The sequence below is a fragment of the Lepisma saccharinum genome, chromosome 21 (genome assembly GCF_977018435.1).
Source record: "Lepisma saccharinum chromosome 21, izLepSacc3.1, whole genome shotgun sequence".
NCBI classification, from domain to species: domain Eukaryota; kingdom Metazoa; phylum Arthropoda; class Insecta; order Zygentoma; family Lepismatidae; genus Lepisma; species Lepisma saccharinum.
Window position 1 is genome coordinate 62,552,614 of NC_139249.1, and position 122,635 is coordinate 62,675,248.

The window sequence follows — 122,635 nt, forward strand, 5'->3', positions numbered from 1 at the left end:
AGTGATCGTGGTGTTGGACTTTACGGTTGTTGGCGGTGTACTCCTCGACGCAGACAGGGCAAGCGATGGCCTCGTCGTGTCTACGTTGATCGTCGGGGGACAGTGGGAGCATAGACTTGGGGGCCAACAGTACCTTCCCTATCTCGTTGGCTTCCACAACCATCCTGTCTAGAAAATGTTTAACTGCGTCGGGACCGCGATACACGTAGGGCTCGGGGGCGATGTGCTGGTCTCGTCGCACCACAACGTATGCGAAACTGGATGCCTCGTGGAGTTGGTAAGGGGTGGTGGAGGAAACTTCGGGATTGGGATCGCATGTGGACAGGGGTTTGAGGAAGGCCTCGAAATCCGCGATGATGATAGCGGGGTGCTCTACCATGGCACCGTGCATGTGGAAACGCTCCACGGTGCCAGGTTTGGGCAAGACTGCCACCCCAGGCTCGTTGGCATTGCAATAAAGTTTGTGGCGAGCGAGCTTCTCGACAGCGATGTTGGAGCCTCGAACATGTTGGTAATTGTGTTGATCCCGTCCGTCGAACATTGACAAGCACCTGCAACAAACTTCTATGTGTTATTTTTGTTTGCTTGTTTGGCTAGAAACAAGCCGAGAGAGCGAGCGAATGAGGGTGTAGTGGTGATGGGTCTCGTCCTTGATGAGCAGAAGGTGAATTTCCTGCGCACCATCGTCGTCTACGTCGCTCACCCGGATGGGGTACACCACATTTTTGTCAGTGAGGCCATAAACGTTGATGGCCAACCGAGGGTTGTGTGTGCGGGCCTCGAACTTTCGAATGTCCGGGACCTCCACGGGATAGGCGATCCCAGCCATCGCATCTTCCAGCTCTGGCTCGTAGGGTAGGTAGTGGGTAACGCGTTTTGGATTATTTTTTGGCTCGACCGGGTGCAATGCTGCAAGCACACACCATACGAAGCACTTGTTATCTTCATTTTGGATGTTCAGGACTGCCTTCTTTGCCGCAATGGTAGGTGGTAAGGGGACGTAGCTGGAGGCGGAGAGAGGCACATACTTGCAAAGTTTGACGCACAGTTCGTGAGGCTCACCGCACAGCGAACCCCCCGAGCCCTTCGCTTGATGTTCCTCCTGCTTTGCCACCAGCTCCTCGGCAAACTTGTTGTAGATGACCTCGAGGTTGTCGACATCCGCCAGATGCAGCGTCTTCGCCTTGGTGTTGTGGCAGAAGCTGTAAATTTCGTCAGACGGCTTCTTGTACTGGCAACGTAGCGATGCGTAGAATTTGGTGGAGTGCGTTGCAAGCGCATCGCCGAGGATGGAAATCATTGTGGCTTGCACGTTCTCCAAAAAGCTACGCACGTCGCATGAGCCCTCCGAAGTGAGGACAAAATCCTCTAACAAACGCTGGAATGCAGACTGGTTCGCTTTCGCCACACGCTTGACACGTTTGGCGGATGGTGGCGAGTCGGCTTCCGCTTTCCTCTTGGTCGAGCTGGTCGACGGTTGTGGAACAGGTGCTCCGACGACTTTGCATGCTGTTATATGCTTTTTCAAATTATTAATGGTAATATGTTTACCGCACCTGGGACATGATTTTTTAGCGGTCACACGCTTACCAGGTACGCAGGTACGACAGTGCCTTTGGAAATTTTTAGCTGAAACACCAGTTTCACAAGTGGGGCAAATTTGTACTGATTGCATCTTGTTGAAAAAAAAATAATATTTGTGGGGTATGTTATTTTATATATATATAGTAGAGTGCCACAAAATAAATGCTGTGCAATAAAAAAAAAAAAAAACCTTGGAAGGCTAATTCGCGATGGTGCTGGGTTTGGTGTGTGCTATTTATGTATATGCTACTTCTTGCTTCTTAATGAATCCTGTAAATAATTGGAAAAAAAAATAATTAAGCTTGTGTATAGAAAACACAAAAATATTATGTGTACATAATTCTACCAAACAAACTTTTTTTTTTTTCTAACCCTCAGCCCTCTTGGCGTATGAAGTATAAATCATAATTTCAGAAAACAGAGATATTTTAAGGTCGCCATTTTTTAAAATTAAACCATAAGCTTTGTTTATGTTTATAGTATTCGTCGAGCAATAGCAGATAGAGCAAGAATCGTTTTCCTACAACCCATAGTTTATGAATTACAAAACATCTTAGAAATTACATCTTGAAATTTTAATCCAAAATAACTCGAAACAGCAGGCACTAGTCATCATCCCTCCAATAGGTTGTAGAGTACTTCTAATTTTGTATCGAATGCTATTAAAATTTTCGAATTAGAGTAAAAAACTAAGCCGGCAAATCAAGTTTCTCAAAAAAAAATAAAAAATTGTCTGTATTTCCGAAACTTGAGGGGGTGGAATCGATTTTATTTGCTAGTCGAATAGTTCTCGTCGAATCCTATCCAACAAACCTAAAATCATCATCCTAGCTCAATTAGGAGCCGAGAAAATCAATGTCTTGGAAAACGTCTTAAGATTTTTGTCTTAAGAAAATTTTCTTGACAGACCGGAAGTAACATCTTGAGATACCGGAAGTCGACTTTCTTAAAGATTAAGATATTTGTCTTAAGACGTTTTCCAAGACGTTGATTTTCTTGACTCCTATGGGGCCTAGAACCATGTAACTTTGGTCTATGTATATACCAGTACTTGCCCGACCCTGTGGCCGAGTGGTTAGCACATCGCGCTGCGACGCCAAGGGTCCCGGGTTCAAATCCCGGTCGGGCATGGTTGTTTGTGAATGTCCATTTTCATCCATTTCATCACTCATCCCCATCTTCGCAAATTAACCAAGAGGTACAAAACGCGAAGTAAAATAAACTAAATCAATCATTAAGTTCCGTGTTGCAATCATGAAATTAAATTTTAATTAACTTTTTTTTTCCTATCCATCTCTCTCTCAAATCTATATAGCCTGCTATTATTTTTTGCGAATGCTCGTTGTAGCCATAAGTATAATTGGATATAATTGCCGGATTTTATTTAATTTTAGGTTTAAAATCAATAAGCGTGAATAAAAAAAAAAACTAAATATTTTAAATAAATAAGATTCGAATAACTATGTACTTCCACTAGCCTTTGCTATGGCGCAGCGGTAGCGTTGTAATCAAGAGATCTCGGGTTCGATACCCGGTGGAGGCACAAGTGGTTCTTGAAATTGTAGGTCCAGTCCCGATTAGCCTTACTGTGCATAAAGTGGACTTGAAACATCAAATCAATCAGTACTTCCACTAGCCTCTGCGATGGCGCAGCGATAACGTCGTTGTCTTGTAATCAAGGATTCGATACCCGGTGGAGGCACAAGTGGTTCTTGAAATTGTAGGTCCAGTCCCGATTAGCCTTACTGTGCATAAAATGCACTTAAAAAACATCAAATCAATCAATCAGTCAGTACTTCCACTAGATATCAAAAACATGCAAGTCTCCCCCATTTTTTATTGCCTTCTTCTAACAATTTAACACATTATTTTTTTTTTTAAATATGCCCCGCACACATATTTCCTACCTACCAACAACGGCACACAGAAGAAAAAAGATATTCCAGCTACCAAGATGCATGCTTCAAATATATAAAAGCAGAGAGAGACATGAAACACCTTCTATATTCTCTCTCTTTTTTGCATGTTTTGTGAGTATATTTTCTTCCACAATACATAAGAGCTGATTGGTTTTTTTTCAGGAAGTTACCTTCCTTCCACAATCTCTTATATCTGTTTGGCTCGTTTCAAGAATCAACTCACAAAAGCAATGCCATACTTATAAATCAAAGCCAACTCATGCAAGCTAAGAAACAAACTTACTTACTTTTGGAAAATCCTGCGGAAATGTTCTTCACTGACGTTGAAAATGAAACAGAACTTTCTACACTAGCACTATAAGTTTTATACGGTTTTCTAATGAGGTCAAAAGTGAAATGTTAGCCAACGCAACGTGGACCAATAGAAATCCGAGACAATCTTCTCTAGAACATTCTTCCCCTACATTTCAGCCACATCATTTTGCGAGTTCGAAAATTCACAAGTTAATGCATCGCATCGCATCACTGCTACCTATGCTGTTAACTGACGTCACTATTTCTCAACGGTTGCCAGACCTGATGTTAACAACCTGCTGTAACCTAAGCATCATGTGTATTGAAATATAAACAAAACAAATTGTATACTTCAGTAGGGAATTCCATCGTTCGGCTATTGAAAAAAAACAAAAAAAAACAAGGAAGTATAACTTCCGTCGTCCCAAGGCCTACGTACTGTTGAATTTGTGTCATTGTGTCAACGTTTGATAGCACACGCAGAGAGAGAGAGGGAACGAAATTGTAGTTTTTTCTAGATGTGCTTGCGTCACAATACGGAAATAATAAGAGGCACGCGTGCGTGCGTGTGTGTGGCACATCGTTCCCGAAAGAGGTAGGTTTACAAAGGTCACGATATATATAAACATTTGACCGGGACTTGGAAAATTACGATAAGGTGCATTCATCCTTCAAGAATAAGAAAATGCATTATTTACTCATCACGCTGTGTCAGCACAACAAAATGAAGGCGCGGAACGTGGAGAGAAAGTGAGTTTTTGAGATTTTGATGAAATTTTCGTAGGTTTGCAACACTGTGGCTCACTTCAGTGAATTGAAGTGAGTTTTTCATGTTTTGGTGCTGTTTTCTTCGCTGCGAAACATTGTTAGCGCAATAAATGAGTCACAGAACGTGGAGAGAAAGTGAGTTTTTAAGGCTCTTTTATGCTCACTTAATGACGTTCAAGCAGGCTTATTGTACTACTATTGTCAGGTTGGGAGAGGGGGTGTCTATCGATGAATTAATTTCTTCCCGTTACTTTGGATCATAATTGCAACTCTACAATTATATATCTCCTTGCAACACCACCATAGCATTGCTGGTCACATCTAATACTCCAACAGCTTTTCGCCTACCACCGTGGCAGAGTGGCTAGCGTATCACGCTCTGACGCCAGGTTCGAATCCCGGTCTGGACAAGAGTGTTCTTTGTAAGTGTTTTTCATCAATATCATCAATCATCCGCATCGTCATGATTACATGATTAGCCAAAAGTGGCAGAAAAGTGACGTAAAATAATCCAACTCAACTAATCCAACTGCATTTTCGGCTCTTCTCTTTGTTCCACATTTTAGGATTTCCCCCAGCCCTAAAAAACCCTGGGTATGGGCCCTTGATATAGAATGAGGTTTTAATTTCCCCGACTGGATTTTCATCAAGGCTTTTGCCCCCCCCCCCCCTCCCCCTTAATCGGAGTGTCTGCGCACTCCTATGCAGCCCACAGACGAAGTACACGTAACGAAAAACAAACACCGCTTCAAATGCCCTGGCTGTAGCTTGATCAGATAAAACAAGGGAGGGGGACTTTCAGGCGGCAAGGCTTTGATCAAAGGTGAGAAGCCGCGATGGAAACAACCAGCCAAACTCTTCAATAACAGTATAGGTGGGGGGTTATGTTACGATTGTTGTGTGGCAGCTAATGTCTCCGAGAAATCTAGTTACAAAGGAAGCCTGCCGATTTACTTTGTCAGTAATCCATGAATCATTGTCACTGTAGTGCGGTGCAAATGTTTGCGTCTTTCTTATTTCATGCAATATCTCAAAACCCAGAGTATTTGAGTAGTGCAAAAGGTGTGACGAAGTTTAGCATTAATATGGCAGTTAATTAATTAAGGAGAGGACGTTTCACGAAAAAACACCTTGCGACGCCAAGGAGTTCACATTTAAGCTGATTTTATGCATCTGTTGGGAAGGCGGGGGGGGGGGGGGCCAGTGCTGCATTCATAACTCTTACGAGTTTAACTCCATGAGTACATATAATTTGTCCACTTAATTTTTCCTGGAAATTGTTTCTTTGTTTAAGTGTGATTTTAAGCCCACTTTAAGTAAAAACTATTGAAATTAAGAAATTAATGTATTTTCACCACAAGTGATTCTGATATCCACAAATTACTTATGTGCATTATTGTATATTTCTTTTATTTTAAAAGTGACATGAAACACTGATTTTTGTCAATCACACAATTTAAATAAATCAAACTGATTTATACAACCTTGAAATTTTGTAAGCATATCATGCAATTTGTCATGTAAAGGCTTGCTCTAAATTGTAAATGACTATTGACGTTAATGGTTTTTATATTTTTCTTCACGAGTAGCTTGGAGAGAGAAAAGGAAACATTGGGAACTTCTCTGTACTTACATTTAAATTGCGCACATAGGCATGGACATGAAAACTTGAAAGAGAGAATATTTCCTTTACCAAGGAATCTTTCGATTTTTAAGCCAAGACCTCTCCCCGATGGCGCAGTGGTAACGTCGTCACCTTGTAATCAGGAGGTTCTGAGTTCGATACATGCTGTTTCGGATACCACTTTAAATTGTAAGACTAGACCTGATGAGACTTTCTGTGCATAAAGTGGACTGAAAACAAAAACTCCAACTCAAACTCATTTTAAGCTGATAACCGGGATAATGGGAACACGAGCACTCGGATTTCATTACATTATTAATCACAGAACTCCGTAAATTGTTACTTACTGTTTTAAAAAGTGGAAAGTTTAATTTCCCTTTGCATTATGAAAAATTTCCATTTATCCAAGGAAAAACTAAAGCACGATCACAAAACTTTATGAAGAAAATACGGTTTTCCCAAGTAAGAAGTTTGAAATATGTAATTATGAAAAACTGATAATTCGTGCCTCCATTCAGCTTGATTTTAATATGCAACGACTATATCTTCAAATATGTCTACTTTTTCGATCCCTTTTCACCAACGGCGGCGCCAGAATTATTCATCTAGGGTTGCTGAGGGGTTGCAGAAAGAAAGTTAGGGGGTGCGATTCTGAAAATAAGGAAAACATGAAACACGCATGCAACCTGTCAAAACTGAGGGAGCCCGGTGCCAATAGTGTGGAGGGGAGGAGAGGGGAAGGATAAGGACAGTTTACTTTCCCTTGGTAGATAAAGGTTTAGCACAGTTCAGGGGCAAAAATATCAAAAAGCGGAGGGAAACTGCATCCCTAATCGCCGCTACTGATTAACATAAATTACTGAGTGAAATTAAAATATATGTGTGAAGTATATAACTTAAGACTGACATTCATTTTCCAGGGATGCTACCCCCCACCCTGTGCCCTCCCCCTGGACGTCCATGATGATATGTATTAAGTCTTCTACTCCAAGAAAGTGGTCATACCATGCAGTGTAAACATTCAGATACACGTTGAACAAAGTAGTGAAATACAAAATAAATCCATCCTGCCCTTAAAAAGACAATTTTTGAACCTTCTCAATGTAACCAATGAAGGCACCGTCTGCCACAAGACAAAACGCGAAGGGCACAGGAACTGTGTCATCTTTAAAATCCCTTCTGCAGCACTATCCCCAACAACTAACTGTAAAATTTCTTCGTGAACATTGGGCCTCTTCCTAACAGTCTTTGAAAAAGCTTGAAATGGTACGTTTACTGGACATTTTTCGTGGAACAAATACATAGAACGTATTAAGAAGAAAACTACCCTTCATGTTACAACTCGCATTAAATAATTTCCAGAGCACGACCTGGTGAGGTGATATTTTAAAAGCACCTGAATTTTTTGCTCCAGTGGAAGGAAGAACAAGTAGGCGGAAAACAAACCGTTTATGAACAATGCAAAAAAGAAAAAAACATAACTCACATTAAGCTATAGGCAGTTATCAAAAACCACGAGCAGGCCACTTAAGAAACAAAAGAAGAAAAAATTTATAACAACAATGCTGACGAAAGAAGAAAAACGACCGCTGATCTATACAAATTCTGCCGCAAGTACAGGAAAGTATTGGTACCTCTTTCAGTGCTTGCCTGTTGCATACAATAATAACCTATCATTCGGCGCTCAATATGACATGACATAATATTACATATTAATGTTAGTGTTATCAGTTGAACGTAGGGTGTGCTGAAGGGGGTGCGGAAGATAATTAAGGGGTGCGCAAGCACTCACTCGCGCACCCCTGGCGCCGCCCCCTTTTCACCTAAAATCTTGTCTGAATTCTTCTGCCCTGAGGGAAGTTTGCCTTCGCATAGCAACACTAAACTGCAACAATGATATATACCAGTAGGATGGGCGAAAGAAAACATTGCTTAAATGCTCATCTCTTTCCTGGCGACAGGAACCTACCTTTAAACGTGAAAGTTTAAACCCCCTCGCCACACTGTAATGGACGTATCCTGAAAGGCTGGCCTTCGTGGCGGATGATGGTTAGCACAGCACGCTACGTCGCCAGGGGTCTCGGCGTTCGAATCCCGCGGCCTCGTCATGGGTGTGTGAGGAGTGTCCCTTCATCAATTTCATTGTATCGCCACTCATCCTAGCACAAGAGCGAAGGGAAATAAACAAAATCACGAATCCTGAAAGTTCGGATTGCTTTGTAATTTTGTGTGCATACTTCTTTCCAACGGTAAGGGACTAAGGGTATAAAATATATAGGATCACAGTTAGTCCAGTGGCTAGTGAGAAAACTCTAGGAAGGAATCTCTTCACTTACGCCAACAGCAGTTACAGCATGCCATCACAGGTCGGACAACCCTAAGCCTGCGTTCGATTGGTTTTATTTTTAGAAAACAAGTGTTTTCAATATGCAATGAATATTTTACAAGTATGTAAAAAACAATTTAATCAGCGATCAGCAAAAACAAGGTAATGTACACAATTAACAATATTGATCTTTTTAGGTTGCACCGTGTCCTCAACGATTGTAAAGGTCGAAACTTCTCGACACTCACTCTCTTTTTCTTCAGTTATTTTCGTTGTTTTTTATCTCTTGGGGTGACGATGAGAATGCATTTACGAGTGTACAATGGGACAAACACTCTCATGTCTCGCACAAAATAAAAAATAAAATTAAAGGGATTCTTCTTTCGCGCCAATAAGTGCTCCTTGATAGCTTTGTAACGACTGGGGCATCCAAGGAGACTAACTTTCCATTTTAGACCGTCAATTTAGGTTTTAATCTTGAAAAAATTGTGTGAATCTGAAAATTTATACATCTGTTCTATTTGATGTCAAAACAACATATCAACAGTCCTGAAGCCCATCCTGAAATTCCAGGCGGTGATCAACTTGGGATGCTGAATGCTGGAGAAGTGCAAGTTATCACTGGAATGGACGTTATGTGCAAGCAGCTAAACCCGCGGCTTTGAAATAGGGCTCCACCGAAAGAGAAATAAGCGGGCTTTAACTATGACTACACATATTGTCTTCCAGGACCGCACAAAAGGAACAAAAACTACCAAAGTCGATTTTTTTTCTATTTATCATTCTTAACGCTTTGATATCGCAGATGTCGAGAAGACACTCCTATAAAAGGTTTTCATCAAGCTTTAAACTTTCCGTTGACATCTTTGTAGACCATGTACAGAATTGTTACGCCACGGGATGTATTAAGCTCGTGTATTATTCTGGAAAAAAAATCAAGAGGCTACTTCTCTGATATATGCAGCAATTACGCTAGTGAAATAAAAATCAGGCGCAGAGAAACAAGAGGGAATATTCTTTTCTGGGTATTACGTCGCATTAAAACAGTGAAATTCAATTAATTAACATTTTTGTTGTGCCTATTTGTGGCGCGGTGGCTCAGTCGGTAACGCGTCTGACAACCATGCTAAAGGTCCCGGGTTCGATCCCCGGCCGGTTCAAATCCGGGAACTTTTCTAACGATGGAAGCGGCCCCGGCGCCCACCCAGCGTCGAATAACATGGGTACCTGGGGGAAACCCTGGGGGGGTAAAGGCGGTCAGGGGCGTAATGCTGATCACATCACCCCCACTCACGACCGGATCAAGAAAGTGTGGGGCGTTACCCCCACACCCCCTATACGCCTTCATGGCTTGGTGCTAAGCACAGGGGAGCACTTTTTTGTGGCGAAGAGTTTTTGACAGCAGGGAATCTAAATTGTGAACACTTTTCATGCAAAATATAAATGAATTGTCAATAATTCAGGCATTTATATACATCAATAATACAGCCTGTAATTCTTTTTTACAAAGAAAGTTACTTCATCATTGTTTGAACAACTAATTTTTTAGGTATTCATGAATTCTAATTGAGTGATATTACACTTTACTAAAGCTGACGCCAATTATAGTCTAGTGAAGGACACTCGCTTTCGGAGTTTCCCCTTGCCTCCTCCACACCCCTGGCCCTCTAGGGTTGCCTCGCTTGTTCTAAGCTGCTCAGTTGACACTTTGCACCTTGTACAGTCAATGACACTTCTGGATTATAACAATACCATTGACTTTCAAATAAATCATTACAACCTACAAGTGTCCGTGACCGTACTTTTGCGGTTGGTTTCATTTTCGATGTTGTTTGTGAAAGGGCTATTTGGTTATCTATTTAGTATTAGTACAGTAGCTGCGATTAGGAGGGGGCGAGGGGGGGGCAGTTGCCCCCTCACTTCTCGCCACTCTTGCCCTCACACTATGCTAAATCTTATCTACAAAGGAAAATATACTGTTTTTGCCCCCCCCCCCGTTTTGGTATCTTGCCCCCTGGTTTTGGAACCCAATCGTCGCCACTGAGTATTGAGGATTGAGGAGCAGCATCTTACGTGTGGAACATTAGCCGGTGGAAGTGAAGCGTCCCGAAAGGACACTAGGAAGCAAAATAAAATAATCATTGCAAAGGTTAATAAGATTTTCAAGGATCTTGCAGACAACGAAAAATTTAGAAAGCTACATTTGCTTCAATGCGGTCTCTACAAAGATCAGCGGCTGCTGTATCTTTTCCGTCAGCATTGTTGTTAAGAATTGTTTCTTCTTTTTTTGTCGCTTTCGATAATTACCTGTAGCTTAGTGTGAGTATATTTTCTTTTTTGAGTATTGTTGATAAAAACAACACTTAGTTCTTTATGATTGTAACTTATAGCGTTGTACACAATATAGTATACCATGGCCAGCCTTGAACAAGCTTTGTTCGTTTCGAATTTCATAGCCTGTGGTTTTTGGCTGTGGTAAAAAGAAATAAAACTTGCAAAAATGAATTGCCTCCTCGATGGCACAGTCCAATAAGTGGTGTACTTTTGATATTGTCACTGAAGTTCAATGGTTAGAGCCCCGGCCTTGAGTTCCCTTTCATCAATGTCATCTAGTCATCATTCATCCTCATCTTCCTGTTTGGTCTAAAGTGGCAGAAAAAGCGATGCTAAATAACACATATATACAAAAATTAAGTTAGTTCCTACAGAAGTCTTCACTTTCATTGACATATTTTCATAGAAACATACTAAAAGTTGATTAGTATTTGATGTAGTGGCTAAAGGTTTCATGCATTCTATATTTTTAACATCGTACTCCATACATTTCGTGTCATTCTATAGAATGAAGGGATCTGAACCAGTTAACTGATGGGGTGATGTAAACTACTCATCATTCATCCTCTTGATGAGACCACTCGTCATTGACATGACGAGTTATTGCTTGGCATGCGAAAGGTACAAATTACACAAAAGGAATTAAACTACTGAAAAGACAATGGCAATTCGTTGGATTTTGTGAACCGTGGAACCTGTATCATGGCTGGGTGTAGGATAATTACCTGTCTAACTGAAGTCTCTGAGCTGAATGAAAATAGCGAAGTCCTCTGTAAGCTTCTAACTTGTTGACCAAAGCGTGCTTCCACTCTCGACCTCCTGCCTTGCTGACCTCCTCTCTCTACCAACTCAATTCCCAAAGTCCAGTCACTTCCCAGCTTGTCTCACCTCTATATTCCCTGGCCATCGAGCTCTTCCTCGATGCCGAATCGCCGAATCGTGTTTATTATAATTGCTACCATGCAAACCGCTGACACCAAACCCAGAAGTATTACCTGCTTCCTGAATACTCAGGAGGTTTGCATGGCACAACACAATGCATTGTAAACATGCCTAAGAGGCTTGAGACAGCTGAGAAAAACAAGTGAATGCCCTGGTCAACATGAAGCGTTCAGAGAGACTTAATAAAATAAACATACAATCCTAGGGATTGATACGTTCGCCCCCGCGAAGGAAAATTTTCCCCATTGAAAATTTGAAAGTCAAATCGCAAAGCTTGACATGACTCAGGTTCGCCAATTCCATATATTTTCTTAAAAAACCAAATATACAAAAAAAAAATCCACCACAACTGTCTGTTGTTTGCCGTATCCCGAAGGAAAGAAAATTTTCATTCCCTAAACTTTATAATGAATAATACCCTTAATACTAACAAATTCGTATGTTTATACGATGTAAAAGACAATAATATATACTATTATAAGACTAGAAATCACAAAAGTTCGTGTCGTTAAGCGAAAAACTCTTAATGTACCACATTTTGTGTGTACGTACTGGTTATTATGTATAATTGCTCATCCATTTGCTCCGAGTCAAGAGTCTGTGATGCCTCGCCACGCGGTAAAGACTCTGTGTCTCCCGCGAGGCCAACGGCTGGCTTTTGGGCTGGAGCGTCTTGCAAGATTGAACGAAATTCACAATGTTAGTTTATATTGTCACTCGATATAGACTCTTCAAATAGATAGAAAACCTTAACAAGGTGCACAAGTAAGTACACGTAAGTAAGCATGTAAAACATTGTCACATCTCACTGTTTTGTCCGTGTGAAAGCCTGATTAAATGTGCGTATGTTTTACGAACTACGTAGCACTGCACTCCTAACATCGCCAAATATATAAACTTGCATGGCTGTGTTGCACATTCCAATGTATTATTATACAATATTCAAATGCATATAGTGAGTTACACTGAAAACTGTCGCTGGTAAAACTTAATTATAGCGTTCAATTTTCTTTTCTACGTTTAAACTGTACACTGTATACACAACTATGGCGTGGTGAATACCTTTGTATGACTGCACACAAAATTAATAATCCTCCAAGTAACAAAACTATGTGCTTAAGTTATAAATATCAAAAATGTTTTGCGAACAAATATGTCGCTTTCAATATTCCATGTTGGTGAGAAGAAAGAGAAAAAAAAAATAACAATAATACCTGCATGCGACAAACATATGCATAAAATATTGGCACTAAAGCATGCTTTCTAACATGTTCGAAAGTGCTATAATTATGTTATTTGTATTGCTTGCATGTCCATTTATTATTCGAAGTGCAAAATTTCATCGTAAAAAAAAATTATGCACTAATTAATGCTAACACTGGTCAATTGACACCACTGGTGCGTGTCGCTTCCTTGTAGTATGATGTACACTTGCATGCATATAAAACTAGTTCTTATGCATGACACAAAACTGAAAATGTATATAAGGACTATGGAAAAGTATTGTTTCCCATAATGCATGTTAAATAACCAAATAGATACACATGATAGGAGCTCGCATGTGTATGTGTAGAAACACTGTAGCACAATTCTGTAATTATTGTTTGTGACCAGAACTGCTGTTTGTAGAATGTATGTTTTCTCTGCTTCCTCTTCTTTCTGGATTGCTTGTCGTCTTGACTGCTTTGGGCAATGTAAAAATGTAGTAAATTACCCGTAGAACTTGGGAGATAGGGAAAAATTGTTGTTCGAACTGCAGTGTGGGGGGAAATTTTATCTAGCTTCATCACTAGCTGTTGTTGATAATGTGTAGTCTGTTATACTGGGAAATGTATGGTTGACTACATCCTTCCTGTAAAAGGTAGTCTCTATGTAGTAATTAGAAATGTCTGCATGTCTCCCTCAAATTGGTGGTGACGAGTCTCTTCTTGAAATAATATTTCAAATGTCTGCATGTCTCCCTCATAGAATGGTAATCAGTCTTTCTGCCTGGTAATAGACTGCCTGCGGATGCCCATGGATGGTGTAGGCATTGCTTGTCCATGGTGCTCCGTATAGACAGGTTAGGTTAAAAGGAAAAATTATGACAAAGAAAGGAAATTGCAATAGGATGGGTATATATAATTCAAGTATGCATGTACACAAAACCAACTAATTTCCACTGCCTTTTCTTTAAAATTAAATTAAATTGTCTCATCAAAATAAAATATGATTAAAATAAATTGATAAAATAATTGCCATAACTCTTTGAAAATAAATAAGGAAAATTTAAATAAAATATCCAACCGTAATTTAAAATATTAATGTCCATGATTAATGTGTTGCCTTAACCTATTAATTATTACTGCTCTGCTCTGAATTAATCTGTTTCGCAAGCTGATGATGCTTATAAAAATAATATCCTAAGATTGCGGTTAATAACACATTCCAAATAACAAAAACTAATATAGACATAGGCAAAGGGTTTAAAACTAATTCTTTAAATGAAATGCTCTTACTAATTGATTGATTAAGTTGTTTTAAAGCAAGTTCAAGCGAAGTCCATTGGGGAATAGTGAAATCAGATAAATTCTTGGGAATATTAGGTAGTAACTCAATTTCCTGCATTTTGACTTGTTCGAAAGCTAAAATTCTTGTGTGTAAAATTTGTTGATCCACAATAATTTGCGAAAAATCCTGATAATTAAAAAATAGAGATTCCCCTTCGTTAAGCTGAATTGATCTGTGCGTGTTCAAATTATTATTCAAATTCTGAATAACAATAAATTGACCTGAACCTGATATTAAAATACCATTACGTGTCCTAATAAACTGAAATAATTTATTGTCAGTAATAGATTTCACTTCAAAATTACAAAATGTAGAATTAATAAACAAAAGTAAGTGTTGCAAGCATGTTCTAAATTTTGTTTAAATTTTAAAAAAAAAATATTATGGTGTGAACCCTAAAAATAAATATATAAAATGTGAGTTGCGCAAAGCAAGCTATTAGAGTGCTAAAAGTTGCTTTGACAAACCTCTAATGGCCTCCTAATAAACGATAGGCCGGTGCAATTTGCCGTGGTTCATGAATATGCAATGTAAGACAAAATTTCAGTAAATGCTACTTCTGAGTTTCGTTGAAACTCCAGGTGGTAACAAAATATGGCATTAGGGAATTAAAAAGGTGATATTCGAATTTTAAACACAATAAAAATAATAAAAACTTTCTCAATTTCAAATTTTCTTTAAACAAAAGAAATGTATCCACTCAAAACTTCTTGAGTCCGCCGTATACCTCAAATCACTTGGTCGTGTAAACAGACCCGCCGCGGAAAAGTATACTTGACCCATATAAGAATGGTGTGTCAATTCCTTAGGTATGTTTAAACAAAATAGATAGAGAATAGTTATGTAATATATTACAATATAAATAGAAATTACTAGTTATTACCTACTGTACTAACATTAACATGAAGTTAATCAGTAAGAAGTAATGAATTTATTGCTGCATTGTCGAATAAGGTGCAAATTGGGTAAATAAACTAAACTTCCTAATAATAAATATTAATAATAATAATAAATTCTCAAATTATAACATTTGTGGTAAACCACTCTGTTTAAATTTGAAAAGGCTAACGATGCCGTGGCGACTTTTGCTGCACATGCCTGTGCCAATCACCGAGGCTTAGCCTGGCATGTTGCTAATAATCTTGATTACTCTAAGTGCATAAAGTGCTAAAATTGCCCTTTTGTAGAAATTTCCCTGATTTTATCAAAATTTCGTTTGATTTTATCCTGATTGAAACCAACTGTACGTCGATTTCCCCAAAAACTTACTTACTATAAATATCTCTAAGAAAAACGGGAAAATTTAGCGAGAAAAACGCAAAAAAAAAATCGTCTTGTTGTTCCTTTGAAAATTATAGGTCGTGATTAGTCTGAAGTGCATAAATGCGACGTTTTACGGAAAAATTTATCTATATAGAACAAAATATCCCTAACATTGTTTACATGAACTTCTATCGTAAAATCAAATTCTGATGGCTATATGCGTAACTAAACTGATTCCCTAAAATTTTACTGAACGAACGCCACTAACGCAAAAAAAAAATATGCAAAGCCTGTGGTAAGTGTTTCTGAGCTTCTAGCGTGTTCAAAGTACTCGGAAGAGAGCTTCAGTGCGGAGAAAGGAATTTGCTGATACGAGACATTCTAAATTGTGCAAGGTTGCATTTGTGGTCGCTGGACGTAACTGAAAATTTCTCTATGGCGACAACGAGAGCTCTGGCAAGTTCGCTGCCGTGATCGGTGACTTCGGGTACGTTCGGGTGCCGTCGGAGAGGTGGAGGGGAAAAGGTCGCTGCTACAAGCAGCGGGCATAGGAACGGAGAAGGAAAATGCAACGCCAGGATTCGTTGATACATGGAATGACGCGTAACTGTTTACAAAACTTTAACTTACTACGAACAAAGTGTAGTAACAGCTGCGGGAGTTCGAAATAAAGTCAAGGTCTTTGAAATGACGTAATAAATTGGATGGAAAGAAAAAAAAAACTTCGTTGCGCTTACGACAGTGTGTTACTTGAACACTTCCGTACTGGTAAAATAACAACAGTTGGGAAGCTGTTAGCAAACTAAATGACTAATAAACATTGCATAAGGTACAAACAAACGTAAAAAAAAAATGAATTATACTTAAAATTTGAATCGTAATTAATATAAAATTCTAGTCGAACATGAGGTCGTAGAAAATATGGTCTATGAACGATACAACAGGTTCGGAAACCTGAGAATTTGGCTTACTTTCTGCTTTTAAAGTAACCCTTGAAACTTTCTCGACTTTTACGGGTGACTGATTCGCAAATAACTCTTTAACTTTTACAACTGGCTGAACACAGGATGAAATAGGCAATTCACTTTCCATTTTGCGACTGTTTTGAACAAAATTAGGACCCTTGCTTACGGCAAATTTTTGAACTCTATCTTTAACGGATAAAATATTCTTCGGCAAATCTATACTGTCGTCTTTAGTGACTAAACTATTTCTGGATACATCTTGAACTTCTAGTTGTATCCTAGGTTGAATAATAATGGACTGAGGGAGTGGAGGGGGAATTGGCGGGTGACTCGTTTTTAATGGTACCACTTCAACAATTGGTGCAACATCGTCGTAAATCTGGTCAGTGGGCGGTGGATCATTATTAAGTTTGCTTAACGGTAAATCGTTGGTACACTCATGGTCATAAGTAATAGATTTCTTGCGCTGACATTGAAAATAACAGATTATGAAAATTATAAAAATACTAATAATAAATGTTGTTAATAATAAAATTGTAATTATATTATAAGGATAGTCAAAGGACTTGTTCAACAGATAAATAAAATTAAAAGCTTTTACGTATGGAAGAAATCCGTTTAAAATAACTAAAATCGCAATGATTTTCATGTTGCTTAGGCAATCAAAACAAACAGTTCTTCAAAGCTAATACGTACTTTAAGCCTGCCTAGTCTAAGTAGTAGATATTTTAACTCAACTTTTAATTATTTCTGACTCTAGGCTCAAATGATCTGCGTGATTTATTTATTTAATATAATTTATTTATTCTCTAAATTTATTAGCACTATTTAACTTATGTTATTTTAAATTTTACTGCAAACTTCTCTTATCTACTTTCAGGTGTTAACTTTATGTTTAAGTACTTTAAAATCAATCGAACCGTACTAAGGTACAAGGTAATGGAAAAAATTGAAACTGATTTACTCCTGACTACCTGAAATAAAATAATAATTATTATTTATGCGATCTTTAAATGCATTAAAATACTAACATCACTAAAACTTGAAGAATCTTTAATTCTCTCAACTCATTCTAAAATATGCTTAGCATATTATTGAGGCAAAGTTAAAACTAAAACCGTTGTGGTTTAATCATTATCATTCTGCGATGGCAGAATGGATTTCCAGGATTATCGGTAGCTATCCAATATCCGAAGGAAAATACTTGTTAGTGGAGCGCAATAAAATCTTGACGTCGACGTCTACATATTCATATAATATAAATATTCTCATAACTGGCGCTAAAATAAACTTTGCTAATATAAATCATATACCTTCTTCTGAAGAGTAACTATAAAATTCTAGTGATATATTCGCTGAGCTAGTATTGTTACATACTGCAAAACTTTTGTGCCTAAAGCACATTATTAAATAATAAGTCTGCTTTTAATTGTTAATATTATTAGTGCTATTTTATTATAAATTATTATTATATCTTGTGAGTGGATTTAAAATATTAAACCTGTTTCACTTTAATAAATGCCGTAACTTGGAGCAAACTTGCAATATTTATATTTAAGTTTTTAAAACAATCTACCTTTTAAAGTTTTTAACATTCGAAGCTACAACGTGCTAAGGATAAATATTCAACTGTCAAACGAAACAATGTTTCGGACAGGAGAAAAAAAAATATAAATATATACTAACAAAAAAAATCTCGTTAATATGTGAGAAACGTCCACGCCGTGTAATGCTCTCATAATTCTCTTCTAGTTATTCAAAATAAGTTGGCTGTGCCTAACTTTGCTTAAAGCATATAAGTATATGTATATCTGTGTACGGATTCATTCTCGTCACTACTGCTTACCTGTGAACGGACATCTCTCGTCACTGCAGCCTATTTATACATCTATTACTTCTCAACTAGAACTTTTAATTAATCGGGCGGTTTATACCCTAAATCACGGTACGAACCTTGTACATGCGTGTCGAGGAATATAATTAGCTTTTCGTCTCTTTACATATTAACATGAATTAAAATTTTCAGGCAATGTATGCGTAAGTTAAGTAAACATAAGGCAAGTGACTATCTCGTATAAACTTGACTATCTCCTTAATCTAAGCTCCCTTCATGAGGTGCTAGGAGACTTCAGTCATTAAGAATATAAATGAGTGGTCCTCGGGGCCTTATTCGTTCCCAAAACTATATATATATAAAATGTAATATCCTCGTTGCAAAAGTCTTAGCAGTCATAGTTCAAGCATTCTAAATCCTTTACAAGTTACGGTCAGTTTTAAACCAAATTTAAATTAAACTTTTAAGGAATTTCAATTAATAATAATAACAAAACAAAATATTTACTCAAACAAGCATACTCTGTGCCATAACTCGTTAAAATGCACCATGGTGCTGATTGACTCTGACTCGGTGGCACTAATTTATTTTCCTCATTCATAAATAACTTTAAAATCCACTTGTAATCCACGTTATTAATTAATTAAAATGTTAAGGATAAAAATTCGTTTACTGTTTACTGTAGCTTACTGCATCCTCATAACCAACGTTGTAATAATTTTCGTATTCAAGATGATGTAAAAAAAAATTCTAAAATCACTGTCAATGCAAGAAATCATCAAATCTAAATGCCTATTCCTTATTCCTTATGTAAAATTCTGGATGGTAAAAATTTTCCCTGGTGGGAATTTGTCGTAGCCATGGTACCGGGTTCGTGAGTGAACCACAGAGCTACCAGGAGCAGATTGATAGGGAATCGTCCACGGACGTCCCTGGGCCGGCCACATTTTTGATGAAATGGGCCTCCCTAAAATCCGACATCGAACCTTCCGCCACGCGGAATGCCGGACGCTCCTGATACCAAAGCGCCAGCCCGATGCGGGTAACCACGACGGAGCTAGGGCGCAGGTTCCTCCGCATTTTACATTTCGCTGATTATCGACCCAGCTTGAAGTCGATAAATTTAATCGAATTCATCCTCATGTTAGACTAAACATCTATCATGGCATATATAAATTCTTCTCCCCCCCATTAATGCAAAAAAAAAAAAAAACTTTAAGCCCTATGTATTTTCAAAAATAATTTTGGCAAGGACATACCAAAAAAACTAAACTAATGAGCAAAATTTTGGGGTGGGATTTGACCATGTGTCAAAATTTGGGGTGGGGTTGAATCCTAAACTGGTTACAAAATCTTTTCTCATCGCATTTCCGAAAAAAATGCATGAGAAGCCCTAGCAAATCCACCACGTGTCAAAATTTTGGGTGGGGTTTAAATTTAAACTGGTTGTTGAAACCTCTTTTCTCATCGCATTTCCGAAAAAATGGATGAAAGCCCTAAGCACCTCCATCCACGTGTCATTCTATAGAATGAAGGGATCTGAACCAGTTAACTGATGGGGTGATGTAAACTACTCATCATTCATCCTCTTGATGAGACCACTCGTCATTGACATGACGAGTTATTGCTTGGCATGCGAAAGGTACAAATTACACAAAAGGAATTAAACTACTGAAAAGACAATGGCAACTCGTTGGATTTTGTGAACCGTGGAACCTGTATCATGGCTGGGTGTAGGATAATTACCTGTCTAACTGAAGTCTCTGAGCTGAATGAAAATAGCGAAGTCCTCTGTAAGCTTCTAACTTGTTGACCAAAGCGTGCTTCCACTCTCGACCTCCTGCCTTGCTGACCTCCTCTCTCTACCAACTCAATTCCCAAAGTCCAGTCACTTCCCAGCTTGTCTCACCTCTATATTCCCTGGCCATCGAGCTCTTCCTCGATGCCGAATCGCCGAATCGTGTTTATTATAATTGCTACCATGCAAACCGCTGACACCAAACCCAGAAGTATTACCTGCTTCCTGAATACTCAGGAGGTTTGCATGGCACAACACAATGCATTGTAAACATGCCTAAGAGGCTTGAGACAGCTGAGAAAAACAAGTGAATGCCCTGGTCAACATGAAGCGTTCAGAGAGACTTAATAAAATAAACATACAATCCTAGGGATTGATACGATTTCATTCCGTACCCCTTCCGCACTCCTAGATGACTAATCGTCTGCCGCCGTTGTTACAGAGATAGAGAGAGTGAGTGTGTTGATTCTTACTGTGGAAGAGACGAATATAATGTCTTGTAGAATTACGGGAAATATTTGCATCCGCAGTAAGTAAATGAAGCCTGGCAAAAGCCACAAGTAGCGAGCGCGCAAGATCAATGCGCAGCAAAATTCGTTCAAATGAACCATAAAATATAGCTGACATCTTACACTAATAACGTTGTAGCCTATTTGTTTTCAAAATTAATTTGAATATTTTATTACAAACTTTTGTCAATGAAAGTGTATAGGTGATCAATTAGAATGCAAGTTATAGTTCTTGTCTAATGTTACGGCGGGCGCTTTACATTCTGCCAAGAGAAGTGGGGATCGGGGAAGCGACCAACCCAGCGCGATAAGAAACGCAGCAGCAGTGTTGTCAACTCTAGCGAGAAGTCGCTAAATCTGGCGGATTTGTAATGCTAGTTGGCGACAAAAGACGTGAAAAAGTGACGAGCGACTTTTCTGGCTACTTCGTGTGCTCTGTAGCAACTAATCTGGAGAATTCGCAAAATATATGCGTAGGTACGTCTAAATACCGTTTCATAGTTATTAAATAAGTAAACACCCTCGCAATTCGCTTCTGATGCGCAAAGAGAAACCGAAGCAAAGCGTATCCCCTTTTCCAGTAAGGTTTGTGATGTTTGTAAACATCACTGCTCACAGCTCATTGTTATCCGATACTCCTCCTGGCTCCGTTGCGGCTGAGTTATTATAAAATAGAACGTTTGACTTCGCGGTCGCGTCGTGCGTGGGTTCAGATTGTAGTTTTTTGTGTAGTGTGTGGTGACAAAGGAAGTGCTAGTGTAAATTATAAAGTTTGTGTGTGGATTTGTGCGCAGACCAGGACAGGGTAGTGTCCAGTATGGGAAAACCGCAATACAAGCAACATTGCTGGAAAGAGTGGGGAAAACTCTACAAATGGTTGGCGCCTGTCGATAGTGACACGGCGAAAGCGTACTGTAAGTACTCCAAAGTAGAACTATCTGTATGCCAAAGCTACTGATCTGAAAAAAAACTTTCGGAAACACAGAAACATAAAGTGAGATTTGGTTACTTCTGTTCTGCAAAACAGCAGAAAAACAGTTCAAACCGGAAAATTTAAATACTTCTAGTGCTGAAGCTGGTTTAGCTTTATTCGTTGCCGAACACTGTTCTTTGCTAACCGTGAATCACTTCTCCGAATTATGTATGAAAAGGTTTGGTGACAGCTGCAGTGCAGCATGCATTCGTCTGCATAAAACCAAGTGCACAGAAATAATAAACAACGTTCTTGCAATGCATTTTCTCGCTGATTTAGTATCTGACATCGGTAATCAGTGTGAAGTGCAGCGTTCAGAGGAAGAGGAAAGTAACGAGGAAATACTTTTATAGGCAAGTACTAGATTTTTTCACCTTTTTGCTATTTTTTAAAAGTACATTTGATTTAGCGACTTTTTCTAGAGCATTTACATTTCATTTAGCGACTTTCTATCGGATTTTCTAAGGACTTTTAGCGACTTTTACGTTCAAGTTGTTGGCAACACTGCGCAGCAGCCTTGTGTTAAGCTGCTGTAGTATGATGTGCGTGAAGCACCTCCTCCCGCGACGTCGTAAGTCTAGGCGCATACGCTGTGGTCGGGTTGGTCTGCTGAATTTTCCTCGCTTCCCACCTTTCTTGCCAGCATATAGATCGTCCGCCGTAAGAGTAGACAACAGCTATAATTTACGTTCTATTTGATCGCGTATAAATCTTTCAGTTGAAATTGTTGCTTATTAAAAAACTGTAGGTAGATGGTGTGACCTTGACTGGATTATTTTGGTGGCGTCGGCTTTAGGAGAATGTTTTACTTTTATTAATTTCATCATATCATCACTCACCCCTATCTTCTCAAATGAGCCAAAAGTGGCACAAAAAACGAAGTAAAATAAAGCAAATCAATCAATCAGTGTGTCGAGACCACCTCTCCATCGTTCGACAAGAGTTTGTATAATACCCAGACACAGGGCGATACTGTCTCGAACCCTTGAAAATATTGCTCACATGCACAGGTTCGGATTTGAAAACTATCTTGAATCAAATCGCTCTAAGTGGCAGCTTACAAATGGTTAGTGGTTATGCAGAAAAAGAGAAATTCGAAATTAGGTTTCTGTCCGAAATCAGGATTCTCCAGGGCCGAGACCGAGTGGAACACCCTGTATTTCATATATACATTTCATTCATTCTCTCATCTGATCATCTTCTAGGTCAACGTGACGGTACACATATTTTATGTTAAATAAATAAATATAAGTAAATATGAACATGACTTAACGGTGTTCCAGTGGAAGTGAAGAAAATTCAACCATGGCTTAAATGGCCAGAATTAAGATATAGTTTAAAACAGTTTTATCTAGACATCCCAACTGACAATACTAACAGCGATCAGCCTCCAACGCATCACAATATACATCGAAATAATAGTATCTGATGCCATGCAATGGTGGTGGTAGATGCACATTGCAAGGTGGTTCGATTTCCACTTTAAACTGTAGGTCCAGTCCCGATTAGCCTTTCTGTGCATAAAGCGGTGTTAAGAACTAACCCAAACAAGTAACAAGTCCATGTGATGCAAATTCAAATATATTCTTTTTATAAAAATAATTTTTCATTCTACCACAATTTAGTCTATCTCCCTAAGATACAACTCCCCATTTATTTCCTTTTATTTCCCACACACCTCATTAAATCACAAAATCAGTAAGTGTCTTTGTTATGTTTCTAGAGTAATACAGGATATAATTGTAAAGATTAGTGAAAATACCAGGTAGGAATGTGTTCTGTACATTTTGCAGGGGGAGCAGTTGCCCCCTGCCCCCCTCTAGCTACGGGCCTGCATTTATTTCCTTTCATCTTACGTCGACTAATTGCGCGAGGTAGAAAATGGTCACCGTACGTTCCTCGCCTGTCGTACCGCTTGCACCGTTACTAAGCCATCCGAAACCAGCTTGTTCCACCCCTTTTGGCGCGGAGACGCTCTCGCACATTGTTGCAACATTTATTCCCATTATAACACCATTAAGCCTTGTTTCCATGATTATGAAAAAACTAAATGCTGACCAAGGCAGTAATTTTATTTTATTAAAAACATAAACTAACGTAACGTTTCAACCTTCTAGCAAGGTCTTCTTCAGACTCTGTATCAAGTACAAAAGTAACCTGATACAACAAAAGGGCAATATATATACACAAACATTACTCCCTCCAGACTATTTAGAAAGTTGTTTGGAACTTTCTAGCAGATGACTTTCACTTGCCAACTTTACTTTCACCTAAAAGGCTAAACACAATTACTTCCATATAGAATGTGGTTGGACTTTTTAATCTCATGCTCTTTTCCCTTCATTTTTCTTCCTTCTCCTCTCCTCTTTTTCTCTTGTCCTTTCCACTCTTTCCAACATCTTCTTCCATTCTTTGTTTAACTTCAGTCCCCCATTCCAGTTCATTGTGTCTTCTTCACCTTTCTTTTCTATTTCCTTGGCTTCCTTCCATTTTCTCACTAGCATTCTCTTCTCCCTTCCTATCTGCTTAGCCTCATCCCACTCTATGTCATGTCCTGTTTCTCTCGTGTGTTTAAATATTGCATTTCTCTCTCTCTTAAGTCGTACATCATCCCTATGTTGTTTCAACCTGTCTTTCAGCCTTTTTTTCGTTTCTCCTATGTACACACTCTGACATTCTTTACATTTTACTTCGTAGATAATCCCTTCCTCTTCCTCTTCTCTGTCTTCCTTTTTCTTGTTAGCATTCCTCGCTATTCCTAAGATGCTTCTCCCTCCCTTCCTGTAAGTTTTAATTCCCGCTTTCCTAAGCACTTTGCATATCTTTTCTGTGGTCTTCCCCATACTCCTTATTCCAAACCTTCTCTCCTCTTTTTCTTTCTCTTCCAATTCTCCCCTGCCCGTTTTCTTACTTCTTCTGTTTATGTCCAGTCTATCCTGCTTCTCATAGCCATTCTTTTCCAGCTGTTTCCATAGGCTATTTATTTTGCCTTCTTTTTCACATTCTTTCATGCATATTTTCTTGATTCTGTCCTCCATATTCTTTATAAAATTTATTTTTGTCACCTCACTTACATCACTTCTTTTGTGGCAGAATACCCCTGCTGCACACTTCTTCTGATGCCAAGCGGTTTCAATTTCTTGTCCTCTTTTCCTTCTCATCAATATATCTAGATAGCTTAACTTGTCTTCTTCTTCTATTTCAAGTTCCAATAATATCCCTCTTTCTTCATCTTGAATTTCTTTGGCAAAAATGTCAAGCTGCCTCTTCGTTCCCTTCCATATGCCAAAACAGTCGTCCACATATCTGCAAAACAGAATCATTTTGTCACCTCCCTTTTCTATCACTTTCTTCTCCCAACCATTTGGAATAACGGTTACAATATAATGGGAGATAAAATAATGTTAATGAGTGAAGGACTAAATATAGGTTCCAGTCTAAGCCCAGCATTGGCTGAATTGGTTATGAATGAATGGGAGAAGAAAGTGATAGAAAAGGGAGGTGACAAAATGATTCTGTTTTGCAGATATGTGGACGACTGTTTTGGCATATGGAAGGGAACGAAGAGGCAGCTTGACATTTTTGCCAAAGAAATTCAAGATGAAGAAAGAGGGATATTATTGGAACTTGAAATAGAAGAAGAAGACAAGTTAAGCTATCTAGATATATTGATGAGAAGGAAAAGAGGACAAGAAATTGAAACCGCTTGGCATCAGAAGAAGTGTGCAGCAGGGGTATTCTGCCACAAAAGAAGTGATGTAAGTGAGGTGACAAAAATAAATTTTATAAAGAATATGGAGGACAGAATCAAGAAAATATGCATGAAAGAATGTGAAAAAGAAGGCAAAATAAATAGCCTATGGAAACAGCTGGAAAAGAATGGCTATGAGAAGCAGGATAGACTGGACATAAACAGAAGAAGTAAGAAAACGGGCAGGGGAGAATTGGAAGAGAAAGAAAAAGAGGAGAGAAGGTTTGGAATAAGGAGTATGGGGAAGACCACAGAAAAGATATGCAAAGTGCTTAGGAAAGCGGGAATTAAAACTTACAGGAAGGGAGGGAGAAGCATCTTAGGAATAGCGAGGAATGCTAACAAGAAAAAGGAAGACAGAGAAGAGGAAGAGGAAGGGATTATCTACGAAGTAAAATGTAAAGAATGTCAGAGTGTGTACATAGGAGAAACGAAAAAAAGGCTGAAAGACAGGTTGAAACAACATAGGGATGATGTACGACTTAAGAGAGAGAGAAATGCAATATTTAAACACACGAGAGAAACAGGACATGACATAGAGTGGGATGAGGCTAAGCAGATAGGAAGGGAGAAGAGAATGCTAGTGAGAAAATGGAAGGAAGCCAAGGAAATAGAAAAGAAAGGTGAAGAAGACACAATGAACTGGAATGGGGGACTGAAGTTAAACAAAGAATGGAAGAAGATGTTGGAAAGAGTGGAAAGGACAAGAGAAAAAGAGGAGAGGAGAAGGAAGAAAAATGAAGGGAAAAGAGCATGAGATTAAAAAGTCCAACCACATTCTATATGGAAGTAATTGTGTTTAGCCTTTTAGGTGAAAGTAAAGTTGGCAAGTGAAAGTCATCTGCTAGAAAGTTCCAAACAACTTTCTAAATAGTCTGGAGGGAGTAATGTTTGTGTATATATATTGCCCTTTTGTTGTATCAGGTTACTTTTGTACTTGATACAGAGTCTGAAGAAGACCTTGCTAGAAGGTTGAAACGTTACGTTAGTTTATGTTTTTAATAAAATAAAATTACTGCCTTGGTCAGCATTTAGTTTTTTCATTTATTCCCATATGTTTTGCTATGGAGGGCGGTGCTTGGGTTGCGGCGTGATCGACGGCAGATTACTGACAGCTGGCGCAGCCAATGGGGGCCGACTTATGACCGTCAAACACCAGCGCGCGCTTCGAATGAACCGCCAATCATCATGTAGTTCCTCTCTATTCACGTTTTACGAACACTATTGTGTTTAGTTGGTTCCTCGCTTCGGGGTTTGGTGCTTGTGGCTTCCTCTTACATAACGTTTCGTCAACGCAGTGTGTGACCTAAGAAATAACAAATGAATAACGATTCCTCGCAATACTCTTAAGTTTGCACCTTCCTCTCTTGGGGGTGCTGTGCTTGTCCGCCCATTCTTTGTCAATATCTCAACTTCCATGGAGTGTATAGCAGCCACACCCAGATTCCCGCTATCCTCGGGAGTAGCTCTATTACGTGTAAAAATCTCAGTCCAATCAGAGCACTTTTAAAACTTCCTCGCTTTGGCGTGAAAAGTCCAGCTTCCTCTTAATGGAGGGTGGGAAAACAGGTGTGTGTGTGTGTGTGTGTGTGTATGTGTGTTAATATTTTTGGCTTTGGTATTTATATAAAATTTCTTGGGGTTCAAATCAAAACTCTATACTTAATAAACCTATAACAGGTTGTCAAAAATTCTGTATATTAAATCAAATAGATTTGTAATTCAATTTATACAAATCTGCAATATTTTTGTGTTTAAAAAATATGAGCAGCACTGCAACAACACAACCTTACTCTTCAACAACTCTCACAATACTGGCTGGTATGCAATGCAAAATCTCTTTATATAGCCTAAACACGGACCGCATTGAAAATATCTGAAACAATAAGCCAATCATAATATAACACCGTGGACCGGAAGTAAATATGTGTGGGTGCGTGTGGGTGTATGTGGGTGGGTGTGGGTGGGTGTAGGTGTGTATGTGGGTGGGTGTGGGTGGGTGTATGTGGGTGGGTGTGGTCAACGTCAACGTCAACGTCAACGTCAACGTCAAAGTCGACGTCAACGTCAGGGTCAATATGTGTGTGTGTATGTGTATATGTGTGTGTGTATGTGTATATGTGTGTGTGTGGGGGGGGGGGTGTATGTGAGGGGTGTGTGTGGGTGTATGTGTAGGTGTGTATGTATGTGTGGCTTTTTGGCCTAGTTTTAAGTGTGGCCAAAAAAATATCAAGAGGGGCATATTTTTGACAGGATTATGGACAACAATCTCACAGAAGTGCCTTTTATAAGTGTAGGCAAATCAATCTGAGGGGGTCATACTTTCTCGGAAAATTCCCGAGGGCATTTTTACAAAAATCTTGGATTAGACAGAGTTCCACACTTGAGCAAAAAGCTCATATGGGCATGTTGAGCTTGTTTTAAGTGTAGGCAAATCTGCTTGAGGGGGGTTCATACTTTATCGCGCCAATAATAGGACCAATTACACTACTCATACTATTACAAATTGGCCGTTGTTTTACCTTACGTAATGAATCCTGTAACAACGCTGGATTTTCGTGTGGATTATTTTACTTCTATGAGTTTGCAATGCTTTCTGCATGCACGTGGTTTTGTTTACAGAAGGTCTCAGGGTTGGTGATTTGAACTTTAGATACTTTTCAAGTTATTTTCTTAACTACTGATAGACATATATTTAGCATGTATTTTTGCTTAATCTGTATATTTTGGGTCACTTATATTAATATACTTTGCTTTTTTGGAAAAAAAAATACGATATCGGATAATATTCCTTCTCCTGGTTACATATTCTACAACTGGTCATTTCTTAATTGTTGTATGTGTTACAAACACTAACTTTCAGTTATTTATGTAATATATCAAACTTATGAAATTTTTTGTACATTTAGTTTGTACAGGATAATTTGAGGTGGACTGAAATAATCTAATGCTTATGTTTTTTTAAAAAAAAGGAGCGTTATTGTGAAAGAAACACTGCAAGAAAGTAATGAAATTTTTATTTATCTGCAGAGATAATAATGCAAAAAATAATTTTTGGGACGTGGCCTCCATCTAGATGCGTTTCTAGGTAAAAGATAATGTCTCTGGCAAGGTCTTCCCTTCCACCGCTTTTCCAGAAACTGAGGGACCGCCAGCGAGACAGTGGCGAGGGCATGACTGATTTAATATAATTTCTTGCCGTACAAAGCGCGATGCTTGAGGTACTCGTCCCACGACTTTCGGCAGTTCTTCACTATCCATGTTTGTTCTTCTGCGGACGGAACCCTGAAAAAGGTAAATAAAGCGAAATTTTATAACAAACATGTGCAAATACTACGATTGACATCCAGCATAGACATCGGAAAGCTACCTTTTAAAAGTTACTGAGTTAGAGTTACGGTTACCCAAAGCTTAACTCCTATAACACACGATTACCACTACTTTCGAAAGTAACTATGAGTTACTTCTACAGTTACTTTATTCTGGATTATCTGTAACTCATAGAACGTGTTGCATTATTAACTGCAAATAGATAATTTCTTTTCTCTTGTTATTGATAACCATCTAAAATTGACACCAATTTTCACTCCATTTTCATAAGACTCACACGTTTAAATATGAAACTAGTAAAGCCAAGTAAAGCCTTTCACTTTAAAGTAAGATCTATATAGTAACCAATCTTATAATTGTGTAATGAGGAACATTTGCTCAGAACCAATACGAGGACTATTTAGAAATCAACTTCCGATTAGCTCGTAAAAAGCAGTACCTAACCGCAGCGACATGGCGCATGCGCAGTAGCAACAGTAATGTGTAATCGCACTCCACACAACCGCAGTCCATTTGATTGAACAGTGCGCGAATAAGAACTGACGACGATGAACGCTCGTATTACTGCTCCCGCCAGTTGTGAGGTGCGTGGTGGGATTCGATTCCATCTGGCAGAAGGAGCCAACACAGCTGAAATTCATCAACCAAGTGCTAATAACAGCAGCCAATGCCGGATCTGCAAGCCGCAAAACCCAGCAGTGCGGGGGGGGGGGGGAGTAAGCCTCTAGGGGGTCTTCAGCCATTGACATAGTGGAGGGTTAGTATATGAGTATTTAAAAAATAAACATAGAAACTCAGGGTTACAGAAACGAATACAATTTATACTTACAGGTAAAAGTAAAGGTAAAGTTCACTGTGAAATTAGCACCGTGCCATGATGGCACATTTAGGGCATGTGAGGGTAGGGCCCACATTTTCGATGTAGGACATCTTGGAGGTTATGTGATCAGCACCACGCTTAGGCCGCCTTTACCCCCCACCGAGTACCATTTGATTTGAGGCTGAGTGGGCCCTGTAGCCGCTTTATGCGGGATCAAAGCCGGAGAAATTCCGAACCTTAGATCGCCCACCCTTGGTCTCCCACGTAGCAGTCAGACTAGAATCAAATCAGGCTAGAATTTTACTTGAAATGCAGTGGTGAAGGTCTCTTCAACCCATCTTTAATCAGGAAAACGTTATGACGGCATGATTGTAACAAATGTATCATTTTCCAAGTGTGAAAAAACAGTGTCATATACACCGAATCCGCCATCCCCCCCCCCCCATAAGGGGGCCCAATGCATAACTTTCAATCAACATATTACATAACTTTTGCACACAGAAACTTTGCACACAACAGGCGGAAAATTACGCAGGATTCTTCTCTGAAATGGACAGAATCAATAATCATACACAGAGTTTGAGTGTCTTTCTTGTGCCTGAGGCGGGGGATGACAGAGTGGACAGTTGGGGTGCCAGAAATCGACCTCGCATGTATGAAAATTGTATCTTGGGCCTTCCTTTTTTATGTAAATATGAGTTAAGATATCAAACTTCTATAAAGGATTGTAGGAATAAGTATTCTAATCCGAATATGACAATCAGATTCTGTCAAAAGTTGCATCTAAAGTATTACCTTGTATAATTACATAATCACTGTAGTGCAGTGAATTTCTTGTCCAACTAATAAAGTTCGATGTAGCCTGATATAGACGTTTTGTTGTCAAAGCTAGTTATTTTATGTACAATTTTTCAAAGGTTAATATTAGGTCAGATCTTGAAAAAAAATCTTTACCTTCCCCCGCAAACAGAAAGAAATCCGTATTTATGCTTTACTTAGATTTGCCCCCCTTCCCATTTAAAAATTTTGAGTTGAATTCAATATGGCGGCCACCAATTTGGTGGACGTCCTCTTGGAACACACCAATTTGGTTTGGTTCCCTTCTAACCCTAACCTGTTTCTATCATGACCAATTGTACCCAGCCTCACTCCTTTACTTTTTATAGGGGGTGTTAAGGGACATTTGAATCACCCTGTATTCCCTTGTATGTGTCTTTGTCAACATGAGATCAAGAATTATGCACACATACACACATTCACACACACACATGTATGTGTGTATGTGTGTATATATATATGTGTGTGTATATATATATGTGTGTGTATATATATATATATATATATAAATAAAATGTGCGTGTGTGTGTGAAGGTAGGTAGGTAGAGGGGGCCATTGTTAATATTTTGCGTGGGGCCAAGAATTGTAGATCCGGCACTGACAACAGTGAAGCAATATATGTGTATTTGCAGTTGACACGGTATCTTGTATACTTGTGTCTGAGTGGTAGCAATTGCCTTCGGAAGATGCTACATCAAGTGTATATCTGTGCTTCCAAAAAATTACTGTAACCTTCTCCCCACCACCTTGAAATATTGAAAATACTGGGCTATACGGGTGTGTATGCTAGTTAGAAATATGTACGAGGTGTGGCTAGAAAAAACAGGATTAATGTTGCTGTCGTCAAACGGCAAGCGCGTCAAGGTCAAGCGGTGCATGAGGGTATAACGTGATATCCTGCCTATCGACTGTGCGATTGCCCAGGGTGCGCGGCGCTCAATTCCGCTGTAGCTTGTGGACGAAGTGAACCGTACATCTGTGCTCCGTCGGAAAAATGTTAAATGTGAAAGTGGAACAGCATATCAATTTGAAGTTTCTTATGAGACGATGTACGGAGATGAGTGTTTATCACATATGCTAGTGGTAGAGTGGTTTGAAAGGTTTTAAGAGGGACGAGAAGGGAACCTGGACGGCCTTGCACGTTGAAAACTGAGTCAAACATTGCAAATGTCGGTGAACTGATTCGAAAAGATCGTCGCTTGAGTATTCGAGCTGAATTGACAAAGAAAGTGTTGGTCAGATTTTACACGAAAATTTCAACATGAACAAAGTGTGTTCGAAATTGGTACCACGAAACCTGACAGTGGAACAAAAGGACACTCGAGTGTATATTTGTGATGACATTTTAACAAACATTAAAACAGACCCTACATTCTTAGGGAGAGTGATAACCTGTGACGAATCGTAGTTTCTCACCTAAGATCCTGAAACCAAGCGCCAATCAATGCATTGGAAGAGCCCGAGTTCGCCACTACAAAAGAAAGCTCGAATTAGCAAATCGAAATTCAAAGCCATGATGATTGTTTTTTTCGATATCCGTGGGATTGTGTACGTTAATTGGGTACCCAAAGGTCAAACTGTCAACCACCATTATTACATTACGGTGCTGATGACCCTTTGTGAGCGAGTAAGACGACGACGACCTGATTTGTGGAAAAGCAAGTCATGGATTCGTCATCAGGCATTGTCAGTCAAGGCTTTTTTTGGACAAGCATGAGATCCCAGTGTTAGAACACCCACCCTATTCGCCAGATCTAGCTCCTTGCGACTTTTTTCTTTTATTCCCAAAGGTCAAATAAGCACTGAAAGGAACCAGATTTACGACCGTAGAATTTGTGAAAATAAAAGCGACGGAGGTCATGAACATGGTTTCAGAAAATTATTTCCAGCACTTCTTCCAGCAATGGAAGATTCTTATGGAGCGGTATATCGATAGTAAAGAGGAGTATTTTGAATGTATACTGTTAGTATTGTAAAAAATAACCAATAAAAGATTTTGTAGCAACAGTCCGTTTTTTTTGTAGCCACATCTCATAATACCAAAGGAATGGAATGTGCAGGTTTTCCATAGTAAATGGAAGACGGTGTTGCATCTACCTCTGAACTGATTCCAAGGTTATAGAATGTCAAATCTAATCTGAGGTTCATTAATAATTTATGTATTTAGAATAATTTCTAGTGATTAGCATATAAATTTGCACGTGCTTTCCTTGTCACAACTAATTAAAACATGTTACAGTGCAAAACCTCTTTCAGACATTGCCGTCCGACATACACGTGGTACCATGTTTAGGAAATGAGCATTGATATTTGTGGTGCCCTCTCCTTTCGTGTCGTAAAGTATCCTTTTCTTTTCAAAACCATGAAAACCTGAAAAATACCTAAGTTTTTGCATTAAACTTCTAATCAACGTTGTAGTCTTATTTCCGAGCCTTTTTGTGTCACAGGAAGGTGCCAGTTTACTCTTCGTAACGCGATTTTTGGAGGAGAAAAGAAAGCTCAAGCGCATGGCAAAAGAATCTATTAAAAAAATTAGTAGCATACAACTGCAACGTAATGTTCAGGGCATTATACGGCAAAGGTTGTATATAATGGTTGTACATACAGGAATATATAATAGTAGTAGGTCGATGTGAATTCGAGGATTATTGATGGCGTTTGTAAAACATCTCCCTGACCAATATGACATTCCTCTGTTTATCCTAGCACAGCACACACGTAATGGTTGCCAACTGTGAACATGACAGTATGTTTGCTGCTGATTCATTATTAGGTTGTTACTGTGGTTGTACGTGTTTTAGCCATAATGTAACAACGTGAACCTCGGATGTTTCGTATATCAACAACGTACCTGTAATCCACTGAATAGGGAAAGGATTTTAAGGTGCAAATTATGGCCGAGATAGGGAAAGAAAGGTTCTGAAAGTGTTTTTTAAAGAGTTGCAAAAAAGAAAAAAGGTTCTGATAAAATACCTTTATTCAAGTCTAAACCAATTATATTTTTAAAAAAATAGGTAAAGTGTTCCCCTGTGCTTAGCACCACGCCATGAAGGCGTATAGGGGGTGTGGGGGTAACGCCTCTCACTTTCTTGATCCGGTCGTGACTGGGGGTGATGTGATCAGCATCATGCCCCTGACCGCCTTTACCCCCCAGGGTTTCCCCCAGGTACCCATGTTATTCGACGCTGAGTGGGCGCCGGGGCCGCTTCCAACGTTAACATTTTATGTTCAACACTCTAGCAAAAACATAATCAGTAATAATTACATAAAGTAAAAAGTATTTAGGAAGTAAACGTGGCATTTACTGGGTTTCAAGCAACTTGTTATACTGGTAACACAGTTAAGCCTTGGCACGTTATGCCAGAGACCCTGGTTAGGGTACTGGTCGAGCCTGCATTTTTCGCTGAAAATTTCTACACAGTTAAGCCTTGAGGGTCTTCTTCAGACGAAACTTCACAATAAATTGACGAAAGATACAAAACATCATCTTATATATACACTCCCAGACAGGGTCCATACACACAACAACAGGAAGGCACCAGTCCATATCTTAGAACATTTCCTGTCAGGAATTCCTAGGTGTAGAATCTCCTGACAGTTAATTGACACTACCTGACCGGCGATTGACTGGTACCTGCTAAGAGTCTACCCTTATCAATTCCCCACTAATGGACCTTAACAGATTCCTTATCTCCTGGACTTCTTCCCTCCTCTCTTCTTTCTTCGTTATTCATCCTTCTTCTTTCCTCCTTCCTTTCTTTCCTCTCATCCTTCCCACTCTTTCTAGCACTCCTTTCCATTCTTTGTTTATTTTCAGCCCCCATTCCAGTTCATTATTTCTTCTTCTCCTTTTCTCTCTATTTCCTTGACCTCTTTCCACTTCCTCACTATTCCTCTCTTCTCCCTCCCTATCCTTCTAGTCTTATCCCATTCTATGTCGTGTTCCGTTTCTTTCTTGTGCTTGCATTTTTCTTCCTCTTTAATCTTAACGTCATCCTTATGTTGCCTTAACCTGTCTTTCACTCTCTTTTTGTTTCCCCTATGTACACACTATCACATTCGTTGCACTGAACCTCATATATAATCCCCTCCTCTTCCTCCTCTCTGTTTTCTTCCTTCTTCTTGTTCGCTTTCCTTAAAATGCTGCGGCCTCCCTTTCTGTATGTTTTTATAGCTGCTTTACTATGTACTTTCCTTATCGTCTCTGTGGCTTTCCCCATACTCCTTATACCAAACTACCTCTCATTTTCTTTCTCTTCTCCAACTCCACTTATGCATCAACCCAAATATATCATGAAATTTGTGGTACATCAATATTGTCATGAAAATTATTAGTATTGTTCCTTAAATCTTTACGCAAAGGATCCGGGAACTTCCAATTTTGTTCAGGTATCTTTGTTTTTCTATATTTTTGATCAAACCCGAAGTTCTTTTTCCACCTGCAATAATCGAATTGTCTGATCGATTCTTTTTTACGTATTTACCGAGGAATATCCTCCACATGGTTGAAGTTTGTACTCCCCAAATCTGAAACGTTCCTTCACCTTCAGGGCTGTAGACCCTGCGTGTAGTGGACATTGAACATTCAACAATGAACAATAAAGTTGGTAGTCTGTACCGAATCGAGTATACCAAGGAAACTTCTCGTAAACACGTGCACGTAGTTCTTCACGACTGCGAAAGAGAGCGCTGCGGTCTAAGTTTCAACAGTGGTTTTGCAAAGCTCCGACAGATGGTGCTGCGTGTCTAAACTGTACCAAATGAACGGAAGTTCCTTCAAAGGCACATTTTTCGTTCGTCATTATCATCCAAGTTGGTTACAAGTCGACAGTTTTACCTGCCATGGGGCAGGCCATATTAAGAGAATAGAATAGAATAGAATAGAATAGAATAGAATAGAATCGCCTTTATTGAGTGGGCGTGTTTTCACCTCACGTGCTTTTAAAACAAACCCTTGTCAAATACATATTCTATTGGTATTTACATAATACTCTCTGAAACTCAGTTTTACAGTAGGAAAGTTAAAATATAGAAAAATATTAGATACATACTTAGAAATATAAACTATTAATGTACTGATTACACAAAGTAAAATCCAAAACTACAATTAGTGTAATATTATTACAGAGTTAAAATTAAATTTAACGCCGATACCCCCATTCCTTTATCTTACACGAAAGACAGAGCCATGCACTATTCTTTGGACAGTAGATGTTTCTTCAAGTTTAATTTGTATGTTTTAGGGTGGAGGGAGTTCATTCCATTCTTCAATCTCGGAAACTATGAAAGAGTTTTGGTAAAGTGCTGTTTTGTATATGGGAATCGTGAATTTAGTTTTCTGACGAAGGTTAATTTGTTTTCCGTTCTTCCTGTACGGGACAATTTGATCACATAAATACTTAGGTTCCTTATTGTTCATAATCCTGTACAGTAAAGACAACGCCAAAAATGTTCAATTTTTAACGTTAACCAATTAAGTTCCTTTAAATACGGGGAAATGCTTTCTCTTCTTTTGACATTCAGTATAAATCCTATGCATACAAGTTCTTGTATGTAACTTAGGCTATTGTTGGTGTTTATAAATACGTGGGGAAGCATAATCAATATTTGGCTGAGTTTTCGTTTCTTTGCTTAGCATACGTTCAAGTGGAAATAGCGATTTTAGTTTGGCTACTGAGTTTTTAACTGTTTGTGTGACATGAGAACTCCAGTGTAGATTTTCGTCCAATATTATGCCAAGGTTGCTTCTGTTACTACTTTCTGTATTCTTGAATTATTCAGTGTAGGGAGGGGGACTTTTAATTGTTCTAACTTTTTGAGATTACTCGTTGAGCCTAGAGTTTAAATATAAGATTTAGATGAATTCAATGTGAGTGCATTACATTCAGACCATTTAAATATTGAATTGAGGTCGTGTTGCAATGCTTCTAGGTGCCATTGCACTATTTCTTAATGGTGTTTCTATTTATATTTGTGTGTCATCCGCATATTTATCGTATTTGCAATATTCATTATTGTCATTGGCTGTATTTGTAATAAATGGTAGAACCTAAAACTATCGTCCTTTTCATTTCAATCACGCCCATATTTATGAACTGATCAATTTGGTCAATGCTTGATTGATTGATTGATTGATTTGCTTTATTTCAATTAGCTTTTTGTGCCACTTTGGCTAATTTGCCAAGATGGGGATGATTGATGATATGATGAAATTGATAAATGGAAGCTCACAAACATCCACGCACAGGCCGGGATTCGATCACGGGACCACTGGCGTCGTAGCGCGATGTGCTAACCACTCCGGCACGATGGCCGATAATTTGGACAATGCAGAGGTTAACAACTTTTGGAGGTGGGATTTGTCTTATATTTATCCTTACAGGTATCTACGAACGTGCAGGTAATAATAAAATTCAAGAAATGTTCCTTGAGATTAAAGAAATGAGTATAACATAAAGAAAGACTCACCAACCACATACGCAGTAGTTCTCTCTTTACTTTTCTTCATTATGCTCTTTTTCTGCCCCTTCGAGCTTATCGCGACAATCAGAACAAGTAACGATTAGATAACATTAAGGAGGAGACACTTACGACTGGACCAAAATTCGAACCCGAAACCTGAGATGGCGAGATTCGGAGTCGATCACTGAATGAACCCGCCCACCGAGACGACAATTCTAATGTATAAAGCTATGAATAAGAAGCGGTGGAACGGCAAGACTAATTGATGACTTGCAATTATATATTTGGAACTCTAAGCCATAGGCTTATACATATATATGTATTCAGGGTGAGTCACCTAAAGTTACCACCGAAAATATTTCGTGAACAACAATAAGAATTAAAAAACTGCTTTCGCAGATATAAAGGTATGAGAAGGGCTCATGAAATTAGTGGACACAAGAAGTTCAAGTACGTAAAGAAGTACGATTTTCAACACAAACTTAGGTTGTTTTTTTATGGAAACCCCAATTTATTTTCAGCTCATTTGAAAGTACGGAAAAATTCATTAAGAATGGCGTTTGTTACTTCTTGCAACATTTCTGAGTTCCTCTTTTCATTTGTTGTGAAAGAAGTGGGGGAAATATTGCTAGACAAAATTTTGTCAAAGTTTGTTTTCCTCAGGATTGGACCACAGTATAAAGTGGGATTGGAACCTCTGTGCACGTGGCTTCATCGGGGATCGTCATGGACACCTGCAGGATTTTTTTCAGGGAGGGGCAAACAAGATATTTTATTTGCAGGGGAGGAACAAAAATGTGTTGTCCCCTCAAAAAACATCGTTTCAATTTGAAATTATCATGTTCATGCAAAACTTAACATATACTATTGTGACTTGAATGAAATTATATGTATTAAATATATATTTTTTCGCTGACTTGCAATTTCCAGGGGGGGCGGCACCCCTTTCCCACCCCCACCCCCTACCGGACGTCCATATGGATCGTATAGTTATTGAGTTCTACACGGATGGCTTCTTGTGGGTTTTGGGTTTTCACCCTGAAGACAGCTGCTATCTCGAAACCGTTGTAGTAGGTTTAATATACGGTGGATAGAAAGACAGACAATGGATAATGTTCAATTAAGATTGTATGTTACTAACAAAGAACCAACTAACTAACTAACTGTCTAGCCTTCTTAAACCCGAAGGTTGTTGGCTGCAGCAACATAAGCCCTCCATCTGTTCCTATCCTGGGCAAGATCAATCCAGTCTTTTCCATACTTACCGATTTCCTTTAGGTCCATCTCAACAAAAAACCATTGTCACTAAAATTTGACAAATATTTTACAATCAGTTCTGAGCAGTAGGAATGCGAACGATTCTGATATTCATAATTGCTATTCACTCTTTCTTGATAACACTAATCAGCCTTGTTTCCATGTGTGATTAAACACTCAAAATTCTCACCAAGCCAAATAAACACACTATGAATGTAACGATTCAACCATATAGCAAGGTCTTTAGATTCCAAATGTAATTCAAATTAAATAAAGTACGAACAGGAATATATACACATACATACACACAGAGCATTCCCTGACATTCGCTACGAGACTCGGTGGCAAGCGGCCTCGCGTCAGGGATTGTCTGAAATTTGATTCTGAAATTTGTGCTATTACAAGAGATATATATAAATTGCAATATTATTAATTTGTACTAAATTAAATAGTGATAAAATGTTAATTTAAAAGTAAATGTTATATTTTTTTCATAATAAGAAGATCAAATTGAAGAAATCAGTCTATTTTTTATTACTCAAAAGATACTTTTGAGAGAAAATGGAGCAAGAAAAATTAATTCCTGTTACTATGGATTATTCCTGTTCATCATAATAGGTCCTATAATATATTAAATATCCTGTCACTAAATTCACAGGAGAATCATCTTTTTAGAAAAAAATCGACTTAGGCCACTGACAATAGACACGGGGGGTACAGTCACCGGCAAAAAACGACACCTAGGTCCTGGAATGCAAGGCAGTGTGTGTGTTGCCTAACCCTACGGCAATAAGTGGATATTAATAGCAGATTTTCGATGGCAACTTCTACCAGCTCCGTAGAGTTATGCAGCACACACACAACGCCTTGCATTTCAGGATCTAGGTATCCCTTTTTTTGCTGTCGGCTGTACATGTTCTGGAGAATGAAGTTACTTGAAAAGTGTTGCCAACCTCAAGAGCGGTTATCGAAGCCAGTGGGGCCTATAGAGCTACTGCAAAGAAAAGCACTTTCAGCTAAAAGCCTTCGCGTATCTTCCCCTCCATCCGTTCAACTCGGACCTCATGAAGCATCATTCATTCTACACCTCTCCTCCATGCGCGAGTACGATGCACAGGAAATGCTGTTCGGCGTAGGTCCTTTTGCCTGTGGTCGCACTGTAGCTGCGAATTTTGCGTATGGCATGGACATTTCTATAATAATTCATCTTCATAGTCGTGCGTAAGAAAGAGGTATAACATAACTAAAAATACAGTGCAATTCGCGGTCAAGTCGTCCGTGGAGCGGCGGCTAGCACGCCGGGCAGTGAGAGCGCGTTTGACTGCATTTAGACTCACAGGTTTACGCTGATCTTGGCACTGAACGCGTAAGAGCTTCAGTATCCAGATGGCTGGTGTCCAGTTTGCAGGTGTTTGTGAAGTGTTAAGGTGTTAACAAGTGTTTTAGATTGTTTTGTTTTAGTTTACGTATTACTGGTGCTTTCCTTCAGTCTAATAATGCCACGCTTTCCGTACAATTTAAAACAACGAATTTGAATTATCGTAGGGAAGTTAGAATGTGATTTACAGTAGAATTCCCAGATGTTCCTGTTCCACAAAGAGACAGACAATGTTCGAAAACTTGTGAACAAATTTAGTGAAACAGGGTCTCTTCTTGATAGAAAGCGAAGGATAAAACGGCGTGTGCTTGCAGAGGAGAAACTAGAAGACATTGGAACATGATTGGAACGCGATTGGAACACACTCGTCAAAAATCTCTCTGGCGCTTTGCACCAATCATATAAACCTGAATCCATACATTAGAGGAACTGAAAGAAAACATCAGGAGAGAAATTGAAAGAATTTCGGAAGAGGAACTGATACGTGTTAGTGAAAATTTCGTACAAAGATGATGTAAATGTGTTGATGAAAGAGGACATTTCCAACACTTCTTGTAACAAGGTACGTGCTCGTTTTAATTGTAACTGTCAATGTAATTGCACGAGCTTATTTCATTACATAGCTAAGCCGCGCGTCAGGCTAAGTTTGCAGCAGGTTTTACGTATCAATCCGCGCGAGAACTGAGCTCAGAATCTTCCGTGCCAGTCTTTCCTCAACCGCCGAGCTGCTTACATCGCAGACACTGAGAAAATCACAGTATTGCCAACCGCACAACACATCAAAACCCGCATGCATGTCAAGTGGAATGTATTTTTGCTTCTCTTTGTCTCCTGAAACATAAAATTTTAAAAGTACTTTCTGCGCATATATTATTTAATAAATGTGTCATTACTTAATATAAGAGCGAAATAACTTCTAAACATGAGAGCATGTGTGTATATTTCGAGCACGCAAAACGAAAAATAAACGGAGATAAAAGTAAACAACAATGGGCCCCTCTTGAATTTAATGACAAATTATTGTTTTTGGTTTAGAAAGAAATACATTTATGAAAAACGTGGTTGCTTCGTCCGCAATACATCCGTCCCTGTAAGACACACGCAATTCAAGTTACACCACCAAAAAAGCATGATTTGTTATTGGCGATATATACAATCAGGTGCATTGTCTGCTGCTATTACTCTGGTTTCAATTTATGAATCACTTCACTAAACCAGGATTCAAATCTTGGTCTGTCCATTTCTTGCTGATAATCACCCTTTCTTTGCGCGGAACAGTAAATATGCGCCTTCAACAAAGCTTTCATTGCCGCCAGTGGGTGAAACAATAAGCCTCCCCCTTCCCCTCATTGTCGGTTTCTTCAGCCCTGGCGGTGGTTTTGCATGGTGGTATCCTTCCATGTTTTATTCCCCCTTCCCCCACTCACCGAGTTGAACTAAGTCTCGTCCAAATAATAAACATGTTTCTTCTCACTGCAATATATTTTAATACCGCGGAGATTCTTTTGTCGTCAAACAACAAACAATCGTTTCCTCTTGCTTGCTAAACTCAAACAGCAAATCATTCAAGACCCGTGATACAATTCGTGCGCACATTCACCTCACGCCATGTTTTACTTTGATCTTGTTGCCGCAAGGCGGATTATGCATTTAAAACAACTTGCTTGACTTTGAAGAGCATTTCCCTTCGGATGAAGCCCAAAATAACATTCGGGTAAAACCGCGCGCTGAACAGGAGATTCAGCCATTCTCGCCGCTCTACAATAAACATAGGGTTAAAATAATGGGATGTGCAACACTGGTATCACCGATTCCACGCGTTCTGCAACGCATTCAGTCTCGCTCGACTCGCTCTAAAGTTCCAGTGTCTCTTCAACGCAATACACATTGCAGTTGGCGAATCTGCGGTTCTAAGTTCGTCTGCACAGTGATTGCAACCAATTAAGTCCACACCTGCTAATGGATGTATTATTTTGTCTGTATATTACAAATTAAATAACTGTTTTCTTGCAAGTATGCAGTTTGTCGGAATAGAACCAGTCTCAGTGGAACTATATTCTTGCGCACACGTTTGGAACTACATATGCGAAAACCTGCTGCAAGGTTGACTTGACGCTTGGGTTCCGTTTAGGTGGATGTTGCATGCATTTTGCCGGCAGACGCTCCTTTACTGCCAGGCGCTCCACGGCGACTTGACCTTGAAAATTCACGTACTCCAAAGTTCGAAAAGACCAGTCGAAATGTTTGCAGGAAAAATATATTAACACATTTCACCCCTGCTGTTTTCTCTGTCGGCCACCTACTGACAGTTGACACTCTACTTGCCTTATGAACTCTCCGGTGGTGGCGCTGACGACGATGCCTTTGGAGCGGACGTAGAAGCCGTCGCCTGTGTCGTAGCAGCCGGGAGGGATCTTCCGAGGGGGGGCCTTGTTCGTGATCAGAGATCTTCCAGCGGGCCTCAGACCGTGAACCAGCTCCTCTTGGTATCTGGGAAATTCAAAGAAATAGTTCGTTTTTTAGGAGGCATTCTGAACAGAAAAAGTTCCAATACAATACAATTGATTTGGGGTAACAGGTGAACGTAGAACTACATTTACAACTTTGCTAATACGATTCTGAATAAAATTGAACTAAACGCACGGCCATGAAAATAGGCGGCTGGGTAGAAATGCGCTGGTGCCACATATGGGAAAAGCAAAGCGAGAGCGGGACAAAGTCTTTGGTTTCGGCGCACTGTGTGGCAACGTCAACCGGGCTGCGTTGCGTCAAACCGACGTCTCTCCTTGGGTCATCCCTGACCTGTTAGTTTGTATCACATGGATTACAAAGACCAACTCTACAACGAGATGATTGTCTATCAGCATCCATCCCCCCACCTTGGGATGTATGGTCCGTCATCACACTCATGCAAGAGTGTACAATTAGTTGGTAATGATGGTAATTTTTTTAATAATTATAATTAAAATATAAGTGCACGTATATTAACAAAGAGGCATTGATGCAATATTGATATGCTTTTTTGAATAATAGCATATGTAGGTTAAACTCATACAAGAACTGTTTCTTATTTTTTATGAATGATGGTAATTTTTGTAACTATGATAATTATTATATAGAACAGCAGTTTGTGTAGTGGTTGGTACATGGAAGAAAGTGAGATTTAGGGATTTGCTATCGTAATCTTCAAGGATTTCCATGAAAGTGGCTTAAACAGTTGTGATTACGGTTCGATCGGTAGGCAATGGCGTACTTACCCGGGGATTTTATTGGGGCTGAATATGCCTACTTCATATGAATGAATGATTCGCTTCATTTTACTCTGCTTTTCTGCCATTTTTGGCTAATGAAGAAGATGAGGATGAATGATGACATGACGAAAGTGACGAGAGGTAATCAGAAACAAATATGGACAATCCGCAACACAGGTCCCATAGAGTATTATACTGACCACGGGTCCTGACGCCAGAGCCTCGTTAGTCTGCCACAGTGTAGGGCGTGCTACGTGGAAATGATGTTGACAGTTGGGTGTTCCTTATTTATATTCTCTTTCCGATATCCTCCATACCTTTTTCGATTGCAACGGTTTTATTGTAAACTTAGTCGAGTATCTCCAGCTTTCTGCTCATCCCCCTCCACCGATTGTGGCAGTGACTCCAACGCCTGCAATTTCCCGATGATCAGCTCCAGTTCAGGATTTCGGGATGACTTTGCAGGGCCGGGGTTCATCTTCACCCCCTCCCCCGATAACGAGCAATAGAATAGTAAGCAAAACACTGATGCCCGCCACCGAACCTCCCATGTTGTTACACTGTTTCGTGGAGGGTGGCGTCCACATTCAGGATGTCCTGATTCAAGATCTCTTTGAAAAGTGTCTCTATTCGGGATGTGTTTTATTACAGACTTGATGTCTGAGTGGAATTTGTCCGGACTGAGGATGTCCTTTAATTGCCTAAGGAAAAGGAGTGGATAAGACCGGTTTCTTGAGAATTTCGACCATTAGGAGCAAGGGGAGATCATAGTCCAAATCACCTTGAAAAGACAAAATTGCTTGCCAAAGGTCACACTCATGCACATTACTTTGACGAAACATACAGACACAATATTTTTTATTTTGAACTAACTAATGAACAAGTCTTAGGTTAGGTTAGGCTCGATGCTCCGATACTTGCGTGTCGAATTTTGTACAGCGACGATCGGACCGACGAGAATGTTGGAACTTGGGTGACAAATTCAAGTCCAGCGTCGGAAACTGATGACAACTCCTCCTTAAAAATGGATGGTACCGGCGTCAGTTCAAGCGGTAGAATGTCTACCTTATGAGTCACTCCCACTCTAGGGCTCCAGTCAAGAAAATATCCTGAGTTAGGACAACCTCCAATCTTTAGCAAACGGTTCAAAGAACACATCCCCAATCGAGACAATTTTCAATGGAATTTCCACAGATCCTGAATCGAGACATCCTCAGTGTGGTATAAATCTCGTGGAGCCCCCTTTAAAAATACAGAGGAATAGCGTCGAATGAGTGAAAATATTGTATAATAGATGACTGATGGGTAAAAGATGAAATCAGAACCACCCTAATCGCCATATTGCAGATTTTCATATTGTAGGACCCGGTACAGCAAGTAGGGAGTTAAATTTGTGAGCATGGCTGACACAAAGTCTTCGGTTCGGGTCTCCTCTTGATTTCAGTCTGAGAATTAACAGCAGAGAAAACGTGAAAGAATGGAAATTTGGTGTAAAGAAAATTACTGGTTCTAACACCTAATGAAACAAGTATGAAAAGTTTCGGAAAATGCCATAATGGATAAAATGAGAAAGATTGTGAATCGGAGAAAACTGAAAAGTAGTTGCGCGTGACGTTTATATACTGTATTCCCATATGTGTGTAGAACTGCTTCCCTGGCTGGGTGATCGACTCAAGATCTTTCCACCAAAGGTTCAGACTTTGAGTCCTGAGATGAGCATGGACGCTCGTTTGTTAGTTTACCTCCATAAATTTTATTTAATCATTATTCTTATCGTCTCAATTAGCCAAAACTGGCAAAATACCGATGTAAAATAAGAAAAATATATAAATAAAATATTTGGATGATGAAGTTTCGAAAATGGAAAAAAAAATGAAAGGAGGTTTGATAGGCATGTTCTTCAAGCCAATCTAATCGTGGATAAACTAAGACACGATGTTACGTATCACCGAAGATCGGTTACTTAGAGACTTCCAGGTCAACGTATTATTAAGAAATTCGAATTTTTAGCCAAAACGAATTAAGTTCTGATATATAGTTATATTTCAGATATATTTTAATTCATTTGTGTGTATATATAGTATATACACACACACACACACACACATATTAATATACATATGTATTAAAGTGACAGTGTTCAGAGTGGTACAGCACGGGCTGTAATGAGAGTAGCAGTCTGAAACTTCGTAGATATGCTAATGAAGCAATGCGCTCGCGAATTATGCAAAAATAAATAGTTCCAATTCTCGCCACCAGGGTATACAATGGCGCTGTAAGCAGTCAAAATGTGGTATTGTTACAGGAAAAAGGCAGGAAAGATCAAACACATGAGAACAATGGTTCTGGCATGTTTATTAGGAACTATGGTTACAAGAACTGTTCAATATGGCCTCCCAATTCAGCAATAAATGAATTAATTGAATGTGATAACATTTCAGTCGTCAGCAACTTCCAGGAATGATGATGAAATAGTTATGTTTAAAAATTATTATTTAGCTAAAATGTAGAGGTGTAAGAGATGACCCTTTTTCAAACCACCCAAATGTCAACCTCACTTGTACGTAGTACACCCTGGACTTCAATTTGCAAACTAGCGAGACTCTGGCGTCTGGAGCCATGGTCAGTATATTCCTCCATGGGTCTTTGTTGTGTGCCTCCATATGTGTTTGTGACTGTCCCTTCATCTATTTCATCTTTTCACCATTCATCCTTATATTCGCCATTAGCCAAAAGTGGTAGAAACGCGAAGTAAAAAAAAAAATCAAATCATTCTTTAATTCATTCATTAGTTGAAATGTAATTTTAATTACAGTTATAGTTATACTTACAGGAAACTACAAGAAATGATAAATTAAGGAAATACGTATATGAACATTGGGAGTGCGGTCTAAGCCGATGTACTTTGAACTCCGACTGCGGGACGGTATGGGTTCTCGGCCGGTGGCAACCCACCGTCGTGAGGCAATTGGGAGCTACGAGTGAGTAGTGTTATCCGATCTCGAAAATCTCCTGTAACGGCTGGGGGTTAAACGTGCTGACCCCACGTCACCCCCATTACCGGTTGAAGAACTCCACGCCTCTAGGTAGGATTGTGGGAGGGAGACTGGCAGTCGGGAGATAGGCCAAGCCCCTTCGAGGGCTGTAGAGCCACGGATTATTATATTATTATGCAAATTGGGAAAACTACAGTGAATTCATAAAAGTTTCAGTAAAATGCAGCGGTGAACATTGTTGTGCAAAGTTCTTGTGGGTTTTTATTGACTTGGGCAATTGTGCAAGTATTCACATTTTATCGACCGTGAATAATAGTACAAGGTTAATTCACTTACCGTTTCCGTACAACAGACTCTTCTAGTGGGCTTTGAAGCAAAGATTATGCAAAGGTGTACATGATATTTAAAGTTTCATTGTCAAAATTTGTGTTATTCTCTGTGTGTGATAGTCTAATCGAGACTGGAAATACAGGCTGAAGTAAAATCCAAAGTATTGTATAATGTGACTCCACCGGCTTTAATATTGTGAAAATCAAACAAAAATACAGTGGAGAAATAGAAGCATCCCTTGTGGGGATCGAACCCACGACCTTTGGATTAGAAGTCCAACGCGCTATCCTCTGCGCCAAAGGGACAACAGCGACAAGTTTCCTTTTATATCTTACTCATTTTCAGAGGAAGACTGAATAGGTAATTTAACGAGAGACATTAACGATTTGATTATATGTGAGAGACTTTTCAATACCATGTGGATATACGGGGTTGTTACAAATAATCTTCCCGATTTCAGACACATGTAAATCCACTGAACGCAATTACAACTGGCGGCTGGGAAACAGCGAATCAGCGAGCAGTTGAATTTTCTTCGACTGAGATCGGCCATTTCGAGTCACAAGGTACCGAACGTTGTTCGCGGGAAGAAACAAATGAACGTTGGGTCCACCACATGTTGCCAAACGTACCTTAAGGGAAGAAATAATCTTCTCGGGCAACGGTATCGTCAGCACCAGAAATCAGGGGGGGGGGTTAATAGTACAACTACACACGCGGTCCTGAACGATGACGTTTCCTGAAGGACCACCCACAGGGCGGAATGCAGGCGGACACACAGTCATATAAAGACAACTGGCAAAAACAGAAACAGAAGTACGCTTGACAACGTTGTTTCGGGAGAACGATGTGATCCCTTAAGCTTTTACTTCGCAACTGAGTTCGTGGACACCCATCGGACCACCCACCCCCGAAAATGATTGGGGGACAGAAACAGCCTTCAAGGTCAGCCGCCAGTTGGAGTTGCGATCAGTATAATTGAAACGCAGATGCGAAAAGGTTGTAAAGAGTAACTCATAAAGTTTTATATTATGTCATTTCAGCTACGGTTGATAACACTGCTCCATAATAACCACGACAGAAAATGGCTGCTGGCGAAGACAGGAAAGCGTTTTGTGTGTTAGATTTTCCACGTACACTAGTCTGTTATTAGTGTGCAGCAACATTACTGTACAATGTTTTGGTGCAGATCCACCCAGTGGGCATTCAGTTTATAAATGGTTCTGATTTTAAAGAAACGGGATGCATCTGTAAGGGAAAGACAACTGTCCGCCAGTAAACGAGGAAACAGCGGAACGGGTCCACGCAAGTTTTATCACATTGAACACTTTTGAGGTCATGAAATAAAACTTCAAGAGTTTCTCTTTACATTGATATAAACTTTCTGTATCGGAGTTGAAATAAACATGATTTATATGCGTCTGAAATCGGGAAGATATTTTGCACTAACCCTGTGTAACCATAGATAAGATATGAGCGTTTGATGAAATTGCCCAAGACCCTAGAAGTTTTCCTTTGAAATAGTTTGTAAACAATGGCAACTTCCGAAGACAAGTTCTGAATGGGGTGAAGGTTTTTCCAAGTTACAGAATTCTCTCTTTCCTTCGCGGCAATTCATAATGTGGAATGGAAATCCTGTGTAGCAGATGTTTCCTTATCTCCCTCGTCGCAAGGTGGCGGAAGTGAACCCTTGTCGCTTAGCAAGTGGTCATCGGAAGCCAAAGAATATCAAATTTATAGCAGAACACTCTTGTAAAGATATAGAAACTACACGACAGTTCTTTCTTCACATATCAGCCTTCCTTTCTCTAAACTTTTAAAAAGTCGTTTTAAAATGAGGCTAGGCGCTGTACGTTCCCCTCAACATGTAATACACATTTATGCATTCGTATAACGCACAAACCATTAACAATTTTATTTTTAAAACAAAGATACGCTGTTACTGTTTGAAGTTAGCACAAATGAATGAATCCTCCACATAAATTTCTTAGTAGAAATTCAAAATATTTTAACACATTTTTTTAAAAAGAATTATAACTCCATCGAAACAAATTTTACAAATGAAACTAAATATATGGTACGCTTCAAATAGGATGAAAATAAAATCTTATGTTTATTAAGAAGTTTATTTTTTAAATAAAATTACCAACAGTTAAATTCTGCGAGCCGTTAATTGATAGTTAGAATGCTTTCTTTCACGATTCAGGAATAAGTTGATATTCTATCGTATGAAGACGTCAAACAATCAACACCTTTGTAACTATGCCATAGATCCTTACATTACAATTCCATTTTCTTAATTATTTACTAGGACAAAGGTGAAGCGCCATTTGTCTGTGCTATCTTATCTACTAGTAGTTGATTATTTTCACGTTAGCTGACACAGTGGATATAGGATAATAAGGGAATATTTTTTTTCGAAACTGTGCAGTGCATATATTAATATATTGTAAAATTGTAGGCAGGGCGTACATTATTTATGTACCAAAATGTGCTCTTTAAACAAATCTGTAACATCTGCCCTGTTGTTACGATGTGTTTGGTGTATTGATGACTGGATTTAGATTTTTCCTACCTTCTAGGGATGTTTGTAATTTTTGTTTTCCCAGGGAGGTGCAAGTAAGGCATTTTTCCCAGGTGAGAACGAGGCACATTTTATCACATAATAATGTTGTCTCCTAAAAAAACTGGCTTCGGTTTGAAGTTATCATGTTCCTGCAACTCCCTTGCAATAATTAACATATTACTGTGACTGAAATGAAATTATATGTGGGAAAACTTTAATTTTCCTGGGGGAGGGGCTGTGACCACCTTGCTCTCTCTTACGGACGTCCATGAACATTTGCAACTATACTTTACACTGAATATAGTCTATACAGTACGCGAAGGTTGAGCAGACTATTACTCAATTTAAAAATTGCATTTCATGTCCTCAGCGCTCAACTGGGTTTCCGTAATATTATATAACTTACGTTGCAAGAATTAAAGAGACAATTTATCTTCGTAAATATTATTTTACTTTAAATCATTCGATAAAAACTATTTTTGCAACTTTCGACACAAGATATTGGAGTCAATCTTCTTGCATATAGCAAAAACGAATCAAAATCAACAACTTAAAACAAATAACGGCATTGATACAGCGTTCTTAATCTTAATGGTTCCCTGTTAATTTTATAAACTTTTACACAATAGAAATAAAGTAAATATTAGTTATTTGTGAATGTAGAAGCATATTGTTAGAATATTGGTACGTACAATAAATTTATATTTTTTCGAACGTAGAGTTGATATGTGTAATAAAACTTTACATGTTTCCTTTACAAATTGCAACCTTGTTCTCAGGTGTTAACACTGTTGGTCATCTGACGGTGTTATATATTTCATTTTTTAAAAAATTACAAAGGAAATTGATTTCTGTGTATTGACATTACGTAGTGTAAACATAGTGATAGATATGTGTAATGGGGGTAGATATTTCATATCCAGTTAGAAAGTATACGTGCTGTTTTCTGATACACTTGATCAATTCTACGGTGTTTGGGAAAAGGCATTTAAGTCACAAACTGCGATTTTCTGTTGCTTGCATCTAAGTCACACTAAATGAATTGAAGAAAATATTATCAGTATTATTTTATATTGGGCAAGTTTAAAGATCCTAAATAGTGATGATCCTACATATATATCATATCTGTAATGTTTGCTATTAAAAGATGAACATAAATAAAATATGCTGTCAAATTGCATTTCTTTGACGTCTTTCCGAACAGCCAAAAAATTCATAATTTATATCCACATTAGGAGATTTATATCCATATTAAAGAGAAATAAAAATTGCTGCTGAGTAAGAAGTCAGTAGTACAATATGCAATAGACAAATAAATTAAGGAGGCAACCCCCTGACGAGCCCGCCTCCTCCCGCATACATTCAGGGGTGTGCACTTTATGCACTGGTGTCTTTTAATAAAAACCAGGCCGTCAGTTTTATCTGAATTACGGTTCCCCCGTTCATTTTTTCACAAACTTTATTTGAACTTACATGTAAGTAAATACAATATGTTACAAATACAATTATTAGAAATACAATTATTCCTGGCCTATTCAGGAATCCAGAAACAGGTCGGTTATACACACATACAGTTTGTACTACCTATTAATATTTTATCTTAATTGTAAATTTTAAATTGAAATTTGGGTTTAGTTTTGTTTCAGTTCTAGAAATGTGTGTCTAGGTTTATTTAGGTTATTCGTAAATGAGGAATGTATGTTCTGCTTAATGAATAAGACATCATACGAATTACTGTAAATGGTTGCGTCTGTGAGTGACATTTATTGGGTTCATGAAATTAAGTAAAATAAAGTGGATGAACTGGAATAAAGTTATTTAAGAGTGAGGGTGAAAATAAATTTTAGTTTGGGGATTGAGATTAAGTGTGAGAGTAGTTTATCGTTGTTTTTTTTCAATTCTTAATTATTTTTCATTTTTTAAAAAAATATTTTTCGTTTTCTTTTCTTTTCGCTGAGAACCAGCAATGTTAAACCTACCTTCTGTTTGAGCCCATGCAGTATCTCCAGTTCTTGTTCCGGATTGCCAACCCATCTCCAAAGACGTAATGCCCGCCAATTAACTTTCCTCTGACCCATTGGCCCTTGACGTGCGACCCGTTGGGGAAGTAGAGGTCTCCCTGGCCAAAGAACATCCCGTCGCCCATGCCGCCTACATAGCAAGAACCTGGAAGGAGACAATTGTTATTTAAATTCATCGTTCTAACGCATTTTCTCACACAGCTATAAAGCTATAGCAAAAACTGTTCACGCATTTCCGTGTCAGAAGTATGATGATAAATTATTGAAAATGAATGCCATGATATTCTATAGCGATTGTCAGTTCTAACAATGATTTATATAAAGTCTAACAGAACATGAGCCGAAATTCAAAATATCTCTGGAACAAAATATAGTTTAGAAGTACCAAAAGTTCCAGGAATTGTCTGTGCGCTCGTACAGTCACGGATGTTTCGGGTTCGTAACGAACCCAGAAGTGACGTAGAAACGGACGGAATGTGGCAACATTACGTGTCATTGCGACAAATGGGGTGCCTGTGGTGACTCTCTGTTAATTACCGACGGAGGTCCGTCCACCACTGGCTTGTGCCGGAATGTCACAATTTGAGTAGACACGTAGCATCAATATACTTACGGAGACTGAAATCTCATCCGTGTGGTAGCCTCCTTGCTTGCCTGACCTGCCACCTACAGACATGTATCTGTACACTAATCCCAAGAAGACGTTTTCCAACAATCCAAAGAAGAAAATGGAATACGGCAGCTGGTTTGCAGTCCACATCCACTAGCAATGGAAGGACCGTTGGAACAAATGTGTTATGCAGAGTGGCACTGCTTCCACAGTGACTAAACCCAAGTGGTGGAAAAATCCCGAGAACTTTGCGATAATATGCACGCATGATTACCCTCCTCGGCTATTTCAAAGCAGTACAGAAGGTATCAGTGATAGCAACCAAATATAATTACTCTGAAACCAGTATTCACAGTTGGACACATATTGGCTCCTTGACTCGTGTATTTCTGGCTAATGAAAAGAAACTATCACAGTTGTAAAGCTTTCACTTATCTGCTTACCTCTCTGTATATATATTTTAACGGTATTGAGTTATAGGATCCAAGATCCTAATTATTAATCCTACTGTCGAATTAAAGATTATAGATACTCGAGTTTGGACTCCAATTAAAAATTAACCATACATGCATGAAACGAGTTACAAAAAAAATTAGCTTATTCAATTCTGCGTTAAACTATGCTAACCCATTTCATTTTTCGAGTATGCCTTGTATTTATTTATCGGCGTGATAACAAGAGAGTATAAAATCGGTTTCACAGTGTGAATTGACAATGATAGTGGATTTTAAAAACAGATCCAAGGAGCTTCAAAATTTGTAGGGCCAGCCAATACTAAGAAAAAAGTGTTTCGCAAAATTGATAAAACTGTTCTTTGACAAATTTTAAAATTCTGAAAATCGTCGCCTTGTAATCAAAGGATCCCGAGTTCGATACCCGGTAAAGGCACATAGTGGATCGGATCCCACTTTAAACTGTAGGCCCAGTCCCGATTAGCCTTACTGTGCATAAAGTGGACTTAACAAACACCAAATCAATCAAGGAATCAATCCAAATTTTGATGTAACTCGTTTTTATGTAGGTCCACTGGTTATTTTTTGATTGGAGACCAAACTCGAGTATCACAATGAATCACACAGGACAGAGACAAAATCATTTACTTTCTCCAGAAGACACACGTTATGTAACCAAAATCCATAGTGTTCCGCAACTAAATGTGTTGTTTGCAAGTGTAAACTACTCATAGTTCAGTTATTTCTTATTCAGAGTATAGTAGTAAACGTGACAGATGTTCCCTGATCTATAGATTACAATAGTAGCTCTTCTATGGCGACCACCACCCAACTTGTCATCAATCATGTATATCTAATTTCATATTATTGTACTTTCCTTTACAGCATTACTAACAAAGAAGTGTTCATTTCCTTCTAGAAAGAAAAATATTGACATAAGTTTAGCTAATTGGGAGAGATCAGCTTATCAGTCAGTCTTCATTCAGTTACTCAGCACCCAAGGTGTGGAATGCACTTCCGAAATTCACAAAACAAGAAAACTTGAAACGTTTTCGCGACATGCTCCGTGAATCATTGATCAATGGTTAGAAGCAAGATTAATCAAGATATGAAAAACAAAAAAATCATGTGAATTGCCAGAGTTTATTTAAGAGGACAATATTTATGAAGATGATGAGTTCAGAGCAGATAATGACAATGAGAGGAATAGATGTTGATTTCGTACCACCTACAAATTTGTCTACAAATTATTCTTCAGATGAGTGTGTGCCAAGATGATGACAAAACATATATTTCCTTTCGTATGAGCTTCACACCATCAGTATATATATTTTGGTTTCATTCTTTTTCTTTCTTAGAGCCTAATAAACACCATTAAATGATTACGAGATTAATGTACTTTCAACTGAAATGATTCTGATAACAAGAAAATCCTTATGTACATTATTATATAAATTATTTCTTTAAAGTGATTTAAATCGCCATTTAAATCAATCCACCTTGTTTTAGTCCAGAAACACCCCTTATCGAAATTCCAACATGATTGTTGTTCTCAGTCCGTTCTTTCCTCGTAGTCTTGAACCCAACCCAAAGAGCACGTCACTGGCGCCATAGAGGCATCATTGAAACGACGCTTTCCTTTGTGTTTGTTCCATGCTACCATTCTCGATTTCTTTGTGCTCTGAGGCACCGATTGCCAAAGACAAGGCTGGAACACATTTATTTGCAGCTGCGAACTTAATGACTGATTGTATTAGTTTCGCAAGTCACATGAAGCTGCAATCGCAAAGAAGACTGGCGTTGGGTCACCCGAGAAGGTATGGGAACATGTTCTCTGCCGACTTTCCCTATTAGTGTCAACTGTGAAAGGCCTCGTGGCCGGCGTTCGTGATGGACATCATTCTCTGCATCTTTCTTCGCCTTTTGTTCTCTTTCCTCTTTTTACATTTCCTTTCACTTTTAGAGAAAAAGGTCACAGCTCTCAATGGAATTGCTCGACAAATTACATACAAAGTAAATTGACATAAATATTAAAATACTTTCTTCCTCAGAACCATTCATTGACCTTCATGTTCAGTTATTGTTTCTCTACATTAGTTTTGACATGAATGGATTTACATGTAGTAAAAATGTGCTAAATCTGTAAATACATATTTACTTCTTTCCACCAAAATATGGAGTTAAATATGGACTTTAGAAACGTACAAAATACCCTTTTAATGATATAAGACACTACACGAATTATATAAAATACAGCCTCGGCATTGCAACTATTACCGTGACTGTCTTGAAGAGAAACCAGACGCGAATCCCGTACGTGAACCACAAAATCGTTGCTTCTGGCGCTGCTGTCGGGCGCCCAACTTGTAGAGAGGGTAGGGTTAGCAATGGGCTGCTCGAGTTGGGACTCTCTTCCAACGTTGCCAAAATAATCGATTGTAACAACCAGGAGCCGATACTTGAACGCACATTCTTTATTGTTGACAACAATTGTAAATAAACAGGAATTTGAAGTGTTTTACAATAATAGCATAAGGAAACAGTTGGGAGGTGCAAAATTATATATATATATATATTTATAGTAGTACGGATTCCACACATAAAACTCAAAATGTGTATGTGTTGAATAAAATATATTGGTTCTAGTAACACATTAAAGTGCAAATATTTCAAAAGATGCACTTTTGGTGGATCAAAATACGCACAGAAATGCATGTGCAACCACGAATTTTTGTATAGGGGGGCAAGTACCATGACAAACGTACCAATAATAATAATATCTATATTATAATAGTAGTAGTAGTAGTAGTAGTAGTCGTAGTCATCGTAGTAGTAGTAGTAGTAGTAGTAGTATCAAATACTTTATTATCCTCGTAAATCACGTAAAAATGGGATAAAAGTCGGTGCTAAAGCATTTGTGTTCGGACAAACGATTTGTACTTTCTTTCAATACGATCAATTTCACATTAATAATAGAAAACAAGCACACAAACTATTTTTGAAAGACAGAAAATGATTGATAAATGCATTCCTAATATAATTATTTTTTAAAACACATAACTAATAACTTGCACGTACAACATGTGTTTTACACATATGCAACATGAAGCGACGTAAAATAAGAAAATATATGTGTACTATGCAACACTAATTGTGTACGTATTCAAAGCTTATTTAATACATGTACAACATATATTATTTAAATACATTACATAATCAATTCATCCACCTCATAATAAGCAACAGCAAAAATTATATAAATTGTCTTCAAATGTGCATTCCCTCGAAACAATTGTTCATGCTTTTAAGACAAAATGAATTCAGAGAAGTCTTATTTCTCTCTCTGATAATGCACAATGCATTACAGAAAACAATGGCATATTTTGTGCGAAGCGAACAAGAACATTTGTAGATCTATTTTTTTTGCAGACTGAAATCAATATTGATTTAATAGGGTGCAAATAATTTCACGGGGCGCCATGGCATTCTGTGTTTTACAACTTTTTTTCATTTAGATCGTTCGGCGCCCAGGACCGACTACCGCCGCCCCCTAGCTACGGCTCTGAACTTGATAAGACTAACAAAAGCAGGTAGCGAAGCGAGCAAGAATATTGTACGAAAAGAATTTCTATTTGCATAAATTTTGAAATTGGGAGCGGCAATTGCCCCCTGCAGGTACCCTTGGCCGTCAATGTTTGATCCCCTCCCCCCCTAGAACTCATTTCCGTCCAAGGTTGGGGAAAATGCCCCCCACATGGGTTGCGTCACTGTACAATAGTACATAGTACATCAGTTGAGACGATCGGACATGATTATTTAAAAGAAACTACAATTACACGTTTAACTTTGTACGATTTAATCTGTAGGTGCAGTCACGGGTATGTGAGCATTAAGTTGACTTCACACAAACTCCAAAAATATATACTAAGGGAAGAGAACCGTTGAAACACGGCACTGTCAGAAACAAAAAAAGTAAGAATGAAAACATAATCGAATCCCAATTTGGGCCAACGTAGCAACGACATTCAAAACACGATTGGCAAGGTAATCAGGGTACAATACTCGCATTGTCTCTCAATTCGTGACGGTCTACAATGGAATGCATCAGGGACCTAACAAAGCAAGGACAGTCGTAGTGGATATGCTGTGCCTTGCATTCTCAGCTGTTAGGGAAGGAACACGTTGGCCCGTTTCTATCACAAGTGACCAGCAATCAAAGTAACACTATCGTGCAAAATTGGAAACACGTTCCAAGAAAAGGAGCAATTGTTCTTTCGCAACAGATCCCCTTCCGCGCAATCCTCCACCAAACACGAAATCATGCTTGGTTGTAACATACCATATTTTGTGTTGTGAAAAAGAATAAATGTAACATTCGTCTTGCTTATTTTGGTCAAAACATAAGTGAATCACGTAGTAGGTAAATGTTGAAGTGAACGGAACATAGGTTCAAATGGAGTTTCCATAGTGTGCGAATTAACTGGGGGGATTATCCCCCACAAAAGTGTCAATCCCTGGTAGATTTTTTTTTTAAATTCCTGTTAGGGATGTTTTATCCCTACCCTCAAAGAAAATGGAATTAAAGCATGTGGTATGTCACGTCTTAACTATGAAAGAAACCAGTGAAAATCATTTGGAAAAAACGTTATTTAACATTTAAAACAACTGCAGCCTACTTCGCGTCTGAAGTTCTATTTTTAAATAGGCCAATAGTTACTGTTTACATTGACGTCGTGTGGAGAGGTTTTACAAAAACTTCACAGACTAGCGCCGTTGCTCTGTCCATTGTTCAATAGACTACGAATACCTCCTTCCAATGCAAGTAGAGTTGATTTGGACAGCTTTATTTCCCGCACACCGTCACCAGGAATAAAAATGTTGTCAAGTTTTCTCAGTGTTACTTGTTGAATAGTTGTATTTTCTATGAATGTCTTAGGCTAGAAATACTGTTCTAATTTATAAGTATATTATATTCACAGAAACAGAAGGAAACAACGGTTATGCAAGGTATAAAGCAGAGGATACTAAAACTTTTGTGTGTACGAAAACGTATTTATAAAACATGACAGGCAAATTCCTCTTCCATAAGAAAAGGGCCAATCTACGAAGGGAATCCAAATCGTTCTGGAGATAACCTTTGTTTAATTTCTACTCACATGCAATTCAAGACTTCTGTGGGCAGGTAATTTACATCGTGGAGAATGTATTGTATTAACTACCTTGTCTTATTGAGCACTTTGTAATCAATAGAAGTTATTAATTCTTACCGTTAAGATTTTACTTGATTGATTAATTGATTTGGTGTTTTAAGTCCACTTTATGCACAGTAAGGCTAATCGGGACTGGACCTACAGTTTAAAGTGGGATCCGAACCACTATGTACCTCCAGCGGGTATCGAACCCGGGACCCCTTGTTTACAAGGCGTTAACATTTTACTGATTCTATCGAACGTGTTATTCGAAATCAACAAAACTCCTTCCAAGAGTTAGTGTCGTTTTAACAGAGGACAAGGTTCTTCAGTGGCAGATGTGGCAAAATCGTCCAGAAAATCTTTCAAAATGCACAACTTTCATTACATTATATTGCAAATTGAATGGACTCTGGAGCTGCTTAATATCATAATATCCTGTAAAGAACACTGGAGACAAGCACTCGAAAGAGCATTAATTAGTCATTCTTAGAATTCCTTGCGTATTTTGAATATACAGGGTGTATCAGAAGTGTACAGACAATCGGATCGTAACCATACATTCGCAATTACCTCGCAAATGGTTCGAATTCGACCCCATTTTAAATGAAACTTTTTTTGCTTATACTTTCGTGCACTTTTAACCGTTTCCGTTTGCGCTATCACTTCTGATACACCCTGTATAAAGCATAATTTCAAAAGTATTTACCTTCTCCAAAGGTCATGCAAAACTGTGCTACACATTCCATTCCCGTTTCCCACGGAAAATCTCCGCGGAAAAAATAATCTAGTCAATTGTGGTGAGCAGCCCAAGTTCCTGTTCTCTAGTCAGCTGCTGCTCCCGATGTACATGATTGTATCAAGAGTTACTGAACTGCGTCGAACATGTTGTCTGACAAGAACATTAGAGGAGAACATAGAACATTCGAAGTATCAGATACTAGGAGACAATCAGGAAGCTATTGTGAGCTGATGATGCGAGAAGGAGAAGGCATCGTTCATGATGAGCTTCTTGGCTTACTTGCGGAAAGAGGACAATAAACTGCGCTGCCAAATTCTGATGGAGGAAGATATGGTGGTTTGCTTGAGAGGACAATGATTCACTAGGTCAAGCGCTCCACCCCTAAGTCAAAATGCAATGCTCTTCTGTTATCGTTTCCTAATTAAGCTGGACACTGCTTGTAAAGGGTGTCCCAACAGCGGCGGCGCCAGGATTAACAATCTAGGGGTGGTGATGTGGTGCGGAATGAAATTTAGGGGGTGCGATCTTGAAAATAAAGGAATAATGAAACATGCATGTATACTTTAGCCACTACATCAAATACCAACCAACATTTAGTAGGCTTCTATGAAAATATGCCAATGACTCGATTCATTTTTGCTTGCTTGCTTCGACCACAGAAGTAAATGTGACTTCCCTTTCAGATTAGTATCAATGCTTGCGTGTAGTATACAATAATAACGGTCTCTCTTCAATACTTAATATTATAAGCTCAGGGCGACAAGATTTTCTTAAGTCATAACGTAAATGGAACTGCAACACACAATAAACAGATTTGGTTCAAATAACCAAACACGTTTGGTTAAGTTATTTGGTAACTTTAAACAATAACCATAGTACTATTTACTAGAGTTGGTAATTTTGACCAAATTCTTTGGTAATTATAACGAGATGTCCTCGATTACTAAAAGGGCCTTCCTGATGGAGCAGTGGTAGCGTCGTTGCCTTGTAATCAATGTATCCCGGGTTCGATACCCGTTGGAAGCACATAGTGGTTCGGATCCTACTTTAAACTGTAGGTCACGTTTAGCCTTACTGTGCATAAAGTGGACTTAAGACACCAAATCAATCAATCGATTACTAAAGAGGACTGAATAATCATTTGTCGCCTATTGAAACAAGTGTTTGGTTGCCAGAAGCTATTTTTGGTTATTAAAAACTTTTCCTCTTTGAAGAGTTAAAAGTACTTGCGGTTGAAAGTATTTTGATTGTTTTCATCAACCTGCGATTTCACATACTCCAAAGGAAGAAGTCGCAGGGTGTCAGGTCACATAACATCGCTGGCCAGTTCTGGTCGCCGTTGCGCGAAAGTACTCGGCCTGGAAATTTGTCGTGCAGCAAGGCGATCGTCTCGTGGGAGGTGTGGCAGGTAGCGCCATCCTGCTGGAACAAGTGTTCAATATCCACACCACACATGATCTTCCCGATTTCAGACACATGAAATCACATTTAAAGAAACTCAGATACAAGAAAGTTACATCTATGTAAAGAGTATTTTATATCATTTCAGCTACGGTTGGTAACACTGCTGCATAATAACTACGTGAGAAAATGTAAAGAGTACTTTCAGGAATTATTAAATTGGGAACACTTACCGTCTGAAGATGAAATATCCGAAAAATTGGAAAATGATACTGAAACTCCAATACCAACATATGAGGAGGTAAATAAAATAATAAAATCATTAAAATTGAATAAGTCACCTGGTTCAGATAATATCACAGCAGAACTGATAAGACATGGAGGTTATATGATAAGGAATAAAATTTATAAATTGATACTCAACATATGGAATAAAGAGGAAATGCCACAAGAGTGGTTACATGGTATCATTTGCCCAATTTTTAAAAAAGGAGACAGGTTGCAGTGTAATAACTACAGACCAATTACGCTTTTGAATGTCGCATACAAAATCTTTGCAATTCTTCTACAAAATAGAATCTCCGAAATTACAGGAAACAAATTGGGCGAATATCAAATGGGATTTAGACCAAATAGATCTACAGTTGACAATATATTCATACTGCGACAAATATATGAAAAATGTTATGAATATAATATTGAACTGCATAATATATTTATAGATTTTATGCAAGCATTTGACTCAGTAAATAGAAATATAATTCCTACATGTCTAAAGAAAATTAATGTTCCAAATAAACTAAAAAGATTAATTAAGATGACATTACAAAACACTACAGCAGTAGTAAAAGGAAACAATGATTTTAGTCAGAAATTTGCAATAAATAGAGGAGTAAAACAAGGAGACCCATTATCAGCAATTTTATTTAGCATAGTCATGGACGAAATAATTCAGAAGTTGGAAATCAGAGGAAACATTTCAACAAGAATAAGACAGGCCTGTGCATATGCAGACGACATAGTAATTACTACAAGAACTAAGCAAGCAATGGTGGACTCACTAGTGAAACTAAAGCAACAGGCAATGAAATATGGATTAATAGTGAACGAAAAAAAGACAAAATATATGAGGTGTACAAGAAGAAAAATCCAACAACAAAAAGAGGATATAGATACAATGCACATAGAGCAGGTACAGTCATTTAAATATCTCGGGTCAATAGTAAATGGAAACAATGAAATTGAAGAAGAAATTAAAGAAAGGATTGCAGCTGGAAACAGAGCATTTTATGCGAATCAGAGGATATTCTAATCCAAACTAGTTACCAGAGAAATAAAATTAAAGCTGTATAAATCCATAATAAGACCTGTGGTTACATATGGCTGTGAAACCTGGGTGCTGAAAGAAGATATAATTCGAAAACTAATGATATTTGAAAGAAAGATATTAAGGAAAATATATGGCCCAACGAGACAATCTAATAATATATGGCGAATAAAAACAAACGAAGAGCTCGAAATATTAATAAAGAGTAAGAATATAAGAAGATTTATCAAAACAGAAAGATTGAGCTGGTTGGGTCATATTGAAAGAATGCCCGAAGAAAGAATTGTGAAACAAATTTACAATTGGAGACCTATTGCTACAAGATCACAAGGAAGGCCCAAAACCAGATGGATAGACGATGTCAGAAATGACATAAGAAAACTGAAGATACAGAACTGGAAGAAATGTGCGTTGAGTAGAGAAAAGTGGAAGGATGTAATTGAGCAGGCCAAAGCCCATAAAGAGCTGTAGCGCCTTATAAGAAGAAGAGAAAATGGCTGCTGGCGAAGACAGGAAAGCATTTTGTGTGTTTGATTTCCCCGTACACCAGTCTGTTATTAGTGTGCAATGTTTGGTGCAGATCTACCCAGTGGGCATTCAATTCGTAAATGGTTATCTGATTTTAAAGAAAGTTGATGGATGCATCTGTAAGAGGATGTCTAACACACAAAACCCTTTCCTGCCTTCGCCGGCAACCATTTTCTCTTGTAGTTATTATACAGCAGTGTTTCCAACCGTATCTGAAATGATAATAAATAAATCTTTATGAGTTACTCTTTTCATTGATAACCTTTTTGTATCTGAGTTTCATTAAACGTGATTTACATTTGTCTGAAATCGGGAAGATAATTTGTAATAACTCTGTATAAGAACAATGCTGCCAACCAAACAACAACAACAAGACAATAGTGCAATTCAAATCCGCGTTCTTGTTGGGACACCCTTTTATTAGTTGTTTGTAAGTCCCTTGAATCTTCAATCGCAAATCGCAAATTCTGACCATATTAATCCTGAAGAATTAACTTATGCAAACACGGTGAGTGAACAGTGCATATACTCAGGCATATCTTGCCGTTGCATTTCTTGTTTCTGTGGGAAGTACTCTCACATAATAATACCATTCGGACTTGCTTTCCACAATCCCGTCACGCCCAAGAAAATTACGAAAAATGGAAAGTTGAAGAAGGACACAAATCATTCGGAAAAATAGGCGAAAGCTTGAGAGGAAGGCGTAGGAGCAGCATTTGAATAAGTTCATGGTCGTATAAGATAAAAAGACGACAATATTTCGGAAGAACTCTCGTTTCCAACTTGTTTCTTGCTTCACGTTCTGAACTTATATGTGTATCGAGTACAATGACTTTGTCGTTATTTCAATATAAACTCTCTTCAGAGAACAAATCAAGCGAGAAATGTTTATCTGATCACGTGCAGGAAACGGATTTATATGTAAATACATATTTATGTATGAAGCTGAAATCAGTTACATTTTGTTTTATCTTTGCGTATCATGTCATGTAGACTCGAAAGAAATTAGTTTATATTTTCAATTTTTTTGGCTCATGTTTTACATATTTTAGTTCTTGTTACATATTTTTTCCATATTTCAGAACATTTCTCAACATATACTCAATATTTGCGCAATAACCACATGTCCCCGTGTGATCAGAGAGTTGGGTGAATTTCTTCTGACAAATTTGAAATACACTCCCATTACTTCTTGTGATATTGAACGTAGTTTTGGTCAATATAAATCCATTTTAAGAGACAACAGAAGGAAATTCACGTCCCAACACTTACAACAAAATCTTGTTATTCATTGTTTTGGAAACAGAAAATGAAAACACATTTTGTTTTATTTACTGTTGTTAATGTAAGCATACTGTATTTTATGTAGCTCTTGTCTTTATTAAAAAGGTAATTTTTACAATTATAAGTCCTTATTTAACTCCATATTTTGGTGAAAATAACTAAATAAATATTTATATATTTAGCACATTTTTACTACATATAAATTCGTTCCTTGATCATGTGTATGAAATTGCAAGAAAAGCTACAAAGAAAATCGGCCTCTTAATCAACAAATGGTCAAATTCAATCTACTGTTGTTACTTCGCTTACTTACTGTGTATGTAAGACCTATTTTGGAATACAGTACAACAACTGGGAATTTTGCATGTAAAAATAATAATATAAAAATCATGCTTGAAAATGTAGAGTAAAGATTTAATTCATTTTTGTTCGTACTTTACATTTAGACTTTTAGATTTTATTATGAGTTATTATTGTTGAGTTATTATTGTTAGACCAGGTACCTTTATTAGGTAGGCCATTCCCGAGGTTCCGAGATTTTTTCCCATGATCCTGTGCGCGCTATGACGTCATTAAGAGGACAGAATGGAACTTGATTCGTTAGCATATACAGAAGCATGAGATAAATGGGTCGATTTTTCACTTATACACACCTTTTATTGAATGCCTGTAGAATGAGAACAAATCACCCTGTTTGTGATCTTGCCACGTGCAATAATAATAGAAGAAAATCGCCTGGAATAAAGTGATCATCGCTTCCCAAAAAACAAGTTTCTGCTGCAGGATTGATTCAATTTGTACCTCCAAATTTTGGACTTACTCAGTGGTGCAACCACAGGGGGCAGGGAGCATTGCCCCCAACCTTCGACGGAAGTCAATTCTCGGAGGGGCAAACATTGATGACCAAGGACACCTGCAGGGGCACAGAGGAGCAATTGCCCCTTCTATTTCAAATTTTATACAAATAAAAATACATTTCGTAAAATTCGTCACACTATTTTATTTCACACCACAATAAACCAAAAACCTCATTTTATCTATTGATTGATTGATTGATTTAGTTTATTTTACTTCGCGTTTTGTGCCTCTTGGCTAATTTGCGAAGATGGGGATGAGTGATGAAATGATGAAATTGATGAATGGACATTTGGTAATCTTTGGTAATTATAACGAGATGTCCTCGATTACTAAAAGCGCCTTCCTGATGGAGCAGTGGTAGCGTCGTTGCCTTGTAATCAATGTATCCCGGGATCGATACCCGTTGGAAGCACATAGTGGTTCGGATCCTACTTTAAACTGTAGGTCACGTTTAGCCTTACTGTGCATAAAGTGGACTTAAGACACCAAATCAATCAATCGATTACTAAAGAGGACTGAATAATCATTTGTCGCCTATTGAAACAAGTGTTTGGTTGCCAGAAGCTATTTTTGGTTATTAAAAACTTTTCCTCTTTGAAGAGTTAAAAGTACTTGCGGTTGAAAGTATTTTGATTGTTTTCATCAACCTGCGATTTCACATACTCCAAAGGAAGAAGTCGAAGGGTGTCAGGTCACATAACATCGCTGGCCAGTTCTGGTCGCCGTTGCGCGAAAGTACTCGGCCTGGAAATTTGTCGTGCAGCAAGGCGATCGTCTCGTGGGAGGTGTGGCAGGTAGCGCCATCCTGCTGGAACAAGTGTTCAATATCCACACCACGCATGATCTTCCCGATTTCAGACACATGAAATCACATTTAAAGAAACTCAATAATCGCAATAATATAAAAATCATGCTTGAAAATGTAGAGTAAAGATTTAATTCATTTTTGTTCGTACTTTACATTTAGACTTTTAGATTTTATTATGAGTTATTATTGTTGAGTTATTATTGTTAGACCAGGTACCTTTATTAGGTAGGCCATTCCCGAGGTTCCGAGATTTTTTCCCATGATCCTGTGCGCGCTATGACGTCATTAAGAGGACAGAATGGAACTTGATTCGTTAGCATATACAGAAGCATGAGATAAATGGGTCGATTTTTCACTTATACACACCTTTTATTGAATGCCTGTAGAATGAGAACAAATCACCCTGTTTGTGATCTTGCCACGTGCAATAATAATAGAAGAAAATCGCCTGGAATAAAGTGATCATCGCTTCCCAAAAAACAAGTTTCTGCTGCAGGATTGATTCAATTTGTACCTCCAAATTTTGGACTTACTCAGTGGTGCAACCACAGGGGGCAGGGAGCATTGCCCCCAACCTTCGACGGAAGTCAATTCTCGGAGGGGCAAACATTGATGACCAAGGATACCTGCAGGGGCACAGAGCAGCAATTGCCCCTTCTATTTCAAATTTTATACAAATAAAAATACATTTCGTAAAATTCGTCACACTATTTTATTTCACACCACAATAAACCAAAAACCTAATTTATCTATTGATTGATTTAGTTTATTTTACTTCGCGTTTTGTGCCTCTTGGCTAATTTGCGAAGATGGGGATGAGTGATGAAATGATGAAATTGATGAATGGACATTCACAAACAACCAAGCCCGACCGGGATTCGAACCCGGGACCCTTGGCGTCGCAGCGCGATGTGCTAACCACTAGGCCACAGGGTCGGGCTCATTTTATCTATTGTAAACCAAAAACTTTCGGGGGGGCTCGAGCCCCCTAAGCCCCTCCTTGGATACGTGCCTGCTGCGAGTGTCCCTTCATCAATTTAAACTAATCATCACTCATCCTGTTCGTCGCGATTAGCCAAAAGTGGAAGACGACGCAAAATAACAGTAACAATTCATATCAGAATATGCCCGGACAAGAACTTTCCTTAGAATTAGACATTTAAAATAAATGCAATACGTTAGCTGGAAAGAAAAGCCGGCAGTGGACTACAGCCTACTGGGACAAGATATCACGCAAATAATGTCTGAAAAATAAACTATGCATTGTTTCGGAATAAGTGTATTCATCTATCGCGTATTTGATCTTTTGTTGTCAAATTAAATTAACAGCTTTGGTGTATAATATCCAAAGATGCATGAAAACACAGCGTTTCATGGGCCAACTGCTACATTCTCCGCAGAGCTTTCTTCCGTTTGTGTCCTCTTGGTGACGTCACAAGCTCTAGCCAATAACGTGCAAGTCGCGGAGTGGCCCCCTCTGATTGTTAGATAAACTTAATATTTCGTGCCACTTGGATAGAAGAAATTCAATTACAATTTTATTTGCAAATTAATTAATGTAAAACTTGATATTCCCTACTTATTATCTAAAATCACTAAGCACTCAGAAATAACTGCTCTTCAATTTCTGTCATTCCCATTTTAGAAACAAACAACATGTATTTTAATTTTCTTATATCCTAATACGGTCGTAATCCGCTTAAGGCTAATAACCTTTTTTTTAAAAAAAAAAATGTGTAATTGTGTTTAAGTCTAAGTGATTGTATTATAATTTTTAATTTGTAATTCTTTAAATTCAACGTAAATTGCTCTTCTTTGTATGTTTTATCATGTAATATACTTATTTATTTTTTATTGTGTATATATTATGCATATGTCATTTATTTATTGTAATAAACTGCTGTATAAGGCTTGTATGCTGTTTTTCAGCAGTGTAATGCAGTACTTAAACAAATAAATATAGCACGTATTATATCGTTACCAACGTCCTAGTTTTCTTGTTAATCAGTGAGCAATACGGTTAGTCAATCAAAACGGATCGGAAGTTCAAGAAATAATGAACGAAATTGTGTAATTACTGTAAAATGAGCTGATTCCTTTAGCTCTGTGTTAGCATCAAAACGAAGTTGACTTAGATGCAATATTTGTAGATATTGTATACAACTTTGTTAATTCACATGCTTTTAAAATTGGCTAATGAGATATTTTCTAACTGCTTGTAGAAGATTAGAAAAATAGTGAAAAAATCAAGTAAATGTAGCCAGTACACATTCGAAAAAATACTAACTAGTAGCTACTGTTCAAACAAAAATAATACATAAAATTAGCAGTTGATGTAATTGGTTCATGAGATTAACTGTTATCGATTATAATTAAGGAGGGGAGGGGTTATTCTATTTGCATTTAATGATATTGTTAGTTTAAGTCGATTTCATCAACAATTAGATACTCACAACGATGAGAATTAATAACGATTCTATATAAGCCTGTTCGGCGAAAGATCAAACTTCAAAATTCTATTTTTGGCTTTTCCTTCGAAAGTCAGGGAGGGTCACATGAATCGCTGAACCAATCGGCTTGGTCCAGTTGCTGCGGTGAGGAGAAATTCTCGTGACATTCTGCGTTGCCAAATTTTTCGTTTCGAGTCGTTTTCGAAACAGGTGACACCAGACAAAAATTCGTGGTTGCCCCTCTGCTTCGCAGTGACTCATATGTGATTGCACGTGGACCCCAAAGACTTATTCTTCTTAAGGTATGCAGGCACTAAGTCAAAGTTGAAAATATATGTAGATCAGCAATAGGTCTGTGTTAAAATGCAGCAAGCCTGTGCAACCTAGAAATCTACTAGATAAGAAACAAAAACAAGTTATCATTTGACTCTCCCTTGTATGTTACATCATATTTGAGAATAGGCACTTCAAAATAACTGCCGTTCCTAAAATTTCTTCCGAAAACTTTAATAGTTGTTTCTGTAACACACTACGGAAATAAATCTTCGCTTTTATATAAAAGATTGACCTTTTCAAAAAGGGTGGATTGGGAGCCAGGTGAACTGAAACAAAACCTTTTTTCTTCTTTCTTTCTTTCTGAGTGACGACATGCAACAATACCGTGAGAAGAACAATCCGCTTGGCCGCCCTGCTGAATGGGCCGTGGTAGCCACGTAGTCGTCTGTCAAGCGAATAAACTTCAGTCACGCGACCCTGGCGGTTCCCATCCTGAATAAAAGAAAAGTTACAAAAAAACACTTCCTTTCATTTTCCATTTCGTTCTCTTTCCCTCCTGTCCTTGGACCAACGAAACTTGCCTACGAATGCTCCAGTCATCCTGATACTATTTCCGCAAGGATTGTACCAAGAAATTACACATCAAAACCACTGAAATCCTTTATCAATATTGTATTTTTGGTGTTCTTAACGTTATTTAACAACACGCGTTACATTAACAACCTACATGGGTGTAAGAAGAAAGCTAGGAATGAGGTTCAGACAAACCCAAGAAAAATGAATGTTCTCGTTAGAGCTCCATGAAGTGCCTTCATTGATTATTGATTTGCTTTATTTTACTTCGCTTTTGTGCCACTTTTGGCTAATTTGCGAACGTGGGGATGAGTGATTCGAACCCGGGGCCCCTGGCGTCGTAGCGCGATGTGCTAACCACTCCACCATGGGAGCCGGGTAGTGCCTTCATGATACAATAATTTAATAGAACTCAGATACGGAGTTTTTCGAAATATGACATCCAAAATCTAAATTATGACACCATTAAGCCTTGTTTCCATTATATGAAAATCTAAGTATGCTGACCAGGCAGAAATTTATTTTATTTTAAAACATGAACTAAACGTAACGTTTCAACCTTATAGCAAGGTCTTCTTCAGACTCTGTACCAAGTACAAATAAATTCAGAGTCTGAAGAAGACCTTGCTATAAGGTTGAAACGTTACGTTTAATTTATGTTTTAAAATAAAGTAAATTTCTGCCTTGGTTAGAATATTTAGTTTTCCAAAATGTAAGTTTATATATAATATATATATATATATATATTTTATTTAGCAGGTGAGAGTTGATTTATCGAGGAGGGTAAATAGAGGCAATAGAGTAGAACGTATCTAATTCTTTCTCCATGTATTCACATTGCTTTTAAAGAAATTTTATCTTAGAAAGATCGACTTATCCTTATCATAATTATTCTTCTTCTGTCGGGACGTTAAGTGGATTGCAATGGCAAATTTTCAATGGCAACTTCTACCGCCGCCGTAGATTTAGGCAACACACAAAGTCTTGCAAGGAAGGAATAACAAATTTTTCAAAGTGTAAAGTAAATTGTAAGCTTAAGTGTAATCCTACGTTAATAATAAAATTCAACTGGAATTACTTGGAAAATTAAGATTGCTTGTAGGAATAGCTATTGGAATGGATAACAATCACAATTTCAAATCATAACGCACCGATATCAACTACTGTCATTTTTACCTGCATGTATATTTTTCACCAGCTTGAAAAAAATATTCTTTCGAACGCATGGTTTACTTCTAACTCCCGGATTTAGTATTTGATAGACAGGTTTTTGTGAAACACCCTCTATAAGTCTCTGATTTTAGGACTTTTAGAAAATACCGAATATATGGCATCTAAAAGAGACTGGAAATGGTACACATCCACCTAAAAACATATAATGTGTATTTTATGAAGAACTTTGGGCCTCAAAAGTTAACTGAACTGAAAATCCATAAGTATGATGGTATGTGTCATTCATAACCAGAGGGTAGGATAGTTGTGAGAGGGGAAAAATCCTCCATCCCCCTTCAAATCGCAGTGTTATGCACTATGGAATAGAAGCATAGAGTGTGAAGCATAATAAATAAAAAAAGAATGTATTCTCCTTTAAAATATCCAACACCTGACAACACTGTATGCAAAGAACACATGAAAATGTACTACATGAATATTAATTTCTTTGACATAACATTACATCTAATTTGGCCATTCGCTACCAGATGCTACAAGCATTTCTTGCATATTCTTGTAGCCAGCCAAATTTACGCAGACCACACGTGACACAGAAACAATGGCACATACACCTACATATGCGTGTGACATAACTCGCGATAAACGACTGTTAACCGTTACGACGTAAACTTTTACAGAAGTGCAATATAATGTCAATGATTCAAACGAAATCTTTTCCAGCGCCTCTCCCATGCCTGTGCTGGCATCTAGCGGGGAAACTCGGAGTTAGTGGCCTCATGGAAGCAGCAGAGCGAGACGGGGCCACAGAAAACAGAGCCAGTGCACCTTCGTTACATGGAAATAACAAAGTATTTCACAATGGAAATATTGCGTCATGAGGACGAGTTGCATCACTTCGGCAAAAAAAGAGCGTTATACAAGGAGACGGCTTAAGCGACATTTATTGTCGCCCATTCTTTCCGTTGCTTGTCGAAGAAGTTGAAGGCCTGCGGACAATTCTCTGTTGTCGGTTTCCAAATTGCAGTTTGTGCATGGAAGGAAGTGCAGGATGCACCGACAATAATCCATTTTCCTCGTAGGCAGAGGTGCCCACAGGGGAGGATTATGGCGCAGGCCGCGCCATTGAGATTTTTTGGGGGGGGGGGATTTTTTTCCCTTCAAATAATATAAAATTCAACATTTATATATTTTTCCAAAATATATGTAAATATTTTACCCCTTAAATGCAGAATGTTTAATCCATTAGATGAAGGAAAGAAAGTTTTTAAGGGTATTATCGAAGGGTGGGGTGGATATCCAACTCTTACATATTAGGCCTTAATTGAGATATTGGTTCGGGGGGGGGGAGAGGATTCTGAATAAAATGTTGGGGGGGAGCAGTATCCAAATCTTGGTCTTAGATTATTTCGGGTATTTTAGTTAGAGCGGCAATGAGCATTAAATTGAGTGGGGTATCCAATTGTTGTGTATTACTATTGTCTTAGACTGTTGCGGAAATTCTGGTGTGGAGGCTGAGAATTAATTTTTTGGAGGAGGCAATATCCACTCTTCAATATAAACAGTAAGTCTAAAATTGTCATGGAAATTTTTGTGGTAGGATTGAATATTAAATTTAAAGGGGGAGAGAGGAAGATTTTGATAAAATGTTAAATCCTAGATTGTCAGGGGATTTCTGTAGTGGGAGAGAGTTCGAATATTATATTTTTGGGTATAGCGATATGGTATCCAGCGCCGAACGTGCGGAAAGAGAAACTGGAAAAGGGTAAATATCGCGGGATCCTAAGAAAGTATAGACACCCCATTAAATTAATATTCTTGAAAGTCAGCAAAGACATAGATGCAAACATTTTCTTCCTCGCTTCGCTCGCAATGGTGTGTTGCGAGAATTTGTGTTCTGCGCATTACTGAGGTGAATGTGAAGTTTTATACTATAACTGCATTACAAGACAAACGATATTCTCGATATTCATTAATGACATCACTTCTTAAAATATAATGCATAGTGTTGGTATACTGATTAAATTAAACAAGGTGAATCATTTGGAACAAAAATATACTGAATCCGCATTTCTATCTTCATGTCACAGGAAAATTTTACTTTAACCAGTTAAATTTGCACTGAAGATTAAATCCATTAATTATTGTTATGGGCTACTAATATTAAATTTACCCCAAGAAAACGGGGGGGATTCTTTGAAAGCAGAACCGTATTATATTATGGCCCTGAACTTAAGAATTTCTAGCTAGCGTTCTATAATGACGTGGAAAAAATAATTGGATCGGTCATACGCCTCGAGCATGTTATTTGGTTTGCCAAGGTTGAATATTCTATCTTCATCTTTAGTTGTGTAACAATTTATGTTAAACACACTCACAAACACTATTTGTATGCATATTTACCTAATTTAATTTACTACATTTAACCAATCAATGTGCTAGCCTTAACTTTTTTTTCGAAAATCGAACAATTATAAAATATGGACAGTTTAACATGGTATTTCATTCAAATAGACATAAATTATTACGTATTCATCCAAATTATTTTGCGGGGAATATGATGAACGATTTTAGGGGCGGACTTGAGTGATAGACATCCCTGTTTAGGGAGGAGAGGCAGATAAAGTATAGTGTTCAGTAAAGTTAAGATAATAGTTACTTTTCGTAGACACGCTGTCGTAATTAAATACTTTGTGGGAATTACGATATGGTTTGAGGGCGCGAATGATATGATTTGTGGGGGACGCATGATATGATTTTGGGGGGGATGGGCACCCGTGCTCGTACGTAACATATATTTGCATAAATTCCCTCAGGTATACATCATTTGCAATTACACAAGTTCACATCTAAAACAAAATAACCATAATATTTTGAAAAATTCACTGAGTTTTCCTTCAGTTGATATTTTTTCACATGACTACTAACCGAAGTTTATGTATATTATTATTATTATTACTAATACTTTAAAAACGTAAAATGTAGGTTTCAACTTTTTCCCCATATGAATGTTTTGGTAATAATTGTCCATTTCTCCCCTCGCTCTTCCTCGTTCTCAATGGTAATATAATTAAACCTTGTTTCCATATCAAAAACACTAAATTTGCTGACCAAGGCAGTTAATTTAGATTTAAACACACAGATATCGGAGCATTGAAAATGTATCGACCGTTGGCTTTTAATTGTTGAACCATCTTTAAGGTTTGATTTGGTGTTTTAAGTCCACTTTGTGCACAGTAAGGCTAATCGGGACTGGACTTACAGTTTAAAGTGGGATCCGAACCACTATGTGCCTCCACCGGGTAGCGAACCCGGGACCTCTTGATTACAAGGCAACGACGCTACCACTGCGGCATCGCGGAGCCCCCCCCCCCCCCCCTTTCAAGGAAATCAGTGTCTAATCAAAATAATTTACGTCGTGTTTGGCTACTATTTACTACAACTTTACTCTTGGAAACGATTATAAGTTCGCGTAGGTTAGTTTTCGAGATATCGATAGGTCGAATTTGATCGATTGTTGCCTCTAATGGCCAGAAAGACAGGACCAATCTAGTTGTTTTACGATCTCAATCCACCAAATTTAATGTTTATAGTTCTCAATGATATCGACAGTTGAATTGGACGGTACCCTAAAATTGCCGTGCTTAACAAGAAATCAGAATCTGAATGGCACAGTGTGGTGTCAGGCCCGGACCCACGGGGAGGCGATATGGGTGATGGCTCCCATCTGCCAGGTACGTGTTTGGATATATTATCATGCCTAATATTTTTGAAGACTCAAATGTTGTCTTTTGTTTAACAACTTTGAAAATAATTTTAAAAATTTAATTCAAGTCCACTTTATGCTGACGATAAGTTAATCGGATATGGACCTACAGTTTAAATTTGGATCCCGAACCACGTGCAACATTTCTCCATAGCAGATCGGGCCCGAGAACCTTTTATAATAGGTTTTTGTTTTCATTGTTAATTCACTTTACTCCTTATCGTTCAGTATACCTTAACAATGGAAGGAATTATGATAAGGACATACAATAATAATCATCTATTCTAGCCCTGAAATCCTATTTTTCCAAAACAATAATCTCTAGAATGTGGTAGTTAGCTTGGTTCCTGTTCACAGTACTATATATTGTTACAGAAAACAGTGCAAGTGTAGGTTAAAATCAGTGGCGTAGCAAGGGGTGGACGAAGTGGTCACCGCCCGAAGCCTCGCGCCTGAAGGGCCCTAGAGTCACTGAGGTTGATACGAAAAATGTATTAAATAGAAGTGAGAAAAACATGTAAGAGGTTAATCTTTGTGTGCAATAAAAATATCTGGTTTTAAATTCTAGTTAAAAGTTATAATTTGAATGAATACATCAAATCAGGGGCGTACATACAGGCAGGCTTAAAAAAAAACTTAAACCAGCACAATTGAACAGCTATTATAATAATATGGTTAGAAAATTGTACGAAGGGGTATAAGAAAGTTTTGCCTGTTGAGGTATAATTTGTTTAATAATGGAAAGATTGAAACAATGAACATACATATAGTTGGCCTATAGCATCCTCTACTCAGAATTACCCTTCCACACAGTTGCCATCACGTTCGATGCATTTGTGCCAGCGTTTAATCCAGCCCTCAAAACCAGTTTGGAAAAATTCCACAGAACACTCCCTGCCTCGCCGTTTCAAAGCTGTTTTAACCCCTGTAGGTCCTCGAATCTTATGCCACGAAGCACAGACTTAGCTCAGACTTAAGTAGTTAAGTTCAAAGTGGGGGAAACCGAAAGTGTGGACATGACAAGGAGTGGCAGGCCATCAACGTCGTTGACCGACGACAACCGCCACAGGGATGATGAGCTCATTCGAGAGGATAGACGCATCACCATCCAGGAAATTTCTGATGCAGTGCACATGTCCTATGAGTCAGCACATGCAATGATTGAGAGTTTGAGATACCATAAAGTCTGAGCTAAGTCTGTGCTTCGTGGAATGAGATTCGATGATCTACAGGAGGTTAAAACAGCTCTGAACAGTGGGGCAGGGAATGTCTGTGAAATTTCTCCATACCTTTTTTGAGGCCTGTTAGAAAAACTCGCTCAAATGCATCGAACATGATGGGAACTATGTGGAAGGGTAACTCTGAGTAGAGGAAACTACACGCAAACTCATTGTTTCAATCTTTCCATTATTAAACAAATTATACCTCAACAGGCAAAACCTTTTGATACCCCCTCGTATATTTATAAATTAAATGATGATTATTGAAATGAAGAAGAGGTCTAAAAGTGAGTTTATATATATATATATATATATATATATATATATATATATATATATATATATATATATATATATATAAAAAAACGAAGCATTTTCGCAACACGACTGCGGTTTGTATAAATCGGGACATTGATTAAAAAGAATGACTAAATCGTGATGTCTTGTACACTTTCATCAATGGTTATAAAACAAGAATTACTCAATGCTGCAGAGTGCAGACTTCTGGAGCCTGTCTCACCCCAAACGATCCATTCATATATGCAAGAACGAAATCGAAATTCTAGCACAATCTGAAAAATCGTCAATTTTATTTTCGAAGGATTTTATATCTTCACATTATAATATTTCATAGTTGAAGTGGGGATAGGAACCCCATGCCGCAGCATGGGTATAGGACTGACCTACAACTTCAGATTTCAACAATAGATTATTAGGATGAGTGAAATTATTAAATATCATTTCCGTCAGTAATTTATTATTATTTAAATCTAATAAATTGCTGGCGCATCCCTGAAGATTTTGTATCTATTCAAATTGAGATTTGAAATTTAAAGAACGGTTGGGGGCCTCGCGTTCTAATCTCGGCCAGGACCTCGCGATATGTTGCTAGGCGACTGGTGGATTCTAGTTGAGGTGAGGTACCCAACTGAAAGCGCTCCTCTCAATTGTAACTTCTGCATCCGCCACTGTGATTTTGTGCGATTCCTGCCCTCAGGGAATGCGGGAAGGTAGAAAGCTGGTCCAGTCAACATCTGCACTGCTCTAGATTTCCCGTGTGTGCTTCTCTTGACCTTCTCTCGCTGCACATGTTGTCTCGCTCGCCGCCGGCAGTCCCACATGTTTGGAGACATTTGACTGATGCACTCTGACAGAACGACTTCATTCAGAACACCGCCTGCTTCTTAACGATGCTGTTCGACCTGTCGCATACTGAAGATCATCCCATGAAACGGTAACTCGAACAACTCAACACCCAATGACAGCAGGCACCTGCTTCGTTCTTATTAACATTATTCTCACGTGCTAATCCAATTCTAAGTGTGAATTGACGATGCTTCTTTAGTTGCCGTGATCTTTTTGCAGAGGAATTGGAAATAAATCAGCCTTAAGAATTCGCTTGGGCCTTTTGATCTGTCACACTAATGAGTTTTCGACAATTTCTCGAAGTATCAAGCTTAAAATGCAAATTTACTTTCTCTAATGTACATAAATTATCTTTGAACATCATTTGGTGTTGTCTCAGAAATTTCACGAAGTCAGGAACCTATTTTCTATTCCACAAACAACAGCAAAGAAAGTTTCCTATAATTTATACCATAGCGGTTATCCTTAAACAATCGGGAAAATACTTCAAGTCTGCTCTACGTCATCAACCTTATCTGATTCTGAGGAGCATTATACAGGGAGGTTATTGCAGCATGACACCGCAAGAGCGTCGGCCGCTTGCCGGCCCAGTCATGCAACAGGTGCCGGCAAATTGCGTAACAGATAGCCCGTTACACAAACCGCTTGTTTTGTAATGTTTCCACTTTTCACAATTATAGTTACAATTACAACTTAAATAAGCACGTACCTTGCCGCAAGGATGCTGGAAAAGGTGTCCTCTAAAATACAAATATTTCTGGCACTTTATTTCTGCCCATATCGCTTCTGACAGCAATGACTCATCCAACATAAAGGATTCAATTTTTCATTCTTGTCTTGCCTTCGAATAAACAAAACCGTGACTCTTATTTTGCAGATAACACAAGATTAATCCTTTTGAACACTAGAGTCAGTGGCGTGCCCAAGATTTTCGAGGGGGAGGTTACGTATACATTATTATGCAAAACGAAAGCGCAGATAAACGAATTATTTAACAGTGTCACTTAATTTTAACGTGTGAATATTTTTGAAGTAAAGTAGCGATCATACACTGTGTGCGTTTTTCTTTCTGAGAGCGCCATTTGAAATAAGCACTTTTCCCCTTTTGCTACTATTGGATAAACTGAATATAAAAGGCTATAACTGCTCAACAACTGCATCTTTTTAAGAAATTTAAATTCTAAATGTAAGAATGAACAAAAAGCAACATTTTATGTAAATTCCGACAATTGTGAGTCCAGGGGGAAACGGGGGCCAAATCCCAAAGTTCTATTTTCCCCGTAATTACGCAAAATTTCTGAACGTCGTAATTTCCATATTTTTTTTTTTCAAAGTTGCGGCAGGAACATTACATATCCTCATAGAGTAGTCTTTTGTTGTGCTTCCCTCAAAATTTGGTCCATCCAGTGTCTATAGAGCCGACGCTAGAAGCGAAATTCCTCAGATGTCGCAAGAGCGTCAGCGGCTTATCGGAGTAGTGGTAAGCCGCGAGAAGCCTCTCGATACTACGCGAATCCGACAGCTGTCGGCTACAAGTTGTTTAGACGTGTTCACTTCGGTTTGCGTTTATCAGTACTCGTGTTGTTCAGTGCTAGTGCTTTATCGTGTGTTAATTGTTATTCATTCATTAGTTATGCCGCCAAACAAATATAGTCTTGAACAAAGAGTTTTTATGTACGATACTTACGTGAAAACGAACTCTTGCAGAAAAGTAGTCAGGCGATTCGCAAGAAAATTTCCTGGCAATCCTGTTCCGGACAGACATACTGTTTACAACCTCGTTAAAAGATTACGAGAGACAGGATCTCTTGAACCTAAGAAACGTGTTTCCAGACGACGTGTTCTTACGGAAGAAAAGCTAGACGAAATTGGTGAACGACTTGAACATACTCCAAAAAAATCCCTCCGTCGGCTTGCTCAGGAAACAGGCATTTCAAAATCCTCAGCACGAAATGCCACTAAATTACTTAGATTAAAACCCTACAAAATTACAGTGGTTCATGAATTGCAACCGCGCGATCACGCGACTAGAGTTCGATTCTGTAACTGGATGCTGGATAATATTGTTGCTGGCAGAGTAAATCCAGAATTAATCATATTTTCAGACGAAGCTTGGTTCGAATTGAATGGCCGAGTTATTTCACAAAACAATCGCTATTGGAGCGCAGAAAAACCTGACCTTGTGCATGAAGTTCCGCTCCATCCTGCAAAAATTGGTGTGTGGTGTGGTTTGAATGCGCACAGAATAATAGGGCCTATTTTTTATGAAGGTACTATCAATGGTGAAAGGTATCGAAGAGACATACTACAACCTTTTTTTGAACAATTAACGGACATTGAATGCCAGCAGTCATTTTTTCAGCAGGACTCTGCTACTGCTCACACTGCTTATGAATCACTTAATTTTATTGCCGAGATTTTTGAGGACAGAATTATCAGTACTGAGTTGTGGCCCTCTCGTAGCCCCGATCTTACTCCTTGTGATTATTATTTATGGGGAACATTAAAAAACAAAGTGTATCAGAATAACCCGCGTACAATAGAGGATTTAAAAGAAAATATAAGAAGAGAAATTGCCAGAATCACACCTGAGGAGCTTATGGATGTTCAGAGGAATTTCATACGCAGATGCCGGAAATGTATTGGTGTTGAAGGAGGTCATTTTCAACATCATTTATAACACAGAAGGTTAGTGATCATCATTATTATTAGTTTTAAATATAATTTTACACTTTCGGTTTGCTTTATGCGCCGCGATGCTGTTTCTGTTACGGACTATCTGTTACGCAATTTGGCGGCACCTGATGCATGACAAGGCCGGTAAGCGGCCGACGCTCTCGCGGTGTCTAAGAAAGATTACATGTCAAAAATAAAGTGCCAGAAATATTTGTATTTTAGAGGACACCTTTTCCAGCATCCTTACGACAAGGTACGTGCTTATTTAAGTTGTAATTGTAACTATAATTGTGAATAGTGGAAACATTACAAAACAAGCGGTTTGTGTAACGGGCTATCTGTTACGCAATTTGCCGGCACCTGTTGCATGACTGGGCCGGCAAGCGGCCGACGCTCTTGCGGTGTCATGCTGCAATAACCTCCCTGTATATAACATTATTGTAGTTTTTCTTATTATCCTTGATATTATTGTATTTATGCATATGTGCACTGATTGATTTGATTTATTTTACTTAACTTTTCTGCCACTTTTGGCTAATCGCGAAGATGAGGAAGAGTGATGATATGATTAAGTTGATGAATGGACACACAAAGAGACTATCCATGCACAGGTCGGGATTCTAATGGGGGACCCCTGGCGTCGTAGCGCGCTGTGCTAACCTCTCCGCCATATACGTTGGCATACACACACGAGCGCTCGCGCACGCACACACATATACGTATATATTTACCGTATTGCTTCTTTCCAAATCACACAAAATGTGTGGGATTCATTCAAATTTAGTGAATTGACCCTATTGTTCTGTTTACTTTTTGTATTTGTGTGACTCATACTTGGATATAATTTCTTGGCTTGTAACTCCCTATGCAGTTCTTGTAAATCACTAATTACATAAAGGTAGAAGAAAAAATTATTACATTTATACTACAATTTTTTAATTATTCAATGTATTTGGTGAATATTTCAATATTTTGAAATGGTTAAAAATCGAATCGCTGGATGCTAGGAGGAACAAGTCAGATAAAAAATTCCTGTCAGTTTTTTGAATTGTAATATTGTCGTGGAGGGGCCTTAGTACTTGACGCGTCAGAAATATCCTCCAACTGAAAACGAACTGTGGTTACCGACTTGATATTTCTTGTTGTTCAAAGTATAGCCTATATATTCCATATATTATGAATCAATTGGTGGATAAGATAACAGAAAGTGTCCATCACTATTTCAGGTTAGTTCTATGATTGTGCAAATTAAGCTTTTGCCTTTGGAATTGCCCTGTCCACTCAGTGACATATTTGTGATTTGGGAAGTTGTTTCTGTTTGGGGGTTTTGTACGTTTGTATACTCGTATATGCTACCACTCAGTAAACTAAACTATTGCCTTGAGGTTCTGAGTACCTAGGTCTTTATATAATTTATGATACCATTTACACGTCATTTAGAAGCGGTTAATGCATTTACATTGTAAGAAAACACAAAATCGTACACAAAAAGAGCCATCGAACTAGTAAACTTGACCAAATTTCAATTCCCAGGTACAAACGTAATTTCTATTTAACCTACCTACAAGTTTATTGTGAACACTTTAATACATGTTCAGTGATGTTGGTCAGTTGGAGAATGGTGTCCTCCTTTAATCCACAAGGCTGCATACTTCTTGGCAGGGAAATCATTGTTGACTGGACCATTATTGGACACGAATAATTTTTCAGTTGTGTTATATGCATAGTTAAGAAATGGTATACTATATGCTGTCAATTCCATTATCTTTGAGTTTCATAAAAATATCCCTGGCAGGGATAAGAATAATTTTCTTTTGCCGGGGATAAAATGTATTGTTGGGGGGATCCCCCGTTAATTCGCACACTGGTTATATTCTATACCCTATGTTGGTTTAAGGACTTGAATTGAGCTGATGTTGAAGTAGATATTGTACTCTACTTAGTGACGGTTTCATTTCAGTTCTCGAACTTTACATTATGTTAAACAGAATGATAGATAATTTCCCTGCTATTATTTTTGCCGTCGGATGTACTGAGACATGCGAGTGCAACGCAATCGCGTAGTTGGTCGGCTGCAGAGAGATGCAAATTTGCACAGGCACTAAACATACACTTTAGTCCTCTTCCTGAAATGAAGCCACAAACACTCCAATGGAAGTAGGCACTTCAGTTCACTTGCTAAAGGGAAGTGAATCCTTGCATCTTCATAATGAACTGAAAAGCCTTTAGCACTTTATTTCATTCGTGAAACTTCGTGTCCTTTCATAAAAGGAACAAAGTTGTTTTTCGATCTTCATTGCAACATTTGTCTTTTACAAGCGAGTAAGGAAACCAATTTATGTTTGAAGGTCCTCAGAATCTTTTTGACAAATGAAGTTCCAGCAACATATTTTTGTTCCATTGCCGCCTCACCCTGGAAGCTAACCTTTCTTGGCTTCAATTACACGGTTACTCACGTGCTTATCTAGTACGTGGTTACACTTATGTCTCTCAGCCAGAAATGAGTAGGACTTTCTCACCCTTAGGATATGGCAAAGGAATTGTAATTACACTAGTAAAAAGATCGGTAGACTGCTGTTTGAGATTTTCAGCATTCAAGTAACCTAAATACATGTCCTCGTCGGATGAATGTTCTATGAATACCAAAACTTGCGACAAAGCAAAGATTCGTCATACTTAAGGCTACCAGACGTTCCTATTTAGTCCTCACAGTCCATTCCTTTTAATCCCAATCCCAAAATCTTTCTCTCACTCCAGTTGGGTCGAGAAGATATTAATTTTTTCTACCTTCTCTTTTGCTTATAAGAGTCACTGCTGATATCTATCATTTAAAATATTTTAAAGAGTTCCAACGCATGGGAGGAAAAATAACTACATTCGATTTCCCTTAATATACCATATTTGCCGGCGTATAAGACGCACTTTGTTCCATTAAAAATAGGCCTGAAAAACAGGGTGCGTCTTACACTCTGCACTGAGTTTTTGATTATCTTCATTTCTGGAAATTTTCTCTGTTTTGTGTTAGACGATTTCCTTGCGGTGTGTGACGAAGAAGAAAATGTATTCTCTCTTGTTAGATTAGGTAAGTTATTTGTTGAATGTAGACTTACATAGTACTTAATATTTGAAATGTTGTCAATTGATTGTAATATTCAGCATTAAAGCTTTTTCCTAAAAAAAAAATATGTAAATATTAGTGGTGCCCACGAGACGGAACAGGCTTTTCAAAATTCGAGACGGGACGAGACTGACCACCTGTCTCGTCTCGTTTTCGAGACGAGACACGAGACGGGACTAGACGGCTCCTGGAAAGTCTCGTCTCGTCTCGAAAGTCTCGAAAAAATATAAACAAAATAACTAATCAATTGCGAATATTTATTTATTCGGAATAAAGCATTTTCTTTGGAAACCCAAAACAGCTTCTATTACAGGATTAGAGATCTGTAAGATTCCCCCTCGAAAAATCCTAATTCGTCACACGTTGTCCGTAACGAATTTGCCCAGACTTTAGCCTCGTGTCCCTGTATCTTCCTACTGAAATTTCCTCAGAATACCTTAAATCTGGCAACTATCTGCTACCCCAAGAGCTCTCTTCCATTCATCCTTGCGCAAAACGATCCGTAGGTAGTCACTGCCATTGTTTACTACGGCCCTGTTCCAGCCATACTGGCGACAATCGTCATAAAATTTCTCGCCCAAACAGACCCTTCTTTCATTTGCGACCCTCTTCTCAAAATTCACAGCAGCCTCGAGTGCTGGTTGCAAACTTCAAAGATTTCGCACAAAAATCCTAGGTAAAGGTAACGTTCCAATTGCATATAACAAAGTGCCATGAAGGCACATTTACGGGATGTGGAGGAAAGGTTATTTTGGAGGCGAAGTGATCAACATCACACTCCGGCCGCTTTTGCCCTCCAGGATTGCCCCCATGAGGCTGTTGAGCCCCGGAGCTGATTTATGCGGGGATAATGCGGAATAATTCCGACCTTTATTCACCCACTCCAGGATTCGAACCCGGGTCTCCCGCCTGGCAGTCAGACACCCTAACAACTACACCACCGCGGGTCTAAAAACCTTGTGCAATTAGATACTCTGCTTTGACATAACGAACATAAAATTGCTTGAAGTCATAGGAGTAATAAGCGACATGCGACAGCAACAAGTGTCGCTTGGAAATGAACCCACAGTAATAAATGCAACCTTCCGAACGGAAGCGACTAGACCGGCAAGCGGCATGTGTTGCTTTGTCGCTTGCCTGTCGTTCGGACTGGGCCATTTTTTAATAGCTTGCATTGTGTCGCCTCTGTCTGTTGGTAGTGAATTCACAGTGAAAGCTTGCTTATAGACTAAGGGAGATTTCACATCGAAGCGACACGCGACCCGTAACACGTGTCGCTTCAGGATTTCACCAATCGAACGCAGGTTTGTGCGGCCTGCCATGCTCCTACGCTGTGAAACGTTGCTGTTGATTGGCTCGTTCCAAAGCAACATGTGTCGCGTGTCGCTTGTCGCTCCAGTCTGAAATCTCCCTAAAGGAGCGTGTCGCTTCTAGCTTTGGTGTGAAAACCTTGTGTCGCTTGTCGCTTCAACCTGAAAGATATCTTGTGGAAATTTCACACCGAAGCGACAAGCGACACGTACAATTCACACCCAAGCGACACAATCCTCTTCAGTCTGAAGGAAAACATTCACCCCGCATCCGTGAACAACGGACCGAGGCTACAAGAGACACGTGCAGCTTTTCGTGTGTCTTCTGTTCGAAAGGTTGCATTGACTACTGAAAGTTCGCTTCCAAGCGACTCGTGTCGCTTGTCGCCTGTAACTTTGGTGTGAAGAAATCTTGCTCACAGCAAACTCTTCGAACCGAAGCTGCACGTCTCGCTTGTCGCTTGCTTGTTGTTCTGCTTAGGCCGTTTTCTGGATACCGTATAGACAGTATAGTCGCGAGGGTTGTTATGAATGCTTGCTTATAAACTGAAGTGTCCCTTTCGTTCGTTGCTTCAGTGTGATACTTCCGTGTCGCTTGTCACATTGAACAAGTCACAGGAGAGAAGCGACAAGCAACATGTTTCGCTTGGATACGAACCCTCAGTAAACGTAACCTTCCGAACCGAAGCACCACGTATCTCTTGTCGCTTGCGTGTCGCTCAAATTGGGTCGTTTTCTTAATATCGAGCGTAGAATCGCCTCGATCTGTTGACACTCCCCGTGCGGTGAATACTTTTATCATAGACGGAACGGAAGGGGATCCTGTCGCTTGTCACTTCAGTGTAAACCCCCGTATGGCTTTTCGCCTGTCGCGTGTTCCTTCTGTCTGAAAGCTCCTTACATGTACGATGGATGAAGAGTGGATGGGAGCCAGAAAAGCAAGGCAGATTCTATACACTGTCTAGCTATTGAATCAACAAACTTTATTTGATATACTCATGTTCTTATGATTAAGGAATCATATTTATTCTCACTATAGCTACAGTGAGCAAAGTGATTACAGGTTTAACCAATTTTCGAGAATAATATTTGTGATGTCTCCCAGTTACAACTTTTGTTGGCAGAATATCCTGCATTACTTTCACGAGACGAGACGAGACAAAACGAGACGGGACGAGGCGAGACGAGACAGAACCTTTGAGACGAGACACGAGACGGGACAAACGAATATTTTCGAGACGAGACAGCATTTTCACGAGACGAGACGAGACAGACCAAAGTCTCGTCTCGTCTCGTCTCGTGAGCAACACGGTAATTTGAATTCCATATTTGTTTTGTTTCTTTGCTTCGAATATGTGAAAAATCGATGAAAAACTTCTATTAATACATGCAAATTTTGTAGCCCTCGTACGGTTATGTCAGCGGGAGTTCTAAGTAGTGACTTCATTAAAAGCTTCAAATCACCTTCTCGGCAGGTCCGGATTTAATATGCATAAAAATGCCCTTTTGCATTTCTTTCTGTGAAGAAGCTGTGGACTATAAAGGCGCTACATTATTAGAATGATGAACAGAGAAATGGATTATGGGACAAACACAATGCCTTGACCGGGGTTCCAACGTAGGCTTTGTAGTGTGAAGGCCAACTGTTTCGCCGCTCAGGTTGACGACAAATTTTTCTTGCTAATTACATTAATGTCTTCAATTTAGTTGTTTGCATTTGCTGTAGCATCAGTGCAATGCTGTAAATAATCTTCAGACGGTATCTATCTTTTTGTAATATCAAGAACTGTAATTGTAGCAGCAAATGGTGGTTCTATTTTGAAGCCCATGAAATAAGCTGTTTTCTTCCATGAAAAGTTGTGGTACGTTCGAAAGTTGCACATTCAAACTAATGTAGAAAATATATATAGTTACTTTTCTCCTCTCAGGCCAGGGGTGCCCACAAGCGGGTTTGCGGTTTTTTTTTCTAGTGATGGAAATTTGACTGGATAAACAACATAGAATTGGACAGAAGGTAAACTTGGAAAACATTTAAGAATCACTTCGAATGCTGCTAATATACTCCTAATGGGCGGGAATTATTTAGGGGAGGGGAGAAGGGCAATATTCAGCTTTTACATATTAAGTCTTAAATTGTCGGGTGAATTTTTGTGGGAAGATTCAGCATTAAAATTTGGGAGGGGGGACACTAAACTCTTGAATATCAATGTTGTCTTAGATTATCACAGGAATTCTAGTATGAGGGAATTGAGCATTAAATTGGGGGAGGGGGATCTTGAGATAGAATATCCAGATATTGGATATCAATGTTAAGTCTTAGATTGGTACAGAAAATTTATTCCTCATCCACAAACACTGTTCATACATAATTTATTTTCTTACATTTCAAATTAAGTATCTAACCAATCATCAATCAACGTGCTAGCTTTGTGAGTGTCGAAATTTTAAAACATTTAAAAAAAAATAGTAACTGTCGACCAATTGACAGGCATTCACATTCAAATTAGTTACTAAATATTTATGAAAATAATTTTTGTAGGATTATGATGAACGAATTTGGGGGATGGGCACCCCTGTTTCGGGCTGACGAATATTGAATTCATACATCCCGTTTGGTTGTATATATATATATATATATATATATATATATATATGTGTGTGTGTGTGTGTGTGTGTGTGTGTGTGTGTGTGTGTGTGTGTGGTAACAAGAATGGAACTGTATTCAAGGAGATTGGCCTATCAATGGAAAATATACACACAGAATTATCAGAAAATTGTGTCTTGCAACCAGACATTTGTTTAAAATTGGTGCAAATAAATGATCGTTCCCCGGAACCAAATTCATTTAGCATTTGTTCATATTTAAAGGCATAATTTGGTTAAAATTACCAAAATTTAGTAAACGCTCAGAAATATTTTGTCTGTAGTTACGAAAAAAAACTTAATGGAACTTCTTGTTAATTCAAATAATTCAGTTTTTCTTTTGTACATTACTTTGTGTATAACGGTAACTGTGATATATTTAATTTACTTCTGTTTGTTATGTAGATTTTTGTGGAATTAATTTATTGATTTAACCTACATGTCATAAGCACATTGTATGAGTGAATGTCATATTTAGCTTCATCAAACGGCAATTACATCTTCGGTAACATAAAGGAAGAACAAATGGAATAGCTTAAGATAAAATCGAAGTGCAACATGTGGGAAAGGAAAAAATAATCATCTTAACGGTTCCGTGTAATTAAAGTTGGATATTTGTACCGGGTCGCGTTTACAATATACATTTTTCCTGGCACGGATATAGGCCAGGCCATATATGCATTGTTCTCTGAGCGCTGATTTCAATCTATGCCTCCAACTGGACGAAGAACGGTGAAATGGAATTCAGAGGTACAGCAGCATCACCGTGTGAACAATGATTATCTTATCAGGACTACAAAATTAAATACAAAGCGTAATATTATTAGTAATAATGAAACAAATGTACATTCACATAATCCGCTTTCAATTAATCATTGATCATTAATTATGCATGCAATGTTTGAGTTATTTTAATTTTATGCACAGATAATACAATCGGGTTTGCACCTACAATTTAAAGTGGAATTCGAAACACTCTTTACTTCCACCGGGTATAGAATAGGATAGAATAGAATTGAATGGTCTTTATTTAAGCAGGCGTTTTTCGGCCTCAAGGGCTGTTCTTAAAACCAACCCCTGTCAAAGATAAAATAAATGAATAAATACAAAGAAAGAGAAAAACATAATAATGTTCATGATAATAGAATAAAGACAACATAAAGATTATACAAAGATAAAATAATACATTGAATTGATTAGTATGTATACTGTGGAGTAAAGATAAGTAATAAGTCATCAATAGTAAGAGCATTGTGTGGAGGGGGGATAGGTATGCATTATATGATGTCTAAGTGCCGGTGCAATTATTAAGATATGTAGGTTAATTTAGTTGTTTAGTTTTTTCTTAAAACTTTGATGGCAAATAATATTAGGTAATGGTGCAGGCAGTTTGTTCCAGTTCCAAATCCCTGTAACAATGAAGGACTTGTTATATGCGGCGGTTTTATTATTTAGGGATTTTTAGATTGTGTCTCTTGCGGATATCATGTTCGGTCGATGTTCTACGAGAACAGATCTTATCGAGTAAGTATTTTGGTGGGCCGTTCTTAAGAATTTTGTGCATCAAGGTGAGTGTTTTGTATTTTCTTCTGTTGTTGATGTTTAGCCAAGAAAGTTACATGTTGTTTTCCTTTTAGGTTCAATATGATAAGTATGCAACAGTTCTGAATTTTTTTAAAAGTTCGAAATCGAAATACGTATGTATGTAACGTCTTTATTAACGTAGTTGCTTGTATATATTTGGCACCTAAAGTAAACAAGTTGTACTTTATTCTGTTCTTTTGCCTATTATTATAAAATATGATTGTGTACACGTTATAACCATAAATTCCAACAGTGGACGTAGCTAGTCTCTGAGACATCCAAAGAAGACATAAAAATAGTAGAAATTTAAATTCATTCGACATGAATAAAGAGCTATTTAAGATCTGCATGGAGGAAGCTAATATTTTTTTTAGTCATAAAGTGCACTTTTACCGGTACGAAGATCCTGACAAAGAAAAGTATGAGAAAATGGCGAGAACATATTAATTAATACAATCACTTGCATAAATTAACACGACTTCCATAAATAAAAGTCCATGATCTTACAAGTGTTGTTATTTATGTCCTATTTGTCACTTCACTGCAAAAGGTGTCTTGAAGATTCGAAGGTTAGAAACAAATCAGTGAAGCATGACGCTTCAAAGATTCTGACATGTGAACGTCACTTTCAACAAAATTCCAAAATCAACTTGATATAGAATTTACAGCTTCGTGAACGTTAAGTAAATCCTGCATATCTCAAGCCTCATGTTAAACAGCATTATGTATGTTTGTGTATTAATGGTGTTTTGGAACATGTTTGAACTTGTGGAACTTTTATAAGCAAGGAACCGAGTTTGATTCAAGGTCCGAAACAAAAGAATCATTCATGATCATTCATTTATTTATTAAATTCCTTGGTACAATTTTACACGTCACTGAGTTCTTGCTTAGAATATATTTTTCATTAGGAAACACTTATTGATTTTGATTGATTTCGTTTATTTTACTTCGTTTTTCTGCCATTTTTGACTAATCGAGGAGATGAGGGTATAGAGCGAGGTGATGATGTTTTGAAATTGATGAAACGACACTCACAAATAACGCCCAAGCCCTGACCGGGATTTGAACCCAAAACACCTGGTGTCGTAACGTGCTGTGCTAACCACTTCATTACAGAGGTCGCCTGGAACTTTCTTCCACTGGAACCATGTTATGTTCTTCTAATGAAAGAATGCTACTCACATCTAGCCCCAAGTCATTCTCCACGAATACATTGTCATCTTTACTCATTCCACAATTTTGAGATATCTTTACAAAATTGGCTCGAGATTTCATTGCAAGAAACAAGTAATATTTTGTTATGATTGAGGAGCACGAGATTGCAATGCGAATTCTAAACCAGTTCAATTTGCTTTATTATTTACGATTTTCTGTACTATACTAATCAAGTTTAATTATACCTATAAAAAAGGATATATAGCACTGTGCCTTGAAGCCTCATTTAGGGGATGTTGGGGTAGAGCCATACACATTCTCGATCTCGGCCATTTTGGAGGTGATGCGATCATCAGCACGCTCCGGATGCCTTTACCCCCCCCCCCCCAGGCTGCGCCCATGCACTCATTGATTTGAGGCTGGGTGAGCCCAGGAGCCGCTTTATACAGGTACAAGACCGAAAACATTCCGACCTTAGATCACCCATCCCGGGAATGGAACCCGGGTCTCCCGCGTGGCAGTAACACACCCTACCGACTTTTTTCTTAATAAACAGGAAGACCCTTAAGTGGCATTACTCATACATCATACTCACATAATTTATTCTCATATATCTTTTTCATTCAGGACAGACAAACACAAACATCCATGTTTTAAGCGATTCGAACCCGGGACCCTTGGCGTCGTAACGCGCTGCTGTGTTAACCACTCCGCCTGGGAGGTTCACGCCGACTAGAGCATCGCAGCTCCCAAATTAACTTATATTCAACTTTTTTTCGAAATCAATGCTTTGTAGAAACTCAGAATATTCAGTGAACGAACGTAAGTTAGTTTTCTTCGCACTTCATATATATCTCAATATATTTTTTTATTGTGTCCTTTCTGCAATTTTTTGTCCATTGTGACGTCATTGTCCATCGATTGGCTTCTTGTGAATCTTGGAAAGCGATTTCTCCCCTGACTGATATGACGCACGCAACACGTCACGGCCCATTCATAAAGCAAGCAGCCACGAAAGGAGGAAAATAATTTTCTCCGTTACGAGACGATGACCTTTCCCACTGGAGCCGGATGCTGTGACGTCATCCCTTGGGTCCAGCCGGCGGAAGAAGTCCCGGTGACCCTGTTCGCAGTCGGAGCGCCTGCGTGGGTGCTGAAAGCGGCAACAGCTGGCAGGCGCTTGTCGGACGCCCATTGTCGGAGGATCTGCTAATTTTGGTTGTGTTTGTTGCGGTTGTTCCTTCAGCTGCAAAAAACCGCTACCTACGGTGTTTGTTGTTTTCCTGGCAGCGCCTTTTCCCTTTTTTTTTTTTTTTTTTAAAAAAAAAATCCTTCTTTCTTTTTGACACGACTGCCACAATAGAAGGAAAAAACTCCCTGGGGCCACGATGTTTTATTACAAGAATATAATAGAAACGTTGAAAGCAATATGTTTCTTGACAATTAGATGAAAAATTGTAATTTTTAATTATTTCATATGACTGAGTCATTTGCAACTCACGGGACACTAGAATCAATTAGGCTGCAGGCCGCGTGAGTTATACTTAGGGGTCCCGGGTTCGATACCCGGTAGAAGCACATACTGTTTCGGATTCCACTATATATTGTAGGTCCAGTCCCGATTAGCCTTACTGTGCACAAAGTGGACTTAAAGCACCAACTCAAAGCAAACCAAGTTATACTTAGTTGACAGCATATTTCTTGTTTTTTTTAGCATTAACGTTTTTTTTCTCATTATTGATTTTTTCCCTGAGCATTGAGTCTTTTGGTATTTGTAACATGACTCTACCGTATACTACAGGGTTAGGCAAAAGTCCGGCACCACCCTTTTAATTTAAAAACGACTTGACGGAGGGCGATGAAATTTCGGATATAGGTAATGGGGGTGAGGGCACACCAGATGGGCTAGTGTGTTTCATGACGGCCATCTTGAAAGCCGCCATATTGGAATTATATCCAGATTTTCAAATGGGAAGTGGGTCATGTAGCATATCATTTTACATGTGAGTTTTCTCAGAAATAAGAATATGCAGTTCTTTTCCCTCTAACTTTATTTGGTGAGGATATTTTCACAGTTAAAGTTCATATTTGGCATCCTACAAGATGTGCTCTATGTGTTGCCCGTTATGAGCTACACATAACGTACGACGTTCCAGCCAGTCCTCATGGACACGCAATAACACTGCAGGGTCGACAGAGTCACATGCTTGTTGTATCCGGTGCTGGAGATGTCGGAGATCAGTGATTTTCCCTTGATACACTATGGCTTTAAGATGGCCCCAAAGGTAAAAGTCAAGGGGCGTAAGGTCTGGTGAACGGGGTGGCCACTCAGTGGGCCCTCTTCGACCAATCCAGTGATCCGGGAGCTGTTTATACAACCACTGCCTGACACATAACGCCTGTATTCTATCGATATTGTTCGAGCAATAATTCAAGGCCAAACGTACAATCGGAATAACTTGAAAATTGTTCATGACTGAAAATGTTTTTTTGTTTATTTGTCAGATTTAAGTGACATTTAAAGGGAAAAATAAAGCTATTCATCCACGCTTTTTAAATTTTTTGTATTAATTGTAGCAAAACAGCGTCACTAAATAAGATTTTCACGAACCATCTACAAAATTTTGTCCACGGGGCCACTCTTAAAGTAGCATGTATATTATCGCATAGTAGCGGCGAGTTGCCTGTGCACCACGAGGCTCCGAAGGTAAAGAGACGCGTGAGTTAAATACGCTTCACGAGGCCCCGAGTGTCGTGAAACTTACGTGTAGTTAAGATTGGCAAAAATTGTATAAAGCTACTGTCCTGGCAAGGAAAATAATGTCAAATAAAGAAATGGATATTTGTTAAAAAACAAAAAAGAAGTTTGATACGATTGACTAAAACTAAAGTTCATGATTAATATTTTATGAATATTATCAATAGTACTTGTGTGCATAAATTGTTCATACTGTCCTTCACACCCGTATGATCCCAAATTCCTTGCCTTCTAGTAAGTTCGGTGGAGATAAATATCCATCGATTATACAAGAAATTCTAAATAAGTATATTATTATTATTATTTAATTTTAGTACTTGTTAAGTCTTTCAGGGGGGTCCGGGACCCCCTAAATACGTCCTTGCATGTAGAGGTATGTCACACCATGTTCCTGATCCCACTTAGGAGTTTAGGTTCAGTGATAGCACAATGTCGAGAATTATCTGCTCAAGGCTAATGATTGCCTGAACCAAGAGTAAGCAGATAGAAGACTATTAAAGATGGCCATCCCTTGAATTCATTTCTGATTATCAGTGCAGTTCAAATGCATCCAGCACTAAATGCAATGTTTTTGTTCCCACAACGAACAAAGGCCATTGTTCTGTTTCTCAGCAACCGGAGAGACCATAACGGACGGATTTGTTTGCACCGATTAATTAGGTCCTCCCTTCAGAGTTGGAGGTGAAGACCAGTGCAAGAAGAGGACTACGGTTGCCAAGGTACCGCTGGTTTCTAGAATTCCCTTTGCATTGAGGATCTCCCCTTCCGTATAAAGCAGCCATGATGTTAGCATCAACGACAAAGGTTACATAACGCACTGGATTGGTTATAACGTGCCCAGCAGGCAACCAGTCACCCGTGCAAAGTCTGCCAAACCAAACTGTTCGATATTGCTTCCCTAACGGACACTTTATGGTCAACGAAGACGTTTTTTCCCTCTCTTATTTTGAGATTCTTAATAATAACTTCCTTACGCCTTTTTTTAAAATGTCTCTTCCAGTTTTTCTCCTGTCAGATTTCAATCAGCTTCAAAGAAATTGCCTCCGTGATGGTTCACAGAGCCTCGGCTCCCTTTTTTCCCGTCAACCACCAGTTCTTTCGGCCTCCATGTATCTTTCCTTCTCAGGGTTGCCAAATGCCAGCGGACAAACACGCTAGATTCCAGCTTAAAAATCACCAGAAAAGAGCTAGGCAAAGTGAGAAAATTACCAGAAATAGCGCTACATCATAAAAGAGTGAATTATAGCATAAAATAGTAATTTTCCTTCATAAAGCATCATCATCATCATCTGACAAACAAAACGTCTATTTTATAAGAATCTTGGGCCGTGGATAGTTCGTTCGTCAATTCCAAAACGTGTTCATTGTTCCGAAAGTATTCACAACTTCCCGTGGTACAGAGGAATTGTGATGAAAGCCATAGCTACAGGTAGGGAAGGGGGGGGGGGGAGGTGGGTTAGGTGGAATCGATCTGGCGACCTAATTCTATAAAAGTAATATTAAGTATATATCGTTGTCATTATGGAATATTAATCATACCCGTTCCAGTGTATTTGTAATACGTAGTTACAAATTAATTACATTGGATTGATGTAGCATTTTTAATTCCCCAGTAAAGCTATTGTAACTCTTTACTAGGGAACGATCGTTTGAGACATGTATTTTAGGACATGATTCCAAGAATAATGGACACACTTTGTTGCACCTTTTTGCACCTTTTCGTGAGATTAATATATTTTAACCCCTCTTTGATGCTTCAGCACTTTTTCCTTCTTTTCTTTCATCTTTTGTTAAAAAATTGGACAGAAAAATAAATGATTTTCACTCTTCTTGAGCAGATACATAAAATCCTATAGCCTCATATCGTAGAGCAGAACGAGAGCTATAATATAGTATGATATAATAATTGCAGACCCAATAGTTCCAAAGATACTGTAGCAAAACCCGCGACAGAAAACACAGACTTCAACAAAACCTATTCGGCAGAACCAAATTTCTCTATGCGGTCTGCGAGCATTATATACAGAAGGCACAGAAAAAGGGAGCATTCAATAAAGGCATTTTTTCAGCACCTTTTTTTGCATCTTTTGAAAACATTTTCAGAACTTTTATTTTCCCTTTCCATACCATAGTTTTGCACCTTAAAATTATATCTTTACTCATTACTAGACCTCGGATTTTTAGATTCTAAAAAGTGTGCTTTTAGATTCATAAAATAGGCTCTAGAAATCCCAAAATAGGTTCTAAAAATCTTAAATTAGGCACGAAAAATCCTGAAGTAGGTTCCAAAAGGAACTTAAAATGCTTCAAAATTCCTGAAAAATACTGATTTAGTATATCTTCAAAAACAAAATTTCGAAAGAACCGTAAGAAATTTTAATAACAACCAAATAACCAAATTTTCAAAATTATCCACAAATTATTGTAATCCTATATTTGTGTTGTTAGCAAGAGTTACTTGTTGATCTGAAGAATGAATCAAGTATCTATGATTTGCTGTAGAATGCCAGGGTGGCTATACACTGGGAATTCCTTGAATTCTGGAAATTGTCCGTGAATTATTGGCTCCGGGAATTCTGCGTGAATTTTTCTGCATAGACGTGAAAAGTTGCAACTTTTATTAATCCAAATCTCTTTGAATTTATACATATTTAAAAATGCCCCGACGCATTTCGCAGTTTAGCTTTTATTTTTATCGAAGAAGGAAAGAAAAACAAAGCTGTGTGAGGAGGAAAATCGACGGAAAATGTGTTTCAAACACGCCAGTCATTGAAATTTTCGTTACCAAACCGAGTAAATACCTCTGTGAGGTATAAATATCCTGTAAAACCTAAAAAAAGGCCTGATTTAGGCGCATAAACCTAAAATAGGTTCTAACAAGCAAAATAGGTTATTTTAGGCACCATAAAAGTTCATCAGTTGTTTCGTTTTGTAATGAAACGCTGACGTAACTTGTTATTTCTTATTTACCTGCTAAGGAAAACATAGGTTGAAAACCTAAAATCCGACGTCTACTCATTACAAATTGAATATAACGACGAGAGTCTTCAAAAAATAATAACAATAACAGAATAACAAATAAGAAAACGTTGACATCAGTCCCACGTCTCAAAATACCAGATCTGGTGTAAAATGCTCCAAATTAGCATCCCTGATCTTTCTGCGTCGTGCGTATGTGTGCACCCGAGCATAAAGTAGGTATAAGTTTTCACACGGTTCCGATGTTAACCAGAATTAACACATTGCAAGTTATGAGCCAAGATTGTTTCGGAAGCTCCGATGCTCTCCTGCGGCGGGCGACACTTCCTGCCCTCTGAGAGGGGAGGAACAAAAAGAGTCAAAACCTGTCGAAGGTGATTACCTGAGATTCTGTGAAGCCGATAGAATAGAATAGAAAAGTCTTTTTATTATCGACCGTTACAAGACAACTTGGCAGTTTTTAGGTTTGTTCACATGCTCAAGTTGCATCAATTTGTGACAGCTTGCTGTAGTACCTTGATCTAGATTATTTATTATTATTATGACCAAAAAAAGGCGAAAATATGCAAAATGAAAAATGCTCTTATGACCTAACATTTTAAGAAGATATGCAATATTTTTTTAAGTTGCTGTTTCAAACATCAATTTTAAACACATGCTAAGATATTTTCACATACTAATTTTAGTTCACTTTATGAGCCCTTAGTTTCAATGTATAATGAATACTTTATGTAAATTTTCAAATAAAAATGATTGCCAATTGTCAGCCAGCAAAGTTTTGTAATGAGAAAAGCTTCTTTCTATTTCAGCTGACACAAGAGGAGCATTTTTAAAGTAAACAATGCCATTCCGCTCAAGTTCTGTAGTATCGTGAGTAAATTTGTATTGCATTGGTATAGAGGAAGAAGATAGTTTCCAATAAATTTGCAGAAAATAAACAGTAATCTACACTTCGAAGAAATGCAACAATAAGCAAATATTTTGTCACGGTAATTTTGGGTCAAAGTCCATTTTCGTATTGCATTCTATTTGAAAAGTTGACTGGTTTTCACCATTTTTAGGAAATGAAATAAATGACGTATAATTGTAAATAATTTAACAGCTTGAGTGAACATAGTAGTAAGAACGAATCCACTTTAAAAATAGTGTATATTCCTTGAAAAGGCGCAAATATGCTGAATATGACCGAAAATCTATCAAAATATGCGCTATCACATAGAAATGTCCAAATATGTCAAAATAAGCCCTTGAAAAGCACCTTCATTTAAATCTTTTCTTCATAATATGAATTTCTATATATTTAGGGAACATATCACCCTTGCCAAAAAGACAATATGTTAAGTCATGAAAATTCTAGCCCTATTTATTATCACTTTTTCTTTTTTTTATTTATAGTTCTAACCCAAATATGACTTTCGAACGATGTTGGAAATACTATAAGCACTTACTAAACAGCATTAACAAATTTAGTTTCTTCTTCTCTTCGCTCCATTATCTCATGCATTGAACTTTTCAGACTAATACAAATTTATAGTGATGATAGGGTGAAAGACGAAACGAGTTCAGACTGCCTGTCTCTGTCTAATCTCGAGTCTCGAAATGTGTGTACAGGGTGTCACCACACAAACTTCCACAGTGAATAGAAATTATTAATTCAAACAACGTAATGAAATGTTTCTGTTTGAAGTTTTAATACTACGTTTTTACCTCGTTTTAATACTACGGACCAGTGCTCGAAGTGGATGGGGAAGTTAAGAAAATTATCATAACATATAACTGCACCAGCTGGGATAATTTGCGTACTTTACTGCATTGCTCCAATGAAAATGTATACATCGAGCCCCATGCTCGAAAAACCACAGCGAGGAATTCCCATATCGAACACTACTACCTTATGAAAACCTATTTTATGCTGAATATATATAACCACACACCACAGGATCATAATCGTCGGTTGGAAATGTCTATACATAATCAAGTAGACATTCGTTTGGTACGTCTGAAGAAGAATCACGGTAAAGTTATTATGGTTTATGTATCTTGTTCAAAATATACCAAAGTGTTGAAAGATTTAATTTAATTCTATTTGATTTGGTTCACTTTCGACTAATCTCGAAGATGAGAATAAGTGATGTGAGGAAATTAAAGAAGGGATACTCACAAAGAACAACCATACCTAGACCGCTATTCGAACCCGGGACCTCTAGCGTTGTAGCGCGCTATGTTAATTACTCCGACACGAAGACCGGTCAGTGTGTCGAAAGAGACCGATATTTGGGATATTATGTCTCCGTTTTAACTAGAAAATCGAAATGGGACAAGACATCTCTTTTCAGGTTCATAATTTATTCAAAGAGTAAATTGGAGTTGTATTTTTATTTAGTCTTCTTCTTAATGAGGCTGAATGTTTATTAAATTTTATATATATATATATATATATATATATATATATATATATATATATATGTGTGTGTGTGTGTGTGTATGTATGTATGTATATGTGTGTGTGTGTGTGTGTGTGTGTGTGTATGTAAAACACTAACTATGACTTTATAGATAACTAAACATATATTGGAAAGATTCGATTGTTTACTGACCTGTTTATGATGTAATACATGAAAATTAGGTTATTTGAAAGTTGGTACGTTTCGTGTGCTGGCGCACATTGAGAATTTGTTTGATGTCAGATGTAATTTTAGCTTCAATATATTTGTACTGCGTGGTTGATAAATTAGAGTTATTTGTTGGTATTGTTTTTATATTTAACATTTGATAGGTATGTTAATATGTTGTCCGCAGCTATTCTCATAACTGAAAACTATTCTTTTCTTCTTTCTTAAACATATGTTCTTCCAAATGAAAAATGAGAAATAATGAACGAGTTTTGTAAATAAGCTAATTAATAAAATGAATGCGTAAGTTCATCCCTAAGATTTGGTTTGTTCCCGATGTACACAAGAAGTTACTACGTACATTGAGATATATTACATCCCTCCATACTGATTTCTTTTCCTTAAGTTTCCTGTGATGGACGAATTTTACAATAGAAGATTGATTATATTGTCACACTTGAAATGAGGCACCTAATTTTTATGTTGAAGTTATATATATTTAAGAATTTTTCTATTCATTACGCATGTCGATATATATATATATATATATATATATATATATATATATATATATATATATATATATATATATATATATATATATACATGCGTAATGAATAGAAAAATTCTTAAATTTATGGCTAATAAGTATGCAGCCAAGAAAATGTCCAGTTTATTTGGTCGGTACTTCGACGAACAACTAATTTGTCCCGTTATGTCGTTACGAGTTAAATTAAGATGAAAATTTGGATTTTACAGAAAAGAATGTAACTAGCCTATCACTGCTAGAGTGTATTGATTCAGTTGGTGTTTTAAGTCCACTTTACGCACAGAAAGGGTAATCGGGACTGGACCTACAGTTTAAAGTGGGATCCGAAGAAATATGTGCCTCCACCGGGTATCGAACCCGAAACCCCTTGATTACACGGCGACGACAATACTACTGCGCCATGGGAGAGGCCCTAAAATGAATTGAATTTTATATAAAAACGTCTTATGTAGAAATGTTTATAAATAAAAACGGCACGCACAAATTATTGTCTATTTTGTAAGACCAAATTTTCACAGAAATACATGATAATACCACCATTTCAAAGAGAAATATTGGAAGTCTCACACAGACCATAAATGAAATCGATATTCGACCATCGCGTGACACAACAGATGTCCAGGGGTAGGTACTACCATTCTCGCGAAACCTTCTCAAGCATATTTTGTATGATGTTTTCAACGGCGGTGTCGATGTACCTTCACAAGTCTGTAAGTGTCTGTGGAAGTTGAGGAACTTAAGCATTGTCTTTGATGAAAACCTACAGGAAGTTATTGTGGTCCGGTGACCGGGGAAACCGAAAGACGAAGCACATTCTGGCTGGAACTTTCGCAAACTTAAGATGCAAGTTCATAAATCAAAACATTCAACTTGAATTTGTCCGCTATTTTTCACTATGGTGTACTTAGCGGTAGGGTGATCGCTGGGGAATTTCGATATTAATTTCATAAAGAACCTTTGTACCAAATTTCAGCTTGTTATGAATTGGTTCCTTTATTTCGTGAAAACTTGAATTTGTACGCCATATTGAAAGAGTGCGGGTGATCTCCAGGGACTTTTGGTACGTTGTTATTAATGTTATAAAGATGTTTACCAAATTTTAGTTTCCTATAGCTAAATTAGTTCCTTTATTTCGAAAAAAAATGTCTAATGACTCCACTAATTTAGAATAAGGAAAAATACAATATAATTGCATGCGAATCCTATCTCATCTTTTAAGGATGCAGACATAAATACTGATTCACTTGCCAATAAAGCATAAGGATCTAGACAAACAGTAGCTCTCATATCGTCGTGTGAGAACGAGAGGGGCGTAACTCTAATATATCCTTAGAATATTGTTCGACTCTTAAAAAGACTCAGTAAATGTGAGATACTTGACTCCACCTTTTGCTATGAATTAGAAATTGAGATATTTCGATCTGACTACAAATAGAGGTCTTCAGAGAAGACACGTTAAAGAAAAACAAAAACCTATTTTTTTAAATTATATGTGTCAATTCCAACTAACGTTCGGTTTACGTATATAGGTATTCAATAACATCATGCACTTTCTTGACTGTGCTAAAATAATTCTGTATCATTGCAAACATTTTTGTAATATATTCATTCCCTGCTTAATGATGAATCTAACAACAGATAGTCATTCCATCTCAAAGGATGAAAGAAAAACAATTCACATAATATATTTCCGATGGTCATAAATACCTATACATAAGTTGATAATATAAAAGGACCTACAAAAATGTTCTCGGTAAATCATTTCGTTAACCTCAGGAATATCATTTTCGAATACACCGTATTGACATCCCGAATATCAGTATTGCAAAGGTAGCGCATGAACATGAACGATAATCGTGACTCTTTAAAACAGATCATCTTAATCCACACTCTCATCAGGATGATATATCAGTAGAGTGTTCAGTTTCTTCTTTATACAATGAAATGTGACACTATCTTATCAAGAACTGTCTATTTGTGAAAGCGTTTGATAAATTTTGAAAGATATAACAATATTGATTAATTGCACTGTTCTACAAAGGTTATTTTTTATGAGAAAATAAGTTTTTCTAAAGCACTTCCATATGGGAATTTCTAATCCGTAATTAGAATTTTGCCATCAGGCACAGTTTTCTAGTTATATGGACATAAAGCCTCACATTTACAGTTCATAATAAATGCAGGGAATTGTCAGTCAAGCAGTTGGCAACATCTGCTTCTGAGCTTCTCTTTCAGATCTTGGCAGTTCTATTACGAAGCTACATGATGTATGTACCTGCAAGTTATTGTCAAAATACTAAGCATTGTGTTACAGCTTGTGTTTAAGTTGTGTACCTTGGCTGTCGAAATCACCCAGATAGCTTCTGCTACAACCGTAGAGAGTTAGCCTTTGCAAAGGATTCAAAATATCATAAAGAAGTCCTAGAAACATTACATCGGAAACCAGGATACGGAGTGGGCACCGCATGTCTGTTGTGCAGCATGTTATGTTAATTTGATTAATTGATGGAAAGGTAAAGATGCGATGTTGTTTGCATCCATAGTATGGAAAGAACCAAAATATCTTGTCAACGATTGTTATTTTTGTTTGACGAATACACAGGGTTCTACAAAAAGGAAATCTACGTGCCTTCTGCAGTAAGACCAGTGTCACACACTGAAAACTTCTGGACTTCATGTTACGTGAATATAATCTTCTCCACCCAAGCACAATCGTTATTAAATTTAGGCAAAGTGTAAATGTTTGTATTGCCTATTTTGAAACTGACCACTAACTGACTGACTGCAACGACGTCAGTTGTTTAATATAAGCTCATACGTTCTTCTAATATCTCATAGGTTTCTATGATATATTAGAAGAAATCCATTAAATATAATGAGCATAAGTAGAAGATTTGGCTACTTGAAAATATTTCCAACGATATTGGGGATGCAGCATGGCTACACAAAATATACCTGCTTCCTCTGTGAGTGGTATAAAGTACCACTACACAAAAATAATTGGCCTAAACGATATTGGCAAGTGGGAGAAAAAATGTACCGCATTCCTCTTTCCCCTCTTCACACGAAGCTAGGCCTTGTAAAGCTATGGACACAACGGTAAGAGGATTTAAGTGTCCTTCAAACAAATTGCCTCGTCTTCACCAACAAAGGGAAAGGAATACCTTTTGTGGGACTTCAAATTAGAGAACATCAGCAAACCCAGAGTTTGAAGCATGTCTAACAGACAAAGAAAAAATAGCATGGATATAATATTATATGCAACGTAATATGAGATAATTTTGTTATCTTTGTGTAAATAAGTACGCATAATATAACAATTCTGTTTGCGCATACAGTGTGTCGCATATCACATTTATAAATTTTCAACATAATATACTAGGTATGAAGAAAGGATGATTGATTAAATTATGGCATGAGTTCACTCAATATTCACCTTAAAATTGCAAGAATATTATAAAAAAGTAAAATCACGATTGCTCGTAAACTATCCCTGACAGAGGAAATCTAAATACAGATTTGAAATCAGCGCAAAATTTGCAATAGAAATCAGAACCTTTTCCTCCAGTTTATATATATTATATAGACAACTGTTATTTGAATCATGAAAGTGAAAAAGTTGGATATAACTTTGAAAGGAGAGCACACATCTTACCTCACACCTAAACCTCAGTTACGACCTTCTGTCACCATGTGGGAATTAGGTTTGCTCCGAATATTTTGACTATCGTGGCAAGAACAACAATTACAGTACTTTTCATCGTGAAGTCGCCCGCGCAGTGTCGGCTAGCGCGCCGTGCAGTACGAGCGCGTCTACCGGCATTTAGACCCACAGTTATAACACCCTGGCACTAGACAGGTCGGTGCTTCGGTATCCTGATAGCTGGTATCCAATTTGCACGTGTTTGTGAAGTATTACGGTGTTAACAAGTGTTTTACATTGTTTTGTTTCATTTTACGTATTACTGCTGCTTATCTACAGTCTAATAATGTCACGCTATCCGTACAATTTAAAATAACTACTCTCACGTCATTACGAATTCTTGTAGCGAATTTAGAAGATGTTGTACAGCAGCATTTCCAGATGTTCCTGTTCCACAAAGAGACAATGTTCGAAAACTTGTGAATAAGTTTACGGAAACAGGGTCTGTTTTTGATAAGAAGCGAAGGGTTAAACTGCGTGTGATTATTGAGGAGAAACTAGACGACGTTGGAGCACGATTGGAACATACTCCTAAGAAAATCGCCCGGCACCTTGCACAAGAAACAGACATTTCTATGACGTCTAAGTTGGCGAGTTAACAAACTTTTTAAACCTGAAGCTATACATTAGAAGAATTGAATGAAAAGATCAGGAGAGAAATGGAAACAATTTCGGAAGAAGAACTGATACGTGTCGGTGAACATTTCCACAAATTGTCATGCGTTAGAAATTTCATTTCTCTACTTGAGGGACTATATTTTTACTTACCGTGAGGCAAAGTGAAAGTTCCCGTTCCGTGCATGTAATTAACGCACCACTCTCCATCATAAGAACTGCCAGACCAGTAAACAATCTCGCCTCTTCTCAGCGGCTGCTGGTGCTTCACCTTCGTCGCCTTCACCCTCTTGTCGAGCAGACCGTACGAAGTTGCAGAACCCGTTTCCGTCCAGGGAGGAGCCTGAGCTAGCTTCAGCCATGCCTTGTACTGTCCGACTCCATGAATTTGAAGGAACACCTCCAACGACTCGTCTTTGAACCAGTCCGGCAGAGACATCGAGCTATCGGAAGACGATTCGACCTCCGCCGTCGATTTTCTCGCTCCCATGAGCCACAGATCGGGCTTCCTTTGTAAGCGTTTGGCGGAGAGGTAACTGAGAAAGTCTCCGCTCGGACGTGTGTTGGCCAAGGAGGACAAGTTGTATCGATCCATCTTCTCCTTTTCGATGTCCTTCAACCCCTTTACGCTGCCCTCCGAGCTTCTATAGGCACTTGAAAAGGAGTACCTCACCGAACGCGCCCTCACAGGGTGTGCATCCTCCACGTCACCGTAACTTGAAGTGTCCAAAGCTTCTGAATGATCCATCGCAACTCAGCTTTTACACGAAACTTGAACGTGACTTTGAAAATAATTACTTAAACACCTTTTTCTTATATTTCCACCTGTTTTCTCAGCTTAAAATGCTCGTGAAAGTAATCGTCGACTTAATACAGAACCAAACTTAAAGCAATTCTCTCTTCGTCGAACTAGATGCTTTCGTTTAGTGCTTTCTGTAACCTAGCAATTCATCGCAATGAAGGCCCGACTGTTGCAACAATGTTAGGCGAGAGTGAGTGGAAAACGAAATCAATTCTACAACCTTAGTGACAATGAAGTTCGACCAGTCACAAATTTAGGAGTGCGTTGTGAAAGAAGGAGAACACATGCATATGCTGAACATATTTTATTCAGCAGGCTACATGGAACAAAGGAAAACATAAATTTCCGCTGCAACGCAGCAATATATGGTGTCCACACAAAATAAAACATTTTTGTCCATCTACACGTGACATTGAACTTCGACCACTGTTAGAGGGGATCCTGTTTACCATGGTGTGACGCCGCCCCGTCGGCGAATAACTGTGGCAATGCGTCGGGGCATGCTGCGGACGAGTCGTTCAAGGTATTCCACATCGATGCGGTGCCATTCCTCCTGCGGCAGGCGATAAGAGCAGCCACTGTCGTGGGTCCCCTCTGTTGCACACGTCGCTTAAGAACACGCCACACATTCTCAATGGGCGAGAGGTCGGGACTCGATGGTGGCCATGGCAGAGTTCGCACGTGATGGCGAGTCAACCATTCTCTTGTCAGCCGAGCTGTATGAGGCCTGGCATTGTCGTGTTGAAAGATGAGACGCCGCCTGTGGAACAGGTGCCTTCGCACTGTGGGAAGATGCCGCTCCAGTATGCGTGCATAGGCGTGTGCATTCACAATGCCCTCACAGACGTGTAGTGGGACAACCCCAGATGCCGTCATGCATCTCCATACCATCACTGACGCAGGTTTCTGTACCCGACGTGCATAAAATTTTGCTTCATTCTGTTCCTCCTTCCGACAAATGACTGTTTTCCGTATTTTCCCGTACACAACATTGAAAATGGATTCGTCCGTCCACAAAACCCTGTTCCACTGCCGAAATGTCCATCCCCGGTACATTCGTGCCCACCGTAGTCGATTGCCTTTGTTCAACATGGAAAGGAAGGGTTTACGTTTCGCCTTGTACACTCGGTAACCGCATCGCTGTAGGTAACGGCGAATGGTTCTGGTTGACACTTCAATGTGAAAGCGTTCTCGAGTCCACAGTCGTAATTCGGCCACAGAAACACGATTGTTGGTCTGGATATAGTACCTAAATATCCGTAGGTCACGCACGCTCAGCAGGCGTTTTCGACCGGGGGCCTTACCTGGTTCTGTAGTACCCGTATTTTGGTGGTGTTTGATGATGCAGTGGACGGTTGACTTGAGTAAGTTCAATTGACGCCCTATTCCCCGTTCACTGAGTCCATCCCGTTGCAACTCCACCACTCTTCCCCTCACGGTGTTGTCAATAGGTTTGGCCCTCACCATGGTGATGATGCACTGCCATTCGTTGGTGCACAGCACGTGCTTATATACGGCGGACTCCCTTATCGTGTCCGTGACGTCATGCTTCCGTCGAATGTGCCACTATCTGGAATATTCCGTATGGGTCTGATGCCTGGTCGAAGTTCAATGTCACGCGTATAGTTCCCCGTTTTCGTTCTTTACGTGACCTTGGGTGCAACATGCTGGGATCACGATTCTTGCCTGCTCACATGCCTCCTCTTACACACATGCGTCACTTCTGCGGGTCACCCATTCCACCGCCTATGCCTCTGTGCATTTAATCACGTATTCCTTTCTGGTCGAACTTCATTGTCACCAAGGGTGTATTATTAAATTTGGTTCACCAACTGCACAAAGCTCATGTCGAATCAAAAAACTACTCTTCTGCCAACTGTTGCACATTCATGCAAGTACTTTCAATACAGTTATCACTACGGCAAGACATATCTATTTCTATAAAGAGTATTATACTTTTCCTAACCTGCACTATCTCCGAAGACATGACATGTTCAACTTTTTGATATTCGCAAATTATCAATAAAGTTTACTCTTGAAGTATATAAACAGTAAAAGCAGTAGCTATTTGAACAAAAATCTTTAACTTGATTTGATATCCGCCTACCTATTATTTATTTTATGCCTTCAACCAGAGCAAGTTGCAGGCTCTTTGCAAGATATTCGTTATTGCGATCTCTTGAACTTCTGTATACAAGTAAAGACATAGACTTCAACTGTAAATACAGCGTGAGCACAAAAATACTCCCTGGTTTCAAGATGTCATAAAATTAATAGTTACTTGAATATTTTGATAAAATTGATATCCAAAGCTCAGTTAACTCAAAATATTTTAATATCTTTCTTTTCAGAATCGCTAGTTGTGAATTCGGTAGCTACAGGTCAGTAACATCGAAAATGGTGTTCACTCCGCAGCAAAGAAGCTGGTGCGTGTTAGAATTTGCTAAAACAAGCAGTGTTGTGAGAGTGCAGCGTGCATTTAAACGGAAGTTTAATGTTGATCCACCTACATACAAATCCATTCTGCAGTGGCATAAAACATTTGTTGAGAGAGGATGCGTTTGTGATCAAAGAAAAGAACATTCTGGCCGACCGTCCATCTCTGAGGAAATTGTGGAGCGTGTGCGAGAAGCCTTTGTACGCAGTCCCAGAAAATCAACACGTCAAGTCAGCAGGTGCCACATACTACCGTAAGCAAGATTTTTACGGAAGCGTTTGCGTTTTCACCCGTACCGGCTGCAATTGGTTCAAAAGTTATATCCACAAGACAAGGTAAAGCGACGTCAGTTTTGCGAGACTATCAACACTTTAATGGAGGACGATGAAACCTTTCTGACAAAGATCATTTTTAGTGATGAGGCGACCTTCCACTTGAGTGGAAAAGTGAACAGGCATAATATTAGGATTTGGGGAAGCGAGCATCCGCATGCCACTCTTGATGTGGAACGTGACTCACCCAAGGTGAATATTTTTTGTGCAGTGTCAGAGCGTCGAGTGTACGGTCCGTTCTTCTTTGAGGGGCCAACAATCACAGGTGAAAGCTACTTAACAATGCTACGTGACTGGTTAATTCCTCAACTTGCTGCAGAGAGAGGTGACTACATTCTACAACAAGATGGAGCGCCCCCACACTGGCATCAATTTATTCGCAGCTTTCTGAATGACAACCTCCCACACCGTTGGATAGGACGAGCTGGACCCAATGATCAAAATCTGTGCAAGTGGCCCCCACGATCACCGGACATGCCAGTTTGTTACTTTTTCCTTTGGGGGTTCGTGAAGGACCAGGTCTATGTACTTCCACTACCCACAACCTTGAATCATCTTCAGGAACGCATCAGTACAGCTGTCAACTTCATCACACCGGATACTCTTGAGAAGGTGTGGTTGGAGCTGGATTATCGTCTCGATGTTTCCCGCGTAACAGGTGGCGCGCACATTGAGCATTTGTAATTCCAATGAACACCACGAAAACTTTATGAGTTTTTACAACTACTGTGAACATTTCTGTAGAATACTACTTTTGGTATTAAAGTTATACCCTTTCAAAACCAGGGAGTGTTTTTGTGCTCACGCTGTATTATAATAGTTAGTAACCAAATATTGTGGACTCTTATTCTAAATGGAGTACTCCAAACGTGTTAACGTAGATGGTTCCACGAAATGTACAACACCAGCTCATTTCGTTAGAATTCGTTCTTAAACGTTTTGGAATATGCTCTATGATTGCAGCGTTCTACCTGTTTTTATTTCTCTGGATGCATATGGTCTACATTAGATCTTTAACTAAACGCACGTCCGTGAAATTAGGCGGGTGGCAACAGTTCGCGCTGTTGCCACGTCGGTGCACAACCCCGTGTGTTTCGGAGGTTTGAGAGAATGAAAGATCTCGTTGTAGAGTTGGTCGTTGTAATACATGTGATACAAGCTGACAGTGTTTGCTCGAAAGGTGCCCCGGAGAGAGGTTGGTCTGATGCTCGAACTAGGCAACGCAGCCCGGTTGTCTCGCCGGGAACAAGCAATTTTTGTCCCGCTCTCGGTTTTATTTTCCCATATGTGGCACAAGCGCAATTATGCCCAACAGCCTATTTTCACGGCCGTGCGTATAGACTATGCCAGGGAAGAACGTACTCACCGGTAAATGAGCTGAACTCCCCGACACCATGCATCCGAGAGCCGTGGCATTGACCAGCATAGGAGCTTCCAGTACAAAACTGCAGGAAGGTTTTAAGGTGTCCGTCTTCTTTTGACAAATCTTCTACCAACGAATTCTCCCTTAACTCATCATCTCCGTGAAGCACCTTCATCCTAGAGTACGCCTGAGGGAAGCGCACATTCAAGGCAGCCTTGTACGCTCCAATTCCGTTCTCCTCGAGGATCATCTCCAAAGCCTCCTTCTTGATCTCCGACGCCCAATCGTCGCTGCCGACGGGACTGACTTCATCATACTCGCTCGTCGATACGAGGGGCTTGCACGGACCGGGTTTGGCGTGAAAACGATGGAACGCGAGCACACGCAAGAAATCGCCGCTTGGCCGATGCTCTGCAAGCATTGCGAGGCTGTAGCGGTCCGCCTTGTCCGTCAGCCAGTCGCCTGTCCTCGTGCTCACCATGGAGAACCTAGGAGACGTCCTCGTTGGCATCGGTCGCCTGAGGGACAGCTGCTCAAAGGGTAAATTGTTTATGTGTTTTATGACAGATTGTCTCAGCTGACGGAAACGTGGTACGTCGTACTCTGGAAAGTTTCTGAAGTCCGTCATGGATATGGAATCCTCATTTTCACTTTCATCCTTCGGCGGTTTCTCCAGTATCGTTACTGAGCGAGATCCCTTCATCACTTGGCCCTCTTTCCGCGCAGGAAGACTTCCCTTCATGATTATGTTGTTTGGATATCTACTCCGATTTCAGAAGGGACAACGGTGAAAAGTACCAGATATCCTGAACCGCCAAAGAGAGGACCTGGTTTGTCGGTGCAAAATCCGCACCAAGAATGGCACACGATCCAAATCGTTACCTAGAATTCATCCTTGTTCCACTCATTATTGCCGACCTAAGTAACAATTAACTGAGCAGAATCGAAATTATAGCTATTCCAATTATAGCATGTTTAAGTCCAGTATACGCTTTCTGTATATTGACTGTTCTTCCAATTATTCTTACAATATTTATGTGGGCATTAGAGAAAATACATGGTAAGGTTTGTATGGTGTAACACCATTTTTAATTTATCACCAAAATAATACGCTTACTAAATAATATATTAGGCCACTGGAGTCTTGTACCTTTGATTTTTCTGCACTAACTTCCTGCACGGAATTTGACTGTTATATGAATTAACACTGTTAGCGTAGCAGCTCGCAATGGCATTTTTGAGAGGTTTATGCAGCCCTTATTTGTAATATCAGAATACAAAAAATACATCAATGTCTTGCTGGAGAGATCAGACTCAGCTTCACATTTTAGGATGATTCATTGATTGATTGAACTGGTTTATTTTGCTTCGCTTTTCTACCACTTTTGGCTAATTGCGAAGAAGAGGATGAGTGATGATATCATGAAATTGATGAATGGACACTCACAAACACCCATAACCAGGCCAGCATTCGAACCCGGGACAGGTGGCGTCGTACGCCATTTGCTAACCACTCCGACACGGAGGCCAGCGCTTTACATTTTAAGGAGTCTTGACGCTTGGACTAGGTAAAGCTGACATGGTGAACGCTGCAGCACAGTACAAGGGAACTACAGTTCTTTACTATTAGCTTACTTTAGATTTTCCTTGTTGACTTCAGTACATACGTATCTGCCCAGTTGCCTCATTTCGTGTTCCCTGGTATTTTTTCTGTGCCCTGTGGCTGAAAATAAAGGAGGCAGTTCAAAGAAGAAGAGAAAAGAAGGTTTAATCGTGTTACATTAAAACCGAACGAGAAAAATTATATGGGACAGACTCTGGAGGGTGGTAGCTCAAAGAATCGAGTGGTGTGCTAAATATTGGTGCAATCTATATAATCTACATATATCTAACATATAAAAATGGATATATGTGTGTGTATGTTTGTTCCGGCTAAACTCTCGAACGCCTGGAGCGATTTCAACCAAACTTGGTACACATATCACTTGCAACATACAACAATATTGTAGGGGTAAGACAACCCTGGCACCCCTACGGATGGGGCTGGTGGGGGTGACATACAAAAAATCGAAAACGACCAATATTAGTATGAAATCTATAGTTTTCGGGGTTGCTAAGATAAATAGTGACACTCCTAATGCTGTTCAACTCCAAGACACCCCTGGTACCCCTAGGGGTTGTTGTGGGTTAGGGGGTAACATGTAAAAATAATAAAAAGGACCCATACTAGGGTAGAATCTATATTTTTCGGGGTCGTTAAGATCAATAGTGACACTATGAATGCCGTTCAAATCCCTGGCACCCCTAGGGGTTGGGAATGGAGTGACATGTAAAAATAATCGAAAACGACCGATATTAGTGTGGAATCCATAGTTTTCGGGGTCGCTAAGATGAATAGTGACACTCCCAATGTCGTTAAACTCCAAGACAGCCAAGGCACACCTAGGGGTGGGGTGGGAGGGGGGTGACATACAAAAATAATAAAAAACGACCGATATTAATGTAGAATCCATAGTTTTCTGGACCGCTGAGATAAATAGTGACACTCCCATTGCCGTTCAACTCAAAGTTCCTTTTACACTATAGTTAGAATTCATTATATTCCTGTCTAATAGAAGATTGGGATAAATAAATACCCGGGCAACGCCGGGCAATCAGCTAGTTGTATATAAAAATGGATGTACCCGTATGTGTATATATGTGTGTGTGTTTGTTTGTTCCGGCATAACTTTCGAACGCTTGGAGCGATTTCAACCAAACTTGGTACACGTATGACTTACAATCTGGAAAGAAAGAAATACTGTGCGGATAAGAAACCCCTGGCACCCCATGGGGTGAGGGTGGAAAGGGGTGGCATGTAAAAAGTATTGAAAACGACCGATATTAGAGTGGAATCCTTAGTTTTAGGGGTCGCTAAGATGAATACTAACACTTCCAATGTAATTCAATTCCAAAACACCCCTGGAACACATAGGGGAGGGGAAGGTGTGGCATGTAAAAATAATTAAAGCGACAGATATTAATGTGGAATCCATACTTTTCTGGGTCGCTAAATTAATAGTGACACTCCCAATTCCGTTCAACTCCAACTTTATCACCTATCTGCATGGGGGTGAGAGGGGGTGAAAAATATAATGTCAGAAATAAAATGTCAAAAATGACCTACATTATTTTCGAATCCATACTTTTCCGAGTCGCTAAGCTAATTGGTGACATTCACAATGACATTTACCTGTAAATAAAAGTAGTTACAATGGCACCCATAGGTGACATGTAAAAATGATTTAATAGGACCGATATTAGCGTGAAATCCATAGTTTTCGGGGTCGCTAAGATGAATAGTGATACTCCCAATGCCGTTCAACTCCAAGACATTCCTGGCAACCCTAGGGATGGGGGTGGGAAGGGGGTGGCATGTAAAACAACCGATATTAGTGTGGAACCCATAGTTTTCGGGGCCTCCAAGTTGAATAGGTGACGCTCTCAATGCCGTTCAACTCCAAGTTCATTTTTCAATAGCTAGAATTCATTACTTTCCTGTCTAATAGAATATTGGGTATTTATTATACCCGGGCAACGCCGGGCAATTAGCTAGTTATAGATAAAGCCGACTTCTACCACATAGCCTAAGATCGAAACGAGTAATTAAATCTTTTGATCAGGAACCTCTGCAAGTGACCTCAAAGGAAATCGAGAACCCACAAATAAGCAAACGCATTCCAAGGCTAAGCGATTCAAAGTCGGTATCAATCGTATATGCTGTATGCAATAATGAGTAAAAATATATAAGAGAAAAACAACCTTCTAAATTTGTGAGCGTGGAAATTTCTCTGTGCATCAAGCTTTCTTGAAGATATCGTATTTGAAAGACCTTCTACATTGAGTGATGTGCGTCAAACCATACACAAATAGCTTTAAAGCCTCTAACAAAACTCAAAGTGACACTAAATTCAACACGAGAACATGATAAGGAAAATTAATATTTTTAAGATATGGATTTTCAAACAGTGTTATAAATTGTCTTGTCTTCGAAATGAATGTACAGAGTATAGAACAAAATCACACAAAATTCAAAGACATGAAACTCACGATCATTGGCGTGTATAGTGATACTGTTTGCTTTCGTATCTAAGGAGAAAATCCCTTTCCTAGTTTTCCTATCCATCCAACATTGACTACAGTATGGTTACGATCTGTTGGTGTCGTTAATATACGAATGAACCACGTGAAAAAGCAAAAACTCTCACTTCAATTTTAATGGAAACTTTGATACTGTATCATAAAGTCAGTGATGCAGCATGACCAATCTCAACCAGAAGAGTAGGAAAAGTTTCTTCAAGAATTAGTGCCTTCATCGTCTCATACACTAAGTACTCAGCGTACATAAGACACTTTGTTTAAAGTTGCTTATTTTATCATTCATAACGGAATGGCGAAAACTGTTATCACCTTGCCCATTCTAGAGTTATTCACAATTTAAGTTAATCAAAAACGCTTATCAACATGCTCAACCATCAAGAGATGAAGATCACCGTGTCTCAGCACCATCTTCAATATAGCCTGAGATTTTTGTCTGTGGTGCCAGGACAATTTAGATGGAGAAGAAACTGCAATGTCAGATATGCATGGAACACACGACACAGTTTCTCGTTTTTTTTCAAGATCGAGAGGTTTAAAATAACCAACCATACACTATATTGGAAGCAACTTATGCTACAGAAAACTATGTTGGTTCATTTGGTGTCACATCATGTAGCTTAATAAAGAAATTGAAGTTCAGCAATTACACTACTCTAAACCAAAGAGAAGATGCATGGCATTAAAGCTCAGAAAATGTAGTTTTGTATATTCAACAGCATTACTGCCAATTATTAGTACTTTGTTTTGTCTGTAGTAAAGACTTTATGTTGTACATTCGTTTTTGACTCTTCGTACGTCAATAACATAATTAAAATATTTCGTTCTTTCCTTTCTTTAGTTCTTGTATAGTTCTTTGAATAACAAATTAAACTAGGTACTGTGTATATTGTAGTATACCAGGTGTAGAAGTATGAAACCGGAATTTGTTTGCAAGAAGTAAACGGCTGGTGTTTGCAACTGAGAAACAATATTTTATTCAAAGTAAGCTCCATTGCTAGTTACACATTTCTCCCACCTTTCCGGCAGGTTATAAATGCCACGCCAAAAAAAACGTTCTACTTTTGAAGCGAACCAGTCCGCGAGCCATGTTCGTACATCTTCATACGAATTGAAGCGCTGTTCTGCAAGAGCGTGTCCCAGTGAGACAAATAGATGATAATCTGAAGGAGCCAAGTCGGGAGAATACGCCGCATGTCCTAGAATCTCCCATTTGAACGCCTCGATCGTTTCCCGGACCCGTTTTGCTGTGTGTGGTGAGGCGTTGCCATGGAGCAGGATGACCTTGTGTTGCCTTGCTTCATATTCCGGCCGTTTGTCACGTAATGCTCGATGTAAATTGATCATTTGCTGTTGGTAGCGATCTGCGTTAACGGTTTCACCGGGTTTTAGCTTGCAATTCGTTGTCTTCGAACTTTTTCGGAGGTTTCCCACGTTCCTCGTTTCGCAAGTCAAAATCTCCACTTTTGAATTTCTTGAACCACTCGAAACACTGGGTGTTCCCGAGAGCATGTTCGCCGTAAGCTTCGACGAGCATTCGATGCGATTCTGCGGCGGTTTTCTTTAAATGATAACAGAACACCAATGCTGTCCGCAAATCGTAGTTCGTAGGCACGAAACTCGACATGTTCCGGGTGAGCAACACCTTCCTCTGTCTGGCACTCGGGTTACTGTGTTCCGATATAACGTCCTCGGGAGTGGCGGGCAGCAGCTTGCGCTGCTTACGCGATCTTCCGCGCCCTGCAAAGCCGGCTAGCACCATCTATCGGCCAATTCCGGTTTCATACTTCTACACCTGGTATATTCTTAAGTTCTTCTATTTTCTATATAAAGTTCTTGTAACGGGTACATTAGAATCAACTTTTGTATTTATACACCTTACTTCAGGCTACTTAGGCTTGCTTCAGTTATGATAAAATGAAATGATAAGTTTATTAATATTTGATCGGGAAATTAAATGAGAAAATGTGAGTGAATTTCGTCGAGCATTGATTTTTTTTACTGAGTTTTATTAATTTAAAAGAACAAAACAAGAGATCAGAGAAAAGCCGTATTTAATTAGTCTTTTGGATCACCGAGTGTACTAATATTTGGTATCTGCCAATGCTTTTTCATTTGTCTGAAAATTTGATTCTTCGTGTAGTATCCAACAAGTTGAATGGTTCGAATGATTAATGTAAAGAAGTGTGTGTGTGTGTGTGTGTGTGTGTGTGTGTGTGTGTGTGTGCGATTTTGTAGGAAAAGTAATTAATTCTTCAACTCAGTAGCACAATTTAGTTGCTTGCATTTATTTTACTGCATAACGTGATATTATAATATTCAAGTTAATTATGATGATTTTTTGCATCTTAACATTTCACAAATTTATTATTATTTAAATAAACTTACTTAAATAAGGAGCACTTCGTGTCTTGGACTTACCAGTATGGAGGACAAAATTTTGTCACTGTTTTCATTCCTTTTTCTAGAGGCATTTTTTTGTCGTTTCTGTATTTTAATTAAAATTTTCTTGAAAGTCTTGTAAAGTCCAACAATTAATATCACTTTCAAGGTTTTGATTGATTTTGTTTATTTTACTTATCATTTCTGCCACGTTTGGTAATCGCGAAGATGAGGATGGCTGATGATATGATGAACTTGATGAAGGGACGCTCGCAAAGAACACCCATGCTCTGGGTGTTCTTTGGCGTGGATTTGAACCCGGGACCCTTGGCTTCATAGCGCGCTGTGTTAATCACTCCCCCACGGAGGCGGCCTTTCAAGTTTTTGTTTTTTACGTTTATTTCGTTCCAAATTGGAGAGAGTTTGGTTCTTATCTTCATTTTATAACTATTTCACACTTATTCTATTGGAATATTGAAAACAAACTCTTATTTCTAAATCTAAAAGAAAAGTTTAAGTGTCTGTGAGCAAGTGCATTAGGTCATAGAACTACCCTGTTCTCCAAGAGACGTTTTACGACTTTTGCAGTTCGGCTACTGCACCGGTTGGAGACCTTGGAGATGCTCGGATAAACGTCCCAGTGAACTTTCCATCATTCTTCGTTTTCTCCTAAGAACGGTTTCCGCCGTCTTTCGCACGAGCGCCGTGGGATGGAGGCAACCCAGTTCACCTGCCGATGATCCCCCTTTGTTCCGAACAGCAACTGCGCTAAGAAATTTCATAATATCGCTCCTTATATTTTACAAAATTACAAGTGCACTTCGATAGCAGAATGGTAGTCATCAAGGTTGGCCCCCGTGGCAAAGTGGTTAGCACATCTGACAATCCCTGGTTCGAATCCCGGTCTGGACATGGATGTTTGTGCCCATTTATCAATTTCAACTCCATCTTCGCAATTAGCCAAAAATAGCACAAAAGGCGTAGTAAAATAAAGCAAATCAATTAATCAACCAGTCATGATGGACCTCCTGGAAAGTGCAATGTTTGTATTTAAAAAAAAAAAAATCAGGTTGGATTCCTGTCGGAAGCATTCCATAGGGGCAGCGGTGGCGCCAGGATTAACCATCTAGTGCTGCTGAGGGAATGCGGAATGAAATTTAGGGGGTGCGACGTTGAAAATAATGGAAAAATGAAACTTGGATGTTTTATTCACTACATCGAATACCAATAAACTTTTATAGGCTTCTATGAAAATATGCCAATGACGTGGTTCATTTTTGCTTTCTTGCTTTGACCAGAAAATGTTTCCTTTCAGGTTAGTGTCAAATAGCTTACATTTTAACAATAACAATGGTCTCTCTTCAATATTATACGCTCATGACGACATGGCTTTCGTAAATCATAACGTAAATAAAACTGAAACACAGAAAAAATGATTTGGTTCAATTAACAAAACACGTTAAGTTATTTGGTAGCTGTAAACAATAAACATAGTACCATTTACTAAAGTTGGTAAATTTGAACAAATCCTTTGGTAATTATAAGCACATGCGCTGGATTACATTTAGTACTGGTATTTGATAATGTGTTTTTATGCTTTTAATAACCGTAGACTACAAGAGAAATAATTCTAGAATGCAAGCAATACGTACATACAAGAAAATCTATGAATAATAGTTTGTTTGTCGCTTGTTTGAACAAGTGTTTCATTGCCAGAAACTCTTTTTGGTTATTTAAAACTTTTTCCTCTGTGAAGAGTTAACAGTATTTTTGTTTGAAAATTGGTTTTAAAAAAGGGTGCTGAAGGGGGTGCGGAAAAGAATTAAGGGGTGCTAAAACACCGCTTTGCACCCCGACCCCCCTTCCCTGGCGCCGTTCCTGTAGCGGTTCGAATCATAAATTGGGCTTAAGAAATACTTTGACAGTCATCATTTCCATAATCAGCATTACAAATCAGAAATAAAAGTTACTTATATCTGCCTATATATATTCGCCAGTCTGTTTGAAGCAAAGGAAGTGCAATGCATCTGCAATAAATTACCATATTTTTACGGATATTCACCCAGTGTTTACAATTGCACGACTTCAGTAGCACTTACTACTTGTAGGCTCGGTCAACTTTCGGTTTGCTATGAAAATACAGGAGGAGGAAGCGAGTGTTGCCGTTATAAAGTAAATACAGGGGAAAATCTTGTTAACGCCTAGATGTTGCTTGCATATTTAGTTATTGAAGAAGTATTATGTGTCTGTATACATACAGAAAACTTAATGCATCTAAATGCACTAAAGTTGTTGTTTTTTCCATTTGGCCATAATTAGGTTTACAATTTGATGCATTTTGTATATAATTTTAAAGGTAATCATAATATGGTGCAAATGAGTTTCTTTCTATTACGATCTGTACTTTAATACATCAGTTGATGAATGTTTTGATGCACTGTGTGGTATTTCTCATGTCTACAAATTTGATTGCAAATATGAAATTTAAGGATTCTAATTGCTATGAAAAATGTTCTAATCTAAAACGAATGATTTTTCCTGACGGACAGAATGTAAGGATATATAAGGATAAGGATATAAGCCCAGCCCAGTCATTCAATTTTATTTGATTAGTGATGTCACTTTGGTGGATATAAAACAGACGTTATAAGATATTAGTTTATTACATAAAATTAAAATCTAATGCTACTGACTTTGCGGCAGTTTTCTAATAACAAGATGTAGCTCTGACGATAGACAACGACATATGGAGGAATATAAGTGCGGAATATGGAGGTTCATTTTCTATAGTCCATGAATTGTCTCGTTTCTTGAATGTTCAGTATCATTTTGTAATTTTGTGTTATTTAGTATTACACTGAATTTATTGTTTTCGCGTAGGTTATTATAGGTTCACAATACAAAATTTCATGCTTCGAGGGGGTCACATGGCCCCCATGGCACCCCCTTGGGTACGGGCCTGGCCAGTGGGATCCGAAATTACGTTACATTTAGATTGGGTTAGGTGACGTAAGGGTACGTTAGGTAATGCACGATAACATATTTTGACAGACAAATTACTATAACTCAAAAATATAAGTATAACAGAAATTAAAATTTAATATACACACAATTGTTACCTATCTCAGGTAACACTGAGAAATAAGAAGAAATAACGACGAAGGGGCAGCATCCATTTCCCCCGATACTGACATATATTTCCTTTACCCTTATGATAATAAGGGTAAAGGAAATATATCCCTTTTGTACATCCTTTATATCCTTTTATATTATAATATCGTTGTAATAATTAATATGTCTAATATGTAAATCATTCATACTTATATGTAACAAATCACGCGGGAGACCAAGGTCCAAGAGACGGAACTTCCCAAGCTGAACTCCAAATGGCGGCACAGGAGGCAACAGTTGCGGGAAACGACAAAAGATGGCAGCACCGCGAGTCAAAGAAAATCCACAATGATTAGGATCCCAGAACCAGGAGAGAGGACGAATTAACTGGAATACCTGAAGGAAAATTAGGAAGGAATACCAGGAATAAAAGGAAACCTTCCTAGACCACCATCGGGACCGCTAGGATTATCCAGAAGAAGAAGAATTGAGCCACCAACGAGCGAAGCGTCGAGCCGTCCAGCATTTCCAGCCTGATCATTACCAGTGCGTAGTTAGAGATCAATTTGTTCATTGAACTCTCCAGCCTGACTATTGCCCATTTTTGAGGGAGCAGGAAAAGGTTTATTATCCATTTGCCTTGACTTATCTCACCCAACAGGTTAATAGGTGCCGCGGCTTGCCCCGAGTTGATATTTTCCTGGAGATGAGGCCTTGCTCGAAAAAGGTTTATTATCAGGGAAGTTGAATACTCTCTCGAGAACGCACTTTCTCGAGCTACGGTGTGATACCTTCAGACCTGTTGGGAAGGTGTATGGTCCCGACTCCTGGACCGTTGTCTAATCTTACCCCCCCCCCCCCCCCCATGATTTAATCGAGTGTTGTTGTAATGTCTGTTGGTTAAAATAAACCTTTTATTAAGTTTTGCCCTGATTATCTATTGAAGTGATATTACCCACCTTTGAGAGTCAGCTACTTCGAGAGTTAGAATATGTATAATCGTTTAAACATTGAAATTAACGCCCTGAGATACTACCTCCAACCCACTTGCCCTACCGAACCTGAGCTCCGCGGTCGAACCCCGGCGAGACGTCCATCACGAGGACTGGAGCAACCAGAGAGGCACGCATCCAGGATTGCCGAGTCCGGGACAAACCATCCTAGTATTCCAGAGGAGGAGAGAACAGTCCATTACCAGGAGGGGAGCAATCAGAAGCCCGAACCCAGGAGTGCCGATTCCGTAACCAACCAACCAACTGCCACAGAGGAGCAGCCCATAAAGAAGGAGGGAGCTACCTTTTCACAAGGAGGAAAGCGGAACAGCTGCGGACGACGCGGGAGGCCACACATCGATTATCCCATGCCTTCTCAATACCTTACCCCCAAGTAATCCTCCCATCCGCCTAAGAAGTGGACAACGCCTGTATAAATAAGCTGATTGGAATACCCATATACCAAGGAGGGGGTAGCACAATATTGTTTGAACTAATTTACACGAAGCTGATATTTACATCCCAGTTCTTAGAATTATAGGGAGGTTCAAAAGGCTACAGCCGGATTGCGCACACTTTTCCGCTTTTATCAGTGGTATCTGATAAGCCGTTGACAAACTGTAACAATGTACAGGATTGCGCATGTTCTCAGATGTAAAATGTTCTCAAGTCGTTCTCACTTCTGTTGTGTTTGTGTGTGTGTATGTGGACTTACACGTGTTTTTTGCTGGAAGGGTAGCACCGTAAATAGGCATAGAGGATGAACCTGATTGGTGGACTAGAATGTAAAGGTCGGTTTATCTTCATATTTTTACCGAAGGTCACGAGCTTCGATTGACAGGAGTGTTTGTTGTGCAGTCATTAACCTAACCTAACATAACCTAACTTTTGAGTTTGAGTAAAAAATGGTATGAAAATTGTATCTTGAAAACATCAATAGTGACTTACTGTATTATGTAAATTGGTATGAAAATTGTATCTTGACTTGCTACATTTACTGGTAAAATTATATTCTTTATTTAATCCTTAAGAGATTTACTATTTTATTTCTAATTTCTCTCTCTCTTCTTGTCTAAAGAAAAAAACAGTTTTGCGCACAGACTTTAAAGCTATCGAAGTGGCAACGTTCGATCAAAATCTGTGCGCAAAACAGGTCAGTGAGATTTGTGCGCAATCCTGGATCTAAAGTGTGCGCAATTCCGTTGCGGCGGATTCAAAAGTCCAGTCTCATAGACAACTCCGTTATTAGTGCACAAAGCAAGAAATAGAAAGAGGGGAAAGTTGTTGGAAACAGGTGACTTTCAATCTAAAGTGCTTGTATTTTTAACGTAGTGTGCACAGTCTCATTGATAGCCGAAAATGACACATGCTTGGCTCGGAATACTGTATGTTATAATACCATGCAGTACTGGGTAAATTAAGAATTGATAACGATAATTACAAGCAAAGTAAACAAGTAATAAAAGTGAACATGTGACGCACATCCCTCCTCCCCAGATTACCAAACAAGGCTAAACAAGCCCAAATTAGCTTCACACTGTGCTATTGCGCATGTCATATATTGTAAAATAGAACTTGGCCTATTAAGTATGAATATTATGGTTGGTTTTCCTGTGAAATAAAAAAAATCAGTTTTGGAATTAAGTGAGAGAACTGTAATATTTTTTTGAAATTTTCTCCATCGAGTCATGGACTTATTCTGTGAAATTAGTCCGTTTCTTAACTTATTACCCCCCTTTAAAGTTTATTCCATCGGTACAGTACAAAGCCGTGATTTGAGGGATATCTGCGCATTGTTTCTCATTATTGCATCTAACAATAGACAATAAAGGAAGATATAAACGTTGCTGTGGTACCATTCGCTGTTGTAATTAAGTTCATGACAATTCTAGGTTACAGTTCACTCGTCTAACATCGGATCATTTGTAAGTATCTTTACGTAGCAGAGGTAGATGTTATAATACCATACAGTACTGGGTAAAATCAGAATTGATGACGATAATTACAGGCAAAGTAAACAAGTAATAAACGTGAACATGTGACGCACATCCCTCCTTCCCAAATCACCAGACATGGCTGGGGGTGGGGTGGGGGTCATGATGCTTAAATAATATATATTGGCACCATTTGTACGTTCCTAACAAGTTTTAAGAGAGAAAGGAAGAAATGTGATGGAATAGTTAGGGGGTGAGAAAGAGGAAATGGAATGAAGTACATCATTTATTTATTTAGACGTGTATACTGCTGTGAACAGCATGGTTACCTTAAATACAACAGTTTAACATGAATATATAACATAAAAATGGAAACATACAACACAAGATACTTGCACAGACATACAGTAACGTATGTGTAAAAATATTTTATAAACATACCCTAAAACTAGATGAATTTACAAACTACATTTAAAAATAAACATTGGTACTTTTCTAACTAGATATAAAGAGCTTTTGTTGGTTTACCTTTTTATGTGAAGTTAAAAATGGAATGAAAACAATCATTGAATATTTAACTTTCTCTATTTGAATTAAAAGTGTTTATAAGAAAATAAAGATACTTGTTTTGTCTATGCTTCTTATCCAGTAAAATTAATCCGCTATTTTACCTCAGATTGTAGGAATTCACCTTATAGCATAGCAATCGAAGAAGGTTTGGTACCTGATGTTTTCCCTCTAAAATTCCTTCCAGATAATATATCATTCGCGTTTCAGCTCTATCTTCAAGTCTGTCTATTTCTAGGTGTTTCAGCAGGTTATTACTCATAATGGTATTTAAAAAGTTAGAATTTATAATATAGAATACAGACATACAGACAGATAGATACACACAGACATACACATAGAGAGAGAGAGAAAGAGATTTTTCTAAGATAGAAATTAAGGAAAGGTAAGGAAACGTCAAGATATTTTGAAGAAAAAGCATATCAAAATGTCTCACCCCTTGAAGAAAACACATTTCAACATAAATGGTCATACAATGAGTAAAACACATTGATAAAAATGAACAATTATCATATTAACATTGTTTTTAGAATGGCAATCAATTGTTTTCAATGAAAATGTTGCTGACATTCTGTTTTGACCTGAAAATGAAACAAGATTAATATATAAATGAATATACTGTATATTAACAAAGGCCGAATGTAAATCAGTACGTATAAATTCTAGGCAGTAGGGCCTAAAAACATTAGATATTTATCTCAAATAAAACAGGGCATAGGAACAAATAATGTTACCCCAGATCGCATTCTATGCACATAGTTCATTGTTAAGGTTTTTATCATCACATTAGGAATTGGAATGAGACTTTTCTTTTATCTATCCTCTGATTCATTACAGAATATTCCGAGATGAAGATTTACAAAATTAACGGTTATAAATGGAAAAATCATGACGAATGGTGTTCCAAGTCAAGGCGTTTCAAGAAAATCCCACTTCTTCAAAAAATCCTTCACAAGAAATTGATAAAAATGATCACCTTGACGTGCAGAGACGGATTCGAAGAGTTGCCTAACTTTGAAAAGAGCAAACTAGAGCTGAGAAACTATTTTTCACAACTACCTGCAACTGTCCGAACTTCTCTCTTGGATAAAATACTCACGAGGAATCCGTGGGAAGAAGTATATGGTCACGAGACTTATCCTCGTAAGCTCTATTATTCAGAGGTTTTCTTCTCGTTGGGTGTTTCAATGATACATTTTCGAGGTTTCTCCCATATTGAAGCATGCCATATGAATTCAATCCTGAAGCTTCTGTCCGAGGAAGGAAACAATCTTCAAGTTCTTATATTACATGGCATTTGGAACCCACGCAAAGTGATAAACGAATGTCTTTTAGCAAAGGTGTTATTCACTGCTGCCAAACTCAATACTTTGAACCTTCCACAGTTCTGCAACGATTCCATACTTAAACTGATTGGTGAGAATTGCAATCGTCTGCAAAAGCTCGTTATTCCGTATTCCAGTGTATCGCACAAGGGACTCACGTTCCTGACACAGAACATTGTAAAACATGATGTAAAACAAGACTGTAAGAGTGAACACTGGAACAGCGCATTGTGGCCATTTCCAAACATTTTCCTGCCTTTTCACGAACTAATACCTGATGGTGAATGTTGGGAATTTTACGGACGACAGAAAAGCCCGCTGTGCGACACGCTCAAAGTGTTAGAGACGCAGATATACACAATGGATAAGGACAAGTACACAGGACTTTTGATGTTGTTGGAGTTGGTTAAGAATTTGGAAGATTTTAAGAATATCGATTTCAAGCACTTCTTCCAGATGCTCGGCAGTGAGTTGACAAAGAACAAGATGGAAAACATCCAACTCCCGGACTTGAATCTGTCACGGATCTACACATCGACAATGGATGAGAAGATCTTTCAGTTAACGCAACGATTGTGTCCTAAACTACGTCATCTTGTGATTCGTGATATCACTGGGGGTGGCACATCATCAGTTCCCATTTCAAATCTTAATTGTTTCTTTTCACTTGACACCCTGACGAGTTACAATACACCGTACGTGGATAAAGATATTAGCAGCTTGGTGCCACAGATAAGGGAGAGATTGACAATGCTTACACTCTTTAATAAAATATCGGAAGACCCTTTCAACCTTAATGTCATATCTCAGATGCCTCATCTGCGAAATTTAACACTGTCTTACACTATTTTCACATGGGAGTCACAAGAAGACGAATACTTACAGAAGTATTGCAATCTAAGTAATGTTTCTCTGTGGGGCAAAGTTACTCAGAAGTGTCTCATTAAGCTTTTGGAGTGCGCTCCCAACTTGGAAGATTTGCGCATTCACAGTGTAGTCGACAGAACCAAAGACTTCGTTAAGAGACTCTGCAATATCAGGAAGACTCCGAAGCTTAAAGCATTGATGATGTATCAGGGATATTTCCTGCAGAAGAAGGAAGAGTTGGTGTATTTTCTCACCTGCTACTCCAAGTTAAAGACATTAATAAGGATTCCTCTTCAGATGGACTAAGACGTTATTTTCGGGATTACTTTAAATCTGAGCCTGTATAAATCTTATAATGTTTCGATGTCAGATTACCCAAGTTGAATTACAGTTGTATAATCTTTTAAAATACACAGCACATCTTCAAGAAGATGGTAGTTTATAATCTAAAATGCAGGAAGTAGTTGAAACGATTGGATCTGAACTTCTGCGGTGACTATTGATGGATTTAGGTGGAGGGGCAGAAGCCCCCTCCAAAAAAGGTATGTCTAAAATTATAAAAAGTGATAGCATCATTATTTTCCAACGAACAAAAAAATGTTCGAGCAGCATAAAGCATAAATACGAGGGTGATTCAAAAAGTAAGGTAACGAGCTCTCATGGACAAACTTTATTTCACAGGCAGATATACTGATACACAGTAGTATGGCACTGATACACATTACTTTTCAACATAATCACCATGTTTGTCCAAACGTTTGTTCCAACGGTACACCAAGGTATCAATGGCGGCATAGAAGAAATCCGTGTCAACTCCTTGAAAACCACGTCATGGCGGCTTGCTGAACTTCCGTATTGCTTGTGTACCGCCTACCACCCAGGTGGTTCTTTAATGGGTCGAAGAGATGAAAATTAATTGGTGGCAGGTCGGAGATGTTGGAAGGATGGTCCAGTACCTTCCACCGGAAGTGCCGTAAGAATTCACGTGTGCTGTTGGCTGTGTGTGGTCGGGCGTTGTCGTGCAGCAGCACTACGCCTGTTGAGAGAAGTCCATGCTGAAAGACTCCCGCAACTACGCACTTCCACTTTTGACCATGTTTCCGTGAGCGCAGCCATCTTCCAACTGATATTGCGAGGGTCCGACGCAACTTATGCACCTTCTAACGGCTGTGTGATAAAGCTGTGCTCTTCTGCTGCGAGCCTGGAGGGGAATTCGAAAAACAGGAGGGACATGAAACGCGTGAAAGTTCTTGTTATCTTACTTTTTGAATCACCCAAGTATACTAATAATTTTGAATGGATCTTCCAAATGGTTAAATGTGTATACTTGGTTCCTGGAATCTCTGGAGCAAACGAACGCAAGCAAGCGAGGAAGCGGGATTGCGTGGAGGGATAAAAGCGATTGCAGCTATCAGACTTTGCAGCAGCGCGTGCTGTTTCTCTCCGCCAACTCGCTTTCTCCCCTTCTCTGCTGTTATGTGCAGCCCTGTTCCACAGCGATGTCCGTTGAAGCGTGCAAACGTCCTGGCACTGCGAGTTGGTGCTTGCGGTTCCACGCACACCTTTACTCCGCTTATAAAAGTATGTATAAAATCTTTTTCGCAATGTGAATTGACAACGATAATGGATTTTAAAAACATGTTCAAAGAGCTTGAAAAGAAGAGCAATATTGTATTTGTATGACTACCCAATACTAGGAAAAAGTTGTTTCGCGAAATTGAGAAAAACTGTTTTTTGACAAACTTTAAATCCTTTTCTGCTTGAACAAAACTAAAATTTGATCACGATTGGACAAGCCGTTTTTTATTTATAGAATTTCAAAGAGAACGATCGTTTGCAAAACTAAAAAAACGGCCCTTTTATTGTCCTCACGACGGTAAAAATTATAAGGGATACTCGAAAAAAAATGGTTAGCATACATTAACGCAGAATCGAAAAAGCTAAATTTTGATGTGACTCGTTTTTATGTAGATCTACTGGTTAATTTGTAATGGAAGTCCAAACTCGAGTATCTATAATTTTTGATCCGTCAGTAAGGCCTGTGTTGCTGCAGCCATGAACCTTCGGGTTTAAGAAGGCTAGAGAGTTAGTTAGTTAGTTAGCAGTAGTCGTAAGCAGTGGCGGCGAAAATGGGTGGGGCAAGGACTGTAGATAAGATTTTGGATAGTGCGAGGGCAAAAGTGGGGGCAACTACCCTC

General features: G+C 38.6%; 2 protein-coding genes and 1 non-coding gene across 5 annotated transcripts; 1 reads left to right on the forward strand and 2 right to left on the reverse strand.

The window, feature by feature from the left end:
* Positions 1-28,435: 28,435 nt before the first annotated feature.
* On the reverse strand, positions 28,436-105,972 carry LOC146004033 (uncharacterized). 2 transcript variants are annotated; one of them, XM_083142609.1, is made up of 4 exons: positions 105,126-105,972; positions 50,641-50,827; positions 41,844-42,008; positions 28,436-28,719 (listed from the first exon to the last, which is right to left on the reverse strand). In XM_083142609.1, exons 1-4 carry the CDS (start codon positions 105,862-105,864, stop codon positions 28,617-28,619), a joined length of 1,194 nt encoding a protein of 397 aa, XP_082998735.1. In that variant the 5' UTR covers positions 105,865-105,972; the 3' UTR covers positions 28,436-28,616. The 2 variants fall into 2 exon arrangements, with proteins under 2 accessions (XP_082998735.1, XP_082998736.1); XM_083142610.1 differs by lacking the exon at positions 105,126-105,972 and adding an exon at positions 100,342-101,111.
* Positions 46,328-46,400, reverse strand: TRNAR-UCU (transfer RNA arginine (anticodon UCU)). The gene has a single exon. It is a non-coding gene; the product is annotated as a tRNA-Arg (tRNA).
* Positions 56,797-120,817, forward strand: LOC146004032 (uncharacterized). Of its 2 annotated transcripts, none has more exons than XM_083142607.1 (2): positions 56,797-56,926; positions 119,083-120,817. In XM_083142607.1, the coding sequence occupies exon 2, from the start codon at positions 119,094-119,096 to the stop codon at positions 120,741-120,743; it is 1,650 nt and encodes a 549-aa protein (XP_082998733.1). In that variant the 5' UTR covers positions 56,797-56,926; positions 119,083-119,093; the 3' UTR covers positions 120,744-120,817. The 2 variants fall into 2 exon arrangements, with proteins under 2 accessions (XP_082998733.1, XP_082998732.1); XM_083142606.1 differs by lacking the exon at positions 56,797-56,926 and adding an exon at positions 117,616-117,669.
* The last annotated feature ends 1,818 nt before the right edge of the window (positions 120,818-122,635 follow it).

What these genes read in the sequence shown, in the direction of transcription:
- LOC146004033 (XM_083142609.1), bottom strand. Translation starts at nt 105,864, where the DNA reads ATGAAGGGAAGTCTTCCTGCGCGGAAAGAGGGCCAAGTGATGAAGGGA. An exon ending in TGCATGGGCTCAAACAGAAG is followed by an intron (nt 42,009 to 50,640) that starts GTAGGTTTAACA and finishes TGAATTTCCCAG; the next exon opens with ATACCAAGAGGAGCTGGTTC. An exon ending in ACCACCGGAGAGTTCATAAG is followed by an intron (nt 28,720 to 41,843) that starts GCAAGTAGAGTG and finishes TACCTTTTTCAG; the next exon opens with GGTTCCGTCCGCAGAAGAAC.
- LOC146004032 (XM_083142607.1), top strand. Translation starts at nt 119,094, where the DNA reads ATGAAGATTTACAAAATTAACGGTTATAAATGGAAAAATCATGACGAA.